General features: G+C 37.0%; 1 protein-coding gene across 8 annotated transcripts; it reads left to right on the plus strand.

Moving 5' to 3' along the window:
• Positions 1-1,981: 1,981 nt before the first annotated feature.
• LOC139140906 (PDF receptor-like) lies at positions 1,982-117,904 on the plus strand. 8 transcript variants are annotated; one of them, XM_070710376.1, is made up of 14 exons: positions 1,982-2,265; positions 54,358-54,475; positions 102,556-102,684; positions 103,206-103,348; positions 103,997-104,100; positions 104,637-104,808; positions 105,522-105,675; positions 106,912-106,972; positions 107,632-107,701; positions 108,148-108,233; positions 108,883-109,069; positions 109,783-109,881; positions 112,711-112,770; positions 115,038-117,904. In XM_070710376.1, the coding sequence occupies exons 2-14, from the start codon at positions 54,403-54,405 to the stop codon at positions 115,110-115,112; spliced, it is 1,413 nt and encodes a 470-aa protein (XP_070566477.1). In that variant the 5' UTR covers positions 1,982-2,265; positions 54,358-54,402; the 3' UTR covers positions 115,113-117,904. The 8 variants fall into 8 exon arrangements, with proteins under 8 accessions (XP_070566477.1, XP_070566482.1, XP_070566476.1 ...); XM_070710375.1 differs by lacking the exon at positions 1,982-2,265 and adding an exon at positions 30,719-30,849; XM_070710377.1 differs by lacking the exon at positions 1,982-2,265 and adding an exon at positions 30,736-30,866.
• The last annotated feature ends 26,275 nt before the right edge of the window (positions 117,905-144,179 follow it).

Genomic DNA, 144,179 nt, shown 5'->3' on the forward strand with positions numbered 1-144,179 from the left:
ATCACAGTGGCAGTCTTTTAAATCAATTTGACAAAATCTCACCAAATCAACTCATATAAGGGCACAACGAATTGCTAATAACATCGGTTATTATTGTAGATTTGGACTGTAGCCCCAAATAACGGTTATGCTTTCGCATTTCTTACTCCCGCTTCCTCCAATGCAATCGACAAGAGCTGTGTCATGTTGCATACCTACACTTGATGTAATGAAGATTTAACAAAGCCAAACTGTGACAGAAGTTTCTGAAATGTCATAATCATACAATAACTACCACACCTTATGTCGTATGTTGAAGAGTTAATAACATGTTACTTGTAATTACATGTAGATAACATAGAAGGAAAACAAATTGAAAGTGCCAGTTCTTAAATATCTTAGTACAATTGTATATTCGAAATATCGTTTTATAGACAACACTGAATATATTTGTAAAAAAGCACAGCGGCGCTTATTCCTCCTCAGGAAACTAAGAGGCTTTAATGTCAGCAAGAATATTTTAATAATTGTTTATCGTTCGCTTTTTGAGAGCATTCTTGCGTTTAACATTGTCTCTTGGTACAGGAGCCTCTCAGTTAAGGACCAAATGAGATTAACACAAGTCGTCAATCTGGCAGGAAAGATTGTTGGCATAAAACAACGGCAACTTTCAGTACTATATCTTTGAAGAGGAAACCCATTCAGATTCATCAGGATCAAACACATCCACAGAATTTAAAATCCTCCAATCAGGTCGACGACTTAAGGTAACCTTTGCGAGTAAACCTTGTACAAAAAGCTCTCATTCTTTCAGCAGTGGCAGTTTTAACTCGAAAAATATTATACGTAATCCATTGATTTGTTTAGATTGTGTATATATGTATTTTTTATTTAAGTCGGGAGCTTTGTGTTGCCTAGAGTTAATTAATGGACAATAAAGTCATTTGAATTGAATTTACATCGTTCGAACAGTTTGCTATATGATAACACGATTCAATTTTACAGTTAGGTAACTATCATCTAAAGTAACGTAACATAGGTATTACGAGATGACACATCAAGTCTCACATTTCTTGATTTTACGAACTTAAGAATACTCAAACATTCCCACAGATGGGACTATAACACCTTGTATACATATAGCACATCTTCGAACTTGGTTTCGTTCATTGTTCAATTCAAATGTGCACCAAACATCTCTGTAAAAATAATGCTAGTGCTGTTTTACAGCGGAACATGCTTGTCTCGACAGTGGCAAACTGATTTCAATACTCTATTAAATCGATAACTCATATAAGACATGTTCTTTACCAATCACTTGTAATTGCACAACTTCGATGGGAATGGAATTTCACAGTGTATAAATTAACATGATTTGTCAACACGGTGAGAAGGATGAACCGCTGACCTGGAGGGTATATGATCATTCGATCTGTTCTTGACAATTCTCGAAGGACAGATCCTAATTAGGTAAACTTTGAGTACTAGAGCATAGGCAATGGATAAGTTATAACATTGAAGGCCAATTAAAGGCAAATTATCAATCTGTTTGTCCTTTGGGGGATAAATAACCTCTAAACGTGTAGTGATTTCCATGGCATGCCGACTCGGTAAACCTAACGAAGATAAATCCTGTATTATAATCTTAGCTTTTAATCCAGGTTGTATTTACAATTGGAACAGACAAATCGATCGTCAGGTCGAAAATGGATATTCATATAACAGAGTTGTCACAGAGAATGTAACAGAACTGATAATGTATTAACGTTCATCTGTCGTTACTTTTTAAAAATTCGTCGTGGTTCTTGTCGCAGGCATTTATGCAGAGAGCGTTACGGGGATCCTGACCAATTAACATCGTTTCCAAGGCAGGAGAATTCCCCCATTTTTTCCGAAGCAAGTATTAATCGTGTAACTGCAACGCCGGCCCGGTGACGCTTTGACTGACGGATGATGCGGTGTGTAGCGACAGCATTACCGCTTTTTGTCTGCTAGAAGAGCGCCGCACATGAGCAAAGAGCCAGCACGCACCCAATAGGCTGCATTGGAGCCTTTCATAAAGGAATTCCAACTCGAGTGCGGACAGAACAGAACAGATCAAGCTGAAAGCTCGTATACATGCGATTACATGCTGATTTTCCAACAAACAGCGTACACGATTGTGAACTCTACGCGGATACCCGTATATCCTACCCGTGGTTGCTGTTCTCCCTCTATGCTCACACTTAGCGCGATCGTCTGTAGACCAGCGGCATTAACACACCTATAGGCAATCACCGCTGAAAGGTATGTAGGTGTAGATAATTTGATCAATTTAACTGAATTCCTGAGGCATTTCCATACATTTTTAAGCCCAAGGGAATGCAGCCACGATAACACATTACTAGTGCAATGTACAATTTGAATGAAGATAGGTACAGTTGGCGGTTTTCCTTTCGCCGCAGGACAATTCAACCCACAATTGTTAGCATTTAATTGTTACATACTGAAGAAAGCACGACACTCTGCCACATACGCCTGACAGCAGTCCCTCTATCACTATGTCATCACTAAGTTTAACCTAAAAACCTCAATTCGCATACTGTTTTATTTCTGTTCATTTTTTTCCATTTTATCAAAGCGTTCGCACAGTTTGCATTACGCCAGATTGTTTCCATGGGTTGATACTCCTAGGATCTAGATTTATGATGATATATTTTGTAAAGTAAGATTCTGCAATGGATGCTCGACTTGTAAACATTTCGAGCTGCCCAATATAGTCTTACGATTGTATACAAAGAAAACATTTTCTGCGTTTGGTCACGCCCATGTTATCTTGCAACCAACACTACACAATGCCAAACGTGACGTTTCACTTTTGTCAATCAATCCTGAGTCTAAACAGTGTTGCATTTGATTGCTTACGAACCGTGCCTATCTACTTCAAGTATTTCCACTGATATCATTTCCCACCTCTAATGGCCGATTGAAATCAGGAAAATGGGTTATGGGAAATACATACCTTACATTGTTCAAGTTGTCAAGGTGCCAAATGTTTTTAGACGAAAAGTGAATTGAGGATGTTTAAGCACTTGGAAAATTTCCTCGTGTGATTTGAATGTCGTCAGAACAAAAGTTGAAGGTAAGAGTATAAGTTCTAGTGCTTGAACACGGTCACTATTAACAGTTAATAAAACGCCGGATTTCTCGACTTATCAGGAAGACGGGGAGGGGGAGTGGGACTACATCTCAGTGTTAACTTTGAGAAGATCCCTTTGCGAACAGTAAACCTTACAGCGCAGTACTAGAAGACAAGCAACAGAATGTTAATACACAAACTAATCGCAACATAGCCCACTCCGCTCCGTTTCGCTAATGCATAATTTCAAACTTCACAGATAACATACAATTAATCGCCGATAGCATCTAGCTCTTCACCCTCAATCTTCCTGAGAAAAATTACATCTCGATGAAAAAAGAGTCACGCGTTGTTACTCTATACAGTGTTCCATACTCTATGCATATGCACCGTTGCTATGGAAACTACTCGAAGGACGAAAAGAGGAGTCTTCGATGGATATTTTCTCATTGAAAGATTAGCGTACAATACTTGGCCGTGATTTGGATTTGAACGGCGTTGCCAGGAATCTAGTCCAGACAAGGTGATTTTTCAATCGAATTTGATTAAATCTTTAAAAAAAGAATAGAATTTATTGGAGAGAGAGAGAGAGAGAGAGAGAGAGAGAGAGAGAGAGAGAGAGAGGAGGAGAGAGAGAGAGAGAGAGAGAGAGAGAGGGAGGGGCAGACGTGACGGTAATATCTACTTCAAATACCTCGATATAATAGGCAAAACAGTTTGTGTGAAGGGTCTTGGAGCTTGGCAATCAATCACAGTCCAATTTCTTCAGACTGTTTAGGCTGCATTCACAAATAACGAGGGGGGGGGGAGGGGGCTGAAGTAATGAAGATCGACTTCTCAATTTGTTTTAGATCCCCATGAATACCTCTTCTATATGATAGAAAACATTCAAACCCCCTAATATTTGATTGCCCAACATTTATTAAGCCAACAATATTTAACTAAAATTTTGGCATAATTTTTCAGTATTTTTCTCTGTGTATCAACTCCAATCCCTTGTTTTACACCCTAACATGTTGAAATATTCAGTGCTAAGTTTATAAATACAGCCTTGATATGTGGTATGTGCTTTGTATTGCTGGCACGTTCACTTCAGTCAATCCATAAATTGAAACGTCAATATCACAATAATCACACAGGCTGTGTTGACAAGCTTGAAGCATTTCAACGCGAGTTTTAAAAGGTTAAGTACAAGACGATAATATTCCTATGCATATTTGAGGAAAAATATCAGGTTTGATGTAGCTACTGATCATTCACACCTTAATCACTCTCTATGGACAATTATAGGCTCTCTGAAACATTCTACTCACAAAGCATGCGGAAATGCCCATGTATTAACCTTGTCAAACAGAACCTGACAAGCTGCTTATTTTCATCGGTGACAGTAGCTGCAATTTTTCAATGACATTTTTTTGTAATTTTGCGTGTCAACAGTTTCATTTTTACTCCCGGAAACAAATATTTAGCTTGTCAACAGTTTGTATCGTACATGGTCACAACTAGCCAAGGCCAGAAATGAGTAAAAATTACAATGTACAACTTATGTTGATATTGGAAGTGAATACTCGATGTTCCAGTACATGCTATGGGGAGTAAAGCGAGAAATTCTGGTTTATACACAGAACACATGGACGATATCAAAAGCTGCGGCTGGTGTTCCCTGTTATAAGGTCTACTTGTTGTTTTCCTGTGAAAATTCAATAGCATTTATACCATACTACATTTTTTCCCAGAATTTGATTAATTATTATTAACAATGGAGTGATAGGATGACATAACAATGTTTTTTAGTGAAATACCAACCAAACTGTTGAATCTGAAAATGTGAAAATATGAAAAATAGGGGACCAAAATATTTTCAGATCCCAAGGGCACCTATACCTAGTGCAAACTGTTAAAATACAATCTAATACCCTCAAAATTTTCCCCTGAATTCCTCCGCTCCCTGCCCAGTATTTGTGAACGCATCCTTATATCTTATTTCTGAATAGCGAACATTTTCAAACCTTGACTATCGTTTGTACAGCCAGCAAAATGACCCTGAACGTTAGTGTAACGACATCTTCAATGAATAGACCAAGGAGCTTGGGGCGTGTTTTCCTGTCATCTACTCTGCAAGTGTCATGGTCCGACTCACCCAGTATACGGCGAAATACAATATACCATAGACAGTCTCCCCCCGCCTCTACTGTCTATGAATATACAATGCATCTTTAGAGTAATGACGGTCCTCTCAAAATTACGTGGCATATATATTACGTGTTGCCGTTAATGCCAAAACAGCGAGAAGTCGCGAACCACCCTGAACATTGTGCTGTTCAAATTCGACAACGCTTCCATGTGCACTTATCCTTATTGCATGCGTAATTGGCCCGGAGAATGCTGGCTTTTATCGTGGTTTTGGTTCGGTAGCCCCGCAAGTGCCGAGTGGGAAGTCCAGTTATGCCCGGAGATCGTGACTATGTCTCACATTTCTTCAAGCAACACAAGTATCCTGTTTCCTTCGTTTTCTGATCTTCTCTTACCTGATTTTCGTTATCATCTTGGTATAACTTATTAAAAGCAGCGTGGACAAGGCCTGACATGGTAGAGCGCATTTCAGAAGATTCCATTTTCCGATGGGGTGCCTATATTGCAAAAATTAGGGCGATGCTGCAGATGCGTCCACTCTCATAAAACACTATTCTGTATGCACAGAACAGCTCATCAACACACTCTGCTTAGTATACTTATTTTCAACGCTAGAAATAACAGAGAAGATAATATTTTTATTGTAATCTGATGAGCAAGATTACATCATGACAGCCTGCTTTTACAAATTAATCTTGTCTCCAATTTGTTCTACGGAAGTTGCCGATAATTTCATAGAAGGGATGATTGTATTTCATGTAAAATATGAAAATGGGTCTATCTTATGCCTGGATCAGATTGATAGCTTGCAAACCAAAATCTCATAACAAATAGCAAAAATCAGTTTCTTATAGATGCCTAGGTAACTGGATACCTTCAAAGAGACAGCTAATGCTTCTAGGAAATTATGTCCCAAGACTGCCATAATAGCTGTAGTTGAATACACAATATCGTTGTTTGCCATGATCTGTCTCAAGTTACAATCGGATACTCCTCGGGAGCCGATGGTAACCTTAGCAATTTTTAAATAGAATACTCACATAATTACGGTTTCTGTGGAGGTAATGCGCGCAACGAAACAAAATGTTTTCAAAATTTTGCTTAAACTCTCCCAAAGGAAACAGTAAATTAAATTAAAACCATTCTCTTTGATAATGAGACTAAAAACTTTTTGTCACAAATAGAAGGTAATTAGAGAATCAGATGTCTCAAGATATTGATTCAAAATGGTCACCTCACCCAGTGTTGACTTTGTAGGGTGAGATTAAACTTTCGATTTTCACAAAAAAAAAAAAAAAAAAAAACAAAACTGAAAAAACCTCCACCTACTCCAAAGTCTTCAAATTGTCGGCGTCTAGAGAAGCAGCTCAGAATCAAAGCAACGAAAAACTTTCAGAGTCTGAATATTTGAACCCGAGGCAGGTTCTACCTTTAAATTCGATTAAAATCACTGTACTCAAAACCCTGTTTTAGGAATTGGTCAGAACTTTTTTATTACATTTTACTCGGTATATACATGGTTAGATTTCAAAAGTAGACCGCTATGGTTGAGATCACAAGTTCTCCTTAATGTCATTAATCGCGACAAAGTTTTAAAGTTGGAAATCGTTCTCCTCGCGACATCATATTGGCCTGATCGATAACGAGTTTTATGAGTAAGTTATTTTTCAATTAACAAAGAAAGATTGTCTTCTTTCGTGGACGCATTTTAGTGTAAGTGACTCTCGTTCATTCGGGGTATTACAACCTCATTTGTCCCGCTTGATTGTTCTCCTAAAGCAGGGAAGGATAAAAGAAACTCAGCCGGAAAATACACCGGAGTGTCACTTCTGATCATCACGACAAGGGTACAAATTAATAGCTTTTCATGGCATTCGTCTAAAGGGTGGCCTTAATACAACTCAATAGAAGTTATCTGGAGCACAATGAGATCGCTGTTCACAAATGTACATAATCCGACGCATTTGAATTTTCGGAGGACGTTTATTACTTAAGCTGGTAGAATTTTCACATGCAACGTGTTAGAGGGCTATATTTCCAGGAAATTTGATTAACTACTTATATATTTGTCGGTTGTGACGCAGACTGCATGGTCAGAAGAGTACTGAGGCACCACACACCAGCTACAAAAATTTATGTTGCATCGCATGTTGCGTTAGTGCTGAAAGTGAGTTGATGTCGTGTAGCATTTGTGTGGTCTTCATACAGAGAAGCTGAGTCTTGTGTTTTGCTACTGACCTTGACGTTTATATCACGAAAACCAAATCGGAGGTTCTTTGTCTGTCTTTTTTCCTGGTGTTTTTAGAATCAGTAAAATCACAATATATCACGTTACTTGTAAAAGAACAATTTTAATTTCTTCAAACATGCTTAAGGAACAAATATCTTATTGCTTTACATTTACTTATGTCTGTCTATCTGTTGACGAAATATCCATAGAACGGTAGCTCAAATTAAATTGGAAATGTTCATGTTATCTTCTAATTTGGCAACGGCTAAAGGTAATGCAACTTTTGTGCATGTAGCTCTCATAAGTAAAGTAAATACGCAGAATTAAATATATCAATAATAATTATCAATACACACTGATACAATAATGGCTATATTGCTTTACTTAGTATTATTAACTTTTGAAGAGAAGGCTTTCTGTGTTGAGCACGCCTGTATCTAACGGTTTCATATATACTCTACAAAGTATGGAAACTTGGATACTCAGTACAAGAAGTAGATTCCCAAAGGTGAGAAGTCAGATGAAACATTGTTCGTGCTCCGTGTTTATCCCTTCATTTTTCCCATCCCAATCAAACTCTCATTATATCGTTTCAATAATAAATACTTTTCAGAGAAAATGATACCTTTACAGTAAGCATTGATTCTTGGTGGTTAGATTGTCCAGGTAGTACATACATTCTTCACGCAGCTGTGTAGTTTACAGAGTTTAATGTCGAAAACTTGTGTAGCTATACATATCTTTATTGAATGGAAAAGAAGATCGCCGGTAGAGGTTACTGGTTCATTGACTGATCACGTTCAAGAGTGCAAGGTCAAATCGTGAAGTTGCAAGTATATCAAATATCCGCGAACATGATTTTTCTTTAAAAAAAGAAAGACAAGTTGATACTCGTGAGGCAAACAAAAGCCGTACGTTGACCGTGAAAATATTGGCATAAACATATGGACAGAAAGTTAAGTTTGTTGATGGCGTTGTTTTTGTATTTGTATGTATTTAATTTGGAACACTTTGTGTATTCGATTGATATCTTGACACCGTTGGCCGGTAGCCACAATGTTTGATTTATCATTCTATCCGCCCTTGGAGTTTGTTCCAGCAGTAACACAAATATATACGGACCGATGTATTGCGGCTGAGAAGGTTTAGTTTGATTAGTTTGATTGTAATTATTCATAGAGACGTAAGAAGTCTTAACTTAGGTTACTGTTAAGCTGATTGGCTATTGGAAATGATTCATTGATGTCAATGATATTCAACTAATTAACAAGCTAAGCTTCAGGGACGCTGCACCTTACTAGTAAACTGTGTTCAAAATGTCATACAATTTTGATGCTTGGCTTTATCACGGAAAGATCTAGATCTGGTAAGATTTTGTGGTAGATGTGGTCTGCATAATTAATGGTAATTCACAAAGTTAATACATATGTGAAATTGGCCATATCTCAATAATTACTGAACAAAATTTTATCTGACTGTGCAAGCTCTAACACTGTTCTGTTGTCTTACTATTCCGAAGGCTTAGCAGTCGTATTATACGTACGTACGTATTATATGCTCATTTTTTAATTTACAATTTATAGTAATTAGACCATACAGCAAATTTCATTGCACTGAATTTGATCGGGCCTCTGAGGTAAGTTGGTCATACCAAGGTCTAGTAATGCTAAAAGTGATGAGTATGACATGATGATTATAAGCTCTTTTGCATATTTAATTAATTTCTGTACTCAGGGCACATATCAATACTGAACCCACTGAATGTTACCAAACTTGAGTGACATTGCTCCTTAAGGCATTTGTCAAATTTAATGGGATTTCCGAGGCACGTTTGCCATACTAAGCTTCAGCTATGTCTAAGGTTTGATCAGCATGACACATGATAATTAGGTCATTTATATACTATAATTAGGCCCACTGTCGAAGTTGAATGATCTTACTGTTAACATACCTCTAAGTTACGCTCGTCGTTCTGAAAATCAGTTATGTTGAAAGTTTGATTGGCATGACGTGAGGAGATCAGGTATCAAAAAAGAATACATTAAATTGGGTTAGACTTAAGAGATGGAAATTTGATGGTCGTTGCATGCTCATTTGAATATTTTCGGAAACTTTGAAACCTTGTCGTATATCAGCTCTGAATGCACTATCATAAAGGCGATCATTTAAGGAGTTTTCACACGGTAACCTTTACTTTAATTTGCCAACTATCTAATTTTTTGAGGGGAGGGGTCTAAAATATACTTTTCTTACATTTTCGGCTCGACAGCTTTCAAATTAGATATTTTGCGTCTTATTGATACCTCATGCATTTGGGCAATATTTGCCAATTTTTTTCACTAGATCCTCATCGCTGAAATTGCTCACCAAATACTAATACTATTTGGTTTGTACAGGTTCCTAGGGATAACGTCATCAACGTTTTAGGAAAAGTAAATAGCCAATTCCTTTATTTTCTGCATAACACGTACCTTTCCGATTCAGCTGGTTCAGTAAGTTTGAAGATTTAAAGTGCAGCTCGTCAAGGATACCCCATTCATTTTTGGAAAGTTAACATATAATTTGCATTTGTAAATTTTTAGAGATTTAGTGCTTCTGTAATGCCTTCCAAATCTTTATTTTAGGTTCCCAGGGGTAAGCTCATTTCACCCTGTTCATAAATGGCAAAAGTTGCATATTTTCCAATTTTCCATTTTCTTCATCCTATCGGTCTGACAGCTTTCAGATCTGATCTGATTCCTAGGGATTTTCTCATTCTTACCTAACATCACTACCATACGCCTTGTATGCAGATATATAGTCTGAGGTATTATTTTATTATTTTCTGCGAAATTGCGTCTTCAACTAAACTCCAATATTATCGCTTTGAAATTATGGTTTCAGCTTTCTTGGATATCCGCGTTGAGGTTTCTCAAAGTATAAGTGTTGTTTGCATATGTGATGCTAGTGTAGGGCCAATTTTCTCAGATGTAATTTTCAGAGGACAATCCCAAAATATGGGAAACGTTATGGTTATGCTTATAGTACAACAAAGAGTAATACCAAAACTCAGCATCCATTAAAGCCCCAGTAATGCGGTCCTTTTGATGGTAATTTCACGATTTTCATTTTGAATATGAACCATAATTCCTTGTTCTACTCCCAAAAGAATTTTGATATACACAGTATTCAGCTTGTCAACTCAGCCCCTATTGTTGTAAACTGCATTGTTATTGTTGAAAACTGACTTCTGGTCCTGACTAGAATTCTAATGTAAACAATAACCATGCATTTTACACATGTAGACTCTAAGTTGACAAGCTGAATAGTGGGTGTTTGAACATTCTTTGAGGATTAGAATAAGAAGTTGCAATTAATTTAGAAAATAAAAATAATAAAAAATCATCGAAAGTTAGCATTACCGGGTCTTTAAGGTAAACATTACAAAATACGACATCTTTGAAAAGAAGGAACTCTCCTAAATAGAACTGCCGTACTAGAAATGGTACTAGTTGGTTTAGTAAAGTCGTAAAGTCAATTAAATATCACACCGGCCAAATGAAAATCACGGAAAGGAACGTGGAATGTGCCTGGCGAAAACTTTTCGAACGCTAATGTGGTTAAAAGCTTGTATAGGGACTTATATACAAACATTTGAGGAATATTAATTTTTCATCGTCTTTTTTGGATCAATGTACTTCGGCACTGAAGGTTGTTGTTGTTTGGAAGATTGTTATAATCTAGAGGAAGCTAAAGAGTCTTAAACGGAGAATATGTAACCGACTGGCTGTTTTCAATGTTTCATCAATTTCGATGTTAATAATCCAACCAGTAAGGTACAAGCTTTTCTGTTTTAATAAGAATGTAAGGGCTATGGTAATGTGTTTGGTAACCAGTGCTATATCAAGCTTTGGCGTTACATAAATTGATATCGTGTAATCCTTAGGCAGTTGAGATGAATTTCACGAAAGATTTACAAGCTTTGTGCTCTTATCTGAAATTCTAAGTAACACTTTTCGATTTCGATAGCACTGGTCCTTGGTCATTCCTTTGCGTCAACATGTGACATTTTCATGCGCAATGTGCTCCAATGGATCTCTTCGAAATTCATTCAATGTTAGCTTTAGTTTAGACGATTGATAAACAGTGATCTTCATGTCTGTTTTAACATGAGCTATGGAGGTACACACGGATATCTGATCTTCGTTATCTTGATGTTTAAACTTACATTTAGTATCGCAGTTACAGTCATTTGGGAAACAACATATTCTCCAACTAACATCTACGTTTTTAAAGACAATTTCGTTTCTGACAATAGATAGATAGATAGATAGATAGATAGATAGATAGATAGATAGATAGATAGATAGATAGATAGATAGATAATAGATAGATAGATAGATAGATGATAGATAGATAGATAGATAGATAGATAGATAATAGATAGATAGATAGATAGACAGACAGATAGATCGGCGGAAGGACAGACAGTGAGACAGATAGATGATGCAAGATGGGCAGGCAGAGTCTTTAGCTTCAGCAATCCTTTATTTATTCGTTTTCTAATGAAGAGGTAATAATATAAGCGAAGCTTTTGTTAAACGAAATTCATTGCTGGTGAAGGAAATTTGAGGAGAAGACTCGAGATTGCAGTTACAATAAGTAATAGGGACCAATCATCCCCGAGACAACTCGCAAAAACTAACGATTTTCGATATTCGTTTTGACACGGTTTACAATAACGACCAGGATTCAATGGGGCGCGATTTGCCGATATTGTTCGAAAACACCTCATGGGTGAACAGCTCTCATCTCGATCGCGTCACGTAGAGGACAAATGCTGATCATCGATTGGTTTCCCTCTGATTCATATCGGCTATGTCTGTTCTCCTGGCGGTATACGTCAGTTTATATGTCGAATCAACACCGTTTTCTTCGAACTTTCGATTGCTGGCATCGATATGCAGATACGCGAAAAAGATACAGGACAGCTAATCGATACATATGAAGTAGCATGAAAGAAAAGATTATATTTTGTCCAGTGTTCGAGTTCTACTGAATTATAATTTTTTAAGAGAAATGATCTTAACTAATTTAATGAAATGATTTGTCTTCTTTCATTATTCTTTATCGTATGCATTCTGCGGCCAGTATTAGCCGTATACCATTGTGTGTGTTGTTCTAGAAAACAAGGCACCATCACTTCTGACATAGTTATTTTAGAAGACATGGCGCCATCACTTATGACAAATTTAGTTCAAAAACCCCTTCTTTGCTTTTTATGCACATTACATTTTGATCTCATAAACTGCGTAATTGTATTGTATTGTATTGTATTAATAGATTATTTGGTTGATTTTCAGTTGATCAAACGGCCTTTAAAACGGTCTTGTCTTTTCCTGATTTAACTTTCTACTGCAAGTACTCATAATGGATATAAAGGTGTGGTGTCTTGATGTGTTGGGTGAGAAAATATGAGTAACGAAGCTTATTAGTCTTTGAAAATTTTTGCTTGCGTAAGAAAAATTACATTGGCCAAATTATTCATTTCAGAATGATCAGCGGTTTCCAACGGACTTCACAAATTTCTATAAAACAACTGCAGTTAGATGCTAAGTAAAGGGTGATTTCACAATTTGCATACAGCTCAAACAAATTGCCTTGACACGTAAACTACAACCGTTTACGAATTTCTAAGTTATTGGGTAAAATGTGAAGCAAAATGCAGATGTAATATTGAGACTGTGATTGGAGGCCATGTCTCATTACATCGGACATTTTGATTGCACATTTTGAAATATATATGATATTTATTGTAAAAGCTAAAAATATTTCTGTCCGAAGGAAGACCTTAGGAAAATATTGAAAGTATTAAGGTTAGTTTTAGCATAGACAGTAGAGAAACAGGATGGGAAGCTACCGCAAAGGACAAAAGAACTGTCTATGGTTTTAGACAACGAAAACGGTGGTTTGGTACCAAGTGACAGGGTCGGACAAATATTTGTTAACGTTCCTATGTTCGCTCTGCAAACTTGTAGATTTACTAGTAATGAAAGAGTGTTTGGTGTTAGAGTAAAGAGATGTTTCACCAATATGTACAGACCATGGCATGCTCTCAATTGTTAAGTGCCTTACCATGATGATCCATCTGTTTACCAAATGAATATCAACAGTGGATATTAACACGAGGGAGTCACCAGCCATATGGAGGTGTACCGATACACTATGAGCTATTGAGTCCGCATGTTTTACTCAAGCAGTACAGCGCGTATTTGTTTGATACACGACAAGCGAATTCATAACCTTCCGCGTAATCGTGATCTTTTTGCACTGGACATTGCGGGGCTGTGCAGAAAAAACCCAGCTTAGAACGTACTGTTGTGTGCAAAGTAGCAGGATGATAACCAAAGTCTTAGTGTCGGGATAATACACATTTTTAATGTTTTTAAATTTCAACACGTCCCAGCCCATCTCAATGTAATGTACCAGATGAAGTTGAAACACATGACCTTGCGCGATACTACAGAGCCTGAATACAGCATAATACGAATGCGTTGCTGATAAGCTGAAATACGGGGTGAATTCTAAACATGTAACAGTGATGTCACAACACCAGCACATCGATGTTACACATGATTTCTGCGCATATATTTACTGTAATAAAATTGATAATGTTGTATGGTCAAACGGTCGTAGCTTCATCTCACGTCAGGGTCAATGGTTGACAGGTATCCATTCACATAAAGTCCCTTCGACTGATAACTTGCTCCTTATTGTCTCACATATGTTTTCCACGTTCTACAATGACTTGTAACTCGCAAATCACCATGTTAGCCTAATCGTTGTTTACCGGACGACATTACCTAAAGACTAGCTAATTCTCGGTACCTTAAGTAGGCTTTTGCCATCTAACTTAGTTACGGCGATCGACCACATTTTCAATATGCCGGATTACTACAGATACAATTTCGTAAGACTATGGAAGCAAGAGTAAATGTTTATGTTATACAGAAATTTCATATCAGAAATGCCTAAAAGGATAAAAAATGCATGAGTTAAGCTAGTTTCACAAACAGATAGACCTTTTTGCCATGACAAGATTGCATTTACTTTAAAACTATTTATCAGATCACTCTCTTAAACTCTTTCGGGTGTTGATAAGTCGTATGCTTACCCACAATGCATTTTACCCCTAAGAACAAGACAAACACCTATTTAAGGTAGTGAGGTTTGCAAGTGACATGTTGCCTAATGTATAGCAGCGTGTTTTATTTTTTAAAGGTGCTCTAAAGTACAAAAAAAGATACTGATGCCATGATCTCAATCCTTTCAAGGAAAGTGGGGTGCGGGGAATAACCAAACACTTCTAAATTCTGATAAAAAAACTTACACCCATGTTCTCCAAATTCACTGTTTCACATCTTGGAAGCTTGCAGCCACATTTTGACTGCTCATAGAACATACGACGGCCGTGATTGCAATTAAAATCTCCAAAATTAATGAAAACGTGTACGGTTTCCCATGTCTTTTGAGTTCGTGGAAAGCTTACTAAGCTTATTTCTTAAATGACAGCGCGCAAACAAGTATTCCAAGAATAGTTGCGAAATAATTGTTGAAACAAGCTCACCCTTGCTCGTTTACAGTAGGTAATTATTTTCCATCAGAATAACATCTTCTACCCTATGGCTATAGTACTATCGATCTTGAATGCAGAACGGCTGTTGAACCTTCAGATACCTTCATAATTTCTGTCGCATTCCTTTCTGAATTGATGCAGTCATACACCTTGTTGGAATTGGCGATTGAGTTTCAGTCGCCCGGTGTTAGAGTTGGTAGACCAATTAGCGAAAACTAATCCCCGGCACAAGAAATTCAACAATTTGACATTCAGTGGATGTTTTATGAAAGATATCAGATATGATGCTTCATATGTTCACGATATTTCAATTCATTCCTTGTTCCACTCAATCGCTAAGATAAGGGCGATCAAAGACTTCCGGATCACACCATTATTGGTCTCAACGCAAATAAATGCCCATGTCCTTGTAGGATTGTGAAAATTTTACTGGCGTATACTCAAAGGGGGTTGACTAAAATAGCAGATTTTTTTTTTAATTTCCGGAAAACATTATTATTAAAAGTAGTTAGCACTTGTATAGCGCCATATATCTACTAATGGAAGTGCTCCAAGGCGCTTTGACATCAGTAAAAAACGCACTCACAAATGAATGACTCGGAATAAAAAGTGTACAAGACAATAAAAAAGCGTAAAAATTTGGCCAGATTAAACTCCATACACGTGTTTAAAAAGATGAGTCTCAAGCAATCGTTTAAAATTATCGAGGAAAGTACATCGTTTGATGGAAATCGGCAGATCATTCTATAATTTCGTTGCCGTGTAGCTAAATGCACGATTACCATGATCCCAATTCACATTTTACAGGCTGAATATAATCTTCACCTTTACTAATCAAATTCGAGTACACTCTTCCGCATCTGTATATAGGTATGAAAATTCCAGGCCCTCTGTATTTTATAACAAAACTTTGTTAATATAACAATTTACATATTTTATCATCATTGACAGTTGACAGTTCGCTTTGCACACAAAGACGTCTGACTCAAGTTACCAATGAAAATGTCGTTACAACCATTTAACCCCTGACTCTACTATTGAATCGGAATTGCAGGCCAACTGTTATCTAAAAATTTACCCATCATGTGAAGATGTCAAGGCATGTTTTGTGAGAATGTTTGTTTCCCGCAAAAGTGTGGCTGCGCCATCCATAACCCACAGTGAACCAGTAAATATCAAAAAGACTTTTGTTTAAAATTACGAGATGCAGGTATTGTGGCGCAATGTTTCGATGACTCACGATGACGGAACATCTGGCGACTCTTCTTCAATGACATACTTATTTTAGATATATTGTGCAGCAGCGACACAACTCATATGACCAGTTAACATGCGTGTGAAACCAAGCCCGGGAAACCATTCAATTTTTAATCTATAGAAAAATACGCACGTCCTCATGACTGACCTGGGATGGCGTTAGTTTTTGCAACACCAGTAAATTGCCGATAGCAGACAATTACTCAAACATCCCACACGCATTTCGATGAATTAATCGCTACGCAGAGACAACGGAAATTACATTCTACCACAATAATTCTTATCAATTTCCGTGCTGCAGGTGTACTTATACTAATGTTCCATTACAAATGATTAACAATCTTCGGAAGCAGATAATGGATCGTTTCCAGCATTTTCATGGCCACATAAATGTTTTCCACTTTCTAGAAGACTATAAGTAACTTTTAGAAATGAAATGAAAAATGTTCCGGAAATTCGTAACACGTGTAAATGTATTCAATGAAATGTCCACGGCGATTACCTACATGTATAATTTACATCGCAGCTTTTACATAGGTTGTTAAGAGTAAAGTCGACTTAGAGCCTATTGCATGGATAGAGATACACTTGTAAGCTTATAGTGTTCCATTGCTAAAGAAATGAATGTCGATATATACATACATACATATATATATATATATATATATATATATATATATATATATATATATATATATATATATATATATATATATATATATATATATATATGGCTCATATCATTGTTAACGTTGCACTTTTGCCAAGTCACGCTGCCGACTTCCCCTTGACACAAACGTGACCTACTAACCTTGTGTGAGGGTAATGTTGAAGTTTAGTCAGAGAAATGTATTTGTTACGTGGCCCTTTTTGGACGTTTACCTCATCTATCTCCTAGTCTTCATAAGGTCTGGACAAAGCTTTAAATTTACTCAGTTTGCTGTAAACTCTGAATATTTTACCCTCGCTAATATACAACTTTCCTAGTAAAATAACTGGGCCGTGTTTATGCAACGTAACTTAATATTCTTATTCTACGGACTACATATGTGGCTTTAATGCCAGTTTGAGTTTCAGGAATCAGTCCTTGTGGAGATTTACAACGCATTTTGAAGGAGTAAGCAAACTGGTAATAAAACAGGTCAGAGCCTGCTGAGAGTCGTGGAGTCATGCCTCACCATAAACGCGCACCTGTTGTGAATTTGCGGCTCTGCTTTATGGCTTTGTTGTTTATGCGTGATCCGCATTGTCAAGTAGTGCTACAAATGTCTCGGTTCTTAAAAAGGCGTTTTACGAAGTCGTTAAGTGTACTTTACGATGAAAATCACAGCTTTTATCAACAGACACCAGTGTCGCATGCATCACAAAGCTTACGTAAATGCGAAACGTTTGTTATCAAAGTGCATGGTTTTCTGTGTAAGAGGTAAAAACAGATTGTTTTTTTCCGAACGAGAATGCCACTAAATTACTGCACTATTATAGAGTGTAGCAAACGCCATTTATAAAATACTTTGCAGAGTTGGCTTTCCTATTGAGACGGCGGACCGATAGGCATTCATTTATCAACCTATTGTACATCTTCAACCTGTAGGTCCTGAGCTCTGTGTCTCAGGCGCTCTCTTCAGATCCCCTGAAGGCACTGTGACTCAGATAGCAAAGCAAAATTGCCTTCGGTTGTCTCTCATACAGCTCTTAAAACATAACTTCTCCTTAAATAAACTTCAGTTTTAAATTCGGTCGTAGAGTCTGATATATCAGCAACATTAGGTCTTTTCTATACCAAACCTCAGTTCTAACATGTAAACGTACGTGTGAATGTTTAAGATTACTGAAACTATTATATATCTAGTGATGAACCGGACGTTTCTGTCAGGACAAAATTGCCAAACTTGTTTACAGATTTGCACTTACTGCTTTAAGGTCATTGGAGAGGGCGATTGTTTTCCGATAGATATTTCTTGAGAGCCAAAAATATGTTTATTTTATCACTTGTTGTATTTTACGTTACAAAAAGGTCAATGTACATACATAGGTCCAATTCTACGCAGAGTAGAAAAAATAACCCCGTTCACACAACAAAGTCGCTGGAAAATGGACTTTGTTTGGTTAAGGTACTATGTACCTCGAAAGTGAAAGACTTAAACTTTTGCTCAAACTTTCCTTAAGCAATCTTTCAGCTATCCTCTTTCAAAGTCATGAATAAAAATCGGGGGGGGGGGGGGGGGGGGGTGGGGGGGGTGGTCACCGTGCAAATATTGGTACTAGAGAAACAAATAACCAAAGATTCACCAATATTTGAAATTCAAAATGGCCGGCATCCCTGTGTTTACACTATGGAGAAAAAAAATAAAATTTTCGAACTTCGAAAAACTAAGCCAGTGAAAAGTTTTCTTACACCAAGAGATTTAAAATGAGCCCCACACGGTAGATCAGAAAAGAATTGAAAAAGTTTAAGTCCGAATATCTGTCCCCGAGGCGCGTTCTACCTCAGTATGAACTATAGTCTAGTGCCTTGACAGGAACTACTCACTCCATCTCAGCAGGCTACATCGTCGTAGGATAATCACTGAGATGTGAAGCAAAATCACTTAAGGGAATATTGGTAAAAAACTTAAGACTTATTTTAAGGTTCGATGTTGGATTCCAAAATTTTTAAAGTGCCTTACAGTGACAGCTAGCCCCTTATCTCATTATTCCCTGATAGCAAGAAGATGTTACTTTTCAACTATAATCAACACTGCTTTTTGTATATGTAACTATGCCTATCGGAACAATACCAATACAAGCATGAAGGTGTGTGTCATTTTTGCTCGGGATAAATCAAATTCAGTTAACTTCGCGCAAGCAATTCCTTACCGACAAGCTTTCCTACAAAGAGACGCTTAGTGGCTTACATAATCCTTCACGCACTCGGGTTCCCTCATTCAGTTTACTCCCTCTTTGTAATACTGTAATTTAATTTTGTAATACTGTAATTTTTTCCGTAGGCTATAGATATAGCCTTGCGCGTTTTCGCTATCGCAAACAAGGATCGACTCAATAACTGCGGTGCAGGCTAGCCTCGTTCAGTTCTGCAGCGAGCACGGGGGTAAAGCAAAATAAGTTGATGGACATTGCCTCGCTGCTGTTGGTAATGTGTCTCGCAGTGGGGGACGTGATTTTCCAGAGTACGGTATGGTGTATTAACTCACTTTCTGTGGTGTTATTTGTTAGAGGATACTATTTATTTGGTCTGTCACTATATCAGGACTACACGCGTTATTGTGACGATTGTAAAGATCCTGCGAGGCTCGATGTTACAATTTGTACAGTGCGCGCTGAAAAAATCTACTCGACCTAGTTTGATATATTGATCCTCCAACGAGGTAAATTGCTTAAGGGGCACCATATTAGTTCACTTGGCCTCAAACGCATGTAGACTCTTACAAAATACACCATGTGCTTGACCGCATCAGGTAAGGCTAATCACTGACGTCACTGATGATTTTACTCGGCCAGTGGTTGGAAAGGCGGACTGGACATGTACAAGAAACACATGACCCATTGCCTTTTATTCACCTCGCAAAATAACCCCTCTCCTGTACGAAGGTAACAATGCGTACATGACCGCTACCATGTGCCGCATTTCTCATTTCGTAGAACAGAGTAGCTTCATGGGTGAAATCTTCCTCATTGATGATAAGACATTACAGGAAGGCTGACAATTTTGCAATCTGTTTCCCGAGTTACACTTTTGCATTTCTCTTCGGATGTGCTAGTACCTGCTGCCCATTATTCATCCACTGGAAACTGAACGACTAACAAACGAAAGAACAATTGTAGGATTCAAATTAATGGATTCATACATCTTTTTCAATGGATATGTATCAGAAGTGCAAAAGCACAAAAATATCAGTGACGACACTTCAAGGACCAGTAGGAAATGCTGACACTCTGAGATATTTTTTTTCAGTATTTTGAGTGTACTAGTATCACACGATTAGAACCATTTCTTGGCTAATTATATGACGCTAAAATTGTCTTTCTCGTTCGCAAAGAATAGTTTATATCAGAAAAAGTTACATTGACTTCTATTCATCATTTTCATACAAATAGAAAAAAAGCCAACGACGATAAAACGACCAAAGTAAAGTTGTTATCTTTTAGTAACTTGCGTATATTCAAAAGTAAGTGGCTTCTATCGGGCTACGAAATCAAACTACCAAGACGTCATTCTGAATTGAAATCTAGACTGGCACGACCAACGACGGAGATAAGATTACCAACTGTGGCGAGATGCAGATAAAACTGTTTTATACTTTTGTCTTATGTTTTATGTCCTTTTTGTGATTAGTATCGCTCATTATCAGATGCAGACAGTATTTATGTAGTACAACGAAGAAAATAATCTGTAATCTTTCTGATAGTGTGTCAGCGTGACTGTCTCATTCGTGTAACGTGTCTACGCGCCATCTGTCAACAGCTAGGGTAGGTTGTCTCATGTATGGTATAATTCTGACGCTTTTGGAGATAGTCCGTAAATCAACTGTGTTACTATCCAGACATTAAGAAATATTGGACAATTACACCACACTTCGTGATGAGGTTTCCATTATTTCAACTGAACATCCTTCTGAATGCAATGTCTGCTGAATATGTCGCAGATTTTCTTTTTGATTTTCCATGTTTTTTTAAAGTTGGAGCAATGCACTATTGCTCCTAGGAGTTCTAGCGTCACTCGAACTTGTTAACAAGCGTCATTCCTGTGTCGCATTGGAGTGTGAGTGTACCATTATTCCGTCACCTTGGAAACGCGGTATGTGAAATCGCGACTGTCGCCGATGATCTATGTTTTGAAATATGTCGTTAAAATGCTCTCATTGTATCTAGCACGGATTGGTTGTTTCAAACGCCACTTATAGGAGTCTGCATGTTTGGAGAACATCACGCTGCGGATTCTATGGGAATCCACTTCCAGTATCCTTCGCGAATGGATGTTGATGCAGAATATTCCAGGGAAAAGAAGTGTAGAGCTACAGGCATTTTCATGTCCCGGCATTGGGTCGTGATGTTAACGTAAGGTTCAATTGTCTGTAGGGCCGATGACCATCTTGTCAATCACTACGCCCACATTTATTACGTATAACTTTGTTCTGCACAACTCCATTCTCTAAAATACACTCACGAGTTTAGATCCAGACGGGTTTTTTTTGACAATGCCAAGAAGTACTCTTAAGTTGAGTCAGTACGGATTTTTGTATGAAAACCTTTCATGACCTTTTCCACTTATAGGCATTCATATGAACAATTCGTGACGATGTCAGAACATCTCAAAAATCGTCCTTTGCAGAGGTTAATTCGTGTTGGTTGTCATTATGTGTTTGATATATTTTGTAGAAAGCAAGACTGATTTTTACAGGGAGATTCTCTCACCGCTGTCTCACTATTGGGAGATTCGCGTCGTTCCACGCGGGCGATTTTTATGGCGTGACTGACTATTCAAATTTTGACGCATTTTGTATCACTTTGTTTCGTATTGAAATTCCTTGACGCGGTTCAATTTTTACGTGATACTCAAGTCTCATTTTGAATGCAAATCATAATGTTCTGCTCACTTCTTTTTAATTAAGAGACGGTTTATTCAGTTTGTTGAGGTACCATATGTAACCTAGCTCAACACCCCATGCCGTCTTATAAAAAAACATCTCAGTACGACGTGGTCTATTTTTCAATCAGAATAAAGGAGATTTTCTTATATTATAAGTTCCATGGTAATAATAATTATGGTTGTTGGACTCTAAAGCGCGTCCGAGGTCATACGCTGAAGATGATCATTACGTTGAAAACACGCTCATCAAACACAGTGTCCAGAAAGCTTCCGAATATTTGCTATAGCAACGGAACCTCCTATATGATATCATTCTCCCCTCATACAGATATACTCTCAATAACGTGTTAATATATTCTTTAAAATCAACACCTTGGCCGGGGTTCAGCGAGATGAGATTCTAAATTAATAAACAGCACCCTGTTGATTTTCTCAGCGCCAGTTGGAATGGAAGCTTTATATTCAATTAGATAGCATAGAAACAGGCAAAGAAATTTATTGTTTCGTCCATCATGAGTCACGCAGAGCTCATCATCCCCTATTCAGCGATCTACATCAAAACAATTTTAAATGTAATGTCAAAGATCTCCAAAACACCGTCCAACAAGTGAGTGACAGGATGACGTTTGTAATAAACATTTTACGTTCAGTAATAAACGTGAGATGCATGGCTACGTTTCCTATTTAACGGCTAGTATTTGAACTCTTTGGTCATTTCATCGTTGTTCTTTCTCTTCTGATCAGCGGTAACTTTTTATCGTTGGTTTTGATAAGTAAGCTCCTCAGAATCAAAGCGTCTTATACGAATTGTGACCTCACGGGTATCAATTTATCGTCGAAATAACTTTTACGTCCCACCTTAAATTCACTGACAATATATATTTCTCGGAAGCATGCCAGCTTCATTTTCGGAATACATATTCAATATGATAAGTGAGTGAAGCGTTTTTAATCAATAATATGACTTAAAGTGTACAATGATCCTGATGTCTTATTTGTAGGGAGTAGCGTGCTTTAAACATTTCGTGAGCAGCTTAAAACAAGAGTCTGCATCCCACAAACCGAACAAAATAATGACGGGAATAACTGAAAACTGCCTGACGTTAAAAAACACTTTGAAATTTAATCCCCCAATATATCTTATACTTGATCGCATAGGCAACATTTCATCGACAATGTCTTTACTCCGTACGTCATAGGGTATGATGCAATGCTTCATGGGACTGTACGCGCTGAATCAAACAAATATCATACGTCTGTGTGTTACCATACCATCGGGTATACAATTTTTAAACACTTTAATTGGCCAATTATTGCCACATGACTGACCGTCGATACTCGAAATCCGAAACGTTTCCAAGTATGTGAACGAGTACAACAATAAAGAAGACGATCACCAATATTTGCAAAAAATCCTCGAGGGTGGAGCACAAACTAGGTTTCGTTTAATCTCCTACACGAACGGAATGAACTACATCTGAACTTACTGAGCAATCTAAAGTCGACTTTTTTACTTTAAAAGGTATATATAATATATATAATATATATATATATATATATATATATATATATATATATATATATATATATATATATGTATATATATATATATATATATATATATATATATATATATATATATATATATATATATATATATATATATATATATATATATATATTCAAACATAATCAACTATGTATATCTTGGACAATGGACCCTGAAAGAAGGTCATACGACTTGAAAAGTAAAGGGTTCATCAGCAGGAGAACGAATTCGCGGATTTAGAATCAATATACTTTAGTCAAATTTTCCTGGCTCTCCAGCAATGTTGCTCAGACATCACCATCACATTGATATCAATCAATACTTTCTTGAGAATATTTCTGGAAAGTCTGGAAAAGAAAATGTTTTCTTGCGAGACATTTTCTAAACTCTGCAAAATTATATTCTTTCTCGCTACTCCGTGACAACTTTGGCTTTTAAAGGTTCACGGCACAAGGAACGCTCAGGGTATATGCTAGAATGCTGCGGTCATCATTTGTACACGGTTTTCTATTACCTGTCCTTGTTGCTATCACAATGCTCGTGGCAATGTCAATGGTCGTGAGATGAGCGCATATAGCGCATATTTTTCCTCAAGAAGGGAGTTTCTCCGTGATTACAAGGACTACATAGGTTTCACGACCCGTGTAATATTCAACTCTTAACGTCAACCCCGAGGAGCGGAGTAATCTTCTTTCCTTGACCGTATCTCTTCACAAAGCTTTCTTCTTCAGAAATCGGAATGCGAAGGATATGCATGAATGCGTGCACAGAGAAGACGCCCATGGCCATCATGAATACATGGCACGGTAGAATCGAAGCCTTGATCACTAGATATAATATACATGGATGAACCAAACGTTTTGAACAAAATGCTTTTTATGGCGTGCTATTGTAACAGAATTAATCTGAATGTTTTGGTGCTTGAACAGAACATGTCTAAGTATATATCTTTCCATCTGTCACGACCCTTGTCACTCTAATCAAGAATTAATAAAATATCCGCTCTCGTCGGTCAAATTTGCATGTGCAGAAACTGGTGTTTTACCTCGACCATCACAGCTATAGGTCAATTTTTGTTGTTGATAATTTGAGTCGGTAGACTTAGCTTCTACAGGAAACTAGGAGTACTTGTATAATGAGAAAAAAATTGAAAGATACGTGACACTGGTATTTTGAAATAATTCATTATTTTATACATATATATACATATACATGTATAGAGACACAGTCAGAAGTCAGCAGTGGTGTTGGAGCGGTTTTCTCTTTGGTTATGGGATGTGGGCATTCTCACCCTTAGTCGCTCACAGCAGCTAAGACTTCTCAAGATATCAAGATAGAGCAAAATCAATTTATTATAAAAGTGTCACTTACACTGTAAGAGAAGGAACACAACAGGCTCGACTCAAAATATGCATTCAGCTTCTCCTGACATTTGAATACATTATGCACAAATAGGCTTTTAAAACTTATGATTTTACCAAAATGTTAAATGCACCGTTTCTTCATGCACAAGCGCTAAGAATTCTTTGTATGAAATTGTACTGATATGAGTTCTATCATTTGCTAGGTTGTTTAAGGTAGTATGCACCTCGAAAGTGAAAGACTTAAACTTTTGCTCTAACTTTCCTCAAGGAATCTTTTAATCATTCTCTTTCAAAATCAAGAATAAAAATAAGGGGTCACCGTGCAAATTTTGGTACTAGAGAAACAAATTACCCAAGATTTACCGATATTAGAAATTCAAAATGGCCGCCATCCCTGTGTTAACTCTATGGAGAAAAATAAAAATTTTCGAATTTCGAAAAAGTAAGCCGGTGAAAAGTTTTCTTTCACCAAGAGCTTTAAAATGAACCCCCACATGTGGTATATCAGAAGAGAATTGTAAAAGTTTGAGAGTCCGAACGTCTGTCCCCGAGGTGCGTTCTACCTTAATCTTTAACAATGAAACAAACAGTCCGCGCCTTGCCTTGTCAATCTCGACATCTTTCTTGGTTGACAGCTCCTACACATCTATAGCAGCAGCAAATGCAAATACGTTTGAATATTTGCCCCAAGCAAGGTACTAATAATTCATCAAATCGCAATGTCCCCACCGACTGTCCCATGGCTTGTGGCTTCTCTGTATATGAAATTTCGTCATCACGGTCACAATTCACTACTCCCCTGCTTGATCCAGTGAAAGATATTTTCTAGGCTATCTGATATCAAATTACTCAGAACCTTTGTCCGTATTGGCTCCCGTATTTTGCGGAGATTTTACAAAGAAACGAAAAAAATATTTATGGCTTGACATGATCTTGTTTAAACTTAGATGAATGTAAAAAACCCCGAATCTTACTTTTCTTTGATATGCAAAATTCATCAGAAAAGAGAGATCAGATCCGTTAGGCGTAAAAACGATATCAGATACCAACTAGTAATCAATTTCTATTGCGCTTAGCAACCGCAGTTGATCCGCCTGCCACGTTGATGCATACACGCATGTGTGTGCAAATCCTTCGTCCCTTGCGACTAAAACCATTATAGCAAACCGTGCTGCTACTGTATTTGGCGTCTGACTAGAAGCAAGATATGATAATATTAATCGGTTAGTTTAGGAGATTAACAAGATTAACCAGTGGCCGCTCAAACTGGTGAATTTCGACAACATGCAGTGTAAAGAAGCATTTTCGCGTCTATGGGAGACGTGATCTGACGAGACATGATGTAGTTGATAGTAAGACGTAAATTCAAGCCGTCGGGCAAAATACCGATTATTTTGTTCCAACAGCGTGAGTTTTCGCCGTGTTATTCTACTTCTTATTTATGCAGTTGTGATGACGATGTTTCCGATGACGACAGCCATAAATCTTGTAAACATTAATGTCATTAGTACTTTTCAATCTTCAGGAAAGGTCTCGTTTACCACACTTCAACACACACTACGAATTCAACACTGACTTCGTACACAAAAACAAGACCTTTCCAGGTACAATGTCCACGTAACATTTTACTTGCAGCGAAACAATGCCGTCTACAACGAACGATTTGAGTTATGTTTTTGTATACCGAAACAGGCTTTGAAAATAGACGCAGCTGACGCAGTTTTTCTTAATCTGGAACAAAATTATTGCTTTCCATGATAAATTAATACATTTCGTTTATGTTCTATCGTTTAAAGTTTTTGATGAAGAGCCTCGCGAGTTAGTAAAAAATAATGAGAAAAGATAAAATAAAAAACAAATAATACAAAATATCGCTTTCATAAAATGTTTCAAAGTGTGACAGCTTGAGGAGATTATGAGCAGCGATACTACTTTTATTCTAGGCTTATATTTAAACAATATGGATAGGTGAAACCGACAAACTTTGTTGATTTGTGGTCTTTTTCAATTTGTAGCTATTTAAAGCATGAAAGTGCAGATTTGAAAAACAAAAGAAAACGTGTTTGTTGCATTGCTGCCGTTATCTATTAATTCCATAGACGTCCCATCCACTGAGCGAGTGGTCGTGTCTATGTGACTTATTTTTATCATCCATTTCGGTATTCAGTATTCACAGTACAAAAATACAAAGATCAATTCAAATTAAAATGCCCTAATCAATGCAATGCAAAAACATTCTCTGTTTAATTTTGCACAGCTTTGTGTCAAAAGATAAATTCCTAAACATACCTTTCAGCTTTTTGTAGTTTGATGCTCACTTTCTAATATTGTGCACCCATAATTGAGTCATATATAAATCATTATTGCGTTTCTTTATTTTTGGTCAACCCGATTGCTGTTATACAATTTCGCTTAGAGGTGACTAAGCAGTCCACTACAAAAAACAATACTGCGCATGAGTAAACCATGTAAATTGAGAGATTATCGGTAATAATCGGGGTATGACGTCACAGATATCACAGGTATTGACAAAGGCGTAATATGATATCGAATACAAATCCCTTGTTCTGTAAGTTGGTGTGCTTAATGTAACTATAATATCATGATAACTCACTCAATGCATTTCTTTGTAAAATAACCACTCTTTTTAAGGGTAGGGATTTGGCCGAGCGGTTTTAACTGTGATGTCTTCGCTAGGTGACTGGGTGCTGCACGTTGTGAGTTCGAATCCAATCGAAAATCTACTAAGACCTTGCGTACGTGTAAATGACGTCTGTTGTAAAACGTGTTGCTTCCGACAAAACATAGCTATAATGGAGGTTTAGAGTCTAACTATACGGAATTATGTTTTGTTGCTTGCAGTGTGCTTTGGTGCTAAATCTGTAGTGAAGAGCATACGAAAGGCAAGACAGAATCATGATACAAAACTTATAACAATGACTAAGTTTTGACAATGCGTTTGCAGAGTAAAGTGAAGATGTGGCATTTTCCACAGTCAGGGTTGACCATCTGTTCTTCTACCAATCTTGATTGAGTTGAACATGCTCTGAGTCTTTTACCACTGCAGATACCAATGTATGATGTCGAAAAGCTTCAAACGAAAGACGATCTGTGAATTTGGAAATGGTGACATTTTCATTATCTCGGGGTGTCTGCAGCTCTCACCGAAGGTTTTCTGTTATTGTTCCGTTTCTTTATCCCATTGTCAGACGGATCTGTGACTTTGTTTAATACGTGCGTAAATCATATGATCAACGGTATTACATGTCGTCATGGAGCGCGGGTCAGCCCAATAACCTTGCATCCGAAAAAATATTCAGTGATTGACTAATCAAATCACTCCATTCAGGTTTATATGATGATAATGAGCATTGCGATAGCAGTGAGGGTATCGAAGCATAAATAACTCATGAGGTAAAAACTACAACGCAACAGTTCAGTGATTTTCTAAAATCTTTGATACCAAAATGCAATTATGCCAAGGTGATGTATAACGGCTCTCGTTTTTTTTTATATACAAACTCTAAAGCTGTTATATGTCGTATCCTCCAGGCATGTATAGAAGTCTGTTCGATATTCAAATTTGAGTATAAAACCGGAGCATGCTGGGACACACGGATTGATTTGACATGAGCATAAACTAAGATGCCCTCTATATATTGGAAGGCCAAGTCAATAATGAAAGTTTAAATGAAATCATGCAAATAGGAAATTTAAATAAGGGTCCTTAAATTGAGAGAATATTCATGAAATATGCAAATTTTGTAAAATAGTTTTTAAGTCGTGGAAGAAAACTGATATTCGGACTCACTTGTATATAAAGAGTTACCTTACTGTAAAATGTACTTTGGAATACCTCGGTTCATGACCTCGATATTATATATGAAAAGAGCAGACTTTATCAAGTACTCAATGTTTATTTGTCTCCAAGGCTCGTGATCTATTTTAATTGTCGCATATTCCCTGGTTATTAAAACTACAAGGCGTAAGAAGGTCTTAGTTTACAATAAAGAGAGTCGCTTCCATCAAAATTCACATGAGTTAATCAACTCGTATTCGAACAAATATTGCACTTTGTCGTAAGTAGGTCATAACATGAAATGTCGCACCGAAGTCTACCTGACGTTCATGCACTAAATTCGCCATAGAAATACTGTAGACCCTGGACATGACGTCGGGTTTTGCAAAAAGTAACCCGCACTACTGCAAATTACAAAAATCCTTGCTTGGAAATAATTTACAAAAAATCAACAATACGTATAGACGATGACGTAGTTTCAGAAATCTGTCGGCCCTACGACGGCATTTTTGCCCTTAACCAATGATATACCACCCGTCTCCATTTATTAAATATTTTGAGTACGAAATCAAGAGGAAATTAAGAAATTCAAAAACTTATTAACAGCGCCATTAAGACAAGTCACTCAAGTATGGCCTTTAGTAATATTGCTCCCTGAGACACAATGATAAATTCACAGGAACTTTTGATGGAAAAATGATTGCATTGTGTAGAACGGTGGTGAAATAAAACGCTGTTTTCAGATAGTATTAAAATCCCGACAGGGGATTTATATTGTTGAATTTGTACATGCAAGACGTAACTTGACATTTTTGATCTGTAAATATGAGCTTTTTGTATCGCTACATGCTTGAGCACTGTCTGTGAAGGCATATGAATCAAAGCAATTCTTTAAATTTTGCAATATATTATTTTAGTCTACGTTGGAAACAGTTCATCCGACTGCCTCAAAATTATCCGTTTGGCCCACGGAATTTGTTTGATGTATGATTTCCCCGAAAACAAACTAAAAAATACAAGCAGAAACATACTAGTATATTTACCACTCCGTTAAGGTAGAATTCGCCTCGGGGACAGATATTCGGACCCTCAAACTTCTACAATTCAGTTCTAATCTACCCTTGTGGCGGCTCATTTTAAAGATCTTGATGTAAGAAAAAAATTGACCAGCTTAGTTTTTCGCAAATCGAAAATTTTATTTAGAGTTATCATAGAGATGGCGGCCATATTGAATTTCAAATCTCGGTAAATCTCGAGTAATTTGTTTCTCTGGTATCAAAGCTTGCAGGGTAACCCCCGATTTTTATTCTTGATTTTGAAAGAGTATGGTTGAAAGATTCCTTGAGGAAAGTTTGACCAAAAGTGCAAGTCTTTCATTTTTGAGGCGCATACTACCTTAAGCAAGATCATTTCCCGCCTTGCCTTATCTTACACTGCACTTTGTCACTATGTTCCTTCTATTCTTCATTATGTCGGAGGTTATTTGAGGCCATGGTTGTCGGCAATGGGTCCAGGGAAATATCTAATGCATAGATACACTTATACAACGACTTTAATCCGCTTTATAAAAAGTGGAATTTGCTGAATACGGTGAGATTTGAATCCAATCATAAAATCAAAAAAGACCTAGCAGCTGTTACTATCAGTAACATCATTCGTTTGAGTTGACTGGACCAGACTCAATTGAAACGCGGCCAGACAACCAGTCTGGTGTCGCCGATGATAATCTGGGCAGGATGGTGTACAGTTTCCTGCTTTGTGTTCACTTTTAAATCAGTGAATTTTGGTAACTACGCAATCGACTCATTGTCAATTATGTACTATTGTCTGATTCAGAGGACACTTGGTGTATCAGTTTGAGTTCCATACAGTCATAAAAAGAGGAAAGACCAATAAAATGTGGAATAACTCTGATTTGTAAAAAGGAATGTTTTCAGTGGCTAATCGGTTTATGTCAATAAACTACACTAGAATGCGTATCCACGATTCGTTTGAGTAAAAAAAAATATCGAATTCATTTCATAGGATTCAATGTCCCCGCTTTGCGTCAACAATGAATATTAACTCTAGCCTTGGCATAACGCCCTGCACTTTGTTACAAGAGGTCGTGCTGTGACGAATCATAGCAATGCGAGTGCGTCGTACGTTGTGAGAGGGTTATCGCAGACAACACCATCTATACCGTCGGGTGGATTTGCTGGAGCTATAGCTCGTTCTTGTGAGTACCTTTTACACGTGAGTTTTTATCGTCATCATCATTTAGATAAGACTTAAACAATTTTCCCGGACAATTGAGAACAGGAATGAGGTAGTGTAGTCATTTGCGCGTGATTATGACCATGTATCGCGCCATGCTACATCCACTGAACCTATTTGACTGAACCATAGGAATTATATGTAAAACTAATCCATGGGTGCACTTTATTGCTTCACGATCAGTCTTTGTAGAAAATCGTTCTCAATCGGTTTCATATGATCGCAAAGGAAAAAGAATTGCACTATTTCAATTGAATGAGGCGATGCCAGTTCAAAAGCTATGTCAATATATCGATGTGTGCTGTACCGCTGTTTTGCGCAAAGACGAAACCGGCTGTGTACACGGCTGTTGGTATCATGGGCTCAAAATTTTTTATCAGCGTGATATGAATGCTACAGTGGGCGTGAGTGGTAGTCGGGTCACACAAAACATATGTAGAGAACGATTAATTAGTATGCCATTATGTAAACATTTCACAATTTGATCCAGGGCCTTCCCCAACCAGCCGTCTTACCCCCTGATAACCAATTTAGGGGACAACTATCTGGCATTATGGTCTCATTTTTTAACTCTTGAATAGACCTAACAGAATCTGCTGGGAGTTTTTATCAGCGGCGGATGATGATAATGCTTCCCAGGTTTTTCCTTTTTGTTGGTTCATACTTGCCCTCAGGAAAAACACATATGTACTTGGATCATTCAACAATGCTTCCTCTCAAAACAGTTTTAGCAAACAATACAGTTTCATCAACATTTATTCGTTTGATCGCTTGATCAAGGTAATATTCAGACTACTTAACGGTGATATCCAGGGCATAATATATGATCTCGCAACCAGTTCTGAAGGGCTCTGATAGGAGTCGCCTTCAGACGGTAAAGCGACATTGAAAAGCGATAGATCGCAGAACTCGTTTAAAGAAGTAGCAAGCCAAGACCTTGGCGTATCGGGCTGTCTGGTGAAAATGAAGGAAATATTCCGATTGCGATGAAAGGTCACACAGTGAAGTCGTCCTCCGAAAAAAGAATTGGTACGTTAGAACTGAAGTAAGTTTCACAGATATTTTTAGAGTGTTCTGTGCTCCTCCGGTACAGTATCATATCGAGTACAGCATGATGGTAACATTCACTGATCAAAGACATTCATGGATACCAGTCTTTTATACGGTAGTATCGTTTACATATATTCTGCTTAATGAACTCTTAGCTATTCTCTATCTTAGTTACTTAAGAATAAGAAATAGCATCTCAAGCATTTGAACATCTCAACTTCACTATATTTGAAATTAAAATGACTTCCATTTTCAGTGTTAACATCCAAAGAAGATGGCGTATACTTAATTTCCACTTTAGGTTTCCAAATGAGTCCTTATACAAGCTGACGATGAGAAAGATATCAGATACTGCAATAAACGCCAGACATGATGACATCACATGTGTTTACAGGAAGCTTACGTACACATGAAAACCTGTAGCCTTAAAGTAAATGTCTAAAAGGTTCATTAAATACTATAAATACGCAACTGAAATATTTAGCAGGCAATGTCATATGCATTTTTTACGGCTTGATATCACACTTTGCACAAATAAACAGTCCAAGGTCTCACTTTCAACATCAGATGCTTTGCTTAACCAATTGTATCAAGACATGGCCGTGATATCAATATTACTTTCCAATTTGATCGGGATCGACTTACTATAAGGAAGCCTTCATCTTTCTTAGCTTAAAACCCTTTTACACGAAAAACGATCCATCCCTCTCTCTCTCTCTCTCTCTCTCTCTCTCTCTCTCTCTCTCTCTCTCTCTCTCTCTCTCTCTCTCTCTCTCTCTCTCTCTCTCTCTCTTACGAACAGTACAGTAACTCTGAAAGAAATCTGAAAGGCAGCTTTGACGCAATGTCAACTTAATTTGTGTTACCATTGTCATATTGTCATCTTTCATTATTTTTTCTCCTGGTGTGCCGAATGGATAGGAAAATTGACAATGCCGTGAGAAAAACTGGCGTTCAATTTCCTCCGGTCTATGCTGGAGGTAAAAACTTGACATCACTGAAATGCAAATCAAGGTGTAAGTAGTTGAGAAATATTTGCACAATAATGAAACTCAACTACACAAGATACAGTGATTATCCGGTCAAAGTATTACAGCTTCTCTTAGCAAAGGCTTTATTTTCACACAGTGATCACACAATACAAATGACAGTAAATTAATCAATATATAAAAAGAGCCAGTACACATGAAAGTCAAAGCTCTTTGTTTGTATATGTTCTGTTGTACCGAGCAAAGTTTTGAAGAATCTCCATAATGTAATTTATCCACGTCAGACAATGATACCTAGGTAATCGAATATACAGGTCAAAAGCTCCAAATGTACATCCTCGGGTTACTCGACAGCGAATCCATTGCTCATAGAGAAAATTTAACAAATCCTCCTTATCATCGATGCGTGATGAGCATGAAACTCTTGAACACTTTATATCGTTGTAAACTGTTTTCCACGACTTGATTGACCTCCTATTAATTTAGAACAATGGAAAAACGTGGATTAGATGCACCCTGGTGATAAAATGTAAATGATATTGTTACCAAGGCAATTGTGTATATCATTTGACCTAAATTGCTGAAGAAATTTAGGACCATTGTATAAATTTTCCATTTTGCTAATTTAAAATTAAACTCAAAAGGTATATGTATCTTTGTGTGTTAACGTTGAAGCAGTAATGTCACCAGCGTTTATTAATTATATGGACTCAGAACGAAGAGACAACATTTTCCCCACCAAATTCTCTTTCATTACACATTCGTGTTGTCGTTTATCCCCTGATTCTTAAATGTAGTATGTATTATGCAGCTCGGTTGTCATGGTTACATTTTCTACACTCACTTGAGTTAGACGGTCGTATTTCTCATAAAAAGTCATATTATTCTGTCTCTCATCCTCCAAGAAGTATATGGCGTCGCCATGGGTGACCACTCAGTCAACCCTGAAAGCCAATGCATACCTGCTAAAGAGCTTAACGTCGTGGACTTGAAGAGGCTTTCTGCGCTTACGAATAGCTGGATCAGATGCGCTATGGACAGCTTTTAAACAGATTAGCTCTCAACGAGACATATCAACCGCCGCGCATCTGTCGGAAAATTATCTCAATTTGACATCAATGCCTATGAAAGTGGGAAATTAACTTACCCGTAGGAATATCAGAAACACCAGAGTTAATTCCCATCTGCATCCTATACGGGCATGGAGCTAGGACTCTCAGGTTTTAAAAGGGAAAAATCACATACGATGTTATTTTTCATATGCACTAGCTTTGAGTCTAGTTATATCACAGGGTGTTGTCTAAATGTCCGTTCCCAGGGGTGGGTAGGTGTTTCGTTGTATTGCTAATAAAGATACATTCTATCAACCTTTGGTGTTTTGGTCTTAAACTTAGCACTGCCCTTGACAATCTTGCGTTAGCGTTTTATCAACATGCTGTATCTATTATCTGATGAGTTTGAGTGCCTAATTGGCCAAGGTAAGCAAGGGTAAATTACTAAGCTGTGGACGCTGTCACCAGATTATCACCGGATTAAATTTGACAAAGTCAACAACGAACGCGCCAGTAAGGTATAACTGAATCTTCAGTTATACTTACTGGCGCGTTCGTTGTTGACTTTGTCAAATTTAATCCGGTGATAATCTGGTGACAGCGTCCACAGCTTAGTAATTTACCCTTGCTTACTTTGGCCAATTAGGCACTCAAACTCATCAGATAATAGATACAGCATGTTGATAAAACGTTAACGCAAGATTGTCAAGGGCAGTGCTAAGTTTAAGACCAAAACACCAAAGGTTGGTAGAATGTATCTTTATTAGCAATACAACGAAACACCTACCCACCCCTGGGAACGGACATTTAGACAACACCCTGTGGTTATATAGGAAATACCGCGTTCGTGCGTTATTTTAAAAAACAAGCACAATAAAAGAAGAACAAAGTTGCATCTTGGGAAAAAAGCGCCAACGTCAGCGCTTTCGTCATGTGACATGGCAGGGACCATTTCTAAAGCAATTGACTCACTATCTTCCACGTCAGGCTGTGCGTATTTGTAGAACTTTTTTATACTGAGCGTCCTTTGTAAACAATCTGAAACAGTTGAATAAACCACCCGCTGTTAAAAGCCCTGGAGCTGTAACTCTTGAAATTTGTCGACCTGAAAAAGGCTTTCTTTTTTTTCCGGTTTTCTTTAAATTCTACAGATTCAAAGGATATAGTCTTTTATCACTGAAAAATTAGAAAAGTAAATTTAAATTTTAACCGTTAATTTGATTTCCCGCCATTTTTAAAATTTGGTAATATTACAAAGAAAACATAGCATATGGTGTCCCAGTGGAAAACATTCAGCACTATGCATTATATTGGACTACTCTGTTGTTTCTGTGAAGATTCCAATGCATATATGCACTGCGTACTGTTTTTGCTTTATTTGCATGAGGGTGCCATTTTATGTTCGGGCAAACATTTATTATTTATCTTGCTCAAAATTGCACATGTAGTCCAAGTGGACATTTTATTCAACCTGTATAAACACCCCTCAATGAGTACATTCCCATGAACTTGTTTTAGTTTGGAAGTAAAATCACAAAAATAATGCGAAAAAGATACAGCTATCGGGCCTTTAATATTTGTGATGTTGTTTACCCTCCGGTACATCTTTTGCTCCTATAATTCTGGTACCTAAATAATGGTGGTGCCGACTTATCGTATTGGGACATGGATTTCTCCTCAGTCGAAACAAACAAGCAGCTATCAGTTCTACGCTATTATCTCCATGGTTTGAGTCATTTATAACCCAAACAAACAAACAAACAACAAACAAACAAACAAACAACAAACAAACAAACAAACAAACAAACAGACAAACAAACAAGCAAATCAGTTCTTTCGATAATTTGTTACTCGAACGAAACATGGCATGTAGCTAGGGTATGAAAGTCTAACCTATTCTTAGACTTTGTGCCTTCCATTCAATGCATTGGCTTGAGGCTATAAGGGACCATTTTGCTGACATACTAGAGTGGGGGTTTGGTTAGGTGAGGGCTTGGCGCAGGGGAATGGCTTTTCACTTCCAATTTCTCACATTTATAATATAATCATGATATGAGCTATATGGTCTGTTGGTTTTCGAGGAGATTCTGGGACATTGTTTTAAGGTTATCATTGCTCTTTTTTCGCAAATGCCAATATTGCTACTATTACCACAACATTGTAAATCGAGCTAATTTGTAACGAAAACCAATAAAGGTTACCGTGTGCTATGATATAATTTATGATTTGAAGTCACATAGTTTTAATTATCCAAATTTGACGAAGTTGAAACCGATCTCAAAACTAGCTCTTCCCGCTGATGGCTATGTTTAAAACATTCGAACAAAAACTTCAATTTGGCCATTTAAAATCACCATACCACATTTCATAGGTTTGAAGCAAATCCTAAAATAAAATGACATTTTGGATTAGAGTCATTGTCAGAATCACTGAAATGTGTTAAAACTAATTTCAACCAGGAATATATGGGTATTCAGATAAAAAAGAAATAAAACCATTTTATTGCTAATAAGCTAGTCTTCAAGAGGCCTAAGTTGTGCTATCATTACGATGACGTCGGTAGTTATTAGGCAACATGGAAGAGCAAAAAATATTCCTCGTCTCATTTTACGATGTGCGGCATACCCTTTACAGACTTTGTGCATTATTTATTCAAAGTCATCGCTGCAATCTCTGAAATGCCTGCAAGTAATTCCAACCAGGAGTATATGGGTATTAAGATAAAAGAAGTAAAACCTTTGGAATATTAATTAGTCGGTCTTCAGGAGACCTACAGTTGTGCTATCATTGCGATGACGTCAATAGTTATCAGAGAATGCGGTGGTTGGAAATAAGAAAAATTCCCCATCTCATGCAAACTTTCAATGTGTTAGACAACGGCCATATTTGCTTTAAGCGTGTTATACATCATTATATCACCATGCCCTGCCCGTCGCATTTTGATTGGTCGAGCTGAACCACGTGACTGACCACAAATACACAGTAATGGTTTTTTACATGCCCGTGAATATGAATAATAAGATTAACAACTCAAAGTATCGTAACTTTACACCTCAAACGTAAATCGTAATCAATCACAAAATACAATGGAGCACTTGTAGGTCAAGTTGAGATACTTTTTTTCTGAAAACATCTCCGGATTTGCCAACTTTTTACAGCGCGCGTGACAGTGCGTCGCGTATTGCTCAGTTTCTGGGGCCCAGTTATCGTTCGCTCCTGAAATTTTCGGAAATGTTGACGGTTTTCTTGGGTTCGCTGATAATATAATGGAAGTAACAGACTCCGCTCTGACCATTAACGTTTATTTGTGGGCGCGGGCTCGAGGAAAGCCAAATTAACGGGCTCGGCAAGCCTCATCCGTTAATTTTTGGCTTTCCTCTCGCCCTTGCCCACAAATAAACGTTAATGGTCAGCGCGTCGCCCGTTTCTATAATATTTGCGTGTGTTTCAATGACTGAGAGAAAGGCACAGTAAAAGTAAGAAACCTAATTCAAATACTGTATTTGCTTCAGATAATTGAAACACGTATATTGCGAGTCCATAAGAAGCCCTCACTTCATTAATATGTGATCGTTTAAGATACGCCTTTGGATTAGAAATAAATATGAACTGCTGGCCAAAAATTAATTTTACTAGAGGCAGTTAAAGAGAATACGATCGACTTTCATATTTCACATTACTTAAGATTGGTGACATCGGTTTATATTGCTGTAAAGGCTCCATCCTTTCTCAGACATTTTTTCTCTGAGAATTAAGGTTTCTCGTGATTTGAATCTCAGGTTGAGGAATGTCATTTAAGGTCAGTCCTATCAACTTACACATTTGCAAAAATTACGAAGGAGAGTGTGAAATATCGCAACATTAAATTAACGCCAATGACTATTTCAGAAAAAATTACTGCACTAAAAGCATTATCTCTAAACATCACCTGTAGTTTTAACCTGGGCTGTACATCTACTGTGGGGGGGGGGGGATGTGACAAATAATTGAATTCTTATCAAGATGTGATTTCACCGTCATTCGAAAAGGTCAGATACTCGAAACCTATTTTGAAAACAAATTGTCTTTGCATCAATCATGCCAGGGCTTTAAACGTCGGTCATTTTCGAAATTTAGTTTATCTTGGCTGATACCCTGTAGGTTGCATACGCCAATATAATTTCAAATACCCACAATCACTCCAAAACGAAAATGCGTATTACATTTTATTCAAACACTGGCGTGAAGTTCAGGTTCTGTGAATTTACGTGTGGTTGCTTGCATTGCCGTAACTCGATTCTTCGTTTTCTGCCAATTTCAAAACTACCAATAATCGACTTCACAGGAGCAGGCTATTTTCAAGGTAAAAGTTTGGTCGTTGAAGAAGTTCAGCACGGAGAGTAAATTACAAAATGGCATTTTCAGATGTTTGACCTATCGAGGTATCAAATTGGACTGATGTTTCAGTGGATAATTACGGTGTCTTTACGATCCCATTTTGTAAGATTTATCCGCTTGGCGGGATGTGTCTTCAATCAGTACCTAATGTCAACACCACACTCTTAAACCAATCAAGGTTATGACAGGGGCTTTCTGACTTATCTGCAATGGACAGTATAATAGCGAACGGTTTTTGTCGAGCATGATGGCGATTTCGCCTTGTTTTGATATTTTTTGTATCATCATTAACATCTTGAATTATTTTACGGACGGAGTTAAACGAATCAATCGGATTAAGTGAATTTGAATGAGTTCTGGTCAGAGACTGGTCAAAACCGATGGATCGCAAGATCAACATCAGTTAATTTCATCTTTATATTATTTCATTTTAATGTATTTACTTTATCACTGCATTTGCTCACTAGCGACGAGACTTTGACCCAAAGAAAAAGAAAGTCAGGAGAGACGAAAAAAGCCAAGAATGACAAGACCGTATAACGAAACAACTATGTTACAGTACACGTAATAAAATTTCAGTTTTCGAACAATAATGGCCCGAATCCAACAAAATATTTACAAACTGCTTAAGGTGCATGGCCTTAATACAAGTGTCTTAAAATATCTAATTAAGAGTAAAATTATCTAAAAACTTAAGCAACGACTAGAGTGCAGTCGCAAGTTCGCCTTTTCGGATAATTGTGCATTCTTGGAAAGGGGTGCGTTATATATCAAACAGGAAAAACAGCCACTTTCAGAATGTGCAGTATATGCATTATATTTTCTTCCAAACCTGGAAATAGTAAGGCCTAAGGCCTTAATTTTCTATCAATAAACTATTTATTTATACAACTAAACCAAAGTTGACGGAACTTGTCAATTTGGACTAATGTACGCTGACAATATGACAGCACAGTTTCAAGTAAATTCGTTTTCTATGTCCTCCATCTTTCATTTCAATAAGCGCTTTTGTACTCATTAAGGGTAGTTAAAGTAGTACGAGAAATACTTGAACTTTTGCTCAAACTCTCCGTAGTGAAACTTTAAACCATTCTCTTCCAAAAACCCTCCAATAAACAATAAAAATCGGGGGGTCGCGTGCAAAGTTTGGAACTAGCGAAACAAAAATCCCAACATTTTGCGATATTGGAAAATCGAAATGGCCGCCATTCCTGTGTTAACTCTATGGCGGAAAAATTAAATTTTCGATTTTCGAAAAAGTAAGACGGTGAAAGGTCTTCTTTCACCTAGAGCTTTAAAATGAACCCACACAAATGATAAATCAGAATAAAATTGATAAAGTTTGAAAGCCCGGGTATCTGTCGCCGAGGCGCATTCTACCTTAACAAGTGTCACTACCTTCAAAATAATAAAATTATCAGACTTTTGAGTCATAATATTATAGAGCTATTTCCTTCAATTGAAAATAATACCGATATGGCTTTCGTTGTCAAGTTGACGAATAATCTGGTGCTAAAAGCATTGGCAAAAAATTCCGCTACAAATTTTTAATTTTAGCTTCATCATTTCGTTCCTATGTGCTAATCGTAAATTTTGTATTCCACCTGCGGAGTAAATGGAATCAGCGAAGTTTCGTCTTGCTTAAAGAGCTTGATGCAAGAACACAACATTCCTTTTTGCAAAGTGAAATACGCAGCATGATGCCCGAATTTATCGGAAACACGATCACATAAATTAGGCGCTCTAAAGGAATGGCATTTTAATCTTTCAAAATGATGCACAGTGCTCGGAAAGTTGCTTCACGATCACATCGTGACCAAACTAAAATATCCAACGAGTAAACGAGTCATCCTACCTTGGTTTACTAGACATGCACGAACTTTCGTAAGCGTAAGAACAGCCATGATTACCATCTTGGCACAAAGAATCTACTGGAACGATTATCGTCTAACAATTAAGATAAACGTTTAGACCATAAACTTGTACAACTTCTTATATATATATATGTATATATATATATATATTATAATATATATATATATATATATATATATATATATATATATATATATATATATATATATATATATATATAATCAAAGTACACAGATGTCATCCTTGTAAATTACGTTGCCCGATGCTAAAAGCACGCTGTTATAAATCAATAAATTATAACTCAAATTACATCGAGTACAAGTATATATGTTACTGTTATGTCTGTTACTGAAATTTCATGCATCTAACAATGTTCAGACTAATTTTTCCTTAGGAGTTTACTCTCATTTATATGGTTGGGACATACTATTTTTCTAGAGTTTCAGGTTATGTTGAATTTCGATAAATGATATGTTTTAATTGCGACTCTTTTGTTAACCACTCAGAGCGTTTGTTCAACATCGTAGATTTATCAGCGTTGATAATGTGTATCTCTTTCGATAGGCAAAGATTACATCGGTTGCTTATATTAGGGTAATTCGACGCTCTGTCAATAATTGACCAAAACACATAAATTCCTCAGACCAAATAAGCTTTGATAGTTCAGTGCTGTTCTCATACTTTTTATCACGGAACAATCGCATGTGATTAGCGAAACGGGTCTTGAAGGTGTTACCAATGAGGCCTATATAAACCTCCGTATTGCTTTCTGTTAAGACTAAAGCCTTGTAAATGACACTCCTGGCTTTACGGTCACCTTTCAACGGACATGAAGACTTATCCCGGCAATTAGAAAAAGCTGGTCGCTTTTTACGCTGGTTTCAGCGATTACCCTCGTATAGTGTGGCTCGATTATACAGGCCATATTCTCCATGCAACTGTAGTTCACTTTAATTGTATTTCTTTGGATATCTTGTGTAGTTTCGATCTCTTCAGGAAGTGGTGATCAAAAAGTCGAAGGGATGTCTTGCCGATGTTAGTTTCCATGTTTTTACTAAAAAGGGGGGGGGGGTTGAACCACGTGATGTTACGTGTCCTACTCGTTGATTGGCTGGTCTTGACATACTGAATTTGGTCGGTGTAACCACTCGACTTCAAGGCTGTGTTTGTAATGATGCCCTTACCACATGCTATTGTTGAGATTCGTTTACATAGCCATAGAACGAGAGTGATTATTAGGTTCAAGTATGATGCTGCCGGCTGATATTACATTTGACGGATGACATTTTTGGAAAGTAAGGCCGAAAAAAAGATCGTTGCTGGTCACCGCGCGCGTTATTTCAGAACCTGCGCGTCAAGTCTTCATTTTCGAGGGTTACATACTGATCAGTGCAGCTATCCTTGATATCCTTGTGTGCATGCCCGAAAATGCTAAAAAGAAAACGAATTATGCAGCCAGTGATAAAGGACAATAACTGTTGCACCAATAGTGCCAAACCAGCATTGTTAGGACTAAAAAAGAAAAAGCTTGTTTATCTTGCAAATAGATGTATGTCATATGCTGTTCCGCACCTCCAACAGACGCAGGTATATGAAGTAGCGTTACACACGACAACGTATGGTACTGTAACCACTATCCGAAGATGAATATGTCCATCGTTTATGTCTTTGCAAAAGTGAGTTCAAAGACAAGATTTATTGTGATTGACTTCTGACATTATTTCAAACGTAAGGGTATCTTTTTAAAAATTTTGACAAAGTCACATCGCTGGATCAAGAAATGTATTACTATAAGCTTTTAGTAACGGGGCTCGGTAACTTGATCAATTGAAAGGTTTTCTAATGTAATTTAATTATAAAGCAATGTATTCTGGTTTGAATGATGACTTATATCTTCATATAATCAATTCATTATCATTTAATATTTATTATGAAGAATTGAAACATTTTCAGGGATAATTGCATGGTGTACAGATACAATTTGATTGTGTTTTAATGGAAAAGTCATAATTTGGCATCACCTCTTTCGTACAAATAAGGAGTTTGCAATTAAATATCACAGAAACAAAGTAAATATGCATACTATATACCTTTCAACAACCTTACAATTATCCCAAAACAGTTTAAATTCTATTCAATGAAAATCAAGTTCTCTGTCAGTCATATGTGAGCAATATGTGCAAAGTATTTTGTAAGTTTGATAAGAACAGATACAAGTTTTCAATCTTGAAAGCATTCAGTATCTCGCGCGCAGTCCGAATTTGTCGTAATAGGTTTTTCATCCGAGGTAGCGGAAACTGTAAGTACCAATATGACTAGAGATTGGCGGGCTGCTTTTCGAGTAGATAGGACCTTTTCACCGAGTGCCTGAGGGCGGAAGATTAGCTGAGACTGTAAGCGGCCGTTCGTTTGTTCTGTGCAGTTTCCCGCCATACACAGTACGTCACCAACCACGGTAAATATCCCTATAATATAAGTAGCAACAGATACTACAGGAAAATATAAATGGAATATATACATGAAAACATGCACACTGGACAGTCCGTAGTCCTGTGGTACATATGCGTCTCCCTTGTGTAGAGAATTAAAAAAAAAACAGACGTCAGGAATGCTTCAAATGAAGCTAATGGCCGGTCATTTTATCTGACCTATGACTATATAGCAGGTCGATAGTATCTCTGAGGATGAATGAAATTAGATTAAAGGCTTACCAAGACGACGTCTTGCACGAGCACCGTCGAGATATTGAGATAAAACATTAGCATAAATGAAGTACAAGGGAATATTGATATCGCTCGTGCAAAAAGGAGCCTATAATCAAATATTATTACCTGCAAACACATGTCACATGACTATGAAATGTGGCTCGAAAGATGGCGTCGGTCATATGACCTTGAGTGCAGTGTCATCCACAGTTTTGGAACGAAGAGCAGTTCGCAGAACGCAACGAGCAACAAGCCTCTGATAGCAAGAGCAAGATTAACCATTCCGTCAGCATTGCCACTAGAAGAACACAGGTTCAAGTGCAACAAAGGACATCAATCGGTATGCTAACCTTACTGCTGCTTCTGTTCAGGAGGAAATTGACACGTCTACTTTCATCGTGGAAAACTTCCTTAACAGTTTAAACAAAATGTTGAAAAATCACAACGAAAACGAAAGGGCGGAACAGCATGGGCATGTTATATATATATATATATATATATATATATATATATATATATATATATATATATATATATATATATATATATATATATATATATTGTATACATATACATTTATATACATATACATATGTGTATGTATATATATACATATACATATATACATATACATATATATATATATATATATATATATACATATATATATATATATTCAAATATAACTTTTCTTCAGTTTAAAATAGCTCACTCGGTACACAATGTATCTAGAGTTTGTCTTTTCTTATCTAATTTCGTCTTCATGCTAAATTCCTATGCTGCACTGCGCCGATTCTGTGTTGCGGTTTATGAGAATATACATATCTCACGTCTTTCATCATTCCAGAGTCGTTCACGATCGCCTCACGTGGGATGTGGCCGAACTGATTTAACCAATAAAGAAACTGTGCGATTTGCCACCAACCTAGACCGATACACTGTCAAGTTACATACCGTAGCCGTTGATGGATCTGCTGTTGACACGAAAATGCCAATTTACACCGAAATCCAATAGTGTTCCCACAACTAACACATTCACATGTTCCCGGACACACCGTGGCAAAATAACCGTATAACCTATCTAGGTTAAGAGACTCGCTATTTTCAGCTCATTCAGTAAATTCATTCGATACAACCTGCCTTACACCTATAAACGAATCAATGCTTGAACAGAACGTCGCGTTCTATGTATTTTCTTCTACGTGCAAAACAGCACTCGTGGGCAACGATAATCACTTGACTGATACTGATATGGATTTTTTGAGTGCTCAAAGAAACTAATGGACGAAACGGGTTTGCACGATGATCAATGGAAGATAAATATCTTCATCATTCTTGACAAAAAATAATGTTAGTATCTAAAAAGCCTAGTCATTTATAAAGCTATTATGATGAGTAATGACCAAGAAATGTCATTGATAAGCGCAGCCAATTAGGGGGCATGCATGCAATTATCAGTTCTTAGCGGACGTGCATCGAGGAAAAGGATTTCGGTGAACGTTCCTAAATACCTGCTGAAGTCTGTCACAGTGGTCAAGAATTAATGTACACGGTGTCGGGTGCGCATTCAGCATCCCTATTGCCATACCGTTTCCTGTTCCTGATTCCATGTCATCGTTGTCCTGGCGACGACCTTCCTTCAAAATTCCTTCAGTAACTCTGGGTAAGTTACTTACAATGATAAGTAACTCACGGATCCCATCGGCGCACATAGATACAATTTATCCATCGCTTAAAGAAATCGGACAAGACCGATTGTAAGTGACAAACGCAGAAAAAAAATGGGTTTATTCAACATCGCATTTTAATATCGTTAAAACGTTTTGCCAACGCTTTGGGGTACAATTTTCAATAAATAATCCAAACGACGAGGTTTGTAGGGAACTGGAAATGGTATTTAAGCGTATAAGGCACCATTATGATCAAGGGCCTCTCTACCTTAATAAAATGTTTGAAGCTCTATCTCCACATGTTGAAGCACAATGAATGTATTGTGTCGTTGTCATGAATAAAGTGTTTTCATTGAGTGTGTGCCAATCTGGATATTAAGGCTCTAATAAATATTTTTACTGATAACTGGAAAAATTACAACAGGAATAGCTCTTTTTGCAAATTGCAAACAAGAACCCATCAACGTTTCGGTATTACATTCGTTCTCCACTACAGAATGTCATTTCAATAAATAAATGTGTCGGCTTTCATTTCCGCGGGATAAATACAGAGCCCTGGTTACGCGTTATGAAAAAAACGTTGCTTTTAAATGCCGAGTGTTTGTGCTGTGGTGAGAAATCAAATTGATCACTTATGCTTGAGGACACAGTTAATCAAAATGTCAGAACACATTTCTTGAGGCAAAAAAGTAATCAAATAACCAGTTTCACAAATGTAAATTTAAGTGAGTGTGTGTACGTATGTAAGTAGGTATATAGGTACGAAACTAGCGCTAGCTAGCTAGGTAGCAGCTAGGTAGCTATGTATGTATGTATGTATGTATGTATGTATGTATGTATGTATGTATGTATGTATGTATGTATGTATGTATGTATGTATGTATGTATGTATGTATGTATGTATGTATGTATGTATGTACGTATGTACGTATGTATGTATCTATGTATCTATGTATCTATAAATCTATCTTTCTATCTGTCTATTTGTCTATCTATCTATCTATGTACTCCCTATACATGTATCGATGTATGTATTTATATAAGTACTACGTATATATGTATCGATGTATGTATCTATGTAGATAATTGCCATAAAGGAACCATAGTTAATCTCATGCCCACGATGCATAATGTCATTGTACATCTGTATTTCATCAATGTTATTAAGGACACTCGGCAGATATAGTCAGTTGCCTCCGGCAGTTAACACCACTTGAGTTCAAATGATCAGTGTAGTTCAGACAGTTTGTTTCTATGACCCCGCGATGTATTACATTTCGAACAAACATTTACAATCAATGGGTCGGGATTCTGAGATAACTCTCGTCTTTACCTAATACTCAACCCGTTTCATATAAAATAAACATCATAGAGCATATAAGAAATGATATACGTAAGTATTTTTAATTCCTTTGTGAAATACCCCTTACGTAAGGGGTATTTCACAAAGGAATTAAAAATACTTACGTCATGAGTACAAGATTGTTTTTCGACAGCACGAGAAACATTCTTGTGAGCACGAGATACTTTCTCATGAACACGAAAAGCTTTCTCGAGAGCACGAGATAATGATTTCTATTTTGCTGTTCCTTGCAAGCTTTCATGAAAAGGTGCTGTATAATTATAAGAATCAGAGATTTGACACGATTCTGCCTTTAACAGTGCACTTGACAGGTAGAGACGTTAAGACAAACGAGGTCTTACAGTTGCTGCAAGGCTACTACGGGCATTCATTCTGATCGTACTGACATTACATCGGCAAAAGCGGTGAGGTTAATGTGTGATGTAATTTCGTTAACAATAATGTCTTCACGGGTCGCAAGGCGCCTGTATTCAGCGGGAAAATTGTAAGTGACGGTCAGGTCTCTCGCATTGTTTGCATGTTAACTGAGTAACCGTTCAACATAAAAGGCGTGCTTTCAGAGAGCACATGTTAAGTTTAACGTAAGTCTAAGTGTGACGGAGTTAACGCAAGAACCGAAATCTGTGGATTAGGAATTTCTGTCGTTGTCTATTTTTACTTCAGTTTTACAGCTTTTAAAACACTACAGCTTTTCAAAGAAAATGATCATGTCTGGCCGTGGCTCGTTTCCTGCACGGTTATCACAGAAGAGTTGTTTCAGACTGTCAATTTTGTAGCAGTGTCGAATAAAACATGCAATGTTTGTATAGTCTTTCAAAACAAAACTACTCCTGGGGATCTCACGTCCGACAGTTCGGAAAAGCTGATATCACATTCAATAACGGTGTACGAGTACACCGTTGTGTTTATCCAAATCAAACATCAACAAAATACAGATGCATCTAGGGTTCATCTATCTGTTCACGATTGAAGAACCAGTAGTTGTAACCTTGAATGATTTTCCGCTATTCTCGTTCTGTATGATGTATGGTTTTTATGAGTGAACCGATCATAAATGTTATCGGAGGGAAGAGGGAATGCAGTTGGATGCTCCCTATACCACTTTCTATTTCCATAAAATTTATGCCATTATAAAGAGATGAATATGAGCTGAGTAATAGATTACGGTACTCTGCTGAAAGCAGCGTACGTCGTAAAACGTTTACAAAGCTACGTGTATGTTTTCGTTTCTGTTATGGACGCAGAAGAGTAGTTGGGAAGTGGCATAAAGTTGAATGTACATAATACACAATAAAACGTCATTTAACTGTGGTATACATTTCAAGGGAGTTACCAGGGCGAGAGAGATTTATTATCGCATGTACGATCGTTGAGTTTCAAATATCTTGTTCGGAACTTTACAGGTCCGACCTTTGTAGGCGTTATTAATGGCTCCCGGCGCAGAATACGACAACGCTCAAGATTTTAGTTTATAACGTCGATCGGTTGTGTTAGGTAGTGTTGAGGCTATTATGGCTTGATGTGGCTGGCAAAGGCTTCTTGTGCTTCTGTCAGAATCAGTAAACCTCTGCTAAGTGAAAAACAATGATGAGCCATTGAAGATAAGCATTTCATGCCCATTCCTGCAAACGCCATTGCTGCATTTTTGTGTCATTTACAGTTATTTGAAAATGTATTGATAATAATTTGACTTGGCATCACTGTCTGTATATATTTAAAACCGATGTAACTTTGGAATTAATTTCAGTTATCAACGATCAAAATGGCCACTACTAGTACATTTTTGCACATTGATTTGACCATAAAACTAGAGAAAAATAAGACTCGTCTCTTCTTCCACATCAAGTATATACTGTGTACTGGTAGGTTCAAAATCGTCTTAAGCACTGCCTATTCTATTGATCAGGCATGATAACAATCATCGTAAGTCATCGTAAATCTCCGCAGGACAAAAACAGGACTGCAGGACTCGAAATATTTTAGTAAAAGTACACACTGTGTATGTCTAATTCTATTTGTGTACTTTTTTTTTATTTTAGTCAGTCCATCATTCAACGGGCGTAAGCCCAATTACAGGATGAGGTAACCATAACCCATTACCCCCAATGGAGCACCGAGGAGTAAGGTGCCTTGCTCAGAGTCTTGGACTCACCTTCCTCATACAGTGAATCCGGTTCTCGGAATCTACCGGGTCTCGAACTCACCATCCTCCGACAGTGAGTCCGTTACCCTAACCACTGGTCTGCAGTGCCTCAAAACAGTACATGCATGTTTATCTCGTCTATATACGTTCACCGATAAATTCGTCCACTTATCACCAAGAAACCCATCAGTCAATGTCGTCATAGCCACGACAACAGCGGGGTGAACGATGTATCATTGCTGCCACATTAATGGGAACTCCACCTTTCCCCCCGAAGAGCAAGAATATAATCGTGATCCAAAAACTATACTTTTCAATGTAATGGGTCCGATTATAGCTTGACATACATGAATGTATATAAGATAACGAGGGATAGGGATTCCGCCCGAGATGCGACTAACCATTCCAAGAATTAAATGAATGTGTCACTAGGGTTGTTTTGTTCACCTTTCACGGACAGATCGAAGTGTGCTGATAGGGACTTTTAGCAATTTTGTGGTCGAGAAGATTCTCAGCGTTTAGGACAAACAATTTTGACTATCATAATAGTACATGTGGAAATCGCCTACAGCGTGACAGCTTCGGGGCTCTCACAAACTATCTATCAGCCACGACGTGTTTTGAAGTGCGTAATATGCTCGGCCCCGAAGCAGGAGAGTTTAATGTCTATGTTTATTAAGCACTCTATGATTGCCGTCTGAATGATTTCAGCTCACTGACGACAACTATCCAATTTGACAAACTTTTTTGCACAACACTTTATTTATTTCACAATGGTCTAAAATGGCGAGTTTGATAGACTACTGGTAAGAAGAAAGTTAGAAGAAATTGAAGTCTTATTAGGTATAAGATAATGTTCACTAACAGCAATTCATATTATGTCGATTCTTTGGATTTACTTTAGTGACATTTTGCAGTTATGGCAATGCGACTATTAACAGGACAGTAACCATTTAAATCATTTGGTGTAAAACATTGGCAATTCCTGCTGCAATCGCTAAAAATAGTCATTACCTCCAACAATATACACATATTGGTATCAAAGACACCCGAGGGTATCAAGTTTCTTGCTTTCCACACTGCTTATTCTAGACAATACCACCCATGATATATGATACCCATCATTGTCACACTCTGAGAACTTCAAAGATGTTAGTAATAGCCACTTTTTTCCTCAGAGGTTTCCATGACTCCAAGATATTTTAGACGTTGAATGACGTAAAGATCACGGCGGCTACAGAGGGCCTCGATGAGAAAAGTAGGATAAAATGCCATCTTGTAATCAGATGCGTTGTGGTGTATATTTCCAAGTCCCTTGTTGTCCAACATCCCACTCCCACGAAAGTATGATAACTGCTGGATTGAGTATGTCGATGTAAAGTTTCCTACTCCGGGCTCTGACAAGAGTCTCACGCCATGCCATGAGTTCGATTTAAAGCAGTTCGCGCCCCGAAATTGAAGTCCTTGAAAGGTTTTCTTAAACTGTCCGTAATTAACTTCAGAAAAACATTCCCTTTCGAAATCAAGATTAAAATTGTGCCTCATCGTAGAAATTTCTACCAGAGAGACAAATTATCCAATATTTACCGACACTTAATATTCAAAATGGCCGCCATCGCTGTGTTAACTCTATTGCGAAAATTTGAATTTTCGATTTAGTGAAAATAAGCTGATTAAAACTTGAATTACTCCGTGAACTTCGAAATGAGCGAAAGTATTGTAAAAGTTTTAGAGTCCGAATTTCTGTCCCCGATGCATTCTTCGTTAATGTTGTGCTACATTCATGTACAGCAAAAATGAAGTAGGCCGTAGCTGGGATGAAAACCCTTTAAATTATTCTCCTTTTCAGTTTGTAGTCTCAGTGACCGAGCATCCACAAGCTATTCTCAGAGATGCTTGGACCAAGTTTTTGAATAAATAAAAATAGACAAATAAATAGATAGATAGATAAATAAATAATAAATAAATAATTTAAGTTGAATACGGTGTTTATTCAGTGTTGCAAAGCACAACCACAAATAATTTACCTTTCAAACAAATCATTTTGGTGTGCAATTATATTAACATTTTTGGGTGTGATCAGTTTTCTGCATTTAGATAATTATGTTCTTTGTGAATAACATCAAATGTGAAATCTGCAATTATGGAGACGAAATCGTATGGATTTAACAAAGATTGAACTATCACTATAATTGCTTTAAGATTTTTAGACTGATCGTTAACCAGGAGCTGTAAAGTTTCAAAAGCCAAAGTTCACCTGTCTCTCTATGTCTCCCCCTTACTGCAAGAACTGGGTGACTTTTCTCTGTACTCGTCTTCGACAGTGGCAACCAGTAGGCAGGCACTCGCTTCACCTTTCATGTATCTCAGTACTCTCACAACTTTTTTGCAAATAGAAACTCGAAGGACAAGTGCCTTCCTCTTGTCGTCGAACTCAATACAGTGATGTGAATTGCAACTTCTCGTTAGTTTAATGAGAGCATTTTCTTCAGTGTTTCTCATATCTGATGGTTTTGCAGAGTGACAGCTAATACTTGCAGCAACCCTATTGAAAGGTATAGGGTAATATCGCAGCCAAGGGAAACAAGAATACAAGAGAACAAAATAAATGTTGTACAAGAATTTTTCAATGTTGCAATACATACGTCACATTGGCCATTGCGGTAAGTCAGCTTTTGAGGCCCGAATGCCTTTCGATGAAAACTTCGCTCAAGTCGAGTAGTTTAATTATTGTGTTACTTTGGTTCTGTCTCTGTGTTGTATTTTGCGTTGCTGCTATCGGTTCGATGTGTCACAGTGTCATCTATATCTTGAATAGACCAATCCTACGCTTCTCGCTGATGTCAATCACCTGATAGTACAGTAAAACGTTCATCCTTGCACAATGAAGCTTAAGAAAAGTTGAAGAGAAGAATTCTCCATGGCAACAGTCATCAGAATAATCAATTCTAGCATTACTGATATTGATGTAAAGGATAAATTGATCAAAATCTTATTACTGTAATCCGCCGCGATTACTCACGGTACAGCCCATTGTGATGCATGAAAAGCACTAAGGTCAGATTGAAAAATACCCATTTCTTGTGACATTCCATCATCCGTACTTATTCCCTTTTTTCGTATTCTTATTTATCTAGTATTGCCTTTTTGACCAGTGAAAACAGCAAAATGACGTAGATTCATGTGCCAAGTATGATCACGTGAAAAAAATGTTCATGGTCGACGCGTTGAAATTTGGAGCACATAGGTATGCAGGAAACTCATAAATCTTCTTGGCCTGATATTAATGGATTTATGATGGAACGAGAGGAAAATACCTCGTTTTATCTTGTTTACTAGTAGTAGAGGCGAAGGGAAGGAAACGGTACTTTCTTGGATAGTTTTTGGCGTGAAAAACCGAACATATAATCAGTAAACATTCCATGGCACTTATCCATAACGACAACAGAGTTATTTTTCAGCTGCCATGTTAAGGTACCACGACTTCTATTTTCATCAAGTATAGTGTTAACCTCACATATCATAAAGGAGGGAATGGTAGTTCCGCATAATTCATTCATTAGAGATATAATCTCGCCCACAGCGTACAACTACAGTGTTAGAAATATGAAGTCGTGTAAGTTCGTGAAACATGATTTTTAAAAGTAAAACTCCGTGATGCACTTATAATGATGAATATGAAGTGGATAAGATGAACATCAAAGACTGTGTTATTCGTCTCCCTTATTGTTGCACAAATCCAATACAGCTAGACTGTGAGAGGCTACCGGTGAAAGGTAATGATGTCATAAGAGTGCCGAGGTAGGGCCAGGTGTGGATATACGTGTAAATGCAAAACGCATGAAGCCTCTGTTTGAGCTTTCGTCAGTAGAGATACCTTAGTTTCACTCGCACACACGCCGTCAGTTCCAGCAGTGACGTTGCAGGATGTATTGAATGACGTTTTGAAGTCTCCATCAGCAGAGCCGCCAGTGACTCGCCATGAATACACCATCAGGGACTCTATCAGATGCCAGGTGGATATAGATATGGGCAGTGCTGGAAGGCCTGCCGGACCTGACATGGATGACTCTGAGATTGGCCGCGATGCTGGTCAGGTGGATATTGTGGTACCAGCATGATATTGGCTGGTATGAATAGAATCAAGATGAATATAATTCATACAACTCAGATGATTAATAGAACCGGTATTCTTATCCAGATAAATGACTGATTAGCATGAATGATGATAAAACAGTATTCATCCGGATGAATAGAACGATTTGCGATGACGATGATGATGATGTTGATGATGACGATGATGATGATGATGATGATGATGATGATGATGATGATGATGATGATGATGATGATTGTGGTGAAGACTATTATTCCTAATGAATAGAATCATTGATTGTAATGAAGAAGAGCATCCATCCAAATGAATGGAGAAGTGTATCCATACTCAGCAGAATCGATGATGATGATGATGATGATGATGGTGATGATGATGATGCACTCATATAGAAGAAGTTTCCGTCCCCTGACGTCAAAGATTTTTTCATGGAATAATGGCACGAACGGATTTAATCATTCACTGCAAGAAAAAAAACCCAACAATTCCGTAAAATCTTTTCAAGTCACAGAATCGTAACTGTGAAGTTCAGTGATACTATCAGAATTGTCTTTCGATCTTTCTACAGAATTGTCTTTCGATCTTTCTAAATTGGATCGCGTAGTCTACTGAACAAAGTTTTGCTTGGATCGCAGTGTTCCATAATGTTTATAGTTATTTAAATCAATGTTGCAACTGAAAAGGTAGTTCATGATAAAGCCATTCTACAGTTCCTCCTGGTCATTTCGTCGTTTAAGGTCAACCAGGAACCCTGAGACATGGCAACATGTGATGACTTCACACTCAACACGAGATGCGTAACCTATATTTCCATGTTGCAGACCGAGATTCGGTAATCATACACATCTGAGCACCTGGTTTGTCATCACCCAAGGGTCTGCTTAACATACAAGGTCTGCAGGTCAACAGGATATGTGAAAACGTGAATTTTAGCCGTAAGTGAAAACAGGAAAATATAACGGCAATACTTGTATGTCCGTAAAATTAAATTTCTTCCAATGGCGGCACTTTGTATCATGTGGTAATTTGAGCGGGAAATGGCAGACGATCAGGCCGAATATACTAAATGTTGTTTAAAGATTTCTAATTAATGATATGGATATCAATCACGCTTGGTTAACGCACGTTGACAAATTGTACATCTGCGTCTACAGTCTGCTGTAACAGTATCAGCTCAGTGATAGATATTAATGCTCCCATTTTGAATTCGTCGTCTACTTGACCCAGCTTGTGTTCACTCTACCGGCTGTTAGAATTTCTTCACGCCATTTAAAACCTCGTATTTGTGGGATTAATGATAGTTAAATTCTTGAGAAAAAAGTGATGATGGCAAGAAATAATGTCATTTTAACTTTCTACGGAGACGCCAAATGTTGCAAAACACTGTGATTGAAGCGTACTTGTAGTTGCAGCTGATCAAGATTATATTAGCCGTATGCTATTATAAGTTTGGAACGTGGTACGTGCAGAATCCATTCTTTTATAGTGTTGGTTATAACGACAGCGATACCTTTTTACAGAGTTTACTGAAAAAGCCGTCTTTCACCCAAAAACCTGTTCATATATAACTTAAAGTGAAGCACGAATGACATAAAATATTGTTGTTAGGGGTGATAGTAGATTTACAACGAATGTGTATATCGTCATTTGAACTCACAGCTAAGCTATTCCCAGCACACATGCCGAACCTCACACTCCCACCTGCGCAGGCGTATTTGCGTCCAATAACCTACAACGGGTACTGGAAAACTGACTGTCGCTGTTATTCGTCCGTTATTCTTGACTATATACATTTATAAAGCAAGCGCAACGAATTTACCGGAGAACTGGATCGCTGCTTTTACACTTAAATAGGGATACCCTGACATAGGCATGGCTACACGTTCTTGAAAGGACTGGTTCAGAGATTGTAAGCTTATGGTGAAAATAGTCAGTTTTTATTCGCTTTTTTCTCTTTTGATGTGACGTGAAGGACAGCAGACAGGGCAATTGATTCTATCTAGCGTCTAATCTGCCTCTTTGGTGGCAAATCGCCTTGCTGCATCGAGAATCTGTATTTGTAATCATAAGCCACATCTCCCGTGGCGTTTTCATCGTTAATGCTGACTCGGTCTGGATTTTTTTGTTGACAGGACGACGAAGCTAATCAGTTCGCTTTAGAAACCTTGAGTTGAACGATGACGGCCGAGGTGGTAGCCAGCCAAGAGGCATGTGTTCAGCAGCTAGATCTGTACAATGGAACCACAAACGGTAGGACAACAATATTTTCTTCTCTGACTTGTGGTAACATAACTTCTTTTCGAATGCAGCTGTCGGCCAACCCGCAGCGTAGAAAGAGTGTCCAGGTTCTTCTAATTGGCCTGATGCTAGTGTTACTTCGCAAAGTATAGCCTACGTTTTCTTTCACTCATGTGAGTCTGCTTCAACGATGATTTCGACTTTGGTAATTGACAAGCGGAGCATATATTCCGTCGGTTCACATTCCTGAAAATCGGTTGACCTCAGTCTAAATGTTTACATTTAAACATGTCAATCGACGGAAACCATGGTACATCTCCATGCCGAGCAACAGCACTATACTCAACGGATCACTTGGCATTTTTAGAAACCTCGAGGCTACCGTATCCGCTTAATTTCCACGCTTCAAATATCGGCACAATTCAATTCGAATATGAAATCATTGATTGCATGCTGCGTTGACTTTTGGTAATTTCGTACAACAAAGCTGAGATACTGAATGTGCTACGGATAACGTACCTTGCAGAATCATATCTTCCGGTGTTGACGTCACGTAAAATGTTGAGAAAGCTGGCGCATAGATCAGCAACTCTGTATTAAAGAGTAGACATCGCGTAATGTACATATCGTTCTTGGAGCATTAGCGCTACTATGTTCTTCACAGGTGTATCGCTATAACGATGTTGTGCGATTGTGTTAGTGAACTTATATGTGTCTCTTACATTTTTTGTGAGAAACACAAAAATTGCAAATGTTTATTGAAGATCCAACAACTTGCAATTCCGGGAGCTGACAAGGGAATGTAAATCACAAATGGTTGCGAAACCAGAGCATGACTACACCAGCGATGATTCGCACTCTATCCTCTATTCTCGTACATACTTGGTTGACAGGTGACCTTTATCTGTAGATGTTAAACCCTTACAGTGGCAAGCTGAATTCGGAGCCTGATTTATATCGGATTCCATAATCGATAAAGACTACGGCAGCCATGACTCAGACTTTCAATCACATATATTAGGGGCTCCAACAAACTATATCTGCAGATATATGTTTTATGTAACGTGCCGAGCATTAAATTGTGCTTAATATCCTTATTCCAATAACATTAATGAAAGTAAACAAAGGATTTAGCAACCATTTTGACCTTTACATATCAGTATGTTTCTAGGTCATTTTAATCCATATTGCCTTGAGGCCTCTAAAATAAGTCGTCAATGCTTCATTCAAAGTTTTCATAGGCTAGAATAGGGTCAAGCGTTCAAAACTTCATAATTATTTTTTGGTGAATACAGTATGAAATGTAGATACCCTCAAGAAAAGCACCTCTAAAATATTTTTTTTCTTACTATACTCCACTTCCTTTATGTTTGGTTCGTGTGTTTATGACAGTTTACGTGACGACCAAACTCTCCTTTCATTTATAATTATCCTGGCTTAATTCATAATACAACATTTTCGGTTTTGAAGAAATGTGCACATACAGTATATGGATCGCACTTACAGGGTACACACTAAGCTTAAACCTAGACGTTCTAGTGTCTGTGTTTCAAAACGTACCGAGTACGGTGGCAAGAGAAGACAAATCGAGTTCTTTTCGTATGCCACATAAAATATACCAGCAAGCTGTAAAAACTTGTCCCCTTGCAAAAAGATACAAGGAACAACGAAAGAAATTAATTCTATAAAATAGCTTGACTAGCCACGGTTTCTTAATCAAAAATATCAAAGCTATACGCTAACACATTTCTGGTTTTTTTCCTGAAATATTAAAAAAAAACGTCCAGGCTCTTTCTTTAAATTTGCGTAACGGTTCTCCGGTCTACAGGCTATAAACCCATCATTATCCGTATAGCAGATAACATAAGTGAGGGAATTGTATTTTATTGTCGAGGCCGACACAATGGAACTTTTTCTTACTATTTACATACCTTCTTGAAATCTTCTTCATCTTATTCGTTCTAAATCTCACCTGACGTCTACACAACACTAGTGCGCTTGTTTACATATAATAATTACGAATTAACATTCACATCTGCATCAACGGCGGTCTCAATCTACTAACAGCTTTTTACACTTGCTATCCAAAATGTCTTTCCCTTTCGCAATCACCGAGAGCCTATTACATGAATTCCTCGGGGAGGCATAAAATTATTGCCATTTTTGTCACGCTTCATCTATATTTGATTTACAGTTGCTATGGCTGCAAAATAAAAGGAATTCTGTAAAGATGGCTTAAGGGGAAACACAGCCCCGAAGGAGTAAATTTATGACATTATCATTTTGGCGTCTATAGTAAATGTACCATATACCTGAGAGACGAAATAGCTGCTGGGTCTAACAAACCTTCCCTGGAATGAAATATTCCGTAGATGAATCTTTGACATTAGTAGGCTAAATATTTGATCTGTAAAGAAAAGGATCGAAAAGCGTGTCCAGCGAAATGGACCAAGATATTTCAGTGTATATGGTATAATCAAAACTACCTTCTATTTAAGTATAAGGACGTGGAAAATGATTGCTGAGCTGGTATGGTTCACACTTAACCATCTAACACACGCATGTACTGCCCTATACTTTTGAGGAAAATGACCCGACAGAAATAAAAAATGTCATGTTTGATTTGACGGTTGCGAATAAAAGGTGCTCTTCCTCGTGTGTGTACCGTATGCATACGTGTGTATGGGGGAATAAAACACCATCCGTGGAATTCTCAATTCTACGGGCAATTAAATTTGAAAATTAAAAATAAAAAACATGGCATGCTTCAGATAATCATACAGTCCGATAAGATTGGTGTTGGATTCGGTCATCTTATATTCCAACACTTCAAGCGCTGTGCAGTGCAAACCTGCGCAATATCGACTCATATATGCCAAGAAGTTTGTGTTCGTTGAATACACATTAAGTTTATGTTGTGCATCAAAAACACGTGCCAAGAATTTTTTTAAAAAGTATACAACTCCGTATATTTCAAAGGAATCATGATTCTCAATTTTCAAGCTAAAAGTCTAGCCATTGATTTCATGCACTTAAAGCTAATGCTTATGCCCTTCATGTAAACTACTTGTATTAACTCGACGGCAACTCTAGTACGTTAAACGTTTCTCAGTGTCTTAGAACATATGCCAAGAGTTCAAAGAGAGTTCCATTCGGATTCATCAAAATTGAACTGGCCGACAGAATCAAGGCTTTTTTTGCATAGAAAATCAGTATGCTTCTCTATTATACATTCCATGTTTAATCTTCGCCGGATGCATTCCTTTTTTTTTTTATTAAATGTGTTTCGTCCATCGATATAGAACTCCGATCTGGAGCGTATTGGGCTAATGGACAGGATCTGGATGTGTCTCGCGAGATTTGATCCCTCTTTTCAAGTGATATTGAAGTCCGCCCAATGCAGGGCTTCTACGTTTCGTTATCGACTGTAAGATGACAGGTAGAGATTTCTTTATATGTTTTCTTGTGAATCCTTCGCGTCGTAAATGTACAACGCCAGTTCGGTTTGGAAAAAACAATTGCGATAATTCTTTGAACATTCCCTTCAATGTCAAAGTCAAGTGGGTTTACATAGAGCGTTAACAACAACAATAGCTACGATTACATTTTTATTTTAATCCGACGTACATTATTAAGATGCAGTGTTTCTGAGTTATGGTTTCTAATCTCTCATTGCGTGCTGTTAAATATATAACGACATGTGCTAGGCAAAAATAAATCTACGAATTAAGAAACATTATTCGATTGCTTAATACAATTGACTCTCTCTCTCTCTCTCTCTCTCTCTCTCTCTCTCTCTCTCTCTCTCTCTCTCTCTCTCTCTCTCTACGACAACGACTGAACACCTCGACCGATCTTTGAACATAAATTTATTAATACAACAACAACCTACGGCTTTAAAAGTAACCTTTCTTTAGTCTACTCAATACAAGGTTTTCCTATTTCTTGATTTTTCATCTATCTGATGCGTTCAGTGGATTTTCACTTTTGCCCCTATTTGGGATCATTTGTCATTTGCAGTTTTTCGCGCAAATCAACATTGACACCATCCATGGTGTTCGATAGTTGCCATTATGTCCATATAACAATGCAAAGTAATTTTGTTTGAACTTCTCGAGACTTCAACTTTTCGTATCTGTCAGCGAATTCAAAGCACGTAAATACCTTTAAGGCATAATAGTCTCGATGCACCTTATCGAATTGCATCTGATTAAAACATGAAATACTCATTTTCATTTTCTTGAAAGCTAAGGAATCACTTTAATAGTCATGCGATTTTTCACAAATGTTTTCAATCGAAATATTCTCTTATCGCTGGTGTAGTATTACATCATGTAAGTATAGCTTTTCTGCGTTTGAATACAAGCTCTACAAATGTAGTGATAGGGTCATTAATAGATACAAACATCAATAAATCTAACGGTCAATACACCGGCGTATGTTCACATTCATATACATTTCGCACAGTTTAAGCGATGTATGATGTATTCATTGCAGCAAGCGACTTTAAGCTCGGTTCCTGAACCAACCCTGTTTTGGGATAGGGGATTTGGCCGTTTTGTCTGTGGCTTCTCCGCCAGGTGACTGGGTGCCGTACTTTGTGAGTTCGAACCCGATTGAACCACTGTAGTATCTGTTGGTTTGAACGGACGATGACTTCTCCGCAGATTGCAAGTTCTAATGTTCTGCAAATGCATGCATGGATGCATACATACATACACACGTACATACTTACATATATATAAGATATCTATCTATCTATCTATCTATCTATCTATCTATCTATCTATCTATCTATCTATCTATCTATCTATCTATCTATCTATCTATATATTATATATATATATAATATATATATATATATATATATATATATATATATATATATATATATATATATATATATATGCTTCAATGGTCAGGTTTTTTCCGTAAACATTTTAACATTTGACTGTAATTCGCTAAGAGAAGTCAATATTAGTCAAATTTACACAAAACACACGAAACAAACAAGAAAGAACAAGATGCAATGCAGTCAAACGCATCAGTTTAGGATATGTAAATGTACTTTCAAAGCTTAAAGACTGAAGTATTAAGTGTGACCTGTATTTCTGCTAAAGCTATAGCACGTTTCATAACACGCTTCATGCTCATTCCGTGTCGCGATGCGCCAGAATACGTCACGTGACGAGAAATTAGATACGTCCAGTCCCAAAAAGTGACGTCAGAGGGTATTGTTTGAAAAACTACTTCCCCTGTGAAATAGTTTCGACCAAATTTTGGAAAGTGGCCGGTCACGTGACCGTATTGTCGTCTGCAGCTTTCAAACAATGGCGGGTAACTAGAACGTGATGTGCGCCTGGGATGAGCGACGAGCCTCTCTCTAAAACAGATAGATTTTCCATTCCAACAGCGTAGAAACTTGAACAGCTCATAAACAAAAAAATTGAAGTGCAACCAAGGATGTTGCTAGGTATGCGTAGAATATTTTTGGAAGAAAGTGGTACTCTGTACTTCTGTAACTTGAACCACTGTGGAAATATTGCCAAGTAAACTTATAATGGATTGCTCCGGTGCAAATATCAAAACACATTAAAACTATAACACAATACAACATGAGTGTGGTGTGTTATAAAACACCGATAAACTGGTCTTTATTCGGGCTATAGCGCCCGTTTATTACCCCTTATGGCCGGGTGTTACCAGAAATACACCGCTATACCCCTCGGCCTACGGCCTCGGGGAATAGCGATGTGTTTCTGGTAACACACGGCCCCTCGGGATAATAGACGGGCGCTATAGCCCTCATGACCAGGCAATAGGTGTTTAATATCGCAATTTATGTTCTGTCTGCAGCTTCACTGAAGTATGACTTCTGACATGAACTCGACACTAAGTAATTGATTCCCTCAAAACGAAAGGAAATGGTTATAGAGACACATGTTAAATATTCAATAAAAATCTAACAGACAATCAGTTGAGTTCATTATCAGATGAGACATGTCAGGTTATACTGAAAGGCGTCTGTCTTCTGGGACTTAATACTCAAATCGTTATTGAAAACAGCCAGTGTCAAAAAAAATATTACGGTTGGATGCATGTTAAATCGCGCACGCAGAGTTAAATTGGAGCGTTCATGAACTTTGCAGATGAACATTCTCCGATGATAATGGCAAACGATTACTTTTGCAGTATGCTAATCAGTCTACCATAGTTCAATAGAGATTGTGTGTGACCTTCTGCACTTTGAGTGAATGTTCCATTCAAAAGCCTTGTGAGCGCTATGGTAAAGCTATATTCACTAACAAGCTATACCCAAACCTTCTCACCAGCCTATATAACATTGATAATATTTGTGCTAATTGATGTTTATCGATATGGAATACTGTTGCAATGCCCGGTAGCGTGTACCTCGCCAGTTTTTGTTGTTGTTTCTTTATTTCCTCCTTTGCAAAAAAGAGTCACAGCAACATACATATTTACATTTTAAGATTCATAACAGTTACATCAGAGAGAAAAATGAAATTAATTAACGCAAAAAAAATGTCTGAAAAAATTCCAGCGTTGTTTTTACGAGAAACGTACTGTCCTCAGAGCCTAAATTGTTAATTTACATATTCGTTTCCAAGCATTGCTGAAACAAAATATTCATCACTGAGGTCATTAAAGAGGCACTCCCATTTGGTAACATTTTTAAAACACATTTTTTAAATGCTAACGGTCGATATTTGACGTGGCGACTGCGCATGGATCGCGAGATATCGATAAAAACATGTCATTTCCCGAGCGTATTTTTCACATCTCGAAGTTTTACGATCGTTTCTGATTTTGACCCGAAATCCCCCGAAGGTGTGTTGTTGTGCAGATTGACGATATTCTAGGGAGTCTACAATAAGTTCGAACGACGCAATTAATTTACTTTCCACTGCAAAGACTTTATATACAGCATTATGCCTTTACCTAAGGTAAGTTTTATAAAACTTCTCCTTAGTTTTTGTCGTTTTCATTATTCTAAATCAGTTGTATTATATTTTTAACCAATACCACATAGACATCAGCTTTTACGTGTTAAATATTAGCCGCCTCCGCTGACTACATTTTGTCGTCTGCCACACGGCACGTGTGGTTCGCCGCGCGCGCCGCTATGTATCAACCGCATGTAACTGTGCTAGTCACCTATGCGAATTCTGGTGGAATCAGCAAAAATCGTTTTTCGTTTTTTCGCCAAGTCAGTAAGACTCAGCTTTCTCCCACGGGGCATGACCTATCATCGACGTGAGTGGTACTGTGGCGTACAGCAGCGTAAGCGTAGACTCGTACTCCATAGCTTAGTTGACAATGGCCCCAGTGCTGAACGTTCGATGTTCGGAAGCTGAGTTCAGGTGGGCCACCGGAATTCAAACTTTTACTTTTTTGAAGACATGTTTTTATCGATATCTCGCGATCCGTGCGCAGTCGCCACGTCAAATATCGACCGTTGGTAAATAGTCGGCTGAAAATATGGTTTGACCCCAAAAAAATTGCTACAAAAGGTTTCTCAACGGTTTTCTATAGAGTCAAATGTGCTTAATAACATACTAAAAGTCTACCAAAATCTGACCACCGGAAACGTGTCATTTTCAAGATGGCGTCCAAAATGGCCGCCATATACTTAAAATGGCCATAACTACTTAAATATTAAAGCTAGACTAGTGATGTCTGTGTCTACCACCATGTTTTGGTGGTTTAGGAATCCAGGTACCATATCTAGATTATAGGAAAGTGATCATAAGTCCCATAATATGCATATTTATACATGTATTAAAAATAATCACTGTCATATTCTTCATCCGGAACGTGTTGCTTATGTGGATTTTCACAATTTTCGAGGTTAGGTAGTAAAGGGAAAGCAACTCCACACATCGTTCATATTTGGATTGTTTGCATTTTGTGTATGAAATTGTGTATAATATAAGTGCATCTCATGTTTGGCTGTTTTATGTAAAATGTTGCTTAGCCATGGCTAGACGTACCCGTAATCTACGTGTCTTGATGTTACTCCGCACTGGAGCGGAGAGACTAGTGTAACACTGCGATCCTTTGGCGCTACGTTTCGAAAACAGTTTTCTTCATCAGTCGCTTAAAATTCATTCTTGACTGGTGAGACGTGTTGAATGGTTGATTGTTTTTATTTGGTAGTATGTTGTTCCACATACGTTTGTTGTTCAAGTAGGGAAGCTAGAATGTCTACTGTTTGGTCTTGTTGTGTTTGTGTAGGTTCGTGTGAACCTGAGTTCGAGCTGTTGTCGCTTTTGTGAAGTCTGGCGCTTATAAGTGTGTCGCCTATATTTCTGTTCCTTCTATATGCGATTGTTGGTTGATTTTGGAAGAGTTTTTTTAGTGTTTCGTCTTTTTCAAGTTCACTCCAGTTTTCTGTCAGGGTTTGCTTGATTTTTGTCGTTTCGATGTATGGGCTATATGTTGTTATGAAGACTACTGTATTGTTTGTGGCGTTCTTTCTTTCTTTTTGTTGTTCAAGCTGTCTTTTTTTGCTTTTATGATCTGTTTCTCTGATAATGCGTTCTATTTCATTTTTTATATCGTCGGTCTTGTAATTTTTCACTAAATTGTGTGACTTTCTGTGTAAAATCGGCTTCCTTGTTGTTCTGATGTATTGAATGTTTCACCTTTGATCAGACCTTTGAATGTTGCTGTCAGATGGCATGAGTTTCTTTGTAAGAACTGGAATGAATCTGTTGGTTTTGTGTGTGTGTTGGTGTCGAGAATGTTTCTTTTTGTTGTAGCGACGACCTTTTCTAGATAGTCAGGTCTAAATATGTGATTTCTTAAAGGAGCTTTCAAACGAAAATTTGAAAGTAGGATGCATTTTGTTGATGTTTGATATATATAGGCACTGAGTTCGTGTTGTGTTCCAATGAAAATCAGAAAAACATCGTCCCTGAACCTCAGCCAGATCGGTATTTGTTGTTGTGTTTCTGTATTATTCTCATTTCTGTCTCATTAAATGTAATATCTGCTATTTCTGGAGATGAGAGAGACCCCATAGAGCCCCCTCATATTTTCTGGTAGAATTCATCGTTAAATTCAAATGTTTCGGTTTTTAAGATTATTTCTAGCAGAGCTATCATGTATTTCGTTGGTGGCTGCTTGATTATGTAATTGTTTGATGATCCTTCCTGATTTAATGCTCTGCCGACTGATTCAACTGCCTCATCATTTGGTTTATTCGTGTACATTGAAATTACATCTAGTGTTACTAGTGTTGCATTGGCCGGTACTTTGATTGTCCTAATTAAGTCTGTTGTATCTTTGATGTATGTTGGTTGTTTCTTGACGATTTGTTTGAGAAAGTGGTCAATGAATTCTGGTATGTGAAATGTTGGACTGGAGCTTCCACTTATAATTGGCAGCCCTACGAGCTTAGTTGCATTTTATGTATTTTCGGTAGAAGGTACCAAAGCGGTTTTCTTATTTTTCTATTGACTGGATTCAAATATTCATATATGGGATAGTCATATGTTTTTCATTGTACATTTCTGTTGTGAGATTGTGTATGTCTTCTATTGTAGTGTTTGTGTCATCTATTGCCAATTTTGTGTACATCATTGATCGCTAAGTTGACATTGGCATTCTCTTATGTAATCATCAGTGTTTAAAACTACTGTCCCCCGTCCTTTATCAAACAGTTTGATGATTATCTTCTTGCTTTTCGATAGCGTTTTCAACGCTATTTTTCTGTATGTGTCATGTTTGCGTTTCGAATAGGTGTGTAAACAATAGCCGATTTTGTCGCTTCCGAATAATTTTCTAGCTTTGAGTTCTCAGTTGTATGTGGGATCCAGTTGTAGTTCATTTTGAATGGGTGTTGTACGGTTATCAAAGATCATCTAACAATTACATAATCAAGCAGAAAGCAACGAAATACATGATAGCTCTGCTAAAAATACTTAAAAAACAAAATATTTGAATTCAACGATGAATTCTACCGGCAAATATGGGATGCTCTATGCAGATATTATATTTTACGAGACAGAAATGAGAATGAAGAGAAACACGAACAACAAATACCGACCTGGCTGAGGTTCAGGGACGATGTTTTTTTGAGTTTCATCGGAACACAACACGAACTCAATGAATTCATATCAAACATAAACAACATGCATCCTACTTTTAAATTTTCGTTTAAAAGCTCCTCTCAAGAAATCATATATTTAGACCTGACTATCTACAAAGGTCGTCGATACAACAAAAGGAACATTCTCGACAACAAGACACACATAAAACCAATAGATATATTCCAGTTCTTACAACGAAATTCATGTCATACGGCAGCAACATTCAAAGGTCTTATCAAGGTTAAACTTTACGATACATCAGGAAATGCAACAACGAAACCGATTTTACACAGAAAGTTACACAATTTAGTAAAAAATTACAAGACCGACAATATAAAAAAACGCAATTATACGGTGTCGCTCATATTTGATCCGAATTGGAACATACTAGAATGGGTACCAAAGATCAACAATAAATGTTGTTTCTATCTGTTCAGTGCAGGAAAATTCTACGTTGATGTTATGACAATGATTTCTGCACAGTACAAACAGAAAAACAACAAGAATTATTTAAACCAGAAATACAAGAATGACAAAAGTAAATAAGGTCTGAAACTGTAGGTACTGGAGGTCAACCTTAGCAACATGCATAGCAGAAACTGCTAGATCCCTCTTAGTTTGAGCAGGTCTGTTAATTTCTAACAGTTCATAAACAATGGCAGGAAATGACTCAAGGTCAGTGGAGTAGCCTGTTTCAGTCACTGGCATGCCACTACTCCTGCACATTTGCGGGATTTCCCTTTCTCTCACCTGATTTGAACATTTTTGACACTGACGTGTTCATTTGAACAGCGTCACATCTAAACCTCTGCATCTACTGTACACCAAATACTGAGATGGTAGACATACATCCGCACATACATACCCACATACATACATACAGACATACAGACATACAGATGCCACCGAATCACCATATAAGCTCTTTTTGGTATATATATATATATATATATATATATATATATATATATATATATATACCAAATACAAGCTAAAAATGAAATAGAACGCATTATCAGAGAAACAGATCATAAAAGCAAAAAAAGACAGCTTGAACAACAAAAAGAAAGAAAGAACGCCACAAACAATACAGTAGTCTTCATAACAACATATAGCCCATACATCGAAACGACAAAAATCAAGCAAACCCTGACAGAAAACTGGATAAATTTGAAAAAGATGAAACACTAAAAAAACTCTTCCAAAATCAACCAACAATCGCATATAGAAGGAACAGAATATAGGCGACACACTTATAAGCGCTAGACTTCACAAAAGCGACAACAGCTCGAACTCAGGTTCACACGAACCTACACAAACACAACAAGACCAAACAGTAGATATTCTACACTAGATAGTCACACTAGTCTCTCCGCTCCAGTGCGGAGTAACATCAAGACACGTAAATTACGGGTACGTCTAGCCATGGCTAAGCAACATTTTACATAAAACAGCCAACATGCGATGCACTTATATTATACACAATTTCATACATAAAATGCAAACAATCCAAATATGAACGATGTGTGGAGTTGCTTTCCCTTTACTACCTAACCTTGGAAATTGTGAAAATCCACATAAGCAACACGTTCCGGATGAAGAATATGACAGTGATTATTTTTAATACATGTATAAATATGCATATTATGGGACTTATGATCACTTTCCTATAATCTAGATAAGGTACCTGGATTCCTAAACCACCAAAACGTGGTGGTAGACACAGACATCACAAGTCTAGCTTTAATATTTAAGTAGTTATGGCCATTTTAAGTATATGGCGGCCATTTTGGATGCAATCTTCAAAATGACACGTTTCCGGTGGTCAGATTTTGGTAGACTTTTAGTATGTTATTAAGCACATTTGACTCTATAGAAAACCGGTGAGAAACCTTTTGTAGCAATTTTTTTAGGGTAAGGTCCTTTTTTTTCATAAATGCAGCCGACTAAAAAACATGTGCTTTAAAAATATTACCAAGTTGGAGTGCCACTTTAAGGAAAACTGTAAAGTGCACACTTGTGTGGTAAATTGACTTAGACCAAAGATCAATCCTCTGTTGTTCTGTTTCCGTGTAGGCTACAGTAGAATGGATAAGCAAATTATTCGTGTCTTTTGGACATATTATTTCCAAATTTGCAAGGATCTGTAAAATATACATCGCAGTATCTTTGAAGAAAGGAAACAATTTTGCAAAGCGCAATAAGAAAAGTGGTTCATTTTTTGGATGCACAGTATGAAAGAGATCAAATTCCCTTTTACTTTCAATTCAAGTCTACCCTTCCGCAAGACATTTTCTCTTTCATACACAGTGTTTTTAACTATTAATTTCCAAGTTGCTTTGTTAGGAAAAATCCTGACAAATAGAATTCTTCCAGAAAACATAACAGGTCATATTTTGCTAAAATACGTAACACATCAGGAATAAAGCCTCTTTGACTCTCAATGACTGATAGTTTGAAATCAAAAAGACGATGTAGGAAGACCTTTTTGCACAAAGCAGAGTTACTAAGACGACACAATGTTCCAAAAAATCTTAATTTACATAAATCTAAGTGTGCTTCCATTGAGTGCAAGCCGATCGTACTTATACCAATGTCCGATGAAGTTTTGTCGGTAAACCTTGTATTTTTGCAGCATATCGCTGGCACCGTTCTAACACTAACATTTCAGTATCAGAGACTGTCCAAAGTTCACATGTGTGGAAAGCTGCAGGCATACACATTTTTTTGCAAACCTCTGCACCAATAATAGGATTAATCCCATTTGGTCCAACGAGAGCTACGCAGAGAATTAATAATGGATCTGGCTTTTTTACATGCAGAAACTGTCCTATGTACTATTGAATTGCATGGCAACGGTGGTATGAAGTCAGTTTCTTGTATTGCCTCGTTATTTAAAAATACAACACAATGCATAGGTCTGCTTTTGTGTTCAGATTTCTTTTCTCCGATAATAATAAGACGGTTCTTACTTGTTGAAAGTTTCAGTCTCCAAAGAGAACAAAATTACTTACTATGTTAACATGGTTTGGCAAGTAGAACGAGTAGGTGTCAAAATTGAAATATCATCAGCAAGTGCAGGTGCGCCTACAAATGATGAACCGATAAAACAACCGACTTTACTGGACTCAAGCTCAGTAAATAAATCATTGATGTAAATAAGGAATAATGCCATAGAGAGTACACTACCCTGGCGAATTCCCTGCAGTATTGGGAAGTTTTCTGAAGTACATGTACCCACGACAATTTTGCAATGTTGACCATGAAACATAGTACGTAATAGCCTCCAAAGTTTCGAGTTAATTCCTACATTAACATATAACTTTGTAAAAAGGCAATTCCACCACACAGAATCGAAGTCTTTGTGAATATCCAGGCTGCACATGTACACCTTGCTATGGCGTTCAATGTGATGAAGGATAGTTTCCTGAATACAAAACGCTGTAGTGATATTACTTAGACCAGGTTGGTAGCCTGCTTGAAGTCATGGGAAATCTGTCTTTTCCAAAGCCATGGTTGAAAACGTTGAAAGATGCATAATTCAAAGAGCTTTCTGCACTTTGTGTGAATGTTCCATTCAAAAGCCTTGTGAGCTCTATGATAAAGCTCTATTCACTAACAAGCTATACCCAAACCTTCTCACCAGCCTATATAACATTGATAATGTTTGTGCTAATTGATGTTTATCGATATGGAATACTGTTGCAATGCCCGGTAGCGTGTGCCTCGCCAGTGAAATCTCAAAACTTTGACCGAGACCAAATTGTATATACACGGAATCTCTTGAAGTGACATTGCAAAACATTTTCATTATCTTGCTAACAGCCAGTACTTGATAGTACAATTACGCCGGGAAGCTATGAAATCGAGAAAAAAAAGATACCGTTACTTTTTATGCGATCAACTGAGTCCGATTTAGGACCGTTTTCGATTTCGAGTGGAGGGGGGCCGGTTCGAAGCTTGCCAGGCGTTCAGGCTGATAATTTTCTGAGAAGTCAGTGAGAAGCAAGGCACAAGGGAACGCTGCACCATGTCGTACGTCCATATATTGTCCAACATATTTGAATCGTACTCCCGGCTCAGCTTGGAGAATTCGAGACGAATGTTAGATCTTCGGAACTTAAACTTCCCGGGGCTTCGTATGAGAAACTCACCATACAGACTAGTTTCTACCATGTTTTCCAGGTATGCGCATAAATGGGAAACCGTTGGTGTTGGCAGGCATGTTAAAAAGATATTACAAAAATGCCGTTATAGATTTCCACATGTTAAAATTCACTCTAATCAGCCAGAACATGTGACTTCCTTTATTTTAAAGTAAACAGAAGAATTTCACTTTTGTCTGACGTCGTTCTGTGCTTGATACAGTTGTACAGCATGCTGAAACGACATCAACGGTGTCATAACAAGAAACACTCAGCTCTGAATCTTAATATGTGATATATGTTTGAAATCTGAAAATTTCGATAGCATATCAGGAAAAAAAAACAAATCCCAGCGCAGCTATTAATATGAAAGGATGTCGGTATGTGCAAATTAAAGATGTCTCGTTACATTTCTTGTAAGCCTTGATTGATCCCGAATTTTCGTTTCTCTGTAAGTAAAATTGACTATAGCTACCAAGACAAGCAGAAGACATGAACGTTTCTGCGAAAATCGAATGCTGGTCAAAACGAGCTGAATATTAGAATATAAGTACACAGACTGTTGAGACTTATTGTATGTCAGTTTCAAACCACCTGAAATATCTCATCCTTCACCTGCACTTGCTTATCGTTTTCTTGCATTTAGATTCCTCCCGGAAATCCTTTAATACGTTGCCCGTTATAACTATCAACATCTCTGACATTGATTGATTGATTGACAATCACTCACAGTAAAACGAACACGTCGTTGACGGACCGATTATGTCATGCTGCAGCTATTGAACAGCGTTAAAGCATAAAAAGCAAATGTGCCGCTACATGAAGTGTGGCAGGGAAAAGCGTGGAAACTATTTTCATGGCAAACTTTGCACAAATATTGTCTCAAGCGATGAACAACTACATCCATCGACACGTACATTTGTAAGACGACATCGAAATATTGATGCTTTCATTGCTGACATCCCGGCATGACTTCACGCTCGTGGTACGTGTACCGAGACACCCGCGTCGAGATGCTGTGTTCCACAATTTGTTCTTGAGTGTACGACTCGATGAATAATGGAGGTAACAGCTATGCGGTTCTCTCATTTTATTTTGGTAACAAAAATCCACATTCCATGTTTTCAATTTCAGATGCTTGTCTTGCTAAAAGTACCTCCTTTCGACCAGCATCCTAGGTGATAAACTGATTGGCGTTTCAAAGCTAATAATTGCGTCATTTTACAGTTTAAACAGCATGGTACGCAGGCGTCTCAGTTGGTAGCATAAAGGAAGCGTTAAGATAGCAATCACGCTATGTTTTAATAGCACTTTGAAGCATCACGGGGTATTCAAAAGCAACCCTTTTAGATCTATGATGGAGAATGGAAATAGAGATGCGCAAAAGAAGTGAGAAAACTAATTCTGTTGAAAATAAGAGCGGCAACTCACGGGTGGGTGCACGTGCCAGCCAGTCCTTGGAAAAAAGGATCGTGATTACGACGAATTGCACGGTGTTTATTAAAGATTCGTCCTGCAAACTCTTACAATCGTATCAAGTTACGTTAAAAACGCCACGGTGGCATTTGCACTTATTTCTTTGTTACTTTCACGTCGAGCTCGACTCAAACAAACAGTCAGATGTGAATAATGCTTCAGCTGAAGGTTTAAGTGTGGTTTGTTATTGGAAAGATGCCGAGGAAATGCATGAACTGTAACAGCATAGAGATGACTCATTGATATAATTGGTAAAATACTTACATAATACTTCTTGAGACAATGTTTTAGTGAAACGACACGTTGTGTGTATATATATATATATATATATATATATATATATATATATATATATATATATATATATATATATATATATATATATATATATATATACACATATATATATATATATATATATATATATATATATATATATATATATATATATATATATATATATATATATCGGACGAATGTAATTTACACACTTCTACTCATCTGGTTCTACTGATCTATTCGTCAACACTAGCAACGCAATAAATATAGTATAAAACGCACAACCAGATGAGTACATTCATCCACTATTACTAAATCATGCTATGAATAATATTGGGAGCTATCTGCAGAATAATAATTTACCTATACATATAATCATATATATATATATATATATATATATATATATATATATATATATATATATATATATATATATATATATATATATATATATATATATATATATATATATATATATATATATATATATATATATATATATATATCGAAGTATACAGATGTCCTCGTGGGAAATTACAGTGCTCAATGCAAAAGCAGAGCGTTATAAATAAACAGATTACTTCAAGTACAAAGTAATAGATTTCATTACTTTGTACTTGAAGTAATCTGTTTATATATATATATATATATTATATATATATATATATATATATATATATATATATATATTATATATATATATATATATATATATATAATATATATATATATATATATATATATATATATATATATATATATATATAACTATATAACTATTAATTTCTTACTTCCAGCGTTACATAATTAATAAACTAATAACGCTATACGATTTGTTAATACACAACTATATGACTATATGAATGAATACAAGGTAGTTATTATTATTGAAACATTCATGAGAGAAAACAGTTGTGGTGCTGCACAACATATCAATAACAGACATCACTCATACTTTCTCAGGAACTTATGAACAGGAAACTGTTGACGTAGCTCGATTTAGGTCACGGTATTTGTAGTTGTGATTACTGAACACAGTTGTTTTCGTATCATATTACCAAGTGGTGACTAGAAGCTTTGCATGTCGCAGCTCAGGTCTAAAGTGTGTGGATTTTATTTTCCTTCCGATTTAATTTTACAACTCTAATGCTGTCCAATCATAGCCGTCGACACCCGTTGTTGTTTGCAAGGGTAATGGATAAAGAAATGGTCTAGTTTTTAGTTTCTTTAGAAATTAATTTGGTATTCCGAGGGTGCGCATTAATCAAGTAAATGATGCGCTTCGGTGTCAACTTGAATGGGTGTTTTATTGTGCAGGGATCTTATTGGTGTTGTGATCATGTATAATACTACGACGACACAATAATACCTATAGACTGCTTAGGGGCGCTCTCTTTCCTGAATGGATAAAATTTAGAACCTCAAAAGAAACCTTATTGAAGTCAGAAAGCAGAAACCTTGCAGGTCGTTAGAAGAAAGGCCATTTATCGAAATCGTAAGAGGTATAGCGGAGTCAATTGAGACGGGAATCGCTCTTACTGACTACTTACGTTGACAGAATCGATTAAAGCAAACCTTCTTTGAAAACATCTAAGAACTGTCCCAGCAGGGGTAGAAGGAGAATATCAACTGTCTCCTAACAGGTGCAATTAAGTATCTCTATAAACACAACACGTAAGAAGTAGTTCTGTGAATCTTACTGATGTTTAACTATTGTCCACATCAAGTAAAGTGCCATCTGAAGATAAAAGTGGCATCAAGCAATACTATATAATTCTATTCGTAGCTTATTTTTTTCCAAAAAGGTAATTGTAAAATATTGCCGTTACGTTATGCAAAAACTCTGCATAGACGTATGCTGTTATTGGTGACGATTATTTATAGGGGGTTAGGGGTGCTCAGTAGAGGGACGCTAATTTTACAACAGGATGTCCTTACAAAAGTTCAGATTTTGTTATTTGAAACAATGAATGTAATTTATCATGCTTTGAAATGAAGAAAATTAGGAAGTGCAATTGTAACCTAAAATAGTTTTAGCAGGTGTCTCAAATTTTCTAGCGACACCCTCGGTCATTTAGTCCGCTTTTATCACTTTACTTTGCAAGGTAAATGATCAATTGAATATATTTCTCATTGAGGTCATTTCAACGCGTTACCGTAACTTTAAATTATGCTAAGCTAAGAAAACAAAACATTTCATAAACTAGACTGGTCAACGTTACATCATACATGTTCTTGTAAGACATTATGTTATTGTATTCTACAAGGAATAATGATGTCATGGGCCTATGATCATAGTCGTAGAACACTAAAATGGATTAAAAATTTGAGATGATATATATTCCTTTCTGAACTGATCCACATGGTGAAAGAGGAAAAGCGATGTCACAATATTTCAATCTCACACGCCATATCGTCATTTGCTATAAGACCCTCCGGCTAAATTCAGTGAAAGCTACCTTTGAAGAGCTGCGACAGAGGGCAACCTCATAGGATGTCAGTTTGATATTTGAAGATGATACATGTAACTAATGTCATGCCATTTTTTAGAACGACCGGGCAAGTACGCTAAATCTTATTATTTCCTTGCTAAATACGTGTATGAATGGAGAAACAAAGTAAACACCTAAACCTTGCTTTCATTGAAGTTGACAACATCGCAGGTGTGTTTGCCATTTGCTGTTCCTAATCCTTTGATATCTACAGCGGCTTTTCTTCTCTGAGGACAGCTAAACCAGCTTCTCACATATCCCACTCCAGTGTCGGTAGTCTTGAAGAACTTCGCATGTTGAATCGTAATCATACATGAGCCGTTCAGTGTCTTTTACGTCTCAAATGCAGCTTCCGAGCCATGTTGGATAAGTGCATGTGTGGGTTGCTGGAAATCTACGATTAGTGTTTATGTATTACCTCCGTTTTACCTAGCAACAGTGTGTATTACTACAAAGTCTGCAATGTCAGCGCAGCAGGTTGTTAAAAGGTGCAACTACTGTTGAAAGCATACTCCTGGACTGGGTTTATATAATATAGCGCGGTATTGAATTACATGCTCAGTTGAAAAGAATAAGACTGCTCAATCGTGTCATCGCCTCCGTAAACATGAGTTTGTAAGTGCCTCAGTGTATAGGTTCAAGGAAAGTTGTGCCAGACATGTTCTTGTAACTGTGTCCTTGTGCAGCCCGGCATTTGGAACACGAAATTTTGTCTTATACTTGCAAATACGAATGTCTGTTTGACTGTGTAACATTTGCAAGTTCAAAGTACCTCGAAGCAGCCTCTAACCCAAAAAACTCAAATTTCAGTTCGCCGACTTTTAAATACTTTGGATATACCTAATCTCATATGTTCCCCTTCAGCCTCTGAGAAGCTCTACAAATAGCTATCCCCTCAATATTTGAAGAATAAATGTCTTTCATGAATCTGTTTAATATGTTATGCCAAAAAATGACATGGTATTGTGTAAATGATGTAGTACGTATCTTCAGTATGTACGTTAGGATTACTGGATAACAGCTGGCTCACATAGAAAGTTACCATTGTCAAGTGTTCGTTCTCAACTTTAAAATGACAAAGTGATTTGAAGTTGTTTTGATGAAATAGTCAGAAAGAGTGGGCATGTTTCTCGTATCACATATTTTGTCATCATTGCCAAATGCTTGGAAGTCAAAAGTTATATTGCGTCAGGATTTCATCGTTGTTGTAACACCATAAGCTGTTTTGGCCACCGCTGCCCTAATGATGTCATTTAAATTACATATTGACCCCTCCCCCCGAGAGAGTTCAAACATCTATTTTAGTACCTGTAGGGTCTACAGTAAATAAGCATCAGAACTTCAAGTGGGAGACGTAGGAAGTAGGTGACGCATGCGAGAGATAATTAATCTATGGGATGTGAGATGAATTTGATTACATAAAATACAACGTGACTGCTATCCCAGATGAGATGCTATCCTTCGAGCTTCAGCCAGAAAGGCTTAACTCGATTAGTTTCATGGAAATTTCTACCTAAGAATCCTTTGCAAAGGATTAAGAAGGGCGCCATGTAGACATCCTTTCAGTAATTAGTTATAACAATCATAGGTATTGACATGACAAACCATAGGTATTGACTTGAGAACCACTTTGCTTTTCACGAGAAATTTTGCAATTATCCTGTTGACGTGGTTGTATAAGAGCACATTAGATCGAGTGTAAAATGGACATTCTCGCTGGCACAGTTACGCCTGGGGTGGTGAATACGTTGTTTTGTGTTTATGACCTATGACCTCCTTTATGTCGAGTGGTAAATGTTTATAACCACAGTTGTATGTACTTTTAAAATATGATTGTCCTGTTCAACCATTTAATCAACTGCAACATCAGAACATCTGTAGATTTCAAAATAGACATTTCAATGGTAACTCTCTCATTGTGACATCGGAACGCACTTTATATCGTTGCTAATATCGTTGCTGTGACGGGATTGCAAGGTTTGAGCAAGTTTGTCCTAAAATGTGCACAGGCGACACTTCTGTCCTGAATAATGTTCATGTGAGGCATTTGTGTACATTCTGTTCCTGTTGGAAGTGTGATAGTAACCTGTATTACCAAGATATCCCCCTCTATAACATGATTAGAAGAAGAAGAAGTATTTTGTCTCAGCAAATAGACATTTCTATGGTAACTCTCAGAAAATCACGACCGACTGGAAAGATGTGAAGAATCGAAACAGTTACAACCTTGAAATGACGTGTTTGCCATTTCATGAAAGTCAGCGGTGATCAATCCAATGCTTAAAGATATTCCATCCTACTTTTATAGCGATGAAAAGACGGGAAACTGATACATATATTGTGTCCGTTGTTCAGATGATTCAAATTACAAGTTGAAATGTCGTCTTTCCTGATCCATGCATATTTATCAGATCTTTTAACTTTTATATTCAAACACAAGATTAGTTCGGCTTTAATCACGTGGCCATGCGCGCTCAGTCAGCATACCCCTAAACTGAGACTCTGTCGAAATTAACATTGTCAATGCTTCAATAATAAAGGAACACAGCATCATGTCACGTGATTGGCTTCTCTTTGGCAAGCAGCCAGTAATTACAGGAGGATGACTATAATATACGTTTTTACTGTGTCCTCTACTCAAGTATATGGTATGGCTAATCCCTCTACCTTCATGCATGCAGATACTATTGAAACACAATGAATACTAACTAACAACTTTGGATGTATCATTGCCAACAACATCTGCGTCGAGTTAATCCCATTTATCACATTTATAGCATAAAATATGAATGCTTGACATTTTAACGACATATGAATGTCAGTAACCTACTTGTATGTTTTTTTTAAAAACCTACCGAAGCCGACGTATTCCTACAAAATAGAATGATTCGCACAATTTTGCATTTTTTACTTAATATTTCGAACTCAAAAACGAACCTCAAACGTTTATAACTACTCTATCCAATTCCAGGACGCTATTTTCTAGTAAACCAATATATACATCTTGTCTTGTTTTCGCCTTTTTGTTCCATTGGAACTCGTTGAAAATTTATTGAAACGTTTTTAAGAAAAGCTTGGAGAGTAGTGCAAGCTTATTGTAAAATGATAACACTTAGGGTTTGCTCAATAATATTAAGTGCAACATGAAGGCAGTTCTCTCTGAAGCTACACAAAAGACATCAAATGTGGAAACCTAATAACGTTTATTGTCCTTTTAACTCTAAAACTTAAGCGAATCAGACGTAAAATTAACGCAGTGCTAAACATGAACTACATATTTTGAAATTTTCATTGAACAATTAACCTGCAGTAACACCACAAAAAATAAAAAAAACAAATCGTGATAATGGCAGTCTTCGAGCTGGACAAATTTGACATTACTGCCATGGTTTCGGCACTAGAAGAGGGAGTTTTCCTCCAAAGGTTTTCAAGGATACCATTGCGTAAACGAAACTAGTTCTCGCCAAGACTGGGTAAAACTAATGAACAATTTCAATTTTAACATTTTCAAAATTATTTGATATACTAAATTAGCTGCGAAGTCTGCCGTTTAAACTTGTCACATTAAAGTTTACAGAAAGATGGGTGCAATGACATGAATAAAAGCAAAAGATAAACACAAAGGGAACATGCAGAGTAAAGACCTTGTGTAGAAGTGCATAAAATATTCTGTCGATTATTTCACTATTCCCTACAAATCGGCCAAATATTTTTGTGCCCACTTGCTTTTCCAAGTACATCTATGTATTTAGTTGCATTCTAATTTCTTTTGTATTGAAAAGTAAGAGTGTATTATAAAACTAGCTACCTTCCTTTAAGTAAATAACATATATGTCTTGCTTTGGTCAACCGAGTCTGTTTACCTTGCTTTTTAAAATAAAAGGAACATAAAAACAGGAATACAAAACGAATCGTCCATGTCTTGAGTGGCCCATCTGGAGGATCAGTCCATCGTCAACTTTGAATAAAATAGATCTCCTGGGATCTCCCGTGACTGTAAGACAATGTTTTTTTCTTCCTGGGTGCATGATTGTAGCTTCGTGTTTAGGAAATCGAATACGGCCATGACGTTGCCAAATACACCAAATACACTATACAAGGTTTTGAGACATTAAACTCGTTGTTTGTCCTTTATCCACTGATACCTTAAATTACGTTGAGCTTGGACATTAGTTTTCAGAGTACCATCTCTTTCCATAAGTTTTCCGCACTCTCCATTAGAAAATACCCTTTTATGAGAAAGAATCCTACTTAGACTTAAGAAAGCCAAGACACTTTCCGGTAGAACAACATCATATATCATGCGCTCGGAAATTAAAATACTGTAGATTTCACAAATGCTGAAATAACTGCCATTGAAATTTGACTTTTAATTGGAAGCAACATGACATTATGTAAAGACGTAAGTAAAGGCATAGCACACGCATCTAATACCGGTGAAAATATATTAATTTGCTAAGTTGCGCTTCCTTCGCCATTGTTATTGTACTTTTTGATAAGTTAGTATGATTACAAAACCTATACAATATACCCTCAACAGCCTAGTGATGCATATTTCGATTAGAGACCGAAGAAGAACAATTTCACCGATAATTATATTTTTATCGGCACATTTTTCATTAAACCGTCAAAGATAATAACTGTATACTTAAGGTTTGTATATAGAAGAGACTACGTCTTTTTGGTGACGCGAAGAAAACCGTTTCACTTTTTTCATTTAAAAACTGATCAAAGTTCTGTAGCACGAAAGAGCATAAAATTAATATTTCAGAAGAAGTTGAGGTGAACGGTGACGCAGATAGTAAAATGTAAAATGGATTGTGAAAACAAACAACAAATTCGTACAATTGCCGTTGTAGCAACGCCGTTACCGTTTTACTGATAGCAATTTTCGATGCCTGTGACAGATACTGAATTTGAGATGAATGAAATCAGTTTGATCAGAATATTGCTGGCCTTTCAATAAGCCCGTCCTTCATTGACAGTTTTGTTCTCTGTCGTAAATCACAATGTAATCAAAGATGAAACACACTGAAGACATAATGTGGCACAGAAAAATAAGTTATGCTTCTATTTTATAAGGTCAAGCGGAAAAGTGCAAGCGATTTTTCCAAGCGGTCTCGAATCAACCATTGATTCGAATGACAATGTAAAATGAACCAATAAAGCATGCGATCGATCTCGCGATGGATTGATCAATCAATCAATCAATCAATTATTCGAATTATCAATAAATCAATCAACGAATTGACACGTTGAAATACGTTCTGTAGAGTATGCGTAACGTAACACGCAATATGTAATCAAATACTTATCTGAAAGTTTCAATGGCGTTACATCTTGTTTTGTATTGCTGTTTATCAATGTTACTTTGTCAACATCAAATAATTAGATATCAACCTGAACTGCCTAATACAAATCTCTCTCTCTCTCTCTCTCTCTCTCTCTCCTCTCTTCTCTCTCTCTCTCTCTCTCTCTCTCTACTCTCTATATATATATATATATATCTAATACATAATGTGCCGTCATCTCGCTAAAGCGATGACGCTACATTATCCAAAATAAGAGAATGCCCCGTGCATGCAGACGTCGGTCTACTAACCAACCATGTAATTTTTCATGAGGAAAGACATTTATTTAAAATTTTCGGAGCCTCACCACTCCGTATGGAGTATAGTGATGCAGAAATCTCGGTACATGAAAATCAGTCGACCATCTTCCCCGCACTCTTTCTCTGTCTAAATTTGATAGTAAATTCACCACGCTTCTGAGCTACGCCAATGCTCAGGCAAACGATATCCTCAATTTTGAAAGATTGAGCGAACACGGCTTCTCTATGATAAAGAGTTTTCGTCACCGCATAATTGTTGTCGCTTTTCTTTTTTGGCGAATTCAAAGCTAATCACGGCGATGTCAACTCATTGATAGCAGCCGTGTCAAGTATTTTTTGAGGCACTGAATAAAAATAACGCAGCTGGTAAAATTTAATAACCCATACAATGGAAAAAAGTTATTTCAAACGTCGCAGATAACGTTATCACCTTTTGAATGTCTCCTTCAGTAAATAAAAGAATGCGGAACAAGCAATACCCAATCAGACTGCTCGTTATGTTGGACAGTGCCCTTGTCGTCATATTTGTGTAGTCAGACGGAGTTTTACAAATAATCCCCTTTCCTGTTGTAAAAAATTATTTCTCCCTTTTTTGTTCGAAATTATTGACTTTTTATCCGTCATGACACAAAATAAGTCTAATCCATAATTCTCCCGCTTTTCAAGATAGAATTACGCTGCTAGAAATCACGTCAAATTATCATTTATTTACATTTAAGGAGATTGTTATGCTCTTTTCATCGTCCTACACATCATAATACATGTCAACTATTCTATATTTTATGACATGAGGGTCGTCTAGCGCACTGTTGATATCCATTTCTTGGAGTCAATGAAGAGGTTCATACAGTTACAGTAGTCATCACCAGAGTTCAACGGCAACAGCTACTAACAAAAGATTATATCTATTATTAGGTCGAACTTGCACATAGTAGGGAGTTTTCAAATCTGAGCACATGATATAATCTGCCAGAGTCTCACATATAGAGCAAAAACATCTTAGGTCATACTGCATTACAGGCGTAAAACTGACTACAGAGATTATTACAGCTTCCAGTATACACGACAGGGATTTAAACTGCTGAAGGTTTGGAATTGCATTTAATTATCAGTGACCTCTGGCCTGTTCAACACTGGCAGCTGTCATGATTAAAACTCTTTTAAATACATAAGTTACATATCAATTGACAGAATTACACACTAGCATTAGAAAGAATGTATCAAATTGAGTTCATATTAAAATGTACTGTAACACACAAACTGTAAAAATGTACTGTAACACACAAACCAGAAGTGATACATGGTGTTTGTGAGCTCTGCTCTGAAGGATGTTTTTCAATGGCGTCTGCAAGTCACTGTCACCGATAATTGTCACTATTTCAAGAAAACCTTCAGTAATTTAAAGTGAAGTTTAAAAACGAGCAAACTGTGACAATTTCAGTCGTACAAAATGATATACAACAGAATGACCCAGACCTGAGCCGAAAGATTCACACCTTGCGAGTTATCTGCGTTAAATGCCCCATTTGTTACTTCATTGGTTTTCCAGACACAGAGAGGGAATTTGACAGGCTTCTTGCTTCCACCTAAGTGAATAGAAGCGAAGCAGATGTACATGTCACTTGATTTACAACCTGCCCAGACCATGTCTCATAAATTCCAATGAAAAGTGAGGAACGGAATATAACCTTGCCATTATTCATTCACGTGCAATTATATCCATGCACGTTTTTCCTTGTACAGTTTGGGTTTTGACTTTTATTTGAATTTTTCTCTATGAAAATTGTTGTTTTTAATTCGAGTTGACTAGAAATGATGACCACGAGCATTTGGACTTCACAGCATTACCAGGGAAAGCGTATTTGTGTACCGTTAACTCCGGTGTGTTTCGTACAAGTCTAAATTGTTGTGATAAACATTGATTCGAACTCCCTTGCAGATGGTTTCGGTACAGAAACAGTTTCTGCATTCAGTTGTTTTTTAAGCTATAAGCTATTGTTACTGTTAATTTGCTCACGTCACCAAAAAACGACACAAGCCTGTCGCAACCAAGCCGCGTTGCACGTTGTACAAATATTGAAGAAAAGTCCCTTTTAAGTATATGTGAGGCTCTCTCTGTCGTATCCAAGTAAATCGACCTTTTCGCATACAAACGGGTAAGGTTTGAACCTGACACGACTTTCCGACTTCAATCAGTCATATGTATACTGGATGGACGTGGCTTGGCAGGACACCGTCCTGTAATTGCCAATTACATGACTAATGCATGATGTGGCTTAGCCCCCACAGTCCCACGGGTTTCACTTGCTTTTAGTAGAGACTGTCTAAAAGGATTTTTAATTACCATTTGACTAAGCTTAATTCCTACTATGTCTCTAATTACCGTCTTATTGTAAATTCTGAAACCCCTGTCAGCCATGAGATCTGATATGTTCAGAAACTGTATGCTGCTGTTTCTGTCTTTACCTAACCCCTTCTGAACAGACTCACCATCAATCAATACTTTTAAATAAATAATCCATTTTTAGATGATACACCATGTACTAAATCCTCAAACTTTTTTTAAAGATCCTTCTCAATGTGTGTCGAGATCATGACCTTACACATATCCGTAGGACACGCCCGATTTATCACAATCATATGATATAATTGCGGTGCGGGATAATTGACGGCACTGCTCCTGTAAATGACCTCGTCGAGGAATTTAAATTTGGTTTGTTCGTCTTGTGGTGAATAGTAAAATGACTTCCCAGATGTTTGACCGGTCATGACACTGATTCAGCATCGGTGACGACCGTATTGAAATGATTTAGGTCAAATAAACTTTAGTCATGCGGGTATGAAAAACAGGGTTGATCATGACGTTGTGTGTGTGTGTGTGTGTGTGTGTATGTGTGTATGTATGTATGTATGTATGTATGTATGTATGTATGTATGTATGTATGTATGTATGTATGTATGTGTGTGTGTGTGTGTGTGTGTATGTATGTATGTATGTATGTATGTATGTATGTATGTATGTAGGTAGGTAGGTAGGTAGGTAGGTAGGTAGGTAGGTAGGTAGGTATGTATGTATGTATGTATGTATGTATGTATGTATGTATGTATGTATGTATGTATGTATGTATGTATTTTCATCTATCTATCTATCTATCTATCTATCTCTATCTATTTATCTATCTATCTATCTGTCAGTCTTTCTACCTATCTATCTATTTCTCTATCTATGTGTCTATCTATCTATCTATCTATCTATCTATCTATCTATCGATCAATCAATCTATCTATCTATCTATCTATCTATCTATCTATCTATCTATCTATCTATCTATCTATCTATCTATCTATCTATCTATCTATCTATCTATCTATCTATCTATCTATCTATCTATCTATCTATTTATCTATCTATCTATCTATCTATCTATCTATCTATCTATCTATCTATCTATCTATCTATCTATCTGTCTGTCTGTCTGTCTGTCTATCTACGTAAGTATATGTGATTGTATGTGTTAAAGTGATAGGAAATGTCACAGTGACTGATTTACACTTGCGAGAGAATCATTTGTATTATTAGGTGATATCTATACCAAAAGACTACATAGCTACCGGAAATGGCCTGATATTTGATGATCGGTTCTATTTAAGTCCGTATATATTGCGTTGAGACAGCATTTTTGACCTTGAAATACGAGTTGCTGTATGACCTAGAGAATTTTCGATCGGAATCGAATTCACAACCTACGGCACCGAGTCAGCTAGGTAGTGAAGATATCACACTTAAAGCCGCTCAGTTAAATATGCACAGTTAAAAACAGTCAATAACCGAGCTAAGACGAAGTCTTACTGCAATGTAAATTTTAGTCCAACCCTTGTTGTGTGTCTTCATGAGATGCCGTGTGTCAACTTCTGCCTATTGAACCATTCGTTGCGGAGGAATCAGAAAATCAAAGTGTTTTTACTCTGTTTCAATTTACTATATATATTATATTTTCTGAATACTCTATCTGAGAATGAATCTGGAATGATGTATGATGGATTTGTGGGGTCCCTGAATGCTATTCTATCACTTATTGTTATGCTAGATAAAACTTACGATGTTTGTTTTCGCCTCTGACGGGCTTACTGTCCCAGGCCGTTAAGTAGTCACCCTTTACGAAATCTTCAGGCAACTGACAGAGCCTATTAGAATGTATGACTATGAGTCACTACCTCATCGTCCTATTTCAAGTTCCTGTTATACATGCTGAGATGTACGCCATGTGTTTACATTGGCAGGCACGTGAGACATTTTCTAAAAAGCTCGATTTCAACGTGATAACGCGACAAGCTAATTCACGCATGTACAACTGATAACAGTGGTTGAAGAAATGTGAACTGATATCTGAGCCAAACAACTGTGAGGAGATATTACGAATGGAGGACACTAACGAAAACAGTAGTACTACGATTGCATTAAAGAACTAGTGCCGTTGTTAATAGTAAAACTGAAGAAAAAATATTGTGTATTTCTGGTAAGCTAACCTGCTCAAATTTTCACATCCATGCCGACCCTTTTTAAAAAAGTAAGGTGTGAATTTCCAATTTTGTTTTCTGTTTCCTGCTGGTCACAGAGTGGAAATCAACGCAGGAAATTTAATTCGGAACAATTGAAAACACACACACAGATACATAAATACAAACGTACACACATGGATAGATAGATAGATAGATAGATAGATAGATAGATAGATAGATAGATAGATAGATAGATAGATAGATACCTATTTGCTTGCCTGCCTGCCTGCCTACCTACCTACCTACCTACCTATACATACATATACATACATACATACATACATACATACATACATACATACATACATACATACATACATACATACATACATACATACATACATACATACATACATACATACATACATACATACCTTGCGTTCATGTTACATTTGTAAAACTAGTCTTTGGTTGAGATTCGGAAATTATCTATATGCACTATGTGTTCTGATATTTTGATTATCTGCGTCCCTAAACATAACGATTAAGCAATTTTGATTATTTGATAAAGCACTGTCAGTAATCCCACAGAAATTGAAGCCAGTAAGGGAGCGTTCAGTTATTATGGCCGGGGGTGGGCCGGCAAATTCTTCCTGCGCATCAGTCAATATAAGTGAACCCCCTACCCATTGTACCAAAAAATTGATGACACCCCCCCCCTTCAAAATGACAAAAATTTCATGACTCCCCCCCCCCACATTGCTTGAGTAAAGCTGCACACACAAACACCTTGGGGGTATGGAGCAATAGAATCCCCCCAAAAGAGCTTAGATTTTTTCAAATGACCTTCCTTACAAAACTCAAAAGGTGTTAATGATCAGATTTCCCCTTCTGACTTGCTATAATTTTGAAATTACCCCTCAAAGGGGTTTGACAGAAATTACTGGTGGATCGCAATATTTTTGCGCAAGCGTGTGTGTACAAAATTTTGGTATTTGGATTTAATTAAAAATCAGCTGTTGATAATGTTGATTCACCATACATGGTATACATATATTTTCTCATACATGTATGAGAAATCTATGTAATACTTTTTCAATGCAAAACTATATCTTTGCATTCATAGATATTTGATAATTACATAAATGTACTTAAATGAAATAGGGTTGTTACAACTGGCATGCGGACAAAAAGTTTGACCTTAGAATTTCACCAAAATGTTCGTCCACTATTCATGGGAGTCAATGTAAAAACTTGGTATACTTGTGCATATACAGATGTTCAATAATTAACATTATTTTACTTGATTAGAATATGATGGTTAAAGGTGCATATTATGTGTACAAGAAATCTGATTATGGAACTTCACTGAAAATGTTCATCCACTATACATGGGAGTCTATGAGGAAAGTATGAATAATTTTTTTCCAATACAAAAATAGGTAAACCCATGTATTTATGTACTCTCGATTATTGATATCAATGTACTTGATTAGATTAGGGTGGTAACAAATGGATGTGTTTGCCAGAAATTGGATTTTGGAATTATACCAAAATGTAGATTCACTTTACATGGGAGTCTATGAGGAAAATGAATAATTTTTTTCCAATACAAAACTATCAAAATCTGTGTATTTATAGACATTTGATAATTCATTTTAAAGTACTTAGTTAGCCTAGGATGGTTAATGGTTGATATGTGTGCAAGAAATTGGATTTTGGAATTTCACCGAAATGTTGATTCACTATACATTGGAGTCTATGAGAAAACTAAGAATAATTTTTTTTAAATGCTAAACTAAATTAATTTGTGCTTTTATAGGTGTTTGATAATTGATACAAATGTAATTGATTCAAATAGGGTATTTAAAAGTTCAGATGTGGACAACAATTATGATATTGGAATTTCACCTGAAAGTATTATTTAACTTTTCATGGTACTAGTAGTCTCAGTACAGGTAACTGTTAAATAATTTCCCAGTACAGGTAACTGTTAAATAATTTCCCGGACAATACTTGCTATATCTCTAATATGTAAGTAATAGGAATTGTTCATCGCCATCAGTGCAGTGAGCTTGATCTACAATAAGACAAGCCTCAGAGTTGTCAATTTAAGATGTTCATGTGACAGATAATTACACTTTTCTTCAGATTTACAGGTGAATAACTTCAGAGAATGAAGTCATGCAACGAATCATTTTTATCTCCCAGAATATTTCTGAACATTGAACCTGCCTTTTGATGGGACGGATACTTATGAAAACTAAGTGACCCCCCCCCCTCTGAGCTGTTTGAAAAATACATGACCCCCCCTTTGCAGTTTTCAAATTTGAGGTGAACCCCCCCCCTGGATTTTGCCGGCCCGACCCCCGGCCATAATAACTGAACGCTCCCTAACATCGCGTGAAATGTTTCATACGATTCCAAACAACTTCTGTCGTAGCTCTCATTTGCACATTTACGAAAACATTGCCTTCTCTCAAGGATAAATGAAAATACAACAAAATGACAAGGTTCTTCTCTGGTGTTTCAAAGACGCCGGACAGATGTAGAAATGTTAAACAAACGACAAGATGGGGATTTGCTTTGATACTTTTACGACTTGAAGAGGCGAGGTAGGCTTAAGCTTACATTTATGCATAGCTGTCGTATTTGCTCTTTCAGCTGTTGTACTTGATGGTTCAAAGAAATATCATGATCCTTGAATATCATGAAAGTTAGAATAGCGTATGAGTATTTCCATCGTCTTTCTGGCTTGCAGATAATTGTTTATCCTTGTCAGCCCATTTTAAAAGTAAATTGACCATAAGTCCCAAGTCCTGTGTCCTAATATGTGTACATGGATGCATGCGTGTATGCATGCATAGTGTCGCATAATTTTGCGCAATGGTTGTACAAATGTAGTTGCAAGGTAACCGAACAACATATTAAATTCTTCTGAATGTTGAAAATCGACATTTCGTATCAAGAATAACAGCGCCATAGTGCAAAATATGAACTGGTTCAACTGTTCGGTTAAAACGTTGCCCCACTTTAAAGGGACGAGAAACACACCCAGGTTAATTGGATGAACTGTTTGATATTAATAGGTTTGTAAGTAATTTTGTAATGTGGATCCTTCCATTAACCTTACACTGTGCCTTCACTAGCCAAGGAATGTGATATGGCTGCTTCGTAAATATTGTTATAACTGAAAGCAGCCTTATAGGACAGTGATTTTTAAAATGTGCAATTTTCATCCACTTACCGCATACATGATTTATTATGACGTAGCAGGTATGCACTTTCTCTAATGCGTTTTAGCTAGCTGTGTACACGCAGACTTAATCTTCGCGTATACGAGTCTTGTCATATTTCACTTGATGAAGTGAGATTGCATATAAAATTAACACGCTAATGTAAACCGCCATCATATAATTGTCAATATTGATGAGAGTCTTTCGTTTTCTATGGCAATGTGATTGATAGGAAACACATATCAACTATTTACAAGGTGTTTGCTGTGTCACAAAGCAATATACAGCGATGCAAAGTCAAATGGATTCGAAATACATCGATGAAGAGGGACGGGATGAAAATAGCTGGATACAAATTATTTCATTCTAAACGGTCTGTGGAATAGATCAGGTAACATAACACATTCCAACTGAAGTGGATAGTGCTTTTAATATATTCTCTTTCTGAAAACATAGCAATTGGTCAATGAATAAAAGAACTTTTATTAATTGTCTCTAATAGACTTCTATGACAGTTAGAAATTTATTTCCAGTTTCATTTTACTGACAATCGAAAACAAGCTAGTAACATTTTGAAATTGATAGGACACGTATGATAGAGTTCTGTGATTTTTTCAATATTGATTAGATATTAATAATCGTAGTATCGAGAACAAAGAAATTACTGATCACAAGCTGTCTCAGTAAAGGCTAAATTTGCTGTGCATTGAAAATGTTAATCAATATCCGTTGATATCATTAATGTATTACTCTTCAGATTATTATCTCCTTTCGTTTTTCAAAAATGTGTTATTGTGAAATGACTGACAGAAATTGATAGTTTTCTGCTGACGTTGAGCAGAGTGCACAGAGTTTGATAACTATGTGACCCCATGGTGAATAATGAAAATACACGACGAATCAACACGATAATATTTCTTCCAGCTGACGTCTTGTCTATTCGTACAAAACGGGGAAAATTATTAAGTTTATAAGTTTTATTTTGAACACTGTCCAACCTACTTGAGAACGTGCGTTCAATTGTAATACATAATACGAATAGGGTTTCTCTTACGTGTAACGGATTTCTATACGGGTAGAGAAGGTGGCATCAGAATGGGTAAGTCAGTCCAGATCTGTTAGATTGTACCAAAGATATTTCATAACAATTGACATCAGGAATACTCACACTGATTGATTGATTGATTGATTGATTGATTGATTGATTGATTGATTTTAGTTTTTATTAACTCATTTGTTCTAGTCCGTTCATTCATTCATTCATTCATAACGTGTATGTCTGTGTGTCTGTGTGTGTGTGTCTGTCTGTCTGTATGTATGTATGTCTGTCTGTATGTATGTATGTATGTATGTATGTATGTATGTATGTATGTATGTCTGTATGTATGTATGTATGTATGTATGTATGTATGTATGTATGTATGTAATTATCTATGTTTCCATGTATCTATTTATCTATGTGTATGCGTAGGTGTCGACCGATCACTAACTTAAAGCCTTAATGTGGGCAGATGTTTTTTGCAAATGTAGTTTTGAGTTACAAACCTTTCATGGCTTTCGTCAAGGTGTATCATCTCTTTCTGCAGTTCCTACGCATATGAAATAGTACCGAATCTTGGGTTACTGGGGTAAACTGGTTTTTATTATACAGCGGCGAGTAGAGGTACTCTGTGTCTGTTCGCTTAGGGAAAATAGACCACACATCCCGCTATTGATTGATGTGTTCGTCCAAGTTCGTACAAGTATGCCTGGGGCACACGTTTGTTGATGCAAACATACTTGCATTGCAATTCTGCTGCCGTAACAGTGCATGGAGTATGTCACAGTAATTTCCCTTCGCCATGACGTCGTTGGTCATTGAAGTAGGAAAGGAATGCGCTGTTGTTATCCAACGGATGTCATTAAGGTCAGCGGTCGATGACTGTTCATAGCAGTCCAATTCATCGGAAAGCAGTTTGATTTACCTTGGTCGCTGATATATATTTCAAACCAGCACAGTTGATATTATCTCCTGCCTTTCAACCAGGATAATTTTCCTTTAGCGATATAGATCTCAAAACTAGTGACAGGGTAGCAGTTTTCATAGCTTCGTACAGAAATAACATGCGTAAATTAGCACAGGTTTAAATGGGCTACAAAAATATATAAGCCAAAGCCAAACATTCCATAGAGAAATAATGTTATGCTTTCACTTCACTACAAGCTGCTCTTCAGAATATAACTCGGAACTCGCAAACCTTTAATTGTTTGCAAGATCGAACAATGGGCAATGTATTTGGCTGTTGGAGGTATCTTTTCAGCCGAACTGTAGCGTACCTTTGAGTGTATACTGTGTTGGAGTCAGAGAAAATATAACGAGTCGCAAAGGCCTAGTGTTATTTTACAACATGTTAGACATTATATTGCTCCAGGCAAGGCGTATCGTATCGAGTCGATCCACAGCTTTCAATCAGCGTTCTCCTGGAATATTTGGCGGGTTAGATGAATATCTCAACCCCAAGGGCTCTATCATGTTAAAATGTATAACAGTAGATTTTCAAAATATGGCGTTGCCATAGCATTGCTTACACTTTCTGGACGCATTAAGCGAAATTCATATCTTGAAAGACCGGAGCGTGTAAATCTATTTGTCTCAGGTACTCCACTGTGTCTGCCTGGTGCAAAGCAAATATACATAAACGGTAATCTGTAGACATTCAAACAATATGTTAATGCGATACTTTTAATATACTTTGAAGTCAGTTAATGTCTTCAATCTACTCAATCTGAATTGGTTGAAAAACCAAATGAACTTCAGTGCAGCAAAATTCTACGGTAATTAGAAAGATGGCGTCAACGCAGATATACGTTCACCATTGGATTTTGTTTCTTACGAACCAATGAGTCAAGGCAATCTTTTAAAGACGAAACGTTTACTCAGAGATGTTGAAGCATTACTGCACTGAATAAACCTTACTATTTTGCGGAATGGGCCGGCGAACAAATTAAAAAAGAATGAATGGAATCAAGTAGGTAGACTATTAAATTATAATAGGGATTCTTAACATGCCGATGAACTGTGTCATTTTCCTTAAAGTTTGTAAATACCCTGCATTGACAGTGTATCAAAAAGTGACTTAAGACCAAAGGTGAAAAACAACCTTCAACAACATTGAGGAAATTTTAATCAACTGAAATAAATCAACTGACGAGAATATAATCCTTAGATCAGAAATTATTCAAAACACAATCAGCATTGAGCAACTCGGGCTGGAATAATGCCAAACAAGTGTGTTTGCCATTATTGTTTTTATAGAGCGTTACCTCTGAAAAAGGTCACATAATTACAGCAGTATTCATCATATCCATCGATCAGTAAAATGCCATCTTGGAAACTAACAATTTGTGCCTTTCAATTTCCCGACAAAATCATCGACGATATATTATGCTCCACCAAACCCACGGAATATTGAAGTAATATTCAAGGGGCACTTCATAGCTGGCTACCTATAGCATCAGTTCAACAGGTTCATTGATCTGTAACCGTGACCCTTGCTATCAGAGAAAGACGATGGGACTCCTTGAGGCGAGACACCAATCAATTATTAGTGAATATAAATAACTTGTTACGGGATCAGCCAATCTTTTCCATCATCATAGGTATATCAGCCACTGCATAATACATTTTAAGAACTATCGAGAGCTTTTATGTTGATATATTTTGTTTGAACATTATGGATTAATGCATCCATGAAGTAATTTCTCGAAATTGCAGTTCCTATTCTCATCTCGTATTTTACTACATGCTTTCCACGCGGATTTACTTTGGCTCTGCTCCACATGTTACAATGCTGACAACATAAACTTCGAGCAAACTGAAACCAATTCTTGTAAAACCAAGGCATCAAACATGAACGGTCGTTGGCCAGGACACCTCTTGTGTTTAGTGACATGAGGCATATAGTTGAGGCTGACTGTTTAATGATTAATAAACCTCATGCAAACAAAAACATTTTCTGTTTTTCCCTGAATGCAATTAGAAAATAAAGCAAATTCTCAGAGAAAAACCTCATACCAAAGCTGCGTGACGCTGACAGTATATTCGCAATCCTTATTTAAAATGAACTGTTGGTAATAGACGTCGATCGGCCATCTTTTCTGTTTATAATCTATCTCGTTTTTCAAGCAGTGAAAAGGAAGATAAACACTTTCCACTAGCACGGAAATTAAACCCAAAGGATATTTTATGATAAAGTATAAAATTAATTTTTGACGTATTGGTGCATTCAACCTTCTGTAGTTTTCCAGAAAACGAACAGCATGATATATAATAAAGCCAAGCTTGAAATTGATAATGGGGTCTCGACTTGATTATTGCTTACTTGTATAGTCTACCAGACATGTTTTGATAATCGTTTAAAGGCATTCAAATAAGTCGATGGATGAGCTTTACTTAGACGACCAGACTCCCCCGGAGATGACAACTTTAGCTTGCATCCTGACAGGCTGTGAAGGGGAACCTTTTTTCTGGCTCCAGTCTCCATTAAATTTGGCTTTGGTTAAATGCCCAATTCATCATACCTTGTTTTCAAATTGCATTTAAAATTTATTAGCCTCGCAATGAACTGGTCTATTGTTGAGGACCTCTGCGATTACCACTGCCATCAAGTTGAACCTTGACAGTACTGTTATCTAGTATTGGATCTTTTATGGTATCTCTGATCCTTCTTTTGCTTTTGTCCATCACAAGTTTACTGCTCGTTTCTTAACATCAGGAGCACTTGCACTAACTTGTAATATTTTACATATGACCTTCTTTAAACAATTCGACATATTTTCTTGGTCTCAGAAACCCTGAATTCCTGGTGGCATCAGGAGACTGCTTTCAGACGTGATAGGCCAGACAACTCAAGTTGGAGTGGCTTCATGGTCTTCGACAGTGAATCCATCGCTTGCATCAGGGTACATGACTTTGATCTCCCTTAGCATTAAATTATGTACCTCAAAATCCGGGTACCAAGACGTTTGGCACTTGTTTTTTGCATCTATAGACCTCCATCTGGTGACAACTCAATATGTGACATGTCATTCTTGAACATCATCCAACCTCAGAAGTTATTGTTCTGGGCGATATGAATGTTTATCGCAATCATACCAATCCATAATCCAATAACACTAGGTCAAAATTTGTAAGACAATAGTTGTAAACATAGACACAAAACAGCACAGAACAGGCAGTAAATAGACTGTACACAAACAAAGTCAAATTCATGAAAGAAAGATATATGGACCTCTGAATGTTTATCATGAGATATGCGTGTGTATGAAAAGAACTGGTGTCAATGGCGGAAATGCCCTTTAGTTTGCCCCTAGCAACAACCTTTACAAACTGTTGATATCCCCGCTAGTACTTGAAAAGATAAAGACAGTCGAAACTTGAGTTGATCCTTAAGTAACCACATCACCTGGCGATCATTGTGTGTATGTCGGCTTTGCACTATGCTCATTTGGGTGTAGTGTTTTGTGAACTATGGCCAATTGCAGGTCACCAACACCAAATAAGGTAGGCAAATTCAATGTAGGGTGTACGACAAAGCTGTCTGGTATGGTATACGATCATACCTAATGTATGTAGAATGTGTTTCCCATTCTAAAGAACAAAGCTGTAACGCAATAAGGACATATGTGAAGATCAATAAAACTGATGCCATATAACTTTTTATACCACCGAGGAATGTATGTCACTGCTTCTCTGACAAACCTTTGTTTAATGAGCAGTGTCGAACTGCAGTCAAGCACGAGAGGAGAGCATACAAGGTTGAGCAAACATCATGTACTCTGGTAACGTGGACTTCATATATGAAAACACTGATTGCCGGTGCATACCTACAGTTCTCACAGGAATGCAGATAAAATACAAGTATAGACATGCGTGTAATCTGTGACTGGCAGCAATTAGACCTCAGCTATTCGTACTCTTAATCATATAGTGGGCATATGTACAACGAGGCAAAAGACAAAGACAAATGCTCAACTTAATTACAGTGGTAAAAGCCCTCCTGAGATGTCTCTAAAAGTCTAGTGCAGTTCTGTCTTCCTTCACATTCTATCAAAACATGTCCATAAAAATTGCGCAATCTTGAAACTTCCAAAGCCAATGGCCCTGATGGCATCTCTGGAATTGTTCTGAAAATCTGTGTACCCGAGCTTGCACCAGGTTTTACCAAATTATTCCAGCTTTCATTTACTGTGTGTTTCATGTAGGTATCTAGGTAGTTAGCTAGCTAGGTAGCTTGGTAGGTAGGTAGTGCGGGAGGGGCGGAGGGAGGGAGGTATCAGTGTATCTATATACGTATCTATGTATGTATGTATCTATATATGCATAAGTCGATGAATGTATGTTTTTTTTTATTATTCTGTCTATCGCCTATCAATTTTTCTATCTATCTGTTATAGTATTTTCGAGTTTCACTATTTAAAATTCTCTGCTTGATTTCCGAAGACCATGTACGTTTCAAAGAAGCACCTATGGTCCATAACTTCTTTTGCTATCACAATGCACAATTTCTTTATTGCGGACACTGAACCCCTACATGTAGGGCAATGTGAGAACTCAAGGACATGTGGGTAATGACTCCAATTGGTGATGTTGATGTATCGAAGACGGGTTTCAAAGTAAATACCCCGGGGTGTATCATTTTAATTGCATTGATTCGGTGTCATTCGTATGCATCCTATGTAAACCCTCCCCCTAGAGACCCCTGCTGAGATTTTAGCCTTGTAAATGGCACGTTAAGATTGACAGTCACCTTTCAACGGGAATGGAGAAATATCCTGTTACAGGTACATGTGAAGAGATGCAGGTTACACTCTATTCTGTGATATCAACCGTCCAGCGTTCAAAGTGTACCTAACAACAGTTTCATCAGCTTTTATTCATGGTTAGACATTGCGAGACAGAAGGAAACTATTTATTGTCCTCATGATTCAGCTTATTCGCCCTCAATCGATGAGTAAGTTTGAGCAGACAAGGTGGAAAAAACACACGCAATAAATGTTATCAGCGTTTTGTTTCTCCTCAATGAAACCATCACCGACACGCTGTAATATACGACCATTAGAGAAAAGCAGAATTTATGGCTTTTGATATCACCACATACTTTTGGCACAATGAAACCCCTAAAGTTATTAAGTATGATTTTTTATGGATACTTTGATGTCTAAAGTCGTGCACTGGGGATCGTTGATAAATATTTATGTGTGGGATATCACAATTGAAAGCTAAGACTGAGCTGAAGTTACCCCATTTTAATAAAAAAACCCTCCGTTAAGTTTACAGAAATAAAAGAAATCGGTAAATTGTAGGTGTTGCACCTGGAAATAATTTAGGACAATTAAGCAAAACTATTTACCCGAATTTTTTCGTTTTATGTCTACATGTGCAAGAAATCTTCCAAACATACTTGACTGGTCTCTGCATGGAAAGTTTTTCGGTCGGACAAAGGTAAAATTTTCAAGTATTTGAAAATTACGCTGGAATGTTCGCCATAGTTGATGACATCAAGGGCATTGTTGCACAGGATTATCAATTGCAATGACCTCGCCTTCATCTTTTTTTCTTTTCAAACCTGTGAATGTTCTGTATTTTGAGAAACTGGGGCTTTGTTGTATCTTTGAATGACCTTCAAAGGGATATACTGTAAGAAAAACATATTGCTAGGCTCCAATGTATTTGGGCTTAATCTCAGTGTGTACTTAATAAGATGCCTTATTATCCGCTTTCTACGTTTTATTCCTTTGTTTGCGAGCTCAAACCATTATTACAACATATTGGGCTTTTGTCGGCATCTTTGTTCTTCTACGTGAAATAAGTCTGATAGGGTGTAAAAGAGGTATCATAGCCCCTACATCAATAGTTTTCGTACACTTTATTTATAAAAACTAAACCTGATATTCCGTTTAATCTGAGTGAGTCACGTTTTCTGATGTTGTCACCGTCTTGATCCATTCTGCGATGTTCTTCATTCTCGTCACTTCTTTATACTATTAGTGCACCGATCGTTCCGGCTTAATTAATTACTTGTTTCTCTCTCTACTATTTAAGAAACCGAGAACATGCGAACCCAACATCCTGGGCAATGTGAGAACGCAAAGAGATCATGGGCATCCAATCGGATTTGTGATTAATCAGAGACGGGTTTCAAAGTAAAAACCCTTGGGTCTTTCATTTTAAAAATGGAGGATCAAAGGAGTTCAATGCTCTGAATATCTGTTTTCGATTCTTGGATTATTTCGAACCTCACGACAAATCTCCGGTAATGAATTCAATTTCATTTAAGAGACGACGTGACCAAGCGTAATTTTGAAGAATATGTTTCCTGCAATGAAATTAAAAGAACCATCCAATTAGCATCCAATCAAATTATCCACCGAACCGATTATCAAGTACATGAAACAATTTGAACAAACTCATGATTGCACTCTAAAAGCCAAATCAGTCACATCACAACAATCGAAAGATTTTGCTTTCAAAGTACACCCACTCCTCGAAATGTACTTACTGAAGGCCGTGTATACAAAGAACGTGCAAGTTTGAACACTATCAATTGAAAAAGAACGGGTGCCCTACTAAAGTATAGCAGCCTCCAGTTGTTCTTCTTGTTTTCTTTGAAATATAACCAGTTTTTAAGTGAGACGGAAGATTTATAATGACGTGAAACACTATTCAAATTTACTTATCCGTATAGTCAGAAATGAATGTTAAGATTGTTCTATTTTGCGTGATGAATAAAATTCAGAGAAACTCCGAGAAAATGGAAAGATATTTTGATGTCAACAAATTATAAAGAGATGAATAATCAATCTTTAGTTGATTAAGAATAATTACTTTGTCATATGCCGAAAATTTCAATGTGATAAAAATGAACAAAATCAATATCAGAACCGATTCATGATGTCAGCGGACTAAGAAAACGCCTTCAAAATATGAAACGCTTTCGACCGTAGAGAATGAGCAAATGTCGTATTGTATTTTCCTAACCTCATCAATTTAAAAGAGTGAAATGCTCTCCAGAGATAATTTAAGTGCTTAGATTATCTATGCAGACTCACCAGAAACAAATTTTACTCTTTTAAAGGGACAAATCTGTATGTTGACAAATATAATTGTTCCGCCCTTCCCTTTGTAAGGTCTGAATACAAATGGACTTTGTGTTCAGATTGCATGCTGTCCTCAATCAAATGTTTTAAGGTAGAGTGCGTCACTGGATGAAATTTCTGACATTTATTTTTTACGGTGATTTTCGGTCTGCTCCTTGCGTGGACTCATTTGAGGCCTATGGAGTAAATGTTAAAATTGCGTTTTCGTTATTATTCTTTATCAAAATCAAAATTTTGGTTCTTAAGTTACATTCTTTGAGATATCGATGTGAATCTGACCTTACTTGGAGTGTTATGAACCAAAATAATCCCGTGTTTCAGTATATCTCGTAGTTCTGTAAATTAAAAGTTTTAAGTAACATTATTGCCTCAAGTTTGACATTTCATTGTTATGATCAAGACTACGAGCAACATTTTACTAAGATTACTTCCTAAACATTAAAGGGCCAGTAATGCTAACTTTTGATAATATTTTCACCTTTTCTATTTTGAATGTGAACCATAATTTCTTATTTCTTTCTTTCTTTATTTATTTATTTATTTATTTATTTATTACTTTACATATTTACTCACGAATCAACAGGTTGCCCAAATAACAGGTTCGTTATAAATAAAATATGATACAAAGTATATAACTAAAAGAAACAAACGACGAACAGGATATTTCACATAAAAATCACCAGAACCATGACAACAAGACAAAGAAACATCCAAACACACAAAATAAAACAATTATTCAGTAAAAAGCATTTTGCATAATGCAAGTCGGAAATGAGTATAGATATTAAAAATATCTAAAGTTTGCATGTGACAGACAGAGTTAAAATATGTCTGAGATCTTGATAAAAAAGAGAGTTTTAAATATTCGTACGTGTTGACGCTGGTCTAAAAAGTAACAGTACGACAGTAATTTACTCCCCAAAGCATGTTGATCATGATATACACAGTATTCAGCTTGTCAACTCAGCCCATACATGTGGTAATTGGTAAATTGTTATTGTTGAAAAGTAAATTCTGGTCCGGACTAGAATTCAAATGTAAACAATAACCATGCATTTTAAAACATATAAACGCTAAGTTGACGAGCTGAATAGTGGGTGTTTCAACGTTATTTTGGATGTAGAAGAAGAAGTTGCACTTGATAAATACAATTAAAATGACGAAACAATCATCAAAAGTTAGCCTTACTTGCCCTTTAAATGTACAAATTAGTAATTTACTGAAATGAAATGATAAATTTCTTTGGCTTCTGTCATTGTATCACCACTTTGCGTAGCAGATGTAATTGCCTTTGTCCTGCAAGCTTTGTATGCCAGACTGTGGAAGCTCATTATATATGCAAATTATCAATTAGCTGATGTAAAAATGCTCAATATCTTTCACTAATACAATATGATTGTCTTGTCTATATCCGTTGTAGGTTTCATCAACATTGGCCAAGTTATTCTGGCCTTATGTCCCTAATTAAAAAAAAATTGTTGAATATGCAAATTAGTAACTAGCGGATGTCAAAATTCTAAACGACTTTCATTAATGTTTTAGTATAATCAGTTTGATATGCATAGCAAGTTCTGTCAACTTTGATCGTGTCTATTTTGATATACTGTATCTAAAAAGGAAGGTCTGTTAAATATACAAATTAATAATTCACTGATCTAAAACCTGTTAAATGACTTTTATGAATGTTGTATCAGAAGCCCTAAAATGGAACTTCCCGTACTATTTTATCAGTTTTTGTAAAAAATCGCGAGAGTAAGCTTAATAAATGGCGAAAATAGCTTTTCTTGGGTAAGTGACCACAAAGCTAGCACATATGTAAAAATCATCCTTCTAGTTGGTGAACTTACCCTTTAAGTACATCACACATTATCAATAAATGTTCATATAACTTCTTATATTTCCGAGTCTCACAGCTGATATACTCTAGTGCGATCACTATTTGTACAAATCTCATCAAAGTTTGTGCAACCTTTGTCTGTGTCCATTCTTTTCCAAAATCATTAATCATGCAAATAAGTGTAAAATATGCAAGCCATGCCCAACAATATGTTGTCAGTTCTCGTAATTCCCAAACAGAATATATGTATCGAGTTTGATATAAATCAGATCTGCCCATCTTGAGATATCACGCCAACAGGTAGAGAGGCAGACAGACGACAGACAGACGAACACTCACAAAGACGTACATTGGTACAACAATAGCTCATTTGCGAACATGTGAGCTAAAAACGTGTTCTACGACAAGCCAAAAAAATAAGGCTTCTCTGTCAAGGCTGCTGTTGACTGCTCCATAGTTTTCCTGACATTGCGAGCCTTGTTCAGTCACTCCATTGTGCTTTAAATAATCGTATGACTATGCTCAACCAAGATCTGTACACTAATTTAAACGTGCACATCAGAGTTGATAGCAGACAAGACATCAGTCACGTTTGTAAGTCAGACCAAACACGGAAATGTTGTTACAGTATTATCCGCATATCGACCCTATTTTCTATACTCTTAGCGATACGGAATTATTTATCATATGCGAACTTACTGTACCGTCTGGATTTCAGATCGAAAGAGGCCATTTAGAAAAGTCTGTGAAAAATTCACCCCTGATTAATGACCTCTGAGCTAAAGGTTAATCAACCGAGCTAATCTCCTTTGAAGTTAGACAAATCTCGACGGCATTAAATGTAGGTTTGCGTAAATTCTTGAGTTTGAAACAAGACAAGGATCACGGGAACTGCGATAGACAACCTTGTCAATCCTTGGCCGGCTCCTGCATCAGGGGATGTGTCAATCTTCTGCTCTACATTGGAATTTTTATCGACTGACAACTTTCCTTTTCGATGGATCTAATTATTAAGTAGGATATTCTACTGACGTTTGTCTTCTTTCTTGCTACTTCTTTGGTTTTCGTGGGTGTTTGTTTTATCTTTATTACATTCTTAAGACTATACAGTGTAACATTCAATGAAAACGTCATCGTTTGACTTAAAATGGCCCGGAACTATTATGAAATTAACAAAATCGGGATTTAAAAATGATCAAATTACATCTATCTGCATTAGGAATCTTTTATTTTTTACAATATTATTCAAGTAAAATCGATAACTCGCGTAACAGCCATTCATGATGCGGCGTTCAATGACGAGTTTCATCTATCATGAAAATCAGGCATATGATTGCCATTTACATATCAAACCAAAAATATTATATTGAAATTATTAAGGGGAGGTACGCGATAAACGCTACCCCCAAAAGGATTATTTTCCCTCGAGGCATGCCCTCCTGACGTCGGGCAGATGTCCACGTGCCCTCGGGCACTCAATCCCTGTTTGGGCCTATAATATATTACGCAGAGGTGTCTTGCCTCATGTCACCATGCCTAGATGTCAGATCTCTCATTGATGAACGACGACATGGGATTTGTAAAGTGTTGTATTTTAATATTGAGAACTAAAAATAGTCAAGACATAATACTTCATTCGTGACAAACAATAGCTACTTTCTTTGCCCATCTACAAATATTAGCTAGTTCGTTTGTCAACCGTCTATCAAAGTGTATGCGTCACGTATTTGTTAATGCCAGGAGCACTTGTGTTATCGCGAGTTTAATGGTTCCAAGCCACACGTTACTCGAAGAGGCTTGTATTCTCAAGGAGTGTAAACGGACTTTGTACAATAGACACTATATTGTTATCTAATTGAATTTCCGTATATAGACGTAATATGAAACGTATTTCTCTACAAGCACGCATATCAAAATCCATTTCCAGGCGTGCAGGTAGGCAGCGTCTCTGTTCAAGATCCAGTTCATTGCATCATGGCTCTATAGACAAATTAACAACCAACCAGATCTCATTTTCTTAAATTGCTAAAGGGTCGATTTTGAAAACCTCGAAACCGTGTATCAACGTCTGATGCAGAATTTGGAGAGACGTACTTTAATGCAATGTAAGCGGTGTCTGATCTCTTGTATTATTGCGCCTTCGCAATTAGACTGATCGTAGTCGTGTGTGGATTGAACGACATTTTTGAGAGGGGATCGGAAAAAAGATAAGATTTTAATCGCTACTCCTCAAGCCCTCCCCTCCAGTATTTGTGAAAGCAGCCTGACATGAACATCAACAATCCACCAACTTTTTATGCCACTTCAAATTGATGATATTATCTCTGTCATATCTCTTTCGTCAAATGGAATTTTATGCTGAAAATGTTGTATCGCTGTGCAGTCAGTGACCCGTCGCCGTAATGTTTTCCGTTTTAAGGGCAGACCGTTTGATATCCTGAAATGCATGCACTTTTATCTTTAGATGAAAATTATCTCCGTGTCTACAAAATTGTCATATGTATGTATGTATGTATGTATGTATGTATGTATGTATGTATGTATGTATGTATGTATGTATGTATGTATGTATGTATGTTTATATGTATGTATGTATGTATGTATGTATGTATGTATGTATGTATGTATGTATGTATGTATGTATGTATGTATGTATGTATGTATGTATGTATGTATGTATGTATGTATGTATGTCTGTCTGTCTGTATGTATGTCTGTCTGTCTGTCTGTCTGTCTGTATGTATGTATGTATGTATGTATGTATGTATGTATGTATGTATGTATGTATGTATGTATGTATGTATGTATGTATGTATGTATGTATGTATGTATGTATGTCCGTCCGCCGGCCCGCCCGCTTGTCTGTCTTTCTGTCTGTCTGTCTGTCTGTCTGTCTGTCTGTCTGTCTGTCTGCTGTATGTATGTCTGTCTGTACGTACGTACGTACGTACGTTTTTGTTTGTTTGTACGTTTGTTTTTTTACATGCATGAACACGTGTGTATGTAAGTATGTACGTCCTGTTGTGTGTATGTAGGTTTTATGGAGATTTTTGAACTATGCAAAGTGACACGGCTTTCACAAAGTGACTGACTTTGCTCTGACCATGATCGATATTACTATGCATTTGAAAAAGCAGCACGATGATTAAATGGCGCCAACGTCATCAAAGGAAGTTCATTCCACCATCATGATCATTCATAATTGTTATTCCTGGTGTACTCTGTGTCTTAAGATAGGGTTCTGCCCAGGGTGTCTAATTATCATACAAATAGGGCCACATCAATGCCCGTAGATCACGCGTGATTAGAGTTCCATTAGCCAGACACACGTCATTCCTTTTGACGACGTCCATATTTTGGTAGTCATTTGTTCCCGCATATTTCATCGCAATTCTATGTAAAGTGATCTTTTCTTCCAAAATACGTTTCATGTGTCCGCTGAACCAGAGAAGATGGAGTTTACGATAACATTTTATAAAGAATTTCTTGAAGGACGACAATTTCGAGTTGACTATAGGCGGCATGTAACATGACACAATACTTTGAGGGTTTTCCAGGGATTAACTCTCCTGGTAAAATGTACTCTACCAGGACGAGTGAAAAACAAAACCAACAAGGCATGAATACAAATCTACAAGTTCCTGAAAATTGTATGTGCATACAATTACATTTGATATATTTATTGTCCAATTGCCAAGCGAAAGAAGTTTGTGAGAGAAATGCATAGAATGGACTTGCAACTATACTCATATCTTATACACAAAATACTGTCATACTTCTGGTCGATGAGTCTATTTTTCTGACAAAAGGCCTCATAGAACATCATAATAACAACGTCACTTTCTACAAGGTTACTAGTTACGCTTCTACATCATTATCCTTTTGATAAAGGAAAAAGAAGATAATGATTTATAAAAAGAGCAAATTATCATATTCGAGAACGTTTCGTTCATAACACCATACTTTCTGTTTCTGACAATTGGCTCGTCAAAATACTTGATTGATTACAAAAAAGGATCACAATTTGAAGGCCTGATTGAAACTATCTCCATTCTTTCAAAACGGTTTTAAGCAAAATGAGTCATAAGATGTTCGTTGCGGGATAAGGTTTCTAACACTCTTTGTCTGATATAAATAAATGTTCGCTCGGTTTGACAGGTTTTTCTCTAGCATTCAAAGTCAAATGGGGAAGTAATAGGGAGCTTAAGCTGTTGAGAGGGCCATAGTAAGATAACTAGAATACCTCAGACATGCACCAGTATAAGATAGTTTACCGTATAAATAACCGAAGTCCTGACGCTGGTCGCTTTTCACTGCATGGTACACCACAGTGTACTGCGAGGGAGTTCGACTTATGTAGCTTTGTTTAATATGACGAATGGCACTTTTACGAGTTTAGAAGTGATGTCGTGAAAAAACAAGGCTCTACGAAGATCAATCAGACAAACCAATCTTATAACCCATGCAACAAATAAGTAGTCATTTGTATCGCGAGGCATGAATGCTTGATCGCGATCAGTGTAACTTCACCTGCTCTCATTCTGTAAAATATTAATTCGAGGGAAATACGTAAAACTACGACTGTAAAGTCACGGTGAGAATAACAGTTGAGAGAGGTTCCATTCTACGATTGGGGGACATGCGGTGATTTCAACTACTCTGCACTACCAGATACACGTTTGCAAGCATTGAGGATAGATATAGCCATGGGTGTAGCTTGACTTTACAGAGTAATTTTTTTCTCTAAATGATATTCGTCACTGTATTCAAAGAAAGTCAATCGACTGGTCTGAAAAGACCGTTTTGATGATCATGGTAATAAAAAATAATGTAATCTTTAGTCATGAATAGAAAACACATGACAGTGAAAACAGAGTGATTACTAAGATTATGGTGATAATGATGATCTCGCGAAAGATGCACTATCATCATCATCATCATCATCATCATCATCATCATCATCATCATCATTCTTTGTGTGTTCTGTACAGCGCACTGTAACGTATGTGTACTGCGGTTTTTAAGAATAATAATAATAATAATAATTATAATCATCATCATCATCATCATCATCTGTCATAGAATGAATTTGCTTCTTATATTCTGCTTTTGTAATATTGTAAGATGTAAATTCTATCGTCTTGTTTGAACTCTGAATCAACGTATGTCGCCATACTTTCGCAACCATTTTGTGTGTTCTGGCAATGAGCCTGTAAAAAGTCGGACTTCAGTGTATTTTTACATTATTGTATCTCCTCAGATTCATTTTGCCCAAGCACATGGATGATGAACCAACTGCTCTGTGTTGGTGTATGTTGGCCAACTACTCCAGTCAATACAACTGCAGTTATTCATTGCCCGCCGTCAAAATGGTGGCTGACGACGACACGTAAGTCCATGGTATCATCAAGATTGTACTTTCATATTAATACATTTTGTTTTACTGTGCTATGCAGATAAGAATGGACAGTGAAATGGATCTAAATGTTATCACACTTGTGTAATTGGTTTGCTGTAACGGTTTATCCGTAGGGTTTCAAACTTATTTGCCGTAAGCGTGTCCTTTTGCCATTTCCTTTATGATTCCTTGATTTGTTGATTTTTAGAGTCATATACAGCAAATATCTCTCCGATTTCACCATCTTAAAGGAACGTAACGATCTCACAACATCAATGTATTTCTTTATCCAAACTTTTATTGAGACAAATATACATAGCAATAGCCAACTTTTCAGTAAAAGAACAAAAACCTTCCAAAGCTTTATATTTTGGGAATTGCATGGCGAATATGAAAGCGGACCCAAACAATTTCTTTTCAAAGATTAAAGTGACAGAACCTATTTTCTTGATGCCATTTGCAAGAAATATAACCATGATGCTAAAACATAACCATGATGCTAAAACTTACAGGTACTCTCCAGTTGTACTGCAAGCCCAATGGATTGTGGGCAAACGACACCGTTGAGAATATAATATCCAAGTGCATTGATGAGCTCACTTTAGACCTCATGAACAAAGAGTTTGGACTAGATGCGTCGCCGGAGCAAGTTGAGGTGAGGGCTTCACTGTTATAACAGATTCTGGCAGAATTACAATTGATTGTAAGCCTTTTTATTAGTGCAATCGGTTCAAGTCGCACAGAAGGGCCATTTCAAGCCGTTCACTTTCTTGCACATACTTGCCGTCTCATCCGAGTCCGAGATCAGCTGCGACTCCACTACATTTCAACCGATCAACTGTAACAGACACCGTCGAGGGCAGATGAAAGAGAGGGATAGAGGGCAGATGAGAGAGAAGGATAGATTTGAGGAGGGAAGGAGACAGGCTGACAGACACTGACATACAAAGACGGACGGCAAGAGGAGACAATGTGTAACAGATGATGACCGGCTGAAATGCAGGATTTATACTGAGTATATCCTTCGATGTGCCAGCGTGTGTTTGTGAGTGTAAGCTGCAGAAAAGCAGCGTATAGAATCGGGAAGGAAGAGTTAAATGCTTGAATATTCAAACCAACAAGTATAAATGGATTACGGTAGGCACCGACCACACAGAGAAAAATAAAAAAAAACCATTCCAAACTCACAATGACGTAGAGAAAGCTGTCCTGTATTTTCCTGTATTAAGTATCGTCAATAAATACGAGCACACAATGTATAGCATTTAATAAGTCTTCTTCCATGTATTCTTGTTGTTCCCAGTTGTACGAAAACGTTACCAAAAACACGAAAATTCTCCAGATCGTTGGGTATTCTATCTCTCTGGCCAGTCTAATCATAGCATTGCTGATTTTCTATTCATTCAGGTAAGTATCCGACAATATAATTCCATTTCCACGCTATTTGAAATGCACACCTATTGTGTGTAATCGATGATATCAGAGTCTCTGTACAGAATGTTGAAAACTCGGCTGGGGGAAATGATGTCATAGTGAGTATAATAAAAAATACATTAGGATGATTTCTATGGTTACACTCTAATATTGCTCTGGGTTCCGTGTGAGACGTTCGAGGTTGTAAACAGTTTGCTTGCAACGTGGTCCAGTAAATCAGGCTTACACTTCATTACTACCTCAGCATCTCGACTTTGTAGATAAAAGAAAATGGATGCAAGGTTAGTCAAATGTCAAATCATGAAAGAAAACGAGCTCTGCAAAGGGTTCGTATCGGAAATGAACCAGCACAAGAGATCAGAGAAAAAAAATACAGACTCTCTCTCTCTCTCTCTCTCTCTCTCTCTCTCTCTCTCTCTCTCTCTCATTGATATACATATGTACATACATACATACATAATTGTGTGAACATCATCAAATATGTGTATTTCCTTTTCCCTTGACAACAGAAGTTTACACTGTCCTCGTACGCAAATTCACAAACTGTTGTTTATCGCTTACACCGTGTGGTTAGTTCTGGACGTCATCTTGTCGGTGGACCTGACCCAAGAGGCAGAGACGTACAACGCCGGTTGCGAAAATGGAATCAGGGAGAGATCGCAGAAGACGATTCGAAACACGGTAAGGCGTGCATACACCTTTAAATACGATAATCGATATGGTACTGCACGCGAAAGGTGTTAATTCGGGCCGAGGGTAATTAAAACATGCGTCTGACAAACGAAACCATTTGGCTTACTAACTGTATGGATCGATTACGCCACGAATACATGACACTCGATCATGTACATACTATGTTTTGAAGTCACTTGTCAATTTTCTCACAGCCTATTTCCTCAATTTATCGAGTCTGAGGGGATTTAAAATCATAATGTCGTCGTTGGAATTTCTCAGGTCCAAGCGTTTATTCAGGGCAGGGGAATAGTGTGAGGTCAAATCAGTAGGTTTCGTTTGCCGTACGCGTGTTTTCATCATTGGCCTTCACTCAATATATTTGTGCTTGTGAACGAGGTTGTGCTACTTACGAATTAGATAAGCGAATATTGGTCCTGTTCGTTGAATTTAGTAAACCATAGCGATCTAGCTTCGCTTTATTAATTTACACACTATTAATGGAAGGATACGTTCAAAAGCCCTGATAAAGTTTCGCATCAAGGAATTCTCTTTCATGCTGCTTTACATTATAATTACATTACGTGGTATGAGTGTTACCAGGTCTCCAAGTTTCAGGCAAATTACTTTAAACTACTGAAAATTGCAAACAAATTTTTCTGGCACCCACAGAGCGATAACAATTTGCTGTCTTTTTATCAAATCTTCTTTTCTCTTCACAGCCGATACTGTGCGAAACGTTTGAAGTCTTTCGAGAGTATACAAGATTTTGCGTGTTTTCGTGGAATTTTGTGGAAGGGCTTTATCTTCACAGAATGGTTACAGCTGCTGTGTTTCGCAAAGCAAACTTTAAGTTGTACTACGCGATTGGCTGGGGTACGACTATCCTGATATTTTATCTGAAATTCGTTTTTTCGCTGCTTTAGTTCACATACTATAGGCCAAATAAGAAGTGTGTTTCTCAGTAACCCGTTCCACCCTATTCAAAACCTCCAACCTTAAGGTAGTATGCGTCTCAAAAGTGAAAGACCTATAATTTTGCTCAAACTTTTCTATAGGAATATTTCAACCATTCTCTTTCAAAATCAAAGAATATAAATCGGGGGCCATCGTGAACATTTTGGTAACTCTAGGGTAACAATTACCGAAGATTACATATATTTGAAATTCATAATGGCCGCCGTCCATGTGTTACCTCTATGGAAAAACATAAAAATCTTCTCGATTTTCGAAAAAGTAAGACGGTGAAAATATTTCTTACACAAAGAGCTATAGAAGGAACTCCCACAAGAGTAGATCAGAAGAGAATTGTAAAAGTTACAGAGTCCGAACATCTGTCGCCTTCTACCTTAACTTCCTATTTGTATGCGTAAAAATTACTAACGCTTCCGCCTGATTCTTGTGGGTTTTATATATCTTATATGACGCCCTTTTCAAAATTAAACAATAGAAAAAGTTCCTGATCTTCCTACCCAATATATGAAATTATGCTAGCGGTAGCATACACATTTGGTTGGGTAGGGGCACACAGTAAATTGGATACGTATAGTAAGGTAGATTTGCTGATAACATATATTCAATATCTTACATAAGTTATCTCTCTTACTTCCAATGTATATGGAATTTCCAGCAATTATTATCCTTGAATTCTTAGGTACAAGAATATCGCCAATACAAGCATTTGCCTAAGGTCTTTATGTATACCATCATCAAATGTTAGTATGTGGGATGTCGTGTACACAGATGGCGGTGATACGCGAAGCATAATTTCTTTATGTTACTCTTTTCCCTATCAAGTGATTAACGTTTATACTGATCTGCACCTCTTTATTGAGGACTGTATATCCCTAAGAGGCATACAAGTTTTGATGAATGTAGATATGTGCGGCTGTAACTTTGCATTTCACATTCATTTAGTAGTCTCAGAGATTGTTATTGGTTGCACGTCTGATATTCATGTCCGCCTTTAGATATCTGCAGAATCCACGGATTTTAAAGGAAGTCAAATTAGAGATCATGAGATGAAGAATTTGGCAACAGAATAGTTGGATTATGTGCTGTTGAAACATATTGGGCTGTAAAACATTTTTTTATCATCTTTCTTTTAAATAGTCATGCCGATATTTCCTGTGTTAGGATGGGCCGTAGCTATGCATTACACAAGCAGACAAAAGTGAGTTCCATTTCTTGCTGCTTTTCAACTTGCATAATAACAAACTAGACCATTTTCTTGCGGATGAAATCGCAGTTTGCCTTAAAAGGTATACAGTCACCTGTAATCTAAATATGCCCATATATAGTCAAAGGGGCGTTCCTTGGTATTCAAATGCCAATGTGAGGGCGCTGTTTTTAAAAAGCGGCCACCCGCTAAAAATCTGTGATTGGTTAGGTTTCTCTTTCCACTGTCGTATGCGCGTTATCCATATAGTCGCAAAAATCACAAAAAATAATACTATTAAATACATAAATAAGTAAATAAATAAATGGTTGTTTGATCATTTGTATCTTGCATATACGTCCGTTTTCTGCATTTTGGGCTTAAAGTGACGATAATACCCAAAGTAGACGACAGAGATACACAAGTTGATATCGGCTCTTGTTATATGTCGCAAACATGGTAACTGTTGCAAAATTGGAACAGGTGACAGTATACCTTTTACATAGGAATTTGAAGAATTTTAAACGTTCAAAGAGATTTAAGGTTACTTTTGAACAAAAGCAAAAGATCCTGAGCAAATAAGTTAGCAACGTTTACTTTTGTAGTTGTTTTATGACCGTGGAGAATGTATACTCTGTTTCTCATTACTGTTGTCAAACCCTTTTACCGTACAGATGCTGGCTTGGGTACAATTACTCGCCTTACTACTGGATAATTGAAGCCCCGCGTAATGCTCTCTTGTTTGTGAGTATCGACACGTGACTATGCTTTGATGTTCCAGCCCGCTAGACAATGCATTAAAGAATATGAAACACTCCTAATGTCAAGGCTTGGGCATATTGGTCATCGGGGAAATAGATGAAAAATAACCTCACATGACCTACACGATTCTTTTACTTTGCAAATGGTTATATGGTTGTTTAATTAATTATATGGTTGTTTAAATAATGCTCAAAATGTCAGCGTACATACTTATAGGTAAAATTTACATATAACGAATCATACCTGTAACTTACCGAGTTTACGCAAGTCATTTAATGAAACATAAGCTTTTACCTTTTCTTGTCGGTATCGTCGGCTTTGTATCGGCAATTGAAACAGTAACGATTGGTGACGCTCTTTGTTTATATCGTTCATTGTTGTGGCACTGGCCTTCCTTCCGGTAGTCTTCTTATCCTTTTCTTCCGCAGGTCAATTTAATATTCCTCATAAACATCGTCAGAGTTATCATTACGAAAATGAGAGAGACCAACACCACTGATACGATGCAAATTAAGTAAGTGTACGTTTGATGTGAGATAAGCATGAACATGATGTGTCACTACACATTGATACAGAAGGACGCATACACAGACACAGACATGCACATACATGCAACTGAATATGATGAGGTGAGGAAAAAATGCACACAGCTTCGACTATTTACATTACGCGCGTTATCCATATAGTCTCAAAAACACAAAAAATAATACAATAAATACATAAATAAGCAAATAATTAAATGGCTAGTTTGATCATTTGTATCTTGCATATGCAGGTGTAGACTTTTCATCCTCGTTTTAGAAATGCCTCACTGTACTTTTAGCTCTTTGCCATACTTGCACTGTCACGTTTTATCGCCTGCTTCACTGGATACAAATGCTCGGTCTCGGGCACTGACTTTCCGAAGTTCGATGTCTCAGACGTCCGTTTTCTGCATTTTGGGCTTAAAGTGACCATAATACCCAAAGTAGACGACAGAGATACACAAGTTGATATCGGCTCTTGCTATATGTCGCAAACTTAACAAAAATCTAGGGTATATCCGACTGCGGTAGGGGTTATTGGTTATATTACCATCGAGATCAAGATAAATAATATAATTGTTTTTATTGAAAAACAATTAATGCGATATAATATATCTTAATATTGTTATGTTTCCCCAGGAAAGCTGCGAAGGCGGCTATTGTGCTCGTACCTCTTCTGGGAGTGATAAATTTGTTATTTCTTCCCGAAAAACCAGACTCTACTGACCCAGCCTGGATCATCTATCTCTATTTTTATTCCACGAGTGTCTTAATAACCTTTCAAGGATTTGTCTGTGCCTTGATGTTCTGTTTCTTCAACGGTGAGGTGTGTAGCAGTTTCTGGAGACTTTATTTTAGAGTGTCAAGCATGTCTGATACATGAATATCGTAGCAGTGACGTATCGTCTTACCATAGCGGCGGCTGTATCTGTTTTGTTTTTGAGCAAAGCAACTGCAGCTTTGTTTCAGCCTTCACTAACAACACGAAAACACCTAGTGTTCTTGATATCTATATCATGTACACACATTCAAATAGAGAGCCACAGTAAGCATCTCAATACAATTTATTATGCAGCATGCAAATGCTAATAATTAGGCAATAAAGTAAGTTTCGAAAAGTGTTTGATTGTGTAATACGAATGCAACTAATTTGGGAGAATAGGATCTTTTAATTGTTCCAATTAATCAAAAGTGATAGGTTCCCGATAGCTGAAAGTTGCAACATTACAAATTACCCATAAAAATATTGCAAAAAAGATATAGATGAGCTTCATTTGCTGATTAAATCAACATTACTAGATTATCCTATTTTCCCAAATTAATTCAAATCGTGTTTTGTGCTTTTTGTTGTCTTCCCTTGGAAAAAAGAGAAATCATACAATCAAAATAATAACTCAAGTTTTCTTTGTTTTAACGATTCGAGAACCTCACCTTGAAATTCAACATAGCACTATCTTTTCATCACCACATTTTTGTGAAGGGTGAAGAAAGCTGTTAGAGAAGTAGAAAACTGACTGAACGTTCATTTTCATTCTTCAGGTGCAGCAAGCTATCAAGAGAAAGTGGACCGCATGGCGCGACTCACGAAACCCTCAGTCGAGGAGAGGAACAGCGACCACACATACATGTATTTCAGAGGTAAAGACCACACTCCCTGAAGTTTCAAACATCTGTTGACTGCATTCTCCCGGTCTAGCCCCACTCTTTTCAGTGATTCAGTATGATCGGCGAACATGGACTGAGTAACATTGCTTGTCATGGATGCTTTCAAAAATACTTGGCACTCCATGTGTTGTTAATGACGCTCGCATCATTCAATTTGTTTTTTGCCACATCGTCTGAGTTTTCCGTGCGTCTAGTCTGTGTATCATTTTATTGAGGTGTACAGGTGCTCTGCTCACAACAAGATATTTACAAAACGTCACATCGAATTCAAAGAAAGATTCCTTTGTGCTCTACTATATTATCGGCAAAAATATATCCGCTGTAAAGCTCCGTTAGCAGTAACTTTTGATGTGTTTATCAACATTGTATTTAAATTACTGTTTCTTGTTCTACTTCCCAAACCAATGTCGTAATGTTCAATTTGATTTTTCCAACAGCTGATGACATGAGTTTATTATAACGTTATTTTTGACAACAAATTTTTTCTTGACTGGAGTTGATATTTGGACAATACCAATGCATAATGTCCACAGTACGATTTATTTGCTTGGACAGTAGTTCAAATTTTAACATTACACTAGGGGAGAATAATGAAAAAGTGTAATTGTTTTCCTGAAGAAAAAAATAATTATTAAAGTATTATAAAGCATTATTGTAAATGTCCCTTTAACCATTTGAGTGCTGTAAATTTTCCCACCAAAATTTTTTGTGCAAAATTTTACCAACTTTTAATGATTTTTTTTGTATTTTTTGACAATTTTGTATCAAATTTACATTACTTTTCATTGGCAACTATATTTGATCAAAATTTTGACAAAATCTGAAAAAAATGCCCGAGTTACGCTTCATAGAGGCGACTAAAATTGACTTTGGCGCTCAAAGGGTTTAATATATTTTGCAGACAAATCGATAAATTTGCGAATAGAAGGAATTCACGGTCCTGAATAGTATTTTATCTAGGAACTAAGGAACAAGTTTCATGTTTTCGACCATCTTATTCCCCTAGTCACATTTCTCTGATTTTGCACTCACAGAAATGATAAACTAGAAGTCTGATTAAACATAGACGGGACATTTCCATAAATATTAAATGACTACTTACTCGGTCCTTACACTCTTTGAAGTCAATTTTGCGCACGCATTACAGGGTCACCAGCTGTAACTTTTGTAATATAATCACACAGTGCTCTGAGAAATACGTAAATATTCTCATTATTATAGCCCTTTAGTGTTGCAAAATATTACCCTTTCCATATCAAGTTTTACCGTTATAAATGATTTCTAGCTGGGACTAGAATTCAGTTACACAATACTATTAGATAATGCGCAGATACCGTCCGGACTACGTCAACAAGTTGACCGCTCACTTAAACACCATCATTTTTGTATATAAAGAGGTTTAATTGGTAACAGTAATAAATGATTGCATTACCTGTCATTAAGCTGTAACAATAAAGTTCTCAAATATCAGTTATTCTCGGTAGCATTTAAGTCCATTTACAACGACGTTTATTTTGGGCTATCTTTTTCAATAGCAATTGCATTCTAGGTAGTGTTTTGTTTGTGTTTAGCTTGTTTTGATGTGTTTTATTTGAAGTAAATACATAGAAAATAATGGTGCCCCTTATAAATTTATTTTTTCATAGCGTTTTGCTATAAGCATGAGATGGATATTGATAACTGGAGCACTTATTTTTCCAAAAACGTGCAAGATAAAGGTCAAGTCTCACAATGCGAATGAGAAGAAAGGTGTACCGGAAGGTACCAGAAAATTTACATCAGTGCTACAGGAGGAGCAGAGGGATGTCTGATACATACCTCTTTTGTAAAAATCATAGTTCATGAATAAGATCGGTGAAGGAGTTAAATAGAAATTAGCGTGTTTGTGTATCTGTAGCCACGTTCAAGGTATACTTTTACCTGTTCCAATTTTGCCAGAGTAACCATGGAAAGAGAAAATCTAACCGATCACAGATTTAAGCGGGAGGCCGCTTTTTAAAAACAGCGGCCTCACATGGGCATTTTGAATACCAAGGAACGCCCCTTTGACCATATATGGGCATATTTAGATTACAGGTGACAGTATACCGGTACCTTTAAATGGCATTGAGTACACAAGAGACCAAGGCTGATTGAATCCGTACGCTCTTTCATAGTAATACCGCTTAGTGATATATGAATTTTATACTTTGCAGAGCCATTATCAGAGATGTTGTGGTGGGTTTATCAATTGCTAATAAATAACAGCCAAATAATATTTCTTGAGATATATTAGTTCTTTGTCTTGCAGTATTTAAAGGTGGCGTTGATTTATTTCTGGCCATTTTTGCGTAGAAATAGCATTTTACACGAAATAGCATTTTACAACAGGACAAAAATGTTGGTAAACCATCAAAAGTTACACTGATGGAGCTTCAATGAATAATATAAAGATGGTAACACACCGATGTTAAATATATTCGCTGTTTGAAATGCCCTATAAAGCGTACATACAATCTTTGTTACCTAAGCATCTGCAAGTTTGAAAATATTTGCGTATTTTAAATAAAGACACACATACGAAGTTTTACACCACCACATCTGTACAAATTACACGTTTTAAAAAATTTCATGTCTAAAAATACGAATGGATAATATCTGTGACATAGCATCACCAAGTGCCGTCGGACTCACTTGACTTGCTCTAGTGGGTGGATGTGACTAAATGACATATCGTACATATGAAGTAATGCTGATGTGTTCAGGCTTTTTGGACTCTGCATTTGATTTTCCTGGATGGCTTGCTTCTTCACTTTGTTTTAGCTTAACGGAAGGAATCACACATCTTCTCGCTCCTCTTCTTGGCAAGAAAAGCTACAATATGTAAGTTGTACAGACATACACTATGTATGTAGTGTTGTTGTGTTGTTCGTCCCAGACCCTACATCGTTAATTTCCCCTTCCCAATTGTCCGCTTCGAAAGAGGCCTTACCCAACTGTATGTCGGCTGCAGCCAGCACGCTTTTAAAAAGCACACACAATCACGTATGAAGGTCTCTTTCCCATCTCCATTCCCTCTTCAATTTATATAAAATAATCTTTTTAAACAGCTATTCTCTTTGCTCAAGGCACCATTTTCATCCCCTAGGACACTCCGTCAAATGCACGCAATCATCTTGGCTGTGCCGCCATATGCACTAGTAGCTGTGACTTTGTCTGCTCCTGACGGAAACCTCAGCCGTTTCTCAATCGACCTATATACTCTCTGTGTCAAAAGCCAACAATTACAATTCTCCCCTCATGACAGTAAACTTGCTAGACTGTACTCTGCACAGTATATTCACTAGCAGGTATAGGTATAATCATGTGATATTTCTGCCAGGTGTCTCGAAAACGTGAAAACAAACTAAACGGCAGTTGCAGGCGTCGGGAGTTGGCACAATCTAAGCAGCAATTCGAGGTCAAATATAGTTGAAAGGTAATTTTCTATCTATGCAAGACCATTTTAGTTTAATTATAGACTAAATTAATTTGCATGAGAAATAGGTTTTATAGTTCATGTTGTTGAGAAAAGTGTAAACACTTTCCTTGGCAATACAAAATGCAGACCTCTAACAATTGTATGGAATGTTTATTGGGATCAACCGTGCCTGTCGAACGCTTTTCAGAGTGTTTTCACAGCTTATTGGTTACTCGAAAACGAAATCATAGTAACTGTATTAAAAGGACAAAGTCGGCCATTTTTCATGAATTTTGTCTGATACAAGATACTTCTTATATTGTTTGACATGTTGAAAGGTACTGAATGAATGGGTGACAATGCATATATTCGATCCCGGTTTTAGACAAATAAAATGAGACCATCGCGAAAATGAATTAATGGTCATGACCATTAATTCATTTTTGCGATGGTCGAATATATGCATGGTCACCCATTTATTCAGTATCATTCAACATGTCAAACAATAAAAGAAGTATCTTGCATCAAAAAAAATTCTGGAAAAATGGCCGACTTTGTCCCTTTAAGTATGCTTACCTCCCCCTCTTTTCTCAAAATTGAGTATAATTGCATTTTAGTTAGACGTGTAGTTAAATTAAAGGTGAATTAAAATAAGGATTTGAATGGGGATTTTATTCTAAGAATTACAATGCTTTTGAAGGCAAAATCCGTTGTCCATTTCTTCAAATTCAATCACAAACTGATTATTTGATAGAACATGTTACATCAGCTAATCTGATATATTAGTTGCTTTTACAATGCACTCCAGATTTTCATACTTATTATTGCGAATTAAGACATAAATTTAATAACATAACTTCCGCACATCATACGTATGAGTCTAGCTTCTGTGCTGTGCTGTGCTCTGTGTGACAAGAAATAACAACGCTTCATACAATGTTACCTCTAGTTTGCACTATATTTTAGACATAGGCACTGAAGTTTGGATTGTGTCAGCTTCAAGCCCGTCACCAGTTTTAAAATTCCGTGCAGCTCACACACCACCTGTGCTGTAACCTTGTTACCTATGTAAAAACGGAGTTTTCTATCCGAAAGCCTGTTTACATAAATGCGTCTATAGTCAAAATATTTTAATGTACAAACACACATTGTTCTCAAGTGAAAACATAGTACATGCCTTACTCGTCTTTGTAGACCAATACATTAAATAAGTACGTTTTATTGGCATAGCGTTTACTTGCTTTGTGTTACATCCTGGCCTCTTAACACGGGCTCAGATTGCATCATACATTTATAATGACATGCACATATATTATGCTCAATCCCAACCGTTAGACAAGTTAATGTTGCCCAGATATATTAACATGTCGTTTCTACTAACTATAGTGTTTCATACCATTGAGAAGTTCATAAATTTTGGTGGTATATCGGCGATATTAGCACGTATTAACTACGATAAAAAGGTTACTTTTCGTTATCAATTCAATATCTTCCCCGACAAGATGCATAATGGTTTTCTTGTCACCATTCTGGTGACTGCTGATGTAATTATACCCTGAAATTCACGAAACAGAATTTATCATTTGTGAAGACAGTTAACTTTCACTCGAAAGACAAAAATAAGATGCACATAATAATCTTCAGTTTTACTTTATTTGATTGGTCTGTCTCTTTTCATTTGCCTCTCTAGATCAGGATGAACTCTATCTGTGACGCCAGCACAGACAATAATCAAAACAATTCTAACGACATTACTGCGGTGTAAGAGGAACATGGTTTTGTGAAGCAACTTTCTAATATCAGTCTCCCATCTTGTAAACTCGCACTCGGGAGTAACTTACGAAGCAGGATTTACATATCGGCTAATTGATGACAGCAGGTGTGACGAGGGATTGACCCGTGCGTGTGAGTCTATAACTTCTCCGTCAGTCATCCGATACAATTAACTATAAAGCTTTATCACCAGAAGCCAGCCGGGTAGGATTGGTTGACTGCAGGCGATGCGAGTTCATTGGACTTGAAATTTGCCGGCTTCTTTCCTGAAGACGTCTGGATTTTTTCTCAGTCTTTATCACTGTAATGTATCCCTTAGCGGCTGAATCCAAGTGCGATACAGACTTATTTAACTCGTACATGTGGGTATTCTCCGAAATAGGGTACAAAGGCCGCTATGAAATCTTCAACGCACCACTGACGTGCTCTTCGTTATGGACCGGATGTATATAACCTATGACCTGAGGTGTTGCGCAAAGTCATGTATTTTCCTGAGATGTACATCTCCTGATCCAGTCAAAGTGATTTCTTTCCTATCAACTCTTCATTCCCCACAGCGGAAGTTAGATGGAAAAACGTAATTGAAAAACTCACCAGTACGAAAAGATTCTCAGTGATCAGTCAGCTGACGGAAGTTAAACTTTTTTTACTCTGAAGCAACAATTTTATCCGACGGTGTCTTCGACGATATGAATTCCCAATCGCTACTTTTCAGAGCAGATCTTTATCGCTAGAGGTAGCTCAAGAGTGACATCGAATTCCACTCTAAATTTGAGTAAATATTAATGCATTGTTACTTTAATTTACTTGTGCATGTGTTCTATAACCCTTTCCGGTGATAAAGTTTGGTTTTTTCTTATTGATTACGATAGGATAGCTGCAAATATAATGGGAATGAAAAGGTTAAGCTTAAATGTACAACAGAATGAAGCAGTTACTGTATGTGGGAACACAAAGCATAAACCATAGATGGTGACTCTGCATCTCCAGAACATGATATCCCAATTGTCCGTGCTAATGAACTAAATAATACCATTAAGAGCATTGGTGTTGGACCATTACTCTGAGAGATGATAACAACAAGCATGCTTTTTGATTTCTTGTATCTTGAACTCTGAAACGTACTGAATGACTGCATTTCACCTTCCCCTTCATTCTCATCAGAGCAAAGTCAAGCAACGTTTTGAGATCAGACCTACCAATCAGGTAGTTTGATTGGAATCTACAGTTGCTATAATCTTTTCGAGCAACTTTATGAATTTCTTGAACCAATCAAACGTCATTGTCATACACTTTCCAAGCAATGAACGGTAAGTGCATGACGGTGACCGATCCATTCTTGCCAGTAATCATGAGTGCCGGACGGGGCCGTCCACCAAGGTCTGATGTGTGAAGAATCCTGCAATGATCAATCATACATGCATTTATTTCTTTCATAAATATCCCTTCCATCAGAATGGTTCATCTCAGCACAATCGCTGTGTTTCGAAAACTGACATTTGTATACTAGTTTGGTATTTTTTTGCCATTCGTCAGAATATAAGAGCTACGACAATATTATGTCATACCGAAAATATTAATTATAAAATGCAATGATTCCATGACAGTTCCAGAGGTGTGTGTAAGTTTCAGGGACGTTTATCTTGTTGGGAACCCAGAAGAAAGGACAGTAACATTAAATGTATTTTGTTCTTCTGATATCAAAGGATTGTATAGAAAAATATGTCTTATCTTAAATTCTCCATCAATAATAATCATAAGTGCAAAGAATTGAAGGATTCAGTATATATATTTCCCATTCCCTACATCCGAATATTTTTTCAAATAACAGAGTGTCAATTCAGGGGTTTTATTTCAATATATGTCCTTTTAGGCCTGTGATTGTATAGTAAAAAGGTAGACCCATAGGACACTCTATCTTTCTAGTTTCTATAATTATATGACTCATATATGGATCTAAGCTCAGTGCTTCGAGTAAGATTTTTATAAAGGAGATCTTTCAAACTCTGATGCCGAAATTTGTGACATTTAAATTGAATATCAAGAGTTGTATTGATGTTTATGATTGGATGTATTGTTTTATCTTTCGTATCGCAAGGCTTAAACCAATTGTTAAAATGTCTTGTATATCAAACCTTGCGCGCCCCATGGGACTCAATGGTAACTTAGGGACTTTTTTCAACATGAAAACCTCGGGACTTAAATTTGAACAGCATGATCAAATTACACGTGATCAAATTACATTTTTACATAGGAAATTGGATTTTCGAATATTACGCCCTAAATTAACAAAAACGCATCACAGTGATTTAAATATATCAATGCCTTCTTCGATAATGAAAATCTTCTACATAGTTTTAACACATTTTCGTCTCTAATGGAAATAAAGTATATTGTTGTCATTTGTAAATAAACATCAAAGTTTGGAATGTAAATATAAACGTGGCATAATAAAAATATTATAGCCAAAACAAGGGACTATGTAACCCCGAGGCAGGAGTCCATTTGCTTCCCTGTTGTCGGGCAAATGGTCACTTGGTGATTGCCTCAGTGTAGATCTTGGACTTTGAACTCATTTCTCATGATCTCGTTTGTGGTATCTCTTGTTAGCTTTTGCGACTGTTCTGCTGTCTGTTTGACTGTTAGCTTTATGTAATTCAAACATTTGTGTGTGTGCTGTCTGACAATTTAACTCCCGCCTACTGGTTGAAGACCTCAATAGACCGCGATAGATCATTTGGCAATTCAGCAATGCATTTTAGATGCACCAGCATTGCTTGCCCCCGCCTGGTGTTGATCTTTTTTAATTCTACTTAAACAATAAACGAAACATTTGTTAGCAAAAATAATCATGACATGAATTTAATTGAAATAAATTAATTTCACGAGAAATATTTTAACATAATAATATACAGGAGCAAAAAAAGCCAAAAAAAATAGTATTTTCATCATTCTTTAATTCGAATTTCTATTTTAAAGTATATTTATATTTACGCATTTCCAATTCTAACATTCAAAAAATGTTACATTGCATTTTCTGTTGTGTCGGTAAAGCATTATTTGGCCAGACACGGCTCGTACATGTACAGGCACATTGTTCTTGATCGGACAAGCACCACATCTTTGTGGCAGAGAAGTTCATCAGCATTATCTTAGTCGAATGAAGATACAGAATATCCTCCAAATAAATTCGAACTTCATGGAAATGTTCCACCAATGTTCCACATTCCATATTTTCACGTCTTTGCAATTTTCATTTTATTCATTGCCTTAAGGACAAGTTATACTTACTACCTCAGCAGTATTTGTGGGTGAAAAATATGAGGTTATAACATTTAGTAACGGATGCATCCTTTGCGGTATTTTCGTTACAATAACCTTATCAGTATACATCTTATATTCGTGATAGGGGCGTCAAATAGGTCTAGTAGTGAAGATGAGTAGCGTTTTTTTCATCATATTTATATCACAAGAATGGAACTTTTATAGGACGCGCTTCTAAGAGCCAGTGTAACTACACGGTACAGAGCGCGAGACACCGTGTGGTGATCGTCTGATGGATCCTTTGAAACCGTCCAAATGTTCTACACTCTTAGGCGGCTGAAAACAGTCGATGTTACGGTACGCTAACTCTGCGGGGCTTTTTAGCGCATGCAAAAATCGATTGTTCTCGTTGGCAGATGTATGATATCATTTATTAAAGGAAGTATTTTTCCTTTTCAGGTGATTCAAGGTGTTGCTAGTAACCCCCCCCCCCCCCTCTCTCTCTCTCTCTCTCTCTCTCTCTCTCTCTCTCTCTCTCCTCCTCTCTCTCTCTCTCCTCTCTCTCTCTCTCTCTCTCTCTCTCTCTCTGATACTGCAATCTTGCAACCTAACAACCATCGTCATTACTCTGTAATGATTGAGAAGTGCATCATATTTCTTGTCTACTCACCGCTACCCACAGCATACGCAATAAAAACGTAAATTGTGATATTTCTACCTTAATCAAAGTCATGCTGTAGATTTTGCCAGAACTGATCTTTTTCTCTCTTGTTCAGCAGCAGCTGTCAATCGCGACTGTGAAAATGGTGACCATGAAAAGTGTTTTCCCCATAAATCACGAAGTGGTCAAAGCGCAGGAACTTGTGAATATGGGCAGCTTTCAGTCAGATTCAAAGTAGATATTCACATAGCCAAACATGCCATTGACATCTGTCTAATTTGAAGAATTTGCATACTGTTTTCTTCATTATATGGTGAGGGATCATCTCGGAAAATGTTACTATGAATGGAGAAGTCAATTTTGCTTAAGTGTTAAAAACAACCGGAAAAGGGGGTGTTTTGAGAAACTTAGTCAAACAAGGACAATTATTACTACCTTTTAGTTAAAGGCCTGACCTATGACGTCCACCTGATGTACCATATTCGTTTCTTTTGCCCCCCCCCGCGTAGCTTGTCTGTGTGAAAGTGCCATACGCATGTTTCTATATCACGAAACAAGAGGTAGAAAGCCTAAATAGACTGCAAGCGCAGTAATTCTCTATGATCTGTTTGCATGTGCTGGCCAAGCACAAAATGTTGTTTCCAGCTATTTTGGGTATTTTACCCCCAAATCAAATTTCGTTAACATTCTCTTTGTTCACGTAATCCATGCACTTAATGCAAAAGGCCAATCTTGATAAGGTCTTGTTTTACTTGGGCCTCAGCCCAAGTACATTTGTTTTCATTCCGTGGGAAAAAACTCTGTAAGGTATAACCATTCCTGGCTGAGACCAGGGAGGGCAAAATGTCTTGGCTTCATCTTCTTGGCATAATAAATGGCGTAATGATGTTAACTGAATGGAAGTGCTGTTCTCAGCCAGTCTTGAATAAGTGAGATGTGAATATTAATGCTTCTCTATCTGAGTTTTTGCCACAAAATCTTCTGAATATAATCAAAATGTGCATCGAAATGCAACAATTAATGCACCCTCCGTTTCCTAGGCGATGGCACGACCCTTGCTACACCCACTGGACGAGCCAAAGTGGGAGGGGTAATTTCAGTTTGGTCGAACAAGAGGGCTCGAGACCAGAATTTAACATTTAAACTTGAAACATGTTTAATCGCTGACAGATGTGGACTAGTGTTAATCGAAGTAAAATTGTGAAAAAGAAAGGTTTATATCCCGGACACAATGAAAAACATTACGACTGGAAACTGTACCCCCAGTTGAGAATAGTAATGCCCACAGCGATGGAGAACACTTATCCTTGAGCTGAGAAAACCAGACCATCATTTCGAAATAGAGCTGCAGATTCGAGAAGCTCGTTCAAAATAGCTAGGTACACCCCATGAAGGGGTGGTTTCGAGTTTTGAGGGCAAATTTCGCCTCCTTCATATAGAAATCGTACGTTTGTTTTTCCAGGAGAACACACCATTTGACACAAAATTTGCATGTAAAGGGGTCGCCAGTAAGCACGTGGTCAAATCTGGCATAAGAAACAATATGAAATGTTGGGTAAAGCCAGTCCAAAATAAACTGATTTGAACTTTTGTGTTTTGTAATTTATACCACTGCAGTAACATTACCTTTTTTTGACAACATCACACAATGTAATACGTTTTGAAACTGAATACTCCGACGTATTCTGTGTCTCCTTTGCTAAAAAATACGGTATGCCGATTACCATGTAAGGAGATGATGACGTCAAGACAGATTTGTAGTGTGTTTGGTCCTGGATGGTGCACGAAGTTTTGTCAAGGTAGCTTGTGTATTTATTTCCTAAATGGGAGAGATTAGGGTCGATCTAAACGAAGGCCAAAGAATGTTATGATACTCTAAGCGAGCTGAACTCTAACGCGAATGGTTGGATAATTTGGAGGATGTCTAGAATGATCTCGTCTCATTAAGATTATTTGGCGGTCAGTATTGAATTTCAACTGCGTCACAAGTTTGCGAAATGAGTATTCCGTCGAACGGTCAACGAACGATATTTTAGAAATCTGGAGACATGGCACATCGCATTTTTATTTTAATATTTTATATTTTACAAAAGATGTAAAAGCAATGATTTTGTCGAAAATTCTGAAAAAAATATAGGAAGATTTGATCGCGAACACATTTTCACTTGGGGTCAACTAGCTCTGCGTACGATGCTGTGTGTTCCGCTACAGCTAATTGCCCCGCTCACCACAGCCCTGCAAAGACCCGTACGCGTACGTAGGGTCGGTGACTTCAAATCCATTTTGGGACTTGACGTAAAAAGCCAAATTACTGCCGAAATTCAGCGTTCTTGGGCCCAAGTCGTATCCCAGCCTACCTCAGCTACTCGATCGCTTCCAAAAATGACAGTCTTTTATTCACTTCTCGTAATAAACGTCGATGTCGGCAACTCTCTCGCTAGCCCTGCGTACGATGCTGTGTGTTAGCTGTAGCACATAGCATCGCGTACGCAGGGCTAGGGGTCAACATGGGGTCGCAGCCATGTTGCCTCAAAACTTATTTCTGTCTGCACTCAAAACTCAAAATGTCGGATATGAACCTGAAAGATCGATGCAAGTTTGTCAAACTTCGGCGAAATTTCAGCATATAGACAAAATTTCATCTAGGTAAGGTAAATTTACTGAAATAATCCTGAGCTTGAACGTGACAGCTCGCCTTCTCCGGGAAGTCAAGTATCCAGCTGCTCATACACAGTTGCCCATATGGCCAGGTTTATGAGATTGTTTTCAAGCGACGGCGGCAGACCGTACGGGGCTCTGGATATGAACCTACCGCCGGTGTAGCTGTAATAACTGTTGCGTTGTTTTTAGTGCCCACGGACGAAGTCCTGGGGGAGTTATAGGTTTGGTCATGTCAGTCCGTCCGTCCGTCCGTTCACGCAGATATCTCAGACATGCCCCGGTCAATTTCTTTCAAACTTTGCACAAGAATAGTACCCAACCCTATACAGATGCACGTCGATTTGTTTCACAATGCGATCGAATTTGGCCGTGTTAGAGGACTTTTTAGTTTACACACCTCCATAGACTCCCATGTATAAGGCAGTTCTCCATAGACTTTCATGTATAAGGCCAAGAAAAATAAAAATTTAGTTTCTCATCGTATTCATATTGCCTAAAGGATGCAGTGACACAGTTTTTTGTCCCCACGGATAAAGTCCAGGGGGCTTATAGATTGGGTCATATCCGTCCGTGAGTCCATCAGTGAGTCCATCTCACTGGTTCAGCAGATATCTCAGACATTTTGACAAAATATCATGTGACCTTGGTGACCTTTGACCTCAAATATACATTATTGTCCATAACTCAGTAACCACAAGTGCTAAACCTTTCATATTTGGTATGAGGGGACACCTTATGACGCAACATATTGTACCTCATTAATTATGCGCATATCTAATTTTGAGGGAGCCAATAGAGCTAGAGGTCTGATTTTTGGTATATAGGGATAAGTTAACAATATAATTTGTTTGACAAAACGTCACGTGACCTCAATGACCTTTGACCTCAAATATACATATTTGTCCACAACTCAGTAACCACAAGTGCTACACCCTTCATATTTGGTATGATAGGACACCTTATGACACCATATATTGTACCTTATTAATTATGCGCATATCTAATTTTGAGCGAGCCAATAGAGCTAGAGGTCTGATTTTTGGTATATAGGAATAACTTAGCAATACAATTATTTTGACAAAATGTCATGTGACCTCAATGACCTTTGACCTCAAATATATATATTTGTCCACAACTCAGTAACCACAAGTGCTACACCCTTCATATTTGGTATGATGGGACACCTTATGACACCACATATTGTACCTCATTAATTATTCGCATATCTAATTCTGAGCAAGCCAATAGAGCTGGATGTCCGATTTTTGGTATATAGGGATAACTATAGGGTAGAAATCTAAATATGCCCATCTAAATATTAGACATCTACCATCTAGAACAAAAGAAATTTGCTGTAATTTGAATATTTAAGGAGTTCAAGCAATTTCACTATAAATAAAGAACCCCTGCCTCAACTCCACAAAAGTTGCTAGACATATTTTGCCGTTGTCATGCGATTGCTTCGTTTAATAACCAGTAAATCAAATGCCTAATTGACAGGAGGAAATTCAAGACCATATTTGAATAGTAGTATATATTGTCCTCAAAATTACTCTATCTCGGCCCAAGTACTCATTGCCTTCAGCAATACTGTCTTGTTTTTATTCAAATTGCTCGTTCGGTCTACTTCCTAAACGGGCTTAAAAGTTTACAAGATTAACGCTTATATTAACTTCCCTTGCCCTGTTCTTCTCTCGGTCTAATTTTTTGTTCGAATGCGTCGAAAAGACCGATGTCAAAGAAATCAAATTATCGAAGCATGGAGTTAAATATTTGATCTTAATTGAATTTTCAATCATTGAAATTACGCTATTCAAATAGTGAGCTGACGTACAAAGGCACAATACATTGGACATAGCAGGCGATCAGATGTAGCGATTACTGGTATGTGTACCGCGTGAGCCGTATTTTGGTGACAGATTGAAAGGTTTGCCTCAAGATATTGATTTTCACAATTACCACTGCCACATCGGGTCAGAAAACGGAGTATATGGGAAGCACCATTTAGAACACAAACCAAACATAGTGATCGTCACTTCCACTGATCGTTAAATCACGCTTGCGCAGAAAAGAAATTCACGTCTGACGTGCACAGCGATAGTGTCTGGCAAAGAATACAGTGACCGTTTGCAAAAGACCACTGTCAAGCCTAGGGATTTTTCTATAGATTTTCCAGATGAATTGCCGGTCCCATTTTTCCCGAGTTGCCGCTCCAACTGTATTTGGAGGCAGGGCATTAACATTTGCCATAACTTAGTCTACAAATACAGTAAGATTCCTAGTAAGAAAGACTCTCAGTAAGGAAAAAGAGAAAAAAATCATTTGCATAAATTACTGACACGCGCATACGATTTTGTAATATAGGTCACGAAATTCTATTCAAAAGGAAACTAAATTTGATAATGCCAAATACAAGTACTTGTACTCTCTGCTCGCAGGAAGAATTGATCGTTACAAGATGGGAACAATTAAGCACAATAAAATGTACAACCCTTTCCTTCTCATACATTTAATGTAACTGCTTCGCTTGTATTAGAAAGTATATTGAGAATAGAAGTGCAACATGACTTGCCAATTATGGATATACACACATTGTCCATTAGATTGTCAATAGCATTTAGATTTGATCGAAGATACTCCCTCAAATTTGCAGGTGAATGCAATACCTTTAGAGCTTAGTTTGACTAAAAGCGTTTAACTTACCATTGCATATATTTGATCACAAAAAAGAAGTCTTGTAAATTAGTGTAAGTGCATTTCCCTGAAACGATAAACCGATTTTGCTACCTAGGATTAACCCTTTATGTAGTTACATCGACGTTTCTCGATTCCAAAGGCACTTCATTTAGTTATGTTGTGTGGTGGGAGATTTGTTACGTGTGAGCCACAGACCGATATGCCCTTTCTTGAGAGGTTTGGGTACCTACCTACCTACCTACCTACCTACCTACCTACCTATTTATCTACCTACCTACTACCTTGCTACCTACCTATATGGACATGTTTATATAAATGCACATAAGTAAATGAACATACTTAATAAACACACAAACAGACACTAACAAATTATATATATATATATATATATATATATATATATATATATATATATATATATAATACAGATATAGATATACAGATCATTTCAAGTACAAAGTAATGAAATCTTTAACTTAAGTTTCATGCATCCTGCAATCCTCAGATAGACCAGGACCTTTTCAGTAAGAAATTTACAAACAGATTAAAAATCATGGACTTACTTAGCGACAATGACGCTACTTCCAGGGCGCCTGAGGGTTATATAAGCTTATATACGTAAATGAACATACTTAATAAACACACAAGTAGACACAAACAAATTATATATATACACATTTGTATATATATGTATATATATATATATATATATATATATATATATATATATATATATATATATATATATATGTACATTTATATAGATTAATGCAGCACCTAAATGTTTACATGTAAATACATAGTTTTGGTATCATATACTCTGTGGATATAATGTTATGATACGGTACATGGAGATCGTACAGGAATTTTAAATGCCCGGTGTACACAAGGGTATAGTATATATGAAACCATACTGCATATGAATAGACTTGATAAAAGTAGTCAGTGTCTTGCGACACTTGCAAGCAGCATAATTAGTCCCATCGATATACCAGCCTTCAGATATGCATTTTGTTATATTATACTTAAATATATTCTATGTCGCAGTTTTATATACTGGCCTACGAGGGTTATTGTACAATTGCTGCCGAATTCATGGCGTTAGAAGGGTAACTATTCTTTTCTATCATATTTCGGCGATTCAAGGAGAGGGATAGAACAGGTCAATCATTGATTAATCAAAGAAATCACGTAATAGACTGTGTCAGACCTTTGATTTCTTTTCAAAGCATATTACGTCACATTACCACACTGTGATGTACATTTCAACTCGACGAAAGGACCATAGCAATATAAAGAACATGATCATCTGACTCAAACAAATAAAAAGATGCAAACATTAACACAAATTAAAGATATGCACGTCCGTTATATCACACCTGTATGATTTCCAAGTGTCTTTGTGTTTCTTTATTTTTTGTCCATAAGACCAGTTTTTGCGTTAATTACTAGCTCTGTACAGCCTTTTTTAATGAATACCTCTATTTAACCATTCAAGCGTAGCTTTAATCGGTTGATATACACATACAACGACCATAAATCACAATACAGTATGTGCAATGGGATGTTGGTCTACAGAGAATAATATTTTTGCCATTTTTTGAACAAGCTTAGGTCAATAGTCTTTATCAGTTTACCCATTATTTACATCAGCTGAACAGAGAATGCCATCAGTTTACCGAATGAAGCGTTAAACCTTCTTCTTAAATCTAATGTATTTGATAAAAGACTCGTGATTTTCGCTGGGTTTTCTGTCTTATTTGGATCCCATCGGGCATATAAGGCTGAATACTCATAAATTTTAAAAATTGGTGCTGCAACTATTTTCGGCCTTACCACAGCACGATCTGTTTTCAATGCAAATGTCTAAAACTATTATCCCATTTAGTTGTGCTTTCCCAAGCTAAGCTGGTTAACTTTTCCGTCGGATTTTGTTTTACTTCATCAGAGATATGGTTTTATTTTGACGTAAGCCTATCCTGACTGGCACTTTTGAACTAAAGGTTGACTCGAAAGGGCATGGTTTGACTCTAACATAACCGATAGGAAGGAAAAATAATCGCAATCATACCAATCCATAATCCAATAACACTAGGTCAAATTTGTAAGACAATAGTTGTAAACATAGACACAAAACAGCACAGAACAGACAGTAAATAGACGGTACAAACAAAGTCAAATTCATGAAAGAAAGATATATGGACCTCTGGCCAAAAGACCAAGAAGTGATGTCAGGTGTTTCGAAAATAGTAAGCGCATCCTGCCCCACATGTGGCACCCGCCATATATCAATCTGTAAGTCAGATAGGTAGTGGTCACTAACTAAGGCCCAATGTCACCGATGCCATCAGTGATCATTTGTCGAAGAGAGATATTGTATTTATCTACCAGCTTGCGATACCTGCCAAAAAAGCGTTTGAATGTAGAGACAAGTCTTGCTCTGGTGTAACCTTGATTTAACAGTTTGAAAGAGAGATGGCCATGTCTCTCTACAAAATCACCATATGAACTGCATGCTCTTGCATATCGTATAAGCTGGGAAATGTATACCCCATAAGCTGGTGAGAGTGGAATATTACTGATGAGGTGTGGAAAATTAATTATACTAAAGTTGAAATCATCTCTCTTGTCATATAGCCTAGTAGAAAGGTGACCATTGGAGTCAAATTCAAGTAAAATGTCCAGATATGAAGCAGAAGAGGCCGTTTCTGTAGTTTCTTTAATCTCCAATTCTGGAGGATAAATCATAGCGAGATATTTACTGAATTCAGAGTTATTCAATGAAATAACATCGTCTATGTATCTAAATGTTAGGTTGAAAGTACGAGCTACAGAGACCTTTTTCTGCTTGATAAGGTTCTGGATAAATTCTGCCTCGTATGAGAACAGAAATAAGTCGGCAAGTAAGGGAGCACAGTTAGTGCCCATGGGAATTCCTATACACTGTTGGAAAATGTGTCCTCCAAATTCAACAAATATGTTGTCAATGAGGAAATCAAGCATACTGATAATGTCTTTCTCGGTATAAAACACTTTAGCATTAGTTTGTATTTTTAACAAATATGTAGAATTATACCCTAATACCACATATTTGTAACGGCGTGAACCGTTTTTGTAGAAAAATGCTTGGTTGATGATGTTTTTCAAGCGTTCTTTCAATTTATCATGTGGTATTGTGGTATACAATGTGGAAAAATCGAAAGTTTTAATAGATGTTATTTTTGAAACAGATCTTGATTTCAAATTTTCCAAGAGTTCCTTCGAATTTTTTAATATCCACATTTGATTTATACCACTCCGAGAAAAGACAACATCACAGTATGATTGAAGTCCCCGTTTAACAGTACAAAGAACAGAAGTCAGTATCTTCGATAACTCTGTTGTTGAACATTTTGAAGATCCTGCGATAAACCTAGCTTTGTAAGGTGTTTTGTGGAGCTTTGGTATCCAGTATAAGCTAGGCAACTTATTATGGTCATCCTTTGTTGTAATATTAAAATTATCCATGAATGACTTATGGTTTGCCAAAATTTCAGATTTGTTGAACATTGATTGTCTGTAAGTGGAGTTGGTTGAGGTCTTAGTTACACCAAGTTCGTCTATAAGACATTCAAAATAATACTTCTTACAGACAAATACAATGTTATTGGCAGCTTTATCAGCAGGGACGACAACATATTTGTCATGGATATCATTCAAACACTTAACAGCATCAGGATCTTTAAATACAGAATAGGGTCTTCTGCAAACATGTGATCTTAGTCGACCAATATGGCCACGCACTATTTTCCTCACAGATTTGACCCATTCTGACAGTGTGTCCAACTCTACATCCTCCCTTTTAGCCCATTTCCTGGCATAATCTTCAACTGAGTCCATAATGATCTTAAAATTATGGTTCCAGTTGATCCTGCGAGGTTCTCTGAACTTGGTCCACAAGATAATATCTTACGAAGGTGGTGATGTTCAACCAAGTTCAGATCACCAGTGATGACATGGCCAACTGGAGTATATTTGAAGGGAGATGTAGAGCAGTCACAGGATGCTGGTGTTTGAAGGAATTCATCAATTTTTAAGTGCCGCAATGCCTTATTGTAATTGAATATTTTATTGGAGATTGTCTTGGTGTATTGATATGACAGAATAGGTACAGACTGGTTCTTAAAGTATACAGGTATAGTTGATGTAACCCCTTTGTTGTGTAGTATATTGCTGATATTAATGGCATCAATTCCTTTGTTAGTAAATTTAATGTCAGAATTTACAGAGGGCAGTTAAATTATTAAGAATGACGGATCAAATGAACAATGTTGATTTCAGATGAAAATTGTTTTTCGTAGTTCATCTGTACTTTCTGGTTGTGTTACCCTGCGACATACGAATTTTTCACGTCAAGTATTCAGCTTGTCAACTTGTCCCAACAGTGTGGGCGTTATAAATGTCAACAACAAAAAATGAAGGAAGTCCAAACTTGATTAAATTTATCGAAAATGACACAGCAGAAATGCCACACATACATAGGTTTCACATTTTAGCAAAAGTTACAAACTGTACCTCCAAATCTAAAATTTGCGCTCTTGAGAAGGAAATATGTACTTTCTGCTAGCTGTATACTTTCTATGATGAAGTCGACAAACTTGTCGGATGAAAGTAAGGACACATAGCTTGGTATAGTAACCTGCCCGTGAAGAAATCAAAGTCGTATTTCATCATAAAATAAGGTCAGGGTCATAGATTGATAGTTTTGTTCTGAGCTAAATTGTTCTCAGTCAATTTGCACCTTGGAAATTTAGAGTTAATGGAAGATGGAATAAATATGAAGGAAATACGCTGGAGTCACTTATATTGTCATGTGTCGAGCGCGGAAAAGGTGTAAACGCCGCCTCAGAATCGAATTTATAATAAAAAATGCTTATTCAACCGAAACGGAGACACGAGACGGTAAGGCTCAATACATACAATAGACGGAGACTCAACATTGAAGCTGTATTGAAGTGCGAAATGAAATGCGCCATGCCGTCCACTATAGTCGCCTGGTCTACAAACTGAATTGCACACGTAACCATGGCAACGGTTAAGTAGCATCTGAATTCTTAATTGATAGATTCATCACAGTGACTTTGAAATCTAAACCGTGCATAATTTCTAGCTTTGGATTTACCGAGACGTAAATTGCGATATCTATATTAAAGGTATACAGTCACCTGTTATCTTAATATGCCCGTATATGGTCCAGGGGGTGTTCCTTAGTATTCAAAATGCCCATGTGAGGGTGCTGTTTTCCAAAGGAGGCCACCCGCTTAAAATTTGTAATTGGTTAGATTTCTCTTTCCATGGTAACTGTGGCAAAATTCGAACAGGTGACAGTATACCTTTAAAGCCGATAAGTCATTGCGATGGACGATACGCATGCAGTACATAATAGCCTTGCCGACTTATGAAGCGATCGCATTTAGCATTTTGCACGAGCTTAAAAGGGAAGGTTCGATGAAAAATAAGTACGTGTCAATCTATGAAAACACTCTGATGTAAAGTCAATTTATTGGAACTGAAATCTCGGAGTTTCAGGAACACTGAAGAGACTGAAATAAGCACGTAACAGTGTTAACTTCCAGAAGAAAGGAAGCTACACAGAGGGCAAATATGGGATCTTTGCTTTTCCTTGAATGGGTACGATTGCTGGAATTAATTTGATGTCATATTGCCTGTTCCAATACACAATTGCTAACCTAGGCGTAGTTCGATGGCAGACATAGCTTCTAGAAGGCAGTTACCTAAGCTTTTGGTTTTTTTCAATCAGTTATGCCGCTGTGCATTCCGATCAGCAACGAAGCGTACATTCATTTACACAGGAAATCTGTCCTTGGCATCTCAGGAAGTGCATAATATTGAAGACTTGTTCCATTAATCTGTTTAAAGAGTTACTGAAAGAAGAAAACGGACATCCTTAGAGGCACGTTTTTCTGTTTAGAAGTAACGAAAGGAAAATCGGAGGTTAGGTCACTCAATTCACATAACCAGGCTGTCTGATTGCTCAGGAAACTTAAGATTTGTAATCTTTGAGATGATTAAGCACCTATCATCCTGAATCAACTTCAAAATCGACAATGTGTTGATACTTAAGGATGTTTCTGTGTCGCATAAAGAACGTTCTAATTTCAATTGATTGATCCCTGGCGGACCGTGAAAGATATTAGGACTAGAAACGTTTTAACTGCCTATGATTCTAGTTTTTGAAAAGTAGTTCATACAATAAAGTAAAAATGCCAAGCTAGATAGAGAGCATTAACATATTTCAAACATGTCAAAATTCACAATGAATTCATGGGATGACACCTGCTGAACATCAATGGGAATTCAAATATCCTAGAGCTTTATAGGTAAAAAGTCATACAATAGATGTCGAGTAGAGAACATTCTATTATTAAATGGTAGGTCTTGATCACTCAATCGGTAGATTTCATGTATTTAATTGTTTATCCGATTCTCTGTATTATATTTATTTGGTTGTTTGTTTGTTTCCAAAGTTCATTCTTGAAAGCGTCACCTCTGTGTTGGCAATGCAGAATCATGGAGGTAACGGAAAGATATGATCAGCCTATTCGTGCCATGGGTATTAGGCAAATGATTTGTTGGTATCTTCGAGTGTCTTTCATTATTTCAGTAACAAAACAACAGGTACCCACAAGAGCGGGATTATGACATAATTGCATTTAAAGTGCCTTTTATATTTCGCATGAGTTTTTTGACTTGTTAAGGTATAATGAACTCGGCGAGTACTGCAGCCTGAGTTTGTGGGCGTGGAAGTAGAAAAAAATTAAAACGCTGATCATTTGTTCTTCAAGCTGTTCAATTTGAGTCAGATCTGAGCCTCTAAAAATGCACGCATGCGTAACTATTCGCGACACGAAATTCTCTGTTAAATAGTATAATTTGAAATATAGATACAAGTATGGCGAAACTGTGACCTCAGCGATACACTTGCCAGTAGAGATAATCTTGAAGAGTCACTGATGAGCCAAAATGCACTGAGCTCTTCATAACAAGTCCCTTGTGAATAATTTCTATCAGCCCCAAAGGGAGGAGAAAATGTGCATTAAACTTTTCGAATGACTTTTGTAGGACTCATTAAACACTCGAGAAATTAGACAGTGTCCTTTCGACCTAAACGCCGACTAAAAAGTTGTACTTTACTGGGAAAAAGAGGAGTATCCTGCTATGCTGCGTTCGGTCTACTGAGGCTAACGTTGAGATCGTCCATGCGCTCGGCGGGCTTTCTCAGGCAGCACGAATTAATGCGATGAAGACTATAACAAGCTTTTCCTGTCATGTTGCATTTGTACGACAAACACTGGCTATTTCAAAATAGGCTGGTAAATTGCTGAGCTTAGTACATCAAACTACCTAGTCTCACAACAGCAACAAAATGTGAATGTCTACATGCATCGATAAAAGTAAAATGCATTAAGATGACGGAAAACTCTGACAGTCACGCTTAAGAACTGTACAGTGTGCAAATGTGATCCTGTAGATGTTTCACCATTTGTCCTAGATGTTGTATATTCAAACATGAATGTGAGCGTTACTTTCAGAGTATCTGGTTCATTTGGTAGAATAGGAATGTAGAGGGTGAAGTACACTTTTGAGGTTTTTTCCCACTGCAAATGTCTACTTTACTAGAAATAACGATTTCTTTGTAAATATAGACAACGTTATACCTATTGAGAAACACAACAGTTGGCAATTGGCAGAGAATCTATGGTGATCAGAGAATGTGGATTCAAGTTACACATTTGCTATTTTCCCTAACGCCTTGTTGCTTGCAAAGGGTAATCCAAAACAATTTTTTATCGCTCCCCATGCTCCCTGACAGCAATATTTTCGACATAGAAAAATCTTGTCGTATTGCAATTGACTGATATATGCATGGATATATCAGTTATGAGAGCGTTGAATGCAAACGACTTTCTAAGGTAGTCCGTTTGAAAGAGGGGATTATACATGTGTGTTCTTTAGCCTTATAAAATTTCGATGTACAATGGCCCCAAACACTAGCTGCGTTGCAGTTGTCACCCACCTAGGGATTGTCAAGCTCTTGATACGTGTCATAATTGAAGTTAAATTGTTAATCCATCCATCTTCAATACATACATACATACATACATACATACATATATACATACATACATACTTACTCGTGGCATGCATGACTAGTAAAATTTTATTCATTATCAGCTGAATTTAATTGTACGAACTCTGCGCTTCCTTAAAAATACCATGAGTTTTAGATTTGTTTTTTAATGTTTAATTTTACATAAATAACGTTATGCTCTTTTTTAGTTTACCCTGTGGAGAACCATTCTTCATATGTTTTGCAGTATGTTCATATGTTCACCAATAAAATTGAAGCAATATTTACCCAAAGGAAATGATTTTCCAGTATCGTTAATGTACCATATAGTTATCTGTTCGCGTAACCTTTGGAATATCACATCAGCGCACTTTTTTCAGACGGCGCCAATATTTTAGATAAATTTAATGACAGACGCCATGCTTGTGAATTTAATGCATAGATGAGTTCTTCCTTTGGGGAAGTCTTCCTTTGGGGAAATATTGCTTTGACTTAAAAATACACAACAAAACATATTTTGGCGATCTCTAAAAATGCATCACATTTATAATGCAACTTTAACATGCCTCTGGATGACAGCAGATTAAACTTCAACATTGACTGCAATTCCTTTCCTGTTTTTTCATAATATTACAAATATTCGAAGGGTTTTCACCCGATGTTTTTTAAGTCGATAAGCACTTGACGAGAAGCTACTAAATTCAAAGACGAGATTAGAAGAGGAGTTTTTACAAAAGGTACGCATATTCGCATGTAAAGAAACGAAATACTCTTCGTCTACAGTTATTTCTGAAAGCTTAAATGCATTCCTTTCCTAATTTAATACTCCAAATGCTGGTTTCCAAGTAAAATAGGCTTATAAAAGCCGTGGGTTTTGTGTTATATACAATATGAAATTCACCAACAGACTTCTTGAATTAAATCTATCTATCTGTTTTACCAAACCAAACCAGATCTTATCCTTACATACAATTCTAAACCGTCATCTGCCGACGCTATGGAAATGTAAGTTTTTATTTGTTTTACAAATCCCTGTTCATTTTTGGCTTACCAATTCATGCATGATCAACATGTCTGTTAAAGTTGAATAAATAGGAAAAACCCAGACGCCATGATAAATGTAAATACAATATTGTAATCCATGGATCAACAGCTTTTGTAGGAACATTTCCAAGGAACTGTCGCCCTTGCTTGTTGAAATCAAGGGCAGTAAACCATCGATCACATCATGTACTCTTATATTTATCGCACTTCATAGAAACATTAGCTGTCGTGGAAAACAATGGCGGTTGAATTTGATCCCTCTGTATAGGAGGTAATCGACATTAACACCACAATGTAACGTATTTGTTTTGCCGGGAATATCTCACGAGGCAGGACAACTGGTTGGAGAAGATCCAAATCAAGTTGTTAATAGGTCTGCATTATAGCACGCTCATGAGCTTTCGAACAAAAAGTTCTAAATAATAGACCCTCCAGAACGTAGAGATTACGTCTTGCATGGTCACATGGTAAAATTGGATGATAGTTTGCACTTGACATGACAGAAACCATGAGGCCCCGCCGGATTTTGTAGACGGTGACTTATAATCAAGCGAACTTTGAACCAGCCATAAAGTAATGTAATACTATTGGATCCCGGGAAAAAGCTGAAAAGTCTGCGAATCAGACAAATTCTAGAACTTAATATCCCGAACCTCAAGAATGCGCAATAGCGGTCTTGTATCCCTGTAGCTAAATCGTACTGGGAGCCTAACAATTTTACAACGAATGTATGGGTATCCTTTTCTCCTGTCTAACATCCTATGGACCCAAGGGACATACATCTTAACTCTCAACCTTTTATGATACTTTGCCGGTATGCCCCTGTGTGTATACTTATTGTGATGCTTGTGAAGTAAATTTAGTTTCAATTTCGTATCTTTATAAATATCGAAAATATAATTCTATACCGTAGAATTGGCTTAGGCATACCGACCATTTAGATTTTGAAACATCAGTGAAGTTTAATTGTTCACTGGCGTCTCATGTTTCCGAACAGAGCATAACATTGATACGCTGATCTGGCTATGATCATTTTATCGATCTGTCAATAGAAGTAAGATGTACGGTTGAGGCATAATACCAAAATACGGAATAAAATATCAAAGGTTATGGTTGTTTTTTTTCTAAAAGCGGACTATTTGCCTTCTGTTCAGGAATTATTTAAGAGGCCTCCCGTTATTTTGCTTTGTTAGCGGGCCAATGAATCAAAGGTATCACTGCTTGAAACCAATTCATAGTTGTTGGAAATCGCTTATGTATAGATACTTGATTTCATAGAACAAGTCAATTAAATGGCCTTTGTCCGTTTATCAATGACAATATATCAACTCGGCCTGTAGATGGCAATACAATGGTAAAGAAAATATGTGCTGACCTTATTCGACAGTCACTGAACTAGTCCCTTACAAAGAAGACCATCTTATCATCTTATCTATGTAAGTGATTCATATTTTAGTTGGATGTTTATAATTGGCATTGCAAAGCCTATAGGACATCCATGAAATATGTACTTTCAGTTTCAATTACCACATTGTCACAGTTCCAGTAGTAACCGTGATACAGTCTACTCAAGTTTAAGCATGAACAGTAAAAGTGTACGATCATTGTGGATATTAGCTTTACAAATGGAATTTATTTAAAGAAAACCTGAATATTACCCTAAGCCTAGAACTGTTACAGTAAACAACCCTGATTGGATAATGTTAGCAAGTAAGACAAAACTCTCTTCTGGACGGTTTTCTGGCCATAATCGGAAATAGCTTGCACGAGCAGACAGCTCTATTCACACCAATCGAGATATGGTTGTAGAACAGTCGATGATGATTAAAAGCAGAGTAGTGACTCTTTAATTGTTCTAAGGTTTCTGGAGCTTAAATCAACAATGACAGATGGCAACATATAGTGAAACGTTTCCATATTAAAGCTAAAGCAGGGCCCGGAATCACAAACCGCATCACGTCGCTCTATTGCAACCAACCAAATTGATCAACACAGAACTCAAAGTTAGGCTGCTGAGAAAATATTAGCATGGATTACTTTTTCGGTATATGTGTGATTGTTGATAAAGTGACAATTACTTCGGGCTGAATTTCAATAGACGTTACGGCATAAATAAAGCATCGTTGATTGCAAAGCGTATCTTCTTTCAAGCAGAAGATTTAAATTATGAATAATATTCACAAATAGGCTTGCCGCTGCCACGAACGCGTTATAAATGCTCCTTTTTGTTATCAATATGTCAATTTTCAGCTAACCTTAGAGCTACATTTTACTTCTTTTGGAATAAAATTTCCATTAATCGAGACCTAAACTCCTGTAAAATCATCGTCTAACGAGCATCAAAACTAGTGAGACAGGGATTCACGTCAACAAAAAGACTCGTTAGGACTTTCAAAAAGTTCTATGGTCGATATGACGACATTGTGGCCAAATATGACACCTCAGTCACTCAAATGATTAGCGACAGCATTCCCGGCTTTGACGTATTACAGTGATTCATATCCTGTATCATTTCATACAATATTTAGACAATTTTGGGACCAATCCTGACGGGTGTAGCATGCTAGCAGGGTACGCTTACCCATTCCGGACACCTGGTACCACCACTAACTATCAGTGGTTCAGGATGGTCCTACTTAAATTTGTAAATCTCAAATGTCCCATGGACCTGGTAATGTATTACCTTGAATGAAAATGATTATTGGACTAGTTTAATGTCATATTGATATGCTATCGTAATCCTGCCCCATAATGGTGTCTTGAGACTTCTAGTGTGGGATCAAGTAAGACTTCATGATTACGTTTCAGTAAGATTAAGAAATTCGAAACGTAGGTAACAGAAGATGGTCGGGGTAAACCGAAACCTATATGGTTCGACGGCACGGTAAAGACAAAGTATTTTCGAAATGTGATCTGAATTTTTCAAGATGGCAGAACTGGGTCGTATACGCTCTGCTGCAAGTTAGTAAAACTTTTGCTTTCGTTATTTGCGTGTTGGTCACTGTTGACCGTTTGCTCTCTCTCTCTCTCTGTTGTTCAAAGTCGACTCGATTGAATTTCTATGTAAAAACAAATTGAGTACTTGAAAAGCAACATGGTAATACAGTGTATCGCATAACCGGACAAATTTTATAATCACAGATGGTGCGTACGATACAAATATACGAAACTGATACTGAATCAGTAGGAGGAGCAACGGTCGTTCATTACATGCCTCGAGTGCAAATCAGTGTATTAATTTGAATAGAAACATCCGGGGAGTTAGCGGGCCGTGTGAACGATGTACTGACCGGTTTCCATAGTTACCCAGTCCGGTGAAGCCCTTCGACGTTTTCGATGTCAAGAAAGTCGCTAGATGTAAAATATCCATGCGTACACTGCTATTTTTACTTTCGTTAAAATCTGTTTGATGCTGGTCAATAATGGTAAAATTGTTTGAGTATGCCCTGCATGTAACTAAAATGTCAGATAGCTCTAACTGTGAAGAGGCATGTAATAAAATATTATTGCCTGAATACAGGGGTTTATTTGCCCTCGCAGCAGGAGACAATTTGCTCTCCTGACAGTCGGGCAAATTGTCACCTGCTCTCGAGCACATAAATCCATGTATTCTGGCAGTAATATACAATACTGCGATTCCTTTGTTATATTACTTTAAGTGTGGTACAAGTACCCAAACGTTTTGCGTGCCTGCTGCAGTGACAGTATAGAGTACACGTTATAAATGTTCGTCTTCACTGCTCCTGATAATGTGGGAATATATATGTAAAGTAAGATATTTAGTATGGAAGAGCGAAGTGTTAGTACACAATGATGATCCCAAACATTAAAATTCTATGTCTAAATGACAAGGGAGTGCTCTTATTGCGCCGAATCATGAAATTGAGGTCTTATGTACCATATTACGCCACCACATTCGCGTTTTAGTATGCATGGTAGCTCTTCTAGGTTTGATCATACTCACTGCAAAATCGAGTCACGGCTCAATTGAAATTGAATTGACAGGCGACAAAGGTAAACTGACTAAATTAAAGTGACTAAATTGGCAGGAAGTCAGACTTCTTGTCACCAAACTTCAAGATCTAACCTCCTCTCATCCTGACTTTTATATCTCCAATCTCTCCCAAGAACTTCGTTGGCCTAAGATATTTTGTTATTTCCCATGGCTCAATCGCCAAACGAAGGAAACTGCACAGGAAATAACTTAATAATAATTTAATAATAATTTGCTTAATAACCTTTCCGTTTTCTGAGGGCTAAAAGGAGAGTTCTCACATCAATACAGGCAAGTAGGTACTTGTCTCTGTGTATCCACCTCCCTTGACATAAATTCAATTGCCTCGGTGTTCAGCAGCTGTTGCCACTTGGAAACACGTAAAAGACATGCACTCTATTTTTGTCTTCAACGAGAGCGAAAGTTACCTTTTAAAGTGTTGACAGCAGACCGTCGTTTTGAGGCATGATGGTTTTAACTGATAAAAAGCTCTAGCTTTAGAAAATGATTTCTTACAGTCTTACTTTACTATCTACCTGCTAAAATGTCTTCATTGAAACGAGTATCCACAAATTTCCTATCATTATGCTCACACACCCTCAAGTACACTTTGCATTATCCGAGTTTAAATATTGCATAAAAGAAATCGGTTGACGAATGCATACGCAATACATTGTTGTTCGGATGGGTCCATGAAACATATCAAAGATAAAGGTAAAATTCAAGTGTAGATATGCCTTCTTGCTTCCACCCATTTGTAAACATTTGTTCAACTTGTAGAGAAAAAACTCATGTTTCACGACGAAAAAAGGAAGTCGGTGCTTTAACGTGAATACTGGAAGAAACGAAAGCAAGTATTATGCGAACAAAATAACGTCCGCGGAAAAAAAACAAAACAATTAAAGCAAAAAACTCAAATAGGCATTCCTTTCACACTAGCAAATGCCACTGTAGGATAGATCAGTGCCGGCGTATCCATGCAAGCCCATAAAGTTGTTTTTCCTCTACTGAACATAAAAACGTGGCAATACTCAATTCGAAGACATTGATATATATTTCTTTCCTTTTCCATGCTTGTTGTATTGCCCTGTTTTGATTTCTTATTGAGTTTTCTGCCGATCGAAAACTACCGTTTTCAGACATGAAGGATTATTACATATCTTTAATGATTTGCATTCCACGAAATTGATTTTGGAGGATATACTGCGTGAAAAGGCGTCCGGGCACAACACCTTCAAAGGGTTAAATTGTAGTAAATAGGGAACGAGTGCGTGAAAGGTAGTAATGAATTGACGTTGTGTGTCATCTTGGTCGTAATTCAACTAGTAAAGATAACATTTAGACGTGTTTAATAAATTGCATTGTTATTTTTCATATTTGAGTTCTGGTCGGCTTCTAAATTCTACGATGACCGTAAAATGTGTGTGTGTGTGTGTGTGTGTGTGTGTGTGTGTGTTTGAAATGTGCCTATCTACCTACCTAACTACCTACCTAACTACCTACCTACCTACCTACCTAGCTACCTAGCTACCTACCTGTCTGTCTGTCTGTCTATCTATCTATCTATCTATCTATCTATCTATCTATCTATCTATCTATCTATCTATCTATCTATCTATCTATGCTACATGTATTTATCCCTTTTCCGATCTGTCTCATATATATGCAGCTATCTATCCCCTGTATAGGCACACATGTACGTAGCTATGTATGTAGGTGTAATTAATATATTCATATTTGCATGTATGTATATATCCTGCATTACAAAACTCGTGCTATAGAAATTGTATCTCCTTTGCTCCACTTACAATGTCATGCCACACTACTGCGAAGTGTTTATAAGGTTGTGAGTCGAGTAGTATCATCAGTCTTGATCTTCTGCAGGTATACTTCAGCGTATAGATTGAATCCCTATAATCATTTTTAGGTTGTACAGAATATTTTTGAAGACTTTGCATGAATTCCGACTATTCTTACTCCTGGCAAATCACGATTTAAGGCCTCTTCAAGAATACACTAATAGGCATGTCTCGGGAAGACAATTTTTCTCGTGACTATATTTGCTCCACATTCGACAATAAGGCGAATTTTTTCCAAGGAAATCCTTGCACGCAAGTTTTGATTTCTTGTATGGATGTCAATTATTCTGCTACTCGAAGGGGTGATCTAAAATTTAAAATTGCCTTGACATAGAAACTCAAGTTTAACTGGTATTTGCTCAGAAAAACCAAACTCAGAAATTACGTATTTCAAAAAAAAGCTAAACAAAGTTATTGCGAACCAGAACACCATTGATTAAGTTCATCTTATATGGTACTGGTTCATCAGTGCAGGCCAATGAATGGAGTAATGGAATAAAACATTTTAACAATGATAACAAGAACCTTCATTTATATCTCACAGCGTTAGCTTGAATTTACACATCAACGATTTATCAAAACTCACTCTAATGTAAATAACAGATACTCATTATATGGTCAAATATGAATGATTTCCTCTGGCAACTATTTCATAATTTACAGTTGCCAGTGTGCAATCCGTGATTAATTATTTATTCCACATTAATGCCAGCGGTCTCGTATATGTTCGTAGTAAATAAATTATACACACTGAAATCGGTTGGGTACTCTCCCCTTTTCATAGTATCAGCATAGTATCTAGGTCAGGATAGGCACGGAAGCGAATTTCGAGTGATTTTGATGTGTTATCTGCCAGTACAACTGAAAGGAACGGGATTCTCGTTGTCGCAGTGGAAAAACAGTCATCTAAAACGTGTTTATCGTACGTGCATTTGACGAGATTTACCGATTTCAGTTGCAATGGTTTCAGGAAAGTCACGACTTCGTCTGAACACATTTTAGATGTTTCTTTTTACACTACGCAGGCCCTTAAGGCCAAGCATGATAAAGTATAAAACATGAATATCTTGTGGTTAAGCCCGTGTTTGCATATCTTGTACAAGTCAGTAATGTTTGTTTCCAGCCGGACTTACAACCGTAACCTTTTCAAAGTATCACAATGATATCCTTCAAATGTGAAAATTAGCGTTACAATTCACAGATGGTGTGAACAATTTGGCAATACAAACAAAGGCTTTGGGTTTTCATACTTTACATGTAAGGTATTTATGACTTGCCCGCTGTGCAGATTTTTGAAGAGTGATATTCAGTCGCAATACTTTGAATTAAGATCGCGTTAAGTACACTGGCCAATTAAAAGTAAGCTAATGAGCAAAAAGGAAAGATACGTTTCAATTTGACCAAAATTGGATTGGTACTTCACTGCTTTCACCCCGCCTTGCGATGGTAGCAATATGGATTTAGCGTTTTCAATGCTTTGAGTAAAAATGAGACTCGCTCAAGTATTCTCCGTACCACTGTAGAACTTACTACTAATCATTAACCCACGCAAACACGAAAGGTTACCAGTATTCGATTGCCAAATGTGTGTTCATTCTAACCTTCAAAAGGTGCATTTACTCCTACACAATCGTGTGCCTGCTCTCACCCCTTACTGCCAATATTTATTATTATCGTAAGCATCTTGGAGACCATGTCACTGGATATGATGCCAAAGCAATCTCCAAGAGCCTCATCGATGTGCAACGTGAGAGTAGTGGACAAGATATATCTTCAGTCATGTTTCCATTTGGAATGAACGACGAAAGTAATTGAATGTGCATCAGTAAATGCATCTTTGGGAAAGGTTAGAACGAGAAAACATCGGGCAATCGGAGAACAAAAGATTTATCAAAATTACAAAAACAATAAAAATGACGACAAATATCTAAGAACACCTGAATTTTTCAGAGGTTAGTCAACCGTCTTTTTCAAGACGGAAATTTTGTTTAAGGAATTACAGAAATTTGCTGTCACCTTTCATTTAAACGTGTGAGAAGGCTATGTGTACAGCGCAGACCTTAACTCGGGCTGACCAGCAAGGTAGTCGACCAGCTTACTGATTTGACTTAAAGTGAAATATTGAACAAGAGCAAATTATACACAAACTTTAACAACTACCAATCCCGTGTGCACATTGAGTCAAATCAATAAAATAACTTTTCAGTCGAAACTTTAAATTGATTTTAAGATAGGAAGTCGACAAAAGGTTTTTAGTCTTTTACGGAAGAATATTACGTCATTAAATAGTTCAATTCATGACAGGTACACTAAGGATCATGGAAACCGACAATGTATTAATGAACGTAGAGCCAATTCTCTCATAATGTCTAATAATAATACCTTCGACGGCGTGAACTATTTCTGACGGTACTGACGGTGTTAAAGATCGACTTCAAAGAATCAAAGTTCTCAACAGACGTTATCAATGAAATAAATAAACAGCCGACGAGTTGAAAAAAACAAAGTCAATGTCAGGGGTCATTATAGACTTATCGATAACGAGATTACTCTGCATTTACAAAACAAATCTGAAATTTGAAATGGCTGCAAACCAATACAAAAAGGTGTATTCAGCGATATTTCCAAAACCGAAAAGTAAAAAGTGCAGTGTCGGAAATAAGGAGATCAGTTGGCCTTCTGCAGAATGAGGTATGGTTTTCAAAAAAGGGGGTTTCCCTAAGGTGTGCTTTGGTTTAATTGGTCTTTTTCTATTGAATTGATCAACAAAGAGGGTCGCAACAAACTGAACAGTTGGCTTGGAGCAATATGTTATCCACTAGATAACACAACGAGAGTCACGATCGTTAAAATCCTATCAAACGTACACGCCAAGTGGGCCCATCTTTGATTCTCAGCACCCTAGAGCAATGGAAAACATGCTATTTGTCTTTATCTATGTGCATAGCTTTGCTTTTGTGCCATAAATCACTGATACATGCAATGTATTGGGAAGTGTAATTTCTAAAACTTTGCTTTAAAACGCCGTGAAACCAGATTTATGAATCAAATATAATAGAAGACGATTGATCTTGATATTTAAGAGAATCACATACACGCCAGCCGAGACAGACATACGCTCGTATTGATAAATGTCGTCATTATTATTTGGAAAGAGAGAGAGAGAGAGAGAGAGAGAGAGAGAGAGAGAGAGAGAGAGAGAGAGAGAGAGAGAGAGAGGAGAGAGAGAGAGAGAGAGAGAGAGAGAGAGAGAGAGAGGGAGGAGACAGACAGACAGACAGACAGACAGACAGAGACTGAGAGACTGAGATGAGAATATCTAAGTGAAAATATTTAAAACTTGTAGGAAACTCAAAGAAATTGTTTAATAGCCAAAATTATGTCGGTGTGAACTTAGAGCGTTCACTATATTCTCATCATTTAACCGGGTATGAAAGTATTCAAAACTGTCCAGTTCTTTAAGAAAATCAAAGCAAATGTGAAATTATCACGAGGTTAGATATTAATTATTTACCAATAAAACATTTACGATTAACATGTATGAGTTACTTCATTTGATTCACTAAGAAACATAAGTGTTCAACACATTGATACTTTGATAAATGAGCCATTCAAAAGACACTAGAATAATAACTTGCAATTGGCACAAAATACAAAATAGTTAAAATATTAACAACAGTGAGAGTTAAGGACCAATGATATGTTACACCGGGGCAGTGTTGTGCCGAAGTGGATTTTCATGTAACACTACCTTGCAATTCGATGTGCCATATCCAATTTGTTAACGGTATGTCGTATACTTGCAGGTCGGAACACTGAAACCTTTTATTCTACAAAAACTCATAAACATGGCCATTCAACGAATGAGAATGAATAGAGAAAAAATCACACGCTGTTCTAATTGACTATTGTCATGTCTTTCTTTTTCTATAAATTAAAATACAAGTTTGATAGACTTGCATTGGACATGCTGGCAGAGAGTTCGTCATTATACTTGTACAATGATGTAAGCCTTTGGTCGAATAAAGAGAAAGCCTTTGTAATCTAGTAAAAGCGAAAACAATGATAGAGATTAGAGACTAGAAATAGCTAAAAGGGCTACAAACAAATCACGTTCCACGCACAATCACTCTTCAATTTTTCGATGAGCTATCATAACAGTCATTACAAAAGAAAATAATCTTGCATTCTTCAATGAAGTTCAATCCATACTAAGGTAGCAAGGTCTGCTGTTGATGGAAAATTTCTACCCTATGGAGTAGAAGAGAAACAAGTGCGTCAAGTGAATGAAAATACATAATGCATAAATAACCGTGCCATATATTCCAATCAGCTAGACATGTTCCCAGATGATTAGATTTTGAAAAGTGTTGACCATATTAAACACAGTTGCGCTCGTAATTAGATTGTCATCAAAGTATCATTTCCTTCTTCATTCTATATTGGCTTGCGTCAAATAAGTGCATCAGAATCAAGTTCAATACACTCGGCTCTGTCGCTGAGTTAAATTTGACCTCTGTCCTATATTTGGCATGAAATTGATGTAGTACTGGCAATGCCACTGTATAACTTTTCTATGTTTCGTGAAAATGACTTTGTTTCAGGGGTAGAAGCATCTGACGATGAAACCATAGATTCAATGCTACCCCACTTTACCTGAATAATCTTGTCGATTCCGAGGCATGGGACATACAAAGCGTTTTGGCCCTGAATACGCCTTGGCTCTGATATTTATGACCGAGCCAATA

This window comes from Ptychodera flava, chromosome 9 (genome assembly GCF_041260155.1).
Source record: "Ptychodera flava strain L36383 chromosome 9, AS_Pfla_20210202, whole genome shotgun sequence".
Classification (NCBI taxonomy): Eukaryota; Metazoa; Hemichordata; class Enteropneusta; family Ptychoderidae; genus Ptychodera; species Ptychodera flava.

Coding starts and splice junctions, on each gene's coding strand:
- LOC139140906 (XM_070710376.1), top strand. CDS start 54,403: ATGACGGCCGAGGTGGTAGCCAGCCAAGAGGCATGTGTTCAGCAGCTA. Junction 104,809..105,521: donor AGAAGACGATTCGAAACACG/GTAAGGCGTGCA, acceptor TTCTCTTCACAG/CCGATACTGTGCGAAACGTT. Junction 108,234..108,882: donor ACTGATACGATGCAAATTAA/GTAAGTGTACGT, acceptor ATGTTTCCCCAG/GAAAGCTGCGAAGGCGGCTA.